Source organism: Lithobates pipiens, unplaced genomic scaffold (genome assembly GCF_037356315.1).
Source record: "Lithobates pipiens isolate NorthernLeopardFrog02 unplaced genomic scaffold, aLitPip1_a1.2 Scaffold_27, whole genome shotgun sequence".
NCBI lineage: Eukaryota > Metazoa > Chordata > Amphibia > Anura > Ranidae > Lithobates > Lithobates pipiens.
This window is the reverse complement of record NW_027507788.1, coordinates 178,812,676-178,956,854: the sequence shown is the minus strand read 5'-3', so window position 1 is coordinate 178,956,854 and position 144,179 is coordinate 178,812,676. Positions and strand designations below refer to the sequence as shown.

Here is a 144,179-nt window from a genome sequence, read left to right as displayed (position 1 = left end):
AAAAGGGCACCCCTTTCTTTGTCAACTGTGTGATTGGAGCAATTACCCTAGAGAAATTCCTTATAAATCTTCTGTAAAAGTTGGCAAAACCAACAAATCGCTGTATCTCTTTAACATTCTTAGGGGCGGGCCAATCCACCACAGCTTTGATCTTATCGGGATCCATGCTTACCCCTTCAGAAGAGATTATGTATCCCAAGAACTGAATCTGAGTTTGTTCAAACTCGCATTTCTCTAATTTTATGTAAAGTTGATTTCACCTTAATCTCTCGAAAACAATACAGACATGCTTGCGGTGTTCTTCCAAAGTATCAGAGAAAATGAGAATGTCATCCAAATATGCTATTACAAACTGATCAAGCAAATCTCGAAAGACATCATTAATAAAATGTTGAAAAGTTGCAGGAGCATTGCAAAGCCCAAAGGGCATGACCAAAGACTCAAAATGTCCATATCTGGTTCTGAAAGCAGTTTTCCATTCATCACTGGAACGAATGCGGACAAGGTTGTATGCCCCCCGTAAATCTAATTTGGTAAAGAGCTTGGCAGAGCGGAGTCTCTCAAGCATTTCTGGAATCAGTGGGAGTGGATAGCGATTCTTAATTGTGATCTTATTTAAATCTCTGTAGTCAATACACGGACGCAGGGTGGAGTCCTTTTTCGTCACAAAGAATAAGGCTGCGCCAGCAGGAGAGGTTGAGTGTCTGATAAAACCCTTCTCAAGATTCTCATTAATCCACTCCCTGAGCACTTTCAGTTCAGGTTCTGATAAAGAATAAAGGCGACCAAATGGTATTTCTGCCCCTGGAAGCAATTCAATGGGACAATCATAAGAGCGATGAGGAGGCAGCTGATCTGCGTTCTTTTTATCACAAACGTCCCGAAACTCAAGATATTGTGGAGGTAGCTTGTCATATGACTGGATAGTTGCCAAAACTGCTTGTAAATCTTGGGTTGGTGGAGGGCTTATTTGATAAGATTCTTTGCAATGTTTCTTGCAATGGTCAGATGTAAAGCTTAAAGAACGTGTCTCCCAGTTGATGGAGGAATTATGGATAGAGAACCAAGGAATGCCCAGCATAATAGGGAACTTGGGTGATGTAATCAGCTCAAAGCTGATAGTCTCCTGATGGTCAGTTTCAATTAGGAGTTTAAGTGGGATTGTCTCGTGGGTAACAGGGCCTGAAGTCAAAGGTGAGCCATCCACAGTTTCCATATCAATTGGGGCAAGTTTATTTCTTATTTGAATGTTATTACTTTGGGCAAATTCGATGTCGATGAAGTTTCCCCCAGCCCCTGAGTCCAGCATAGCAGAGCAAGGTATTTCATTGCTTTCAACAATAAGCTTTATAGGGATGACAAAATGAGTTGATAAAGAATTAACTTTATTTGCTTCCTGAATCAAAGGAGAGATGGACTGAGAAATTGAGTTTATTTGTTCAGATACTGTAACATCCATTGCTGCAATTGTTCTTTTAAATTTATTGGGACAATTAACTGCGTAATGTCCAGAGTCTCCACAATAAAGACATACGTTTTCTGAACGTCGTCTTTCTTTCTCCTGAGTAGTAATAGATCTTTTAATAGCATCCACCTGCATAGGTTCAGGAGTGTCAGAATCAGGAAAAACTCTTGGAACCTTAGGAGGATACTGAGTAGTAGAAAAACGCATGCCACCATTACTGCCTAGGATTCCCAGTCTCTCCTTTCTCCTTTCAGTAAGTCTCTGATCAATTCGAATACATAATTTAATAAAAGCTTCAAGGTCATCAGGACTTTCTACTCTGGCAAGCTCATCTTTTACTTGTTCCGAGAGTCCTTGATGGAACTGACTCTTCTGTGCTGCTGGATTCCAATTGGTATCTGAGATCCAACGTCGGAATTCAGTTGTGTACTCTGCAACAGAGCGTCTTCCCTGACGTAAATTGTGCAATTTTGCCTCAGCAGTAGCACAGCGGTTAGGATCATCGAAAACTTGGTTCATCGCAGTCACAAAAGAATCAAAATTATCCAGGATGACATCATCTTTCTCCACATAAGGGGAGGCCCAGGCTAAGGCTTCCTCAGTCAGGAGGTTGATAATAAACAGCACCTTTTTCCTGTCAAAAGTGAATGCAGCAGGTTGCATCTGAAAGTATATACGACATTGATTAAGGAATCCTCTATAATGGCGGCGGTCTCCGCTAAACTTGAGTGGTAGGGGCATTCGTGCATTAATTTCTATGGCAGCAGTATCTCGGGCATGAAAATCCCGCAATTGTTTGTGTAGATCAAGGATTTCCTCTTGTAGACCTTTCATTTCAATTTGTAACTCAGAAAATTTTTCCTGGTAGTCAACACCAAATGCCTGTAACTCAGCGATTTGAACCCTGAGAGGAGCCACGGCAGCTGCTACAACGGCCTCCATGTTTTTGGCCAGAATATTCTGTCACGATCTGGAGTCAGGCTCAGAGACCAATAGCTATAGCAGCAGAGCAGATATTCACACAGGTCACCCTGGCTGATGGCACGGGTTCACCTGAGGTGCGGGGTCTAAGCACTAACCGGTATTCACCAGAGCTCCCAAAGGTGGAGATGGGCTTGGCTGCGTGTTAGTGCCAGGTCACGGTCCTCAGGATAGCCCCACCAGGAGGTGAGCAAGCCGGGGGTCTGGTAGCAGATATAGCAGGTAGAGATCAAGCAGAAGCGTAGTTGAGAAACAAGCCAAAAGTCGGTAACCAATAGTTGCAGGTTGGGATTCAGCAGAAGCGTAGTCCAGGAGCAAGCCAAATGTCGGTAACGAAAGGTAGCAAGGATACGGTCGGCAGCAGGAGAGATAGAAGCAAGATATTGGCTGGTAAAGGCACAATATTCTGGCAAGGAGGAAGTGCAGAGACATGGCTTATATAGGAAGTTCATGGGAGGAGCAAAGGGTTCAAGGTTCAAGGCAAACAAGATTCAAGACATGATCACTGAAGGAATTGTCCAAGGATCTGTCCAGCATTCCAGGTGGCTCAGCAAGCAGAGTCACTGCCAGACACACCAGAGGTCCCAGGTTCAAGCCCAGGTCCTAACAATCACGTAGGATTGGACTATCAACGCTCCAATTTAAGATGAGTAGGACTATAGAATGGTCTGACCAAACCATGTCCCTGATAAATGACTTAGCTACTTTTGGGCGTTAGGAGGTGGAAATAAATATGTGGTCGATCCTTGCGTAAGACTGATGGGGGCATGAAAAGTGAGTGTAGTCCCATTTGGTTGGGTTAATTTCCCTCCAGGCATCCGCCAATCCATATTGGAAAATAATTTGGCAAATTTGAGGATCCTTTTGGGAGGGCGGATGAGTTGTGAGCCAGGTGGTCTGGATTTATCTAGCCCCTGATCTAGGGCCATGTTTGTATTTCTCCTGTATATGACCGTCCCTTCCACTAAGGGGTCTAGTTTTTTAAAGTTCTGGAAAAATTCTGTCTGTCCCTGATTGGGTGCATAGTATGAGATAAAGGAGTAAATTTGATCGTCAATTGTCCCCTTCACCAGTAAAAACCCAGCTTCTGGGTCCCTGTGTTTAAGTTGCATAGTGAAATTAAAGTTATTTGAAATCAAGATGGCCACCTCCCTAGTTTTATCCTCGGTATTTGCTAGGAAGAACATCAGAAATTTGGCATGCAAAAAGTAGGGGTTAAACCGCCTTGGGAAGTGTGTCTCCTGTAGGAGTACTACGTCTATTTTTTGGGAATGTAGCGCTTGTAAGATTTTTCATATTTTCACTGGTTAGTTCATCCCCTGCATATTGTGGGAAGCAACACTCAGTGGGGGAGTGGGTACGCTGTCGTTAGCCATTGAGCAGAGGGGTTACATTATTACCTGATATGCTGTCACTTACCTTGAGGAGTAATTCTGGAGCTGTTTGGGAGCCATCTCATGAAAGTGTGGCAGTCTTGTGAAGGATGAGGAACATGTGGGGACCCCAAGGGCTGGTCAGAATGATCACGAGAGAAGCAGAAGCAAGAAAAAAGAAAGAAAGGTTAGAGTTAAGCTCTGTAGGAGCTCCGTCGGACAGGAGAGTAAAAATATCTCACTGCCTCTAATACCAACGTTGTCTCAACCTCAGCATGTGAAGTTGAGGACCCACAAAGCGGACATGGAATAACCATATCCTTTTGGTAGGGTGGAAGCGCAAAGGCAAGCTATTCCGGCCGAGGCCCACCAAAACATATGAATAGAAATTATAATGGCGTTAACTGCCTGTGACTAGCTTAAAAAACATTATAAACTGTTTCAAACAGCCTTTTCCTGGAAGGCTAGTAGAGGGGGAGAGGGAAGCAAAGGGGAGGGGGGTGAGGGGTAGAGGGTGGGAGGGGGATAGGGAGGGTGTTGGGGGACATGTGGGGGAAAGGGATTGAATGGCATCATCATTGATCCAGTGGAGGAAGAGTTTTCATTGTAGAGTGCAGTCAAAATTTCAGTACCCGAGCTCTTGGTTAAAGATTGTGTTTCTCAGGGGTCCGCCATTATAGTGAGGGGGTGCAGGAAACTGTCCTAGGTACAAACTTAGTGGCCAGAGAACTTGACTTAAACTTTGGAAACACACTTGGTAACATCTAATTGAAGATTGCAGTTTTAATGGACTCTTCTCTAAGGAACAAAAGCTGGAAAAGTCCAGAAAGGAGGAAATGTTAGTTCCGATTCCACAAGTTTCAAGGAGGCCTGCCTTCTTTAGGTTTCTTGAAGCTGTTCTTGTTCCACATTGGGGAAATGGGAGTAGAAGCCATTTGTCATTTTGTGGCCCCCAATTGGGTGTTTGTGGGGTTTTGCGGGGGTCCGTGCAAGAAAAAAAAAGCTTCTCTCCTTGTAAACTGGAAAAGGAATAGCTTTTTGATTTATAAGTGAACTAGAGGGCGAAAGGGAAGGCCCACCAATACTTGATGTCCTTTTGCGATAAGAACGTAATCAGGGGTTTCAGGGCCCACCTTTTTTGTATATGTCAGCAAAGACTTGTACAGGGTGATTGCCACAGAGGAATGATGACTGTGTGCGTGACTTCTTCATAACTTCATCTTTCACCGAGTAGAAATGGGGTTTGATCACCACATCCTTGGGGGCTCCTTCTTTGCGTGGGGGACCCAATGCCCTGTGTGCGCAATCCAGTTCCAGTTTATAAGGAGGAATGCCGGGGATAAGGTCCCTGATAAAGTCCTGTACTGTCAGTGTAACTTCAGTGATGGACTCCAGGAGCCCCCTTAAACGAAAGTTGTACCTTCGCAATCTGTTCTTGAGATCATCGATTTGAGATAAGGCTGTGTCCAATTGATCCTGTATAACATGAAGGTGATCTGTGTTCTGATTGGTGCTAGCTACTGTGGAATTATTTTAAACTCTATTGCTTCCATTCTGTCTCCTAAGTTCTGGAGATCTGCGTTAATGTCCCCAGTGATCTTAGCCGCTGTTGTGGATAGTCCCCTATTCAACAGTTCCGAGAGTTTATGGAACAGATCAGCAGTGTTGATCAGTGTGTCTGAGCTGGAGTGCCCTGGCTGTTGTGAGGTAACTGGGTAGGCCTCAGCATATCCCATGGGGGAGAGCATGTAATCCTCCAGTGTGTGCCCTATAAGTTACTCCATGGAGGCTGGTGAGTAGGGATGAGCCGAACACCCCCCGGTTCGGTTCGCACCAGAACTTTCGAACGGACCCCAAATTCGTACGAACGTTAGAACCCCATTGAAGTCTATGGGACTCAAACGTTCGAAATTAAAAGTGCTAATTTTAACGGCTAATATGCAAGATACTGTCCTAAAAAGGGTTTGGGGACCTGGCTCCTGCCCCAGGGGACATGGGTCAATGCCTAAAATGTTTTTAAAAATGGCCGTTTTGGCGGGAGCACTGATTTTAATGACGATTAAAGTGAAAAAAAAAGTGAAATATTTCTTTAAATATGGTGCCTGGGGGGTGTCTGTAGTATGCCTGTGAAGTGCCACGTGTTTCCCCTTTTTTATAACAGTCCCTGCACAAAATGACATTAAACGGAAATAACACCATTTAAAACTGCTTGCGGTTTTAATGTTATATCTGGTTCCTGCAATATGGTTGAAAATCATTGAGAAAAATGGCATGGGTAGCCCTCCCTGCCCATTACTAGCCTATTTGGGTCTTCGCATATTAAGGGGAACCCTGTACCCATATTAAAAAAAGGAAATGCGTGTGGCCCCCAGGCCCTATATACTCAGAACAGCAGTATACAGGCGGTGCAAACAAGACAGGGACTGTGTAGGTTTGTTGTGTTAAGTTGAATCTGTTTGTAATTTTCAACTGGTAAATTTTTAAAGTGTAGCTCCAGTCCAAAAAACTATTTTTAAGCTTTTTGGAAAACATAGGGAAGGGTTATCACCCCTGCATAATTTGTTTTGTCGTCCATCTTTTTTCATCTCACTTGCTGTTGTCTCCTTCCGTTTGCAAGTAGGAGATGTTTGTAAGTTGGATGTTTGAAAGTAGGGGCCTGCCCTATATGCTCTGCAGAAATGGCGGAACAAGGTGTTGGTTTTGCCACAACATTGTAAGCCCTCAAAGTGACTCTTGGTGGGCGCTGGAGCGCCCTGCTGTGAACGATTATATCAAGAATTGTAATTACATGCCATTGTTGAACAGTGGTAGAAAAATTGACCTTTGGTGGTTGTGGTGCTGGTGCCACAACACTATAAGTCCTCACAGTTACTCTGGGTGGGCACAGGAACGGGCCCTCCTGCGAAATATTAATGTTTTATTGCAGGAATTAGCCCTGCTGCAAAGCATTGCATCAAAAATTTTAATTAAACGCCCCTGTTAAACAGGGGCAGAAAAATTGGGCCTTAGGCACTGGTGCTGGTGCCACCACACTGCAACCTCTCCCATATACTCTTGTTTTATTGCAGGAATTAGCCCTGCTGCAAAGCATTGCATCAAAAATTGTACTTAAACGCCCCTGTTAAACAGGGGCAGAAAAATTGGGCCTTAGGCACTGGTGCTGGTGCCACCACACTGCAACCTCTTCCATATACTCTAGTTTTATTGCAGGAATTAGCCCTGCTGCAAAGCATTGCATCAAAAATTCTAATTAAATGCCCCTGTTAAACAGGGGCAGAAAAATTGGGCCTTAGGCACTGGTGCTGGTGCCACCACACTGCAACCTCTCCCATATACTCTAGTTTTATTGCAGGAATTAGCCCTGCTGCAAAGCATTGCATCAAAAATTTTAATTAAACGCCCCTGTTAAACAAGGGCAGAAAAATTGGGCCTTAGGCATCACCCAGAACCAGAAATGTTCTTCCAACATATCAGCGGAGGAGGAAGAGGATAGACAATCAACATAACAGGACAGTCACTCAGCATCAGCATAGGCAGTCTTGAAGGGATGTGATATTTCAAAAAAAATTATTCTGTTACATCAGCTTCAGGTGCTTGGTAGCTGTGGGTGATCCAAGACTGATTCATCTTGATGAAGGTCAGTCGATCAACTGATTCGGTGGACAGGCGCACCCTGTGATCGGTAACAAAGCCACCAGCAGCACTGAAGGTGCGTTCCGAAAGAACGCTGGATGCAGGACAGGCCAGTAGCTCAATTGCATACTGTGCAAGCTCTTTCCAGTGATCCATCCTCAAGACCCAGTAAGCCAGAGGATTTTCGGTGGGAAAGATGTCCAAGTCTGACCTTGCCCCTAGGTATTCCTGCACCATGTAAATCAGATGCTGGCGATGGGTGCTGGAACCGATCATACCTTGGGGCTGCGGACTAAAAAATTGTCTGAAAGCATCAGTCAGACGGCCACCTTCTCCACCGCTCCTTCTGACCGATGCCTCAGCAACACGTTGTCCAGGACCAGGAGTTTGTAACCTCCCAGTCTCTGGGAACGCGTTGCACAGACCTTTCTGCAAGGCCTCCCAGAGATGTCTCATCCTCTGCTCCCTCTGCGATGGCAAGATAAGGTCGGCAACCTTACCCTTGTACCGTGGATCAAGGAGAGTGGCCAGCCAGTAATGGTACCTCTCCTTGATCCGAAGAATACGAGGATCCTTCCGCAGGCTTTGCAGGATCAGGGAGGCCATGCAGCGTAGGTTAGCTGAGGCATTCGGTCCGGAGTCCTCTGGGTCACTAAGGACAACATGATCCGCAGCTACCTCCTCCCAGCCACGTACAAGTCCATGTGTTTCTTGGGACTGTAAATCATCCCTACAAGACTGCTGCTGCTGCTGCTGATGCTGAGTGCCAGCCTCCACCTCCATGCTGACACAATCATCCTCCTCCTCCTCTTCCTCCTCCTCATCCTCTTCCTGTGTGATGGGTGGCACAGCAGGAACACTGTCTGGATAAAGGGGGCCTTGAGAGGCAAGGAAGTCCTCCTCTTCCTGCCTCTGTTCTGCCTCAAGTGCCCTGTCCATTATTCCACGCAGCGTATGCTCCAAGAGGTGGACAAGAGGTACAGTGTCACTGATGCATGCACTGTCACTGCTCACCATCCTTGTGGCCTCCTCAAACGGTGACAGGACAGTGCATGCATCCCTGATCATGCCCCACTGGCGTGGTGAGAAAAAACCGAGCTCCCCTGACCCTGTCCTGGTGCCGTAGTCGCACAGGTACTCATTGATGGCCCTCTGCTGCGTGTGCAGCCGCTGCAGCATGGCCAACGTTGAGTTCCACCTGGTGGGCATGTCACATATAAGGCGGTTCTTGGGCAGGTTCAACTCCTTTTGGAGCTCAGCCAGCCGAGCACAGGCATTAAATGATCGGCGGAAATGCACACAGACTTTCCTGGCCTGCTTCAGTACATCCTGTAAGCCAGGGTACCTGCCCAAGAACTGCTGCACCACCAGGTTAAGGACGTGAGCTACACAGGGCACATGGGTCAGTTGTCCCTGTCGGAGGGCGGAGAGGAGGTTGGTGCCATTGTCACAAACCACCATTCCTGGCTTAAGCTGGCGTGGCGTCAACCACCTCTCGGCCTGCCCCTGCAGAGCTGACAAAACATCCGCCCCAGTGTGGCTCCTGTCCCCCAAACAAACCAGCGCAAGCACGGCATGGCATCGTTTTGCCTGCGTACTTGCGTAGCCCCTGGAACGCCTACGGAGTACCGCTGGTTCTGAGGACAGAGCACTGGAAGAGGCCATGGAGGAAGAAGAAGAGGAGGGGGTGGAGGAGAGAGGTGTGTCACAACCAATAGTAGCATTTTGGAGGCGTGGTGGCGGACAACCTCCAACACTACTGCACCTTGTCCTGCATCCTTCCCAGCTGCCAGAAGAGTGACCCAATGGGCCGTGAAAGACAGGTAACGTCCCTGCCCATGCCTGCTGGACCATGAGTCAGCGGTAATATGCACCTTACCGCTGACCGCCCTGTCCAGCGAGGCAAGGACATTGCCTTCCACATGCCGGTAGAGAGCCGTGAGAAAAAGTGGCGTTTGGGGACCTGCCACTGAGGAACCGAACATTGTACAAATTCACGGAAGGGGGCCGAGTCTACCAACTGAAAAGGCAGCAGTTGAAGTGCTAGCAATTTAGCCAAGCTAGCATTCAACCGCTGGGCATGTGGATGGCTGGGAGTGAACTTCTTTCGCCGGTCCAGCAGCTGGGGCAGGGACATTTGCCTGCTATAATCGGACGTGGGTGTACTGCTAGCAGAGTGCCCGGAAGCACTTGGCTGTGACACACCTAATTCTACACCTTCATTCCTCTCTGAGCAGGTTTCAGAGAGGACTGAAGGTCTAGTGGGGTTGGAGATGCCAGCTGATGAGGAGCAAGGAGAGGTCCGCTTTGTTCTTTGGTGTGGGTCTTTGAGGTACGCTTGCCAACGAGCTGCATGGCAGGTCAACATATGTCTGGTCAAGCATGTGGTGCCCAAGCGGCTGATGTTTTGGCCACGCGAGATACGCTTGAGACAAATGTTGCAAATAGCAGCGGTGCGATCTGATGCACTCGTCTCAAAAAAGGCCCACACCAAAGAACTTTTAGAATAACGCGCAGAGGCAGCGCCCTGCACAGGCGGAGCTCTGCGGTGTGATTCAGTCGGTGTGCTGCCCCTAAGCTGGCCCCCGGAGGGCATCCTGCCTCATTGGACATGTGCCTCCTCCTCCTCCTCCTCTCTCCTACCAGGCACCCACGTGGAGTCAGTGCCCTCATCATCCCCTCCCTCTTCATCGCTGTAGCAAACCTGGCAGTATGCTGCAGCTTGTGGACCATGACTGCCAGATTGCTGTCCTTCTTGAGCATCCCCTCTCTCTGCGCTCACGCTACTGCCTTCCTCTAGCTGAGTGTCATCATCAGAGCCTACAAAACACTGGGCATCCTCCTGGAGCATGTACCCAACACTGTGCTCAAAGAGTTCAGGAGACTCATCAGGAGGACATGGTGGGTCTAGGGAAGGAGTCACTGATGATGACATTGAAAGGAGGGAAGACGATGCGTTGGCAGCTGCTTTGCTAGTACCCTGAGACTGGGTGAGAGAGGATGAGGAGGATGAAGAGGGCTTGGTCATCCACTCTACCAAGTCAATGGCATGTTGCGGTTCAACATGTCCAGCTGCCGAAAAGAAGGACAAGCGTGTCCCATGGCCATGTGCTGATGACAATGCACCGCGTCCACGACCAGCACTGTTGTCTCTAGACACAGAGCCTGCTTGCCCTCTTTTATCGGCTCGCGCCTGTCTGCCTCTCCTTGCTGGCCTTCCAGACATGGTAATGGCCTGAAGGGAGTTGGGTAAAACAGCAGTGTAATGGAGTCACACAACACCCACTAAGCCCTGCAGATGGCTCTATTAGAGAACAGCAATAAACGGTAGATACAGGTGTATATTGTGCTGGAGTCACACAACACCCACTAACTCCTGCAGATGCCTTTATTATAGAACACCAGAGATAAAGGGGTATACTGTAATTGAGTCACACAACACCCACTAAGCCCTGAAGATGGCTCTATTAGAGAACAGCAAAAAAGGGTAGATACAGGTGTATATTGTGCTGGAGGCACAAAAAACCCACTAACTCCTGCAGATGCCTTTTTTATAGAACACCAGAGATAAAGGGGTATATACAGATGTATACTGTGCTGTGCTGGAGGCACACACAACTTCCAATAACTCCTGCAGATGGCAAGTGGGCTCAAATAGAGAAGAGCTATGTAGGTGGATATAGCGGTGTGTACTGGGTACAGAGCACGCAGACAGCACGCACAAGCTCCTAACACTACTGACTGCAAGCTCTATTATAAAAGATAGATCACTAGCTATATAGGTGAGGTGAATATAGCGGTGTATACTGTGGTCAGGGCAAGCAGACAACAACCACTACAGAAGAGCAAGATCGAAAATCGGCCGATAACGATCGGTGTGTACTGTGTTGAAGGTACACAGAACACCCACTAACTGCTTCAGACGCCAACACACTACACTAGGCCGCCGCGCTGGCGGCCTTATATAGTGTGGGGCGTGTACTACACAGCCTGAGCTATGATTGGCCACAGGCATCCTGCCTGTGACCAATCATGGCTCTCCTCGCTGCTGGCGCTGTGATTGGCCAAGCATGCGGGGTCACAGTGCATGCTTGGCCAATCATGAGCCAGCAATGCACTGCGATGACGCAGTGCATTGTGGGCCGTGAGCGCCACACGAATTTGGTGCGAACGGCCCATAACGTTCGGAATTCGCCGAACAGGCGAACAGCCGATGTTCGAGTCGAACGTATGTTCGACTCGAACACGAAGCTCATCCCTACTGGTGAGAGAGCCTCTGTGTGGGGGGGTTGCTCACTGCTGCTGGTCCTGGAGATCCCTGTAGTGGATCCTGGAATTGTGGCTGAGGGATTTCTTCCTCCATGTCAGCACACGATTGTGCCGTGGCTGCCATCTTGGACATGAGCAGGTCCCGTTATGTGTGAAATATCAGCCGCAGGTCCTTCCTGGCTGGAGATTTATATATGTGCTGATTCCCGTAGTATCCCCGATGCTGCAGTATGCCGTAGTTGTGTTTAATAGCCTCAGGTGGTTCCGTGGTGTGCCTTTCAGCTGGGATGGTGTGGAGCTCCAGGCTTACATGGCCATCTTGGAGCCTCCGTGCATGCGCCTCATATGTGGCAAAATTTTGTTCAGATTGTCCTGTAACATCTGAAACCATTTAGTTTTCTCAATTGCCTCTCTGTGGCGTAGACAAAAAAGGTTAATTGAGAAACACAAGCAGCATTTTACTTCCTGTCATCAATTCAAAAGGTGAATAATTTGTAGCTGAAGAAACTGTACTTCTTGCACTCAAAATAAATGGAACAACATCAACCTAAGTATTTCCTCTGTCTAACAAAATGTTTGCAATTTTGGATTTGATAGTCCTATTCATTCTTTCCACAATAGATTGAATGAGGCTAGAAAAAGGGGATTATAACGGTGCCAAAAAATGTAATTGTTACATATAGTACATAAAAAATTTGTAAATTTTATTCGGTACAAAGATAAAAGCAAAGCAGTATATTATATACATACAGGGGTGTGTAGACACAAACAGAACGAGGGAATGTACATTTAGAATAGGCCTTGAGGTTTACATTACATTACAGGTCATAAATCCCTACAAGTTTCACCAAAACATTGGCTTCTTCAGGGAAAATGATGTTGTTAACCTGTGCACATATGTAGATTCTAGATAAAACAAAGAAAACACACAATAATAATAATCAACATATATAGCATTTTAAGACATATATTATATTTTTAAGGATGCTGGAGGCATGGCATGACTATAATTAACTCCCCATAACTAATGCACTCCCTCTGAAAAAAAGTCCAAATACCTACCCCCATACCCCCGATGGCAGATAAGGATCCGTGACCCCCCAGAGGAATAAACTGGACAGCACTGCACCAATTCTAGCATAAGAAGAATACAATATATATCAATATAGGACATAAAGGACATAGTTGGAATTAATTATATTCCGAAACAGGAGGGCTAACATAGCCTCAATACTTACAAATTATGTAATATTAGATTCATAAATCTAAATGCAGGGGCGCCGTGTTAATGTCAATGTAAATGACAGGAGAGAAGGATGATAATGCATAATGTCGGTGATTTAAACACCATGAGAACTGAAAATAAGGAAAAATTGAGAACAGAGTTAGTGTATGACACCAAGGCAAAGCAAAAACTGGTGACTACAATGAAAGCGCCAGAAGAGCATAGATAAAAAACTCACCTAGACATTCTAATCACACTGCCCAATTCCAGGTGTAAAAATCACCCGGTTGAGGTAATGGTGGTGTATATTGAAAGTAAAGCAGGTAGTAGCCTGATATTGGAAAAATGGACCACCTTAAAAAAACAATATTAACCACTTGACCACTGGGCACTTAAACACCCTTAATAACCAGACCAATTTTCAGCTTTCAGTGCTCTCACAATTTGAATGACAATTACTCGGTCATGCAACACTGTACCCATCTGAAATTTTCGTCCTTTTTTTCCCACAAATAGAGCTTTCTTTTGGTGGTATTTGATCACCTCTGCGTTTTTTATTTTTTGTGCTATTAATGAAAAAATACCGAAAATTTTGTAAAAAAAAGCATTTTTCTTCATTTCTATTAAAAATTTTTGCAAATAAGTAATTTTTCTTCATAAATTTGGCCAAAAATGTATACTGCTAAATGTCTTTAGTAAAAATAACCCAAATTAGTGGATATTATTTATTCTGCGTGAAAGTTATAGGGTCTACAAGCTATGGTGCCAATCACTGAAAATGTATCAATTTGATCACAGCTGATGTACTGACAGTCTATCTCATTTCTGGAGACCCTAACAAGCCAGTAATGTACAAAAACCCCCCAAATGACCCCTTTTTGGAAAGTAGACATTCCAAGGTATTTAGTACGTGGCACGGTTAGTTTTTTGAAGTTGTAATTTTTTCCCACAATTCTTTGCAAAATAAAGATTTTTTTTATTTTAATTTTTTTTCACACCAAATTGTCATTTTACCAGGCTATTTCTCTCACACGGCATATACATTCCACAAATGAAACCCCAAAATACATTCTGCTGCTCCTCCTGAGTACGGTGATACCACATGTGTTAGACTTTTACACAGCCTGGCCACATACACAAGTCCAACATTGAAGTAGCAACTTCAGGCGTTCTAGGAGCATAAATTACACATCTAATACCTCAACCACCTATTACACTTATGAAGGCCCTGGAGCACCAGGACAATGGAAACGCCCACAAAGTGACCCCATTTTGGAAAGCTAACACCCCGACGTATAATCTATGAGGCATAATGAGTCTTTGGAACGGTTCATTTTTTTCCCAAAGTTTTTGGAAATTGTGGAAAAAAATGAAAATGCATTTTTTTTTACTAAAAGTTGTCCATTTATAAGATATTTCCAACACATAGCATGTACATAGCAAAAATGACACCCCAAAATATATTCTGCTACTCCTCCTGAGTATGGCGATACCACATGTGTTAGACTTTTACACAGCCTGGCCACATACACAAGTCCAACATTGAAGTAGCAACTTCAGGCGTTCTAGGAGCATAAATTACACATCTAATACCTCAACCACCTATTACACTTATGAAGGCCCTGGAGCACCAGGACAATGGAAACGCCCACAAAGTGACACCATTTTGGAAAGCTAACACCCCGACGTATAATCTATGAGGCATAATGAGTCTTTGGAATGGTTCATTTTTTTCCCAAAGTTTTTGGAAATTGTGGAAAAAAATGAAAATGCATTTTTTTTTACTAAAAGTTGTCCATTTATAAGATATTTCCAACACATAGCATGTACATAGCAAAAATGACACCCCAAAATATATTCTGCTACTCCTCCTGAGTATGGCGATACCACATGTGTTAGACTTTTACACAGCCTGGCCACATACACAAGTCCAACATTGAAGTAGCAACTTCAGGCGTTCTAGGAGCATAAATTACACATCTAATACCTCAACCACCTATTACACTTATGAAGGCCCTGGAGCACCAGGACAATGGAAACGCCCACAAAGTGACCCCATTTTGGAAAGCTAACACCCCGACGTATAATCTATGAGGCATAATGAGTCTTTGGAACGGTTCATTTTTTTCCCAAAGTTTTTGGAAATTGTGGAAAAAAATGAAAATGCATTTTTTTTTACTAAAAGTTGTCCATTTATAAGATATTTCCAACACATAGCATGTACATAGCAAAAATGACACCCCAAAATATATTCTGCTACTCCTCCTGAGTATGGCGATACCACATGTGTTAGACTTTTACACAGCCTGGCCACATACACAAGTCCAACATTGAAGTAGCAACTTCAGGCGTTCTAGGAGCATAAATTACACATCTAATATCTCAACTACCTATTACACTTATGAAGGCCCTGGAGCACCAGGACAATGGAAACGCCCACAAAGTGACCCCATTTTGGAAAGCTAACACCCCGACGTATAATCTAGGAGGCATAATGAGTCTTTAGAACGGTTCATTTTTTTCCCAAAGTTTTTGGAAAATGTGGACAAAAATGAAAATGCATTTTTTTTTACAAAAATTTGTCCATTTATAAGATATTTCTAACACATAGTATGTACATAGCAAAAATGACACCCCAAAATATATTCTGTTACTCCTCCTGAGTATGGCGATACCACATGTGTGAGACTTTTACACAGCCTGGCCACATACAAAGGCCCAACATTGACGTAGCAACTTCAGGCGTTCTAGGAGCATAAATTGTGCAGCCAATTTCCTTACAATCTATCACATTTTTGAAGGCCCTTCATATTTCTAACATAGCACGTACATACCAATAATTACACCCTAAAATACATTCTTCTGAGTAAGGGGTAAACAAAAAAAATTACCTGTGGTTTTAGTAGTCCAATTGTCCGCAGGAGAGCCCTGATCCAGGCAGCAGGCAGGGACATGGTCAGCGACAGTAAATGGAATTGTCCAGGTAGCAGGCAGGAATATTGTCCATCCTGGGAGTAAGCAGGGACATGGTCCGAGTAGCAGGCTATGAAATAATGGGGACAGGGGTAGAGGCTTCTCCCGCCCAAATCTCTTTGAAGCCTCCGAGTCTCCAGACCCTAATCCGGGAATGAGAAAACTAAAAAATTAGTTTTCTTCACCCAGAAAACAATTCTGGAGCCCCTCACATATGTGAGACCCCTTTGTTCCCACTAGCCTAGCAGGGTAAAAGATCAATCCAAGAGGCAGGCAAAAAACGTGGTCAAACAGTCCATGGTCAGTTCCAGAGCAGGCAGAGGTAGGTACAGTTTAGCGTTAGGCAGAAGCATGGTCGTATAACAGGCCAGGGTCAGTTCCGGAGAAGGCAGAAGTATTTTAGCGTTAGGCAGAAGCTTGGTTGTATAACAGGCCAGGGTCGGTTCCGGAGAAGGCAGAGGTACGTTTAGCGTTAGGCAGGAGCTTGGTCGTATAACAGGCAAGGGTCAGTTCCGGAGAAGGCAGAGGTATGTGTACAGTTCAGTGCAGTGGCATAAAGGGTGTGGAGGAAAATGACAGGAAATGAGAATTACGTTTACCATACTTCCCTAATAATGTAGAGAAGTATGGTAACGGCGGAAGCATTCACCTATACAGAGGCCTGGTTGGGAAGGACAATCGGGACAATAAAACGTGGTGTCTCTTCTAATTCCTCCTCTGGAGCACACCCGGCATTTCTTCTGACGCCTGTGGCCTGTTTCGGGGAGGGGGATTTTGTCAGGAAAGTGGCGCTCGTGGAGTCTGCTCACACAATCAGAGCGAATAGTTTCTGGTGGGCCTTCAGGGTACAAAAGGGCGGAAATAACTTCTTCTTGGTAGTACAGATAGGATACGGGGTTCACTGTAGATTTTTGGTAAAGGACATAAGTATTATACATGGCCAAACTGAAAAGATAAATGGACACTTTTTTATACCAGTGGCGGGATTTTCTTGTGGGAAGGTAGGGTTCAATCATCTGATCGTTAAAGTCCACTCCTCCCATAAACAAATTGTAATCATAGATGCAGGCTGGTTTCTGGATTGGGCCGTTTCTTCTGGAGACTTCTATGTAGGTGTCATTATGTATTGTCGTCAGCATGTGGACGTTTCGTTTGTCCCTCCACTTGACAGCCAATAGCTCCTGGTTCCGCAAAGATGCTGTCTCCCCTCGTTGTAGCCTTTCATTGACTAGTTTTTGCGGGAAGCCCTTTCTATTGGCCCTCACTGTACCACATGCTGGGGTGTCTCTCCGGTGAAGATTGCGGAAGAGGGGCAAGCTCGTATAAAAATTATCCACATAAAGATGGTATCCCTTTCCAAGGAGTGGATAGACAAGCTGCCAGACCACTCTTCCGCTGGCTCCAATGTAGTCTGGGCATTCAGGGGGGTGCAGTTGGGAGTCCTTTCCTTCGTACACCAGGAAGGAGTAGATGTACCCCGTGGCTCGTTCGCAAAGTTTGTACATTTTAACCCCATATCGGGCCCTTTTGCTGGGGATAAACTGTTTGATGCCAAGCCTGCCTGAGAATTTTACAAGGGACTCATCCACGGAAATGTTCTGATCGGGGGTATATAATTGGGGAAATTTTTCTGAGAAATAATTTAGGAGTGGCCGAATTTTAAATAATTTGTCAAAAGCTGGGTCATTTCGGGGAAGGCACTGGGTGTTGTCATTGTAGTGGAGGAACCGCAAAATCATTAGGTATCGTGATCTTGGCATATGGAATGAGAAGAGTGGAATGTGGTGGACAGGTTTGATAGACCAATAGGAGTACAATTGGTTTTTTTTTGAAAGTCCCATTGAAAAAGTTAGGCCTAAGAAAATTTTGAATTCCTCTACGGTTATTTCTCTCCACTGAAAGGGACGGGCATAACTAGAGCCAGGGTTGCTTACTATGTGCTGCTGTGCGTAGAGGTTGCACTGGGCCACAATGGATGATAGTAAGTCTTCGGTGAAAGCCAAATGAAAAAAATCTAGCATTGAAAAATCATCGGTGTTCACCTGGACACCTGGCTGGGCGGTGAAGGGGGGGATATTTGCTTCTCCGGAATTAGAGGGCAGCCACAGGGGGTATTGAAGGGCATAGGGAAGGCTGGCATGGCCCCTATTCAAGGTGGACGGCACTGCTCTCGGGGTGGGCGGCACTGCTCTCGGGGTGGGCGGCACTGCTCTCGGGGTGGGCGGCACTGCTCTCGGGGTGGGCGGCACTGCTCTCGGGGTGGGCGGCACTGCTCTCGGGGTTGACGGCACTGCTCTCGAGGTTGACGGCACTGCTCTTGAGGTTGACGGCACTGCTCTTGAGGTGGACGGCTCTGCTCTCGAGGTGGACGGCTCTGCTCTGCCGTCCATGGTAGTAGGCTGCGGCTCCACACCAGAACGCCTTCTTTTCACTGGCACACATTCCTCTTCTGATTCTGTATCAGACCCGCTGCTTGTAACGGGTTCATAGGCCGAATCCGTATCAGACTGAGACTCAGAGAGCTCCCCGCTGCTCTCGCTGGTCATACTTAGAAGCTTGTAGGCTTCCTCACTACTAAAATATTTTTTTGCCATTCTTGTGGCTGGTGAGGCTGCACTGCAGAGCACTGTCGTGGCACAGGCGGCACAGGTGGGCACTGATGGACACAGGCGGCACAGGTGGGCACTGATGGGCACAGGTGGGCACTGATGGGCACAGGTGGGCACTGATGGACACAGGCGGCACTGATGGACACAGGCGGCACTGATGGACACAGGCGGCACTGATGGGGCACTGCAGTGGCACAGGTGGCACTGATGGGCGCAGGTGGCACTGATGGGCACAGGTGGCACTGATGGGCACTATAGTGACTTTGGTGACACTGGTGTGGCTCTGGTGGCACTGATTAGCACACAGATGGCACTGGTGGGCACAGGCGGCACTGGTGGGCACAGGCGGCACTGGTGGGCACAGACGGCACTGATGTGGCACTGCAGTGGCGCAGATGAGCACTGATGGGCACAGATGGCACTGATGGGCACAGGTGGCACTGATGGGCACAGGTGGCACTGATGGGCACAGGTGGCACTGATGGGCACAGGTGGCACTGGTGTGGCACTGGTGTGGCACTGGTATGCACTGTAGTGGCACTGGTATGCACTGGTATGCACTGGGGTGGCACTGGGGTGGCTCTGCTGGCACAGAGGTGGCACAGAGGTGGCACAGAGGTGGCACAGAGGTGGCACAGAGGTGGCAAAGGTGGCACAGGTCGCACAGGTGGCACAGATGTGGCACAGGTGATAGATGGCACTGGTCTGTCACTGGTCTGGCACTGTTCTGGCACTGTTCTGGCACTATTTGGGCACTGCTGGGCACTGCTGGGCACTCACGGTTATCTTTTATTTTCACGGGGATGTTCTCCTCTCCTCTCACGCTGCATCGGTGTGAGGAGAGGAGACTGATGACCTTAGCTTGACCCGGCAAGCCGAATTGTTTACATTTGTGATCGCTCCGTCATTGGACGGAGCGATCACGTGGTAAAGGACCGCTGCCATTGGTCCTTTACCGCGATCCGTGTTGCGCCGGGTCCCGTGAACTCGGCGAGCACGGATGTTCCGGCGTGCGCGCCCCAGGGGGGCGCGCACGAACGATTCTCCGGGAGGCCGTTAATTAACGGCCTCTTAGAGATAGCAAACCGACCTATAGCCGTTAATCGGCTATAGGCCGGTTATTAAGTGGTTAATAAACAAATATAAAAAGTGCCAAGGCGGCCAAATAAATATATCAGAAATCAAGGTGAGTGAAAGAGCCTACCGTTAGGATGACTGGAACAAACATAGGTGCTCCTGGAGTCCAGCAAAATGAATGTTGGACAAGCTAGTTTTATAGCCCCCCCCACACGATCTGCGTCTGATGACACCGATCATGAGCACACAGCGAGGGCCTTCACACAATACCTGCATACTGTGGATGATATGGTACATGAAATCTCTGTTCTATTACCAAGATTTTATACATTGCCTGCATGATTTTACTTGTAAAATGGGTTCCTCTGTCACTATTGAGGTTTGCTGGTATACCCCATACTCATCTTTAGTGAATTCCACCTGTAGGTGCTGTGGTATAACAGGACACAGAAACTCATCTACATCATAACACAAGATTCCATTTTCACAAAGAAAGAAAGATTGTATGTCACCCGGAGAAGAAGACAAAAGAAACCACCCCCTTCATGTTCCTCTGCAAATGAGGGAATCTGTGTGTCTGTTTTCTTCACAACATTAATTGAATCCAATTCAGGTTGAATCACTAATTCTCCATACAAAGCTGCTTCCTTAGCAAATGTGTCTGCTGTTCTATTGCCTACAGTTAACTCACTATTGTTTTAAACAAAATGTATTCAGCTGCTAATTGAGGACAAAGTTGCTAATCACCGCCCCTTTCAGGTCGACTAAACCTATCAATTTTTCCACGTGAACAAAACAAAAAATAAAAAACAATAATCATAACAAGAAAAATAAAAAATAAAATAATCCAAAAGATTATCCTTGAAAATACTAAAAATAGGTTCTCTATAATATTCCAAACATGAAGGGCAATTCTCTAAAACTCACATCATATCATTATTCATAGCAAAAAAACATTAACCAGAAATTTCTTACCATTAGAGTTGAGTGGACACCTGGATGTTCGGGTTCGACGGGTTCGGCCGAACTTTGGAAAAAAGTTTGGGTTCGGGACCGAACTTGACCCGAAATTGACCCTGAAACCCATTGAAGTCAATGGAGACCCAAACTTTTGAGGACTAAAATGGCTCTAAAAAAGTAATGGAAAGGGCTAGAGGGCTGCAAATGTCAACAAAATGTTGTTAAGAGCATGGCAAGTGCTCTGCAAACAAATGTGGATAAGGAAATAACTTAAAATAACGTAAAATAAATAAAAAAAATATATATGCTAGGAGGCCCCTGTCTCAGAAGAAGAGGTATAAAAAGTGATTAAGATCACGCCCTTTCTGAAAAAAAATATTCAATTTAATGGATAAGCTAGTGGGAAAATAAAATACTTTGAAATAAAAAAAAAATTATAATCTTGTCCTAGGAGGATGAGGTCCATATGGAGTAGGAGGTTGAGGTGGCGGTGGATGTGGCGGTGTAGGTGGAAGCGGCGGTGGAGGAGGACGAGGTAGCCAACACTGGTTCAAAAATACAACAATGGCTGGGTAAGGCCGGTGATGTATATAATTCTGTCCCCCGTCGGATAGTGTTCACCCTGCACTGTGCTTCCTCAGTATGTAGGACAAGGGGATTTCGAAAATCTCCGAAGATGAACGCGCTGCACGGTGAGTCAAGGTTCAAGCCACACCATCCAAGGTTCAAGCCAACTGAAGCGAGGCCGTGCCCGAAGTGTGGCAAGCGAAGCGAGCCCGTGAGGGGCCCTGTTACTATGTGCTACTGTCATGGTCGTCCCGTTAATCCAGTGGCATATGGGAGACTTGCCCGCAGAATCCCCATGCTAAGAACTAATCAGTATCCATGGGCGCGCGTTGGCGCGAACGGACGCACGCGGGTGCGTGTTGGTACGAACGGGCGCACGCGGGTGTGCGATGGTACGAACAGGCACACGCGGGTGCGCGGGGTCACAAACGGGCGTACGGTTACACGCGGGTGCGCGAAGACACGCCGTGCAACCGTTTTTGGCGCCCAAAGGGCTACTTAAAGGAACCTGTCACTGTGCCTCCTTGCTGTCCAGTCTACAGCGTGTCCGTTGATCCTGCTATCTTCTACCTAATTGTCTTGATTCCTGTTTACCCGGCCTGTTCCTGGCGACGTCTGCTTGCTGCCTGCCACCGACCTTCGGCTTGTCTGACTACGCTTTTGCCTCTCCCTTGGTACCGTTGCTGCCCGCCTGCTATCGACCCGACTTGTACCTTCGACCTCCTTCTGCCACCTGCTGTTCCAGCCTGACCGCTGAGTGCCTTCTGCCACCTGCTGTTCCAGCCTGACCTCTGAGTGCCTTCTGACACCTGCTGTTCCAGCCTGACCGCTGAGTGCCTTCTGCCACCTGCTGTTCCAGCCTGACCGCCGAGTGCCTGCTGACCCAGCGCTCCTGTGGTTCTTCCGCTTCCCCAAGGTCCGGACCAGTCCTGCACCAGCATGGCACTTGTGCCCTCTGAACTCTTGAGTCCCTGTCTCCACTCCCAGGGGTTCTCAAGCCAGAGGCTTACGAGAGGCCGCTCCCTGCATTCTGGGCTCCTATACCAGGTACGTGACAGCTACTGTATGTCCACTTGGATGGTGGGGCTTGAACCTGCACTCACTGCGCAGGCGCCGTTCATCTTTCGAGATTTTTGGAATCTCCTTGTCCTCGGGCCGGACACTATCCGATGGCCAGACTGTTTTTGTCAGAACACCGGTATACATGTCTATTCTGCACATGGTACGGACAAGTCCTGTGGGATCCATGCCTGGTTCATTTTAATAAACATGAGCTTGTCCACATTGGCTCTGGCCCGGGGGCTGCGCTTGTCTGTGATAACGCCCCCTGCCATGCTAAATACAGTTCAGATAATATACTGGCTGCAGGGCAGGCCAGCACCTCCAAGGCGTAAAGGCCTGACCAAATACCGCTGCAGGCTCTGTTGCCTACTCGCACCTGAGGAAGGTGTTTCACTTGTGCATGTAGCTGGCACAGATCGATCACGTCCTCTCCCTGCAACAGGAGCTCCACCAGCAGCACCACGACCAGAGCCACGTCCCTTCTTTGACGTTCTCCTCATAATTTCCAAATTTAGGATCTTGCCCTAAATGGGCATTTTTGCAATAGCAGAATACACCCAGAGTATGTAAACGGTGTATCTCTGAGCTACAGAAATGCCGAAAATGCAAAAAAAAAAAAAAATTTTAATAGCACAATAGAAGAAAAATATATAAATTGTGTAACACACACCTCCACATATGCAGAAAACACTGCAAAGTTTTTTTTTTTTGCACTAAATGGGTGTTTTTGCAATAGCAGAATACACCCAGAGTATGTAAACGGTGTATCTTAGCCCTTGTACACACGGTTGGACATTCCGACAACCAAATCCATCGGATTTTCTCCGACGGATTTGTCCGACGGATTTTGTCCGAAACTGTTGCATGCACGCGGTCGGACAAAGCTGTCGGACAATCCGATCGTTCAGAACGTGGTGACGTTATTTCATGACGACTACGTTCAGGCTAGTAGCCAATAGCTTTGGTTTAGGAATTTGATCTGAGCATGCGTGGCACTTTGTCCGATCGGAATTCTCTACACATGATCGGACAAAGTCCGATCGGATCATGTTGTCGGAAAATTTTATAACCAAGCTGGAAAACTTGGTCTATCGGATATTCCGACGGAAACAGTCCGATGGAGCCCATACACGGTCGGATTATCCGACAACGCGGTCCAATCGGACATTTTCCATCGGAATGTCCGACCGTGTGTACAAGGACTTAGAGCTACAGAAATGGCAAAAATGCTATTAAAAAAAAATGTTTTTGCCCTAATTTTTTTTTTGGAATAGCACAATAGAAGAAAAATATATAAATTGTGTAAGGCACATGTGGAGACATATGCAAAAAACACTGCAAAATATTGATTTTTTTGCCCTAAATGGGTGTTTTTGGAAGAGCACAATACACCCACAGTATGTACAGGTTGTATGTCACAGTAACATATGCAGTGTTGGTGCACTGAGCTTGCAGAAAAAGTTATATTTTCTCTGGCACTGGGCTCATGGCACTGCAACCCAACCAGGTAAATCTATATAGAGCGCTTAGTTATTAGAATAGATTTCTGAATCTGGACTCCTACATAATTTTCTCTCCCTCAAAGCAGCAACAGAAACCTTGCCCTACACTGTCCATCTTTTCTCTCAGTGAAGTGTAAAAAGCTTGTGCACTGCACCCACACAACCAAATCAATGTAGATCGCTGACTAATTAGAATAGATTTCAGAATCAGGGCTCCTATTATGTAATTCTCTCCCTAGAAGCAGCAGCCAGGAACCTTTCCCTACACTGTCTAAAGCAGAGTGACGTGCTGTGCTGTGTTCCTCTAGCTTAAATAGAGGCTGGGTCACATGCTCCACTGGCCAATCACAGCCATGCCATTAGTGGGCATGGCTGCGATGGCTTCTAAGGGCACACCAGTTAAACTAATGTTGATTGGCTGCTGCAGGGCTTTTTAAAATGCGCCAATACATTGCTGAACACCGGACCCGAACCCGAACATACAGTCAATTGTTCGGGTTTGGGACCCAAAAAGCAAAAATTTTGGTACGAACCTGAACTTTACAGTTCGGGTTTGCTCAACCCTACTTACCATCCATGCAGTTCATTAAGGACTGCTAACATTGTTTCTCCCAGTGCTATATTCTACATAGTGAAGACATCTGTCTTATTTGACTATTTTCTGTTTTTAATCTCTGCCTTTGGATCTTAAAAGGAAAATGAGTTTGATTACTCTGGCCTCTAAACCTTGAATTACTACACCATCTTGCAGAATGAACTTCATAACATCTTGGTGTAATTTTCGGATTATACCACCATCTTTGCATATCATTATTAGCCATCAAACAAAACCTGGCTATGTGACCCTCTCGTTTGCAAACAAAACATTTAAGAGCTGGTCTTCCTGCATGGACCCTTCGCTGAGCATATGGTGATAAAAACTCACATTTCTGCATAACATTGCTATGATTGTAATTAACAGACTTTATACTTTCCTTGTCTGAGGAATTACTAACAATGGACTTGTCAGAAATCTCCACTGTTTCAATTTCTGAATCTATTTCAAGCGCATTTACCACAATTTTATTTATCAGATCTCCAACATTGATTCCCATCATAGCAACATCACCAAGCCCTTGTACACAGGGTCGCAAATTCAGTCCACAAAATCCGTCTGATTTTTTCCGATGGATTTTGTCTGAAACTGGTGTTGCATACACATGGTCGGAGAAAGTTGTCTGAAAATCCGATTGTTCGGAACGTGATGATGTTCGTTCGTTCAGACGGGACTACGTTCAGCCTAGTAGCCAATAGCTTTACTCTTGTACTTTAATCTGAGCATGCGTGGCACTTTGTCCGATCAGAATTCTCTACAAATGATTGTAAAAGTCCGAACGGATTTTGTTGTTGGAAAATTTGAGATCTGCTCTCAAGTTTTTTCCGTTGGAATTACCGATGGAAAAAGTCCGATAGAGCCCACACACAATCGGATTTTCCAACAATATAATCCGATCGGACCTTTCCGTCTGAATTTCCGACCATGTGTACAAGGGCTAACACAATCTGACTTTTCTACATGTTCGAGAGCCTCCATCTGTGCTAAGCACTGAGCATGTGCGGAGGATTGAGCTTCCTGTAATTCCTTTCTAAGCAATGTTCTAATACACTCATTTTCAATCTCTTTCTGAGTCAAAAAGGCAATACAACTTTCTCTGTGTTTAAACAGTTCCAATAATTCATTAATTTTCTGTTCCAATTCACATTTCTCAGTCATTAATTGTTCAATATATACATTCCCATGTGTTTGTGCATTTTGACCTCCTGACTTGTTCATTAACCACTTCCCACCCGGCCAATGCACATATACGGCCGGGTGCGAGCCGTCTACTCCTGATAGGACGTTCAGGAACGTCCATCAGGAGGAGCGGGATCGCGCGTGCCACCGGGACACGGCGCATCTCAGATCGGCAGGAGGGCTCTGTGATTGGCCCTCCTGATCACATGACGGCCGCGTCCAATCACGGCCGTCATGTGATGTAAACAAACAGCCGGTTGCTAGGCAATCGGCTCCTCCTCTCCTCACACAGAAGTCATCGCTGAGGAGAGGAGAGCAGATTGCTGCAGCCGGCTGATGATCAGTGAGTATGAGCTGTTTTTTACAGCTTTTTACTCACTGATCTTCAGTCTAGTGCAGGGGTCATCAACCCCCGGTCCGCGGCCCACTACCGGGCCGTAGCGTCTTTGCAGCCGGGCCGCGGCAGGCTGTAAGGCACCGGTGGATCAGAGAGGAAAGCGGGCGGGCGAATAAGAGAAGCAGGCTGGTGAGCAGACATGATCTCTCTCCGCCCGCCTAGCATCCCTGCTCTTCCGCCCTCACAACGTGCGGAATGTCGGCGGTGCGGCGGTGAGCAGAGAGATGACATCATCTCTCACTGCCCACCCCGCATTTCTGCTCTCCTGCCCTCATTTGAGAAAGACCACTGAACCAGTGTCACCAATGCAGTGACAATCCTCATCTGGTGGCACTGGCAGGTGATGTGGCAAGTGGCATTCCTCAACTGGTGACAGGCAGCCTGACAAGTGGCATTTCTCATCTGGTGGCAGGCGACATGGAAAGTGACACACTCAGGGCTCCCACTGATTCTGCATTATGGTGAGTTAAACTATTTCATTCATATTACAATGTAATATAAGAAATAATGCGCTTCAATCATTCTGACACCATACCAACCATGGTGCCATGATGATGGAAGTACCAACAGCCGAACACCAGCTATTGTCCGATAAATTACCAGCAAAATTCGCTTAGCCCCCCCCCCCCACGCGTGTGCGTACATCACCCCCAGTCCCTCGCTGGGCCTTGGCACAATTTTCTTCCACGCAGCCGGTCCCCAGTGCCAAAAAGGTTGGGGACCACTGGCTAGTGTAAACACACAACACACCACACAGTGTAAACACAGTCCCCACATATGTCCCCATAACACACATGTCCCCAAAACATACATGTCCCCAAAAAATAAAAACACATGTCCCTAATAATAAAAACATGTCCCCCACATATGTCCCACTAAAATCACTTGTCCCAATGATTATGTGCACACATATGTACGTGATCACCTGCACACATATGTACATGATCATTTGCGTACATATGTCCGTGATCACACAAACCAATTATTATACACTTAACGGAATTTTTTTTACCAAAAACATGTAGCAGAATACATTTTGGCTTAAATTTATGACAAAATTTGATTTTATTGGATTTCTTTTAAAATAGAAAAAAGAAAATATTGTTTTTTTTCCAAATTTCCGCTTTTTTGCGCTTATATCGCAAAAAATAAAAAACGGAGTCGTGAATAAATACCACCAAAATAAAGCTCTATTTGTGCGAACAAAATGATAAAAATTTCATTTGGGTACAGTGTAGCATGACCGCGCAATTGTCACTGAAAGCGCTAGAGCGATGAAAGCTGAAAATTGGGCTGGGAAGGAAGGGGGCGAAAGTGCCCTGTATTGTAGTGGTTAAACAAAACATATGATTTTCTGGTGCATCATAAACCACTGAATTAAAAATCTTAACTAACTTCATTACCTTACGCAATTCATTTTTTGCTTTAGCTAATGAGAATCTAGCCTTACCAATTTCAGTATTTGCCTGTAAGCATTGCTCATACATTGATTTCCACAAAATAGTGTCTGACACATGATTGGCTACACCTTCAAAATCCAAATTACTTTCATTAGCTAGACATTCAACACGATCCATATTATGTCTATTCACCAAACAAGAAACTGTTTCCGTTCTGCGCTGAACTCAATTAACTGTTTTTCAAGACTTCTGATTTCCACTAGAAATTCTCTGGTCTTCACAATCATCAATCAATTTTTTTCTAGGTTCGTTCAAAATTTGGGAAGTTAATTTCTGTTCATCACTCTCTCCCATCTGATCAAAGGAAGGAAGTGGAAAAAAAAAAACTTCCTCCAAATTGAGAATAGCTGGCTTGGCCAATATAAAAAGTAGCTTTTACCTGAAAAAGACTTTTCTCTCTTTCAATGATGATTGTGTGACGAATTTCTGAATTGCATGACTGAGTCAATTTGAATCAAACCATGTGATTTATTTACACACAAAAGTTTCAAAAATACTTGCAAAAATTGTACATTCGAATGCAAAATGAATTTTTCTTCAACATGATAAAACATATAAAATAAAGTTAAATATAAAAATACAAGAAATGCGGCGCTACCTAGAATAAAATACAATACTCAAACACATGTAGTGCAACAGTGAATTCACCTCACTAAAAGTGATAAATGTGCAATATTCAACCGTGAATATTATAGTATCCGATAAAATAAAGTGTATAAATCTTCAAAACATCATGCATGAAATATTAACAAAATATTTAAATGTGAAAATTGCTGAATAAATACTCTTATGAAAACAGTCAAAGAAATGACGAATAATAATAAAATGACGAATAATAAATAAAAAGTGCTTCTCTAATGAAGTCCATGCAATTAAATAGTGAGCATGTATCACAGTTCATGCAAAATTAGTAAAGTGTTCTCCAAATCCGTGACTGTCCACCGATCAACTTCAGTGCCCAATTTCAGTGCCACAACTCCGTGCACCCACTGTTTCCCCCAGCCTCTCACCTCAGAAATCAAATATAAAACCGATATTCACTCGTCCTTAGCCCTTTGAAAAAGTCACGAGGTCGTGACGCAACGCGTCAGAGAGGGAGCTTTTGGTGTTGCATTCATCACTTCCGTTCGCGGCCGAGACCGGAAGTTCCGTTCGTATTTGCGTAGTTTGTTGTCATCTGCTCCGTTCGTACTTGTGAAGTTTGCTGTCATTTGCTTTAATGTAAGTGATTTATTTTATCTATTAAAACGCTGCTATTGATTACTACCCATGAGAGCCTCCCCTTATCTTTCCTATGTACCACGAACGATAATCTCACCTGTTTGAAGACATTGGGGAAACAATATTCCTATATATACAGTGGTATCCTGCTGAAGCTGGACTGCTAAGGACGAGTGAATATCGGTTTTGTTGCAGTGCTTATATATTTGATTTCTGAGGTGAGAGGCTGGGGGAAACAGTGGGTGCACGGAGTTGTGGCACTGAAATTGGGCACTGAAGTTGATCGGTGGACAGTCACGGATTTGGAGAACACTTTACTAATTTTGCATGAACTGTGATACATGCTCACTATTTAATTGCATGGACTTCATTAGAGAAGCACTTTTTATTTATTATTCATCATTTTATTATTATTCGTCATTTCTTGGACTGTTTTCATAAGAGTATTTACTATCACTATTTTTTGCTGGCGGCTTCCTACATATGTACACGTATTTGGATATTTTTTAGGCTCACATATATATATATTTTTTAGGTATTTTTTACACATTTAACCACTTCAGGACCGCCGTATTGCCATTGTACGTCAGCACAATGGCACAGGCAGGCAGAATCACGTACATCTACGTGATTGCCTTCCAGCGGGTGGGGGGTCCCATCGGACCCCCTCCCGCTGGATACGGCGGTCCGATTCGGTCCAGGAGCGCTCCGTGAAGAGGGGATGGCCGTTCGTTTTCGGCCACCCCCTCTGGATCGCTCCTGGCCAATGAGAAGCTTCCTCCCCTGTGTATTGTTTACACAGGAAGGAGGAAGTGATGTCATTCTCCTCGGGGCGGTCTTTTTGACCGGACTACGAGGAGAAGAGTAAAAGTAAGTCTGCACGAACACTACACTGACATGTAGGTACACACAGGCACACAAACCCCCCCCCGATCCCCCCCCCGATCGCCCCCCGATCCCCCCCGCCCCCCCTCCCCCCCCAGTCACAGTGTCACTGATTGCATTGATCATTTCTTTACTGATCAATGCATTCAGTGTCAGTTGTGACAGTAAAAACTGTCAGGACAGTTAGTGTTAGGTCCAGGGTAGCCCCCTATCACCCCCCAATAAAGATTTAACCCCCTGATTGCCCCTAGAGTTAACCCTTTCACCCCCTTTTGCCAGTGTCACTAAGCGATCATTTTTCTGATCGCTGCATGTGTCGCTAGTGTCGCTAGGTAGCTAGTTATTTTTTTAGGTTCACCGCCAGGTTTTTATATCGCTAGGTACCCCGATATACTACCCAATAATGTTTTTAACCCCCTGATTGCCGCTAGTTAACCCTTTCACCCCCTTTTGCCAGTGTCACTAAGCGATCGTTTTTCTGATCGCTGCATTAGTGTCGCTACAGTCGCTAGGTAGCTAGTTATTTTTTTAGGTTCACCGCCAGGTTTTTATAGCGCTAGGTACCCCGATATACTACCCAATAATGTTTTTAACCCCCTGATTGCCGCTAGTTAACCCTTTCACTCCCTTTTGCCAGTGTCACTAAGCGATCATTTTTCTGATCGCTGCATGTGTCGCTAGGTAGCTAGTTATTTTTTTAGGTTCACCGCCAGGTTTTTATATCGCTAGGTACCCCGATATACTATCCAATAATGTTTTTAACCCCCTGATTGCCGCTAGTTAACCCTTTCACCCCCTTTTGCCAGTGTCACTAAGCGATCGTTTTTCTGATCGCTGCATTAGTGTCGCTACAGTCGCTAGGTAGCTAGTTATTTTTTTAGGTTCACCGCCAGGTTTTTATAGCGCTAGGTACCCCGATATACTACCCAATAATGGTTTTAACCCCCTGATTTCCGCTAGTTAACCCTTTCACCCCCTTTTGCCAGTGTCACTAAGCGATAATTTTTCTGAACGCTGCATCAGTGTCGCTAGTGTCGCTAGGTAGCTAGTTAACTAGGCTCCCAAAAAGTCCCCCACATGTGGTATCCCCGTACTCGGGAGAAGCAGCAGAATTTATTTTGGGGTGTAATTTGACTTCTGCCCATAGCATGTGTGAGCAATATATCATTTAGTGACAACTTTGTGCAAAAAAAAAAAAAGTTTGAAATATTCCCGCAACTTTTGGCAAAATATAAAATATTCCATGGACTCAACATGCCTCTCAGTAAATAGCTTGGGGTGTCTACTTTCCAAAATGGGGTCATTTGGGGGGGTTTTGTGCTATTTTGGCATTTTATGGCCTTCGAAACTGTGATAGGTAGTGAGGAGTTAAATCAAAAATTTGCACCCTTAGAAATCCTGAAGGTGGTGATTGGTTTTCGGGGTGTCGTGCGCGACTAGACTCCCAAAAAGTCCCACACATGTGGTATCCCCGTACTCGGGAGAAGCAGCAGAATGTATTTTGGGGTGTCATTTCACATATAACCATGGCATGTGTGAGCAATATATCATTTAGTGACAACTTTTTGTAAAAAAAATGTTTTATTTTTTTTTTTGTCATTATTCAATCCCTTAGGACAAAAAAAATAAATATTCAATGGGCTCAACATACCCATCAGCAATTTCCTTGGGGTGTCTACTTTCCAAAATGGGGTCATTTGGGGGGGGATTTGTACTGCCCTGCCATTTTAGCACCTCAAGAAATGAGATCGGCAGTCATAAATTAAAAGCTGTGTAAATTCCAGAAAATGTACTCTAGTTTGTAGACGCTATAACTTTTGCGCAAACCAAAAAATATACGCTTATTGACATTTTTTTTACTAAAGACATGTGGCTGAATAAATTTTGCCCTCAATGTATGACTAAAATTTAGTTTATTCGATTTTTCTTATAACAAAAAGAAGAAAATATCTTTTTTTTTCAAAATTTTCGCTCTTTTTTCATTTATATCGCAAAAAAAAAAAATCGCAGAGGCAATCAAATACCATCAAAAGAAAGCTCTATTTGTGGGAAGAAAAGGACGCAAATTTCGTTTGGGTGCAATATTGCATGACCGCGCAATTACCAGTTAAAGCAGCGCAGTGCGAAATTGCAAAAAGACCTCTGGTCCTTAAGGTGTTTATTGGTCCGGAACTGAAGTGGTTAATATTAGCCAGGTGGAGCGCATTAGTTTCGTGCATTCATATAAAATAAAGTTGTTTCTTTCAAAATATAGTTCATTAGATGTTATCTAAAATGACTGCTGTGTCCTTTGTTCTTAAAACATGTGTAAAATTGTCTGTATGCTGAGTCCTGTGGTAGTTAGCAGTGTAGGAAGGAGCGTGTAAGAGACCGTCTTCATGAGTCTCTGCCCTTAAATATCAAATCTGATTTCTTCGTTAAAATTTGCGCCGAAATACCAAACACTTCCATTCCTCTTCCTTCTTCTCCCTTCCAAAGGTGAGAGTTAAGGGTATGTGATATTTGACCAGAATATATAATTAACACCAGACTCAGAAAATGGGTTTGTCTGCCACAGACTAATTTACTATGTCATATGTTTTTAAAACAAGGTATCTATAAAATAGCAGTTATATCAATCAAAAATAATCTGACAACTTCTTGAAATTAAGAATTCAGTGCAAATGTCACCATCTGTAGGTTATTAACTCAGAAGACTTCACATACACAATTTTTTTTACAGGGGAAATCCTCAGATATATATTTTTTTAAAACCAAATAAAATTTTGAATATGAAGAATATAACATGAATACAATAATGTAAGGGGGCTCTGATATAAAGGTGTATTCACTCTGCAGAAGGTAGACTCTGATCACCAGAGTGCCCCCACATCAGAGGTCCAGGTATTCCCCTTTACATCAGTCTGCAGGGGAGATTCTGCAGAACTTGATGTAAATGGGGAACTCTGATGTAAAAGGCAATGCTGCAGGGCCTAATGTAAGTGGGAACTCTGGTGTAAAGGAGAATGCAGTGGACTCTGCTAAAAGGTGGTCTCTGGTGACCAGAGCCCCCCCCCCCCCCTTTACATAATCCCTTGTACACACGGTCGGAGATTCCGACGGAATATGTCTTATCGGTCCGTTTTGTCGGATAATCCGACTGTGTGTGGTCTTCATCTAACTGTTTCCGTCGGAGTATCCGACGGACCAAGTTTTCCAACTTGTCGGTAAAATTTTCCGACAACATGATCCGATCGGACTTTGTCCGATCATGTGTAGAGAATTCCGATCGGACAAAGTGCCACGCATGCTCAGATCAAATTCCTACACCAAAGCTATTGGCTACTAGTCTGAACGTAGTCCCGTCGTAACGAAATAACGTCATCACGCTCTGAACGATCGGATTTTCCGACAACTTTGTCCGACCGTGTGTATGCAACAGTTTCGGACAAAATCCGACGGATTTGGTTGTCGGAATATCCGACCGTGTGTACAAGGGCTAAGAGTTCCCCCTTAGATCATGATCTGCAGAATTCCCCTTTATGTCAGAATTCCCTTTGCACAGTAAGGGGGATCCTGCAGACTCTGATGTAAGGAGGAACTCTGTGCTTTTGACATTTGTTTAACTTAAAGACATTACTAATAGCACTAGCTACATGTTTATAGTGTAAATATTGATCTTTGCACATTTAGCACTGAAAACTGGCATTTTAGGTACTTTTGCAGTGCCATTAAAAAATGTGGCACTGTCAGTAAATTTCATGAATTTTGCAGGTAAAAAATTGGTACTGTTTGTAAATTTTGTCATCCTGCCAGTAAATTGTACTTTGGGGGTTGGCAACACTGAATCCTGGTAATCAACTACAAGAAACGTCTTACCTCTGTGCTTGCCAACAAAGTTTTCTCCACCAAGTACTAAGTCGTATTTTGCATGGGGATCAAATACTTATTTTACTCACGGAACTGCAACTCAATTTATAGCATTTGTTTTATGTGTTTTTTCTGGATTTTTGACAGATATTCTGTCTCTATCATTACAAAAATACACCTATGATAAAAAATTATAGACTCTTAATTTCTTTGTAAGTGGGCAAACTTACAAAATCTGCAGGGGATCAAATAATTATTTTCCCCACTGTATAATATTTGGGTGTTCTTTTTCTAGTAAAAAATACAGATTTTACTTGAAAACAACAAATGTAAAAAAAAAAGCCTGGTCATAAAGTGGTTAAACCTTTGCAAGCTCAGATGGCAATCATACCTCAGTCAGCACTATCCACATGACTGCTTTATAAATATATTTATGATTATATTACAATATGTAAACACCGTATTTCAAAAGAATATAGATAGAACTCGAACAATAAAGCTTAGTTGAAAGGAGAAATCAAAAAGGTGAAGTTCAGAATTGCAGGACGATGGATTTCACAACTCATAAACTCTATCATGTACACGGAATGGATTCCAGAAGTCATCTGGATTTATATTTCTCTAATAAGGAGGACATGGCCTTTGCAGAGGATACTTTAAAATTTCCAATGGCGATGATTCACTATCAGCTCTGCACCGGTAGGTACAGCATAAATTGATGTTTTTAACAAAAAAAGACTAATGTTGTTAATAAAACGAATGCCCTATACACACGATAGGATTTTACGACAACAAATGTTGGATGTGAGCAGGTTCTCAAATTTTACGACAACAAAACTTGTCAGAGATTCCGAGCGTGTGTACATAAGTCTGATGCACAAAAGTTCATTTATGGTTGGAATCAAATCCGCACTGGCTATTGAACTTTATTTTTTCTTGACTGGTCGTACATGTTGTACATTACCGCGTTCTTGACGTTTGTATGACCATGTGTATGCAAGACAAGGTTGAGCCAACATCCTTCGGAAAAAAATGGTTTTGTTGTTAGAAAATCCTATTGTGTTTACAGGACATAAGGAGTATCACTAAATACATGGGAGTCCCCATAGCTCTGGCCTCACAGCTTCCTCTTGCTCGTTGTGGGGGAATGTTTTATTTCTTAATCAAAAATCAAGCTGTTTCTATAAAAAAAAATATTCACGTCACTATGGGCTCCACATTTTGTTGTGTTACAACCTGCAATTGAAATTGATTTGTTTGCTATTTTAAATCAATAATGTACATGAAATTTAATTGAGTTTGTAAATAAATAACAAAGAAAACACAAAAAAATTGGATTTCCTCTGGAGCAACCAACCACCAGCTCATATTTGGTATAATTGGTTAAATGAAGTCTACTTTTGGATAATTAATGTTCCTGGAGTAAGCAAGTCCAGGAAAAGGGTTTAGACCAGTATCAATCAATGTTGGGTTCTGGAAATAATTTTTAGAAACTTCTCCAGTGGGTGTTAAAAAATATTTTATTGTGAAAAACTGTCTTGGGTGCCACTTCCATGGGAGGCAAACAACAACTTCAAGATTAAGCCTCTGTCCAGTTACTCCATCCAAAGACACAATGAAGGGATGGAGAACTCCAACTTGAGGTGGAGAGGTCAAGAGTGGCAGCCTGATCCAAAGAAGATTATTGTAAAACAAAATCATGAACTGGTACCACATTATGATGAGACGATAACATAGGATAATTTATTCATGACTGTTTTATTTGGTGAATATGTGACTCTAAGCCCTTGTACACACGGTCGGAGATTCCGACGGAATGTTTCCGATAGGAGCGTTTTGTCGGATATTCCGACTGTGTGTGGTCTGCATCGGACTGTTTCCGTCGGAGTATCCGACGGACCAAGTTTTCCAACTTGCCGGTAAAATTTTCCGACAAAATGCTCCGATCGGACATACTCAGATCATGTGTAGCCTACTCCGACGGACAAGGTGCCACGCATGCTCACAATCAAATTCGGACACGGAAGCGCTCGCTCAGGTAAAACTACCGCTCGTAATCGATATAGCACATTCGTCACTAGGGAAGGCTGAACGGTTCGCCCGGCGGTCGTTTCGCGGCAAATTTCGGCTGTTCGCGGTCCGCCTGATCGGCGGACTATTGCCGCCGTTCGCCCGGCGGACTTCCGTGTTTACTGTGTAAAAGAACTTTCACCTATGATGACACATCCATCATGGGGTACAGGACAGCCAATTGAGACATTACAGCACATGGACACTTGGACATTCCCCCTAACTTATAAATAGACCCGATCCGGTGGCCATTTTACATTCTTTCTTCTGTCACTATAGGGAGAGGTTGCTGTGTGGAGCAGGGAGAGACTGCAGTGACCCAAATCGCTAGCTATTAGGTCCACAAAAGTTCTTTTAAGGACTGGTATGGTATAGGTGTTAGGTGTAGTACAGGATATAGGTTTGAGGAACTGCTGTGCTAGTGATTGTTGCAGCAGCCTGTCTTTTGTCAGTGTAGAGAGAGGGACAGGACGCTGTGTGCAGCAGGGACAGTCAGTTTAATCATTAGCTGTTACTATTAGGTCCACAAAAGTCCTTTTCAGGACTGGTATGGTAAAGTAGTACAGGATATAGTTTTGAGTGCTATTCAAGTTATTGTTCCAGCAGCCTGTGTTTTGTCAGTTTAAATAGGAACAGGCAGGAAGCTGTGTGGGGCAGTGAGGGACAGTCAGTTTAATCAGTAGCTGTTACTATTAGGTCCACAAAAGTTCTTTTCAGGACTGGTATGGTAATAGGCTTGTAAACGTATAATATTCTTTCTTCCAAATATAGAAAGATTATTATACTTGACTGCTGCCCTTCTGCTGCAGTAGTCCTTTATGAGTATAGGGACTGAGGTACAGTCTGCTAATCATTCACAACCTACTAGTTCCACAAAGGTCCTTATAAGGGCTGGTAAGGTATAGCGTACTACAGTACATAGGGTTTAGTGAGGTACAGTCTGCTATTCCTTAAGGACTGGTATAGGTCCACAATATATAGGGTTGAGGTGCACTACTGCTGACTGCTGCCCTATACTGCAGCAGTCCTTTATCAGTTTAGGGACTGAGGTACAGTCTGCTAATCATTCACAACCTACTAGTTCCACAAAGGTCCTTATAAGGACTGGTAAGGTATAGCATACTAGAGTACATAGGGTTGAGTGAGGTACAGTCTGCTATTCCTTAAGGACTGGTATAGGTTCACAATATATAGGGTTGAGGTGCACTGCTGCTGACTGCTGCCCTATACTGCAGCAGTCCTTTATCAGTATAGGGACTGAGGTACAGTCTGCTAATCATTCACAACCTACTAGTTCCACAAAGGTCCTTATAAGGACTGGTAAGGTATAGCGTACTACATTACATAGGGTTCAGTGAGGTACAGTCTGCTATTCCTTAAGGACTGGTATAGGTCCACAATATATAGGGTTGAGGTGCACTACTGCTGACTGCTGCCCTATACTGCAGCAGTCCTTTATCAGTATAGGGACTGAGAGTTTTGTCACAGGGTCATTTAAAAAAATGACAGGCAGAGGACTGCTGCTATACTGCAGCAGTCCTTTATCAGTATAGGGACTGAGAGTTTTGTCACAGGGTCATTTAAAAAAATGACAGGCAGAGGAAGAGGCAGGCCCTTCCGCAGGGGTGGTAGGGGTAGGGCAGGAGTAACAGGCTTGAGCCAAAGTGGGAAGTTGCAAAAGGTGCGTTCAATTACTTTAAAGGACGCACCAGACTTGGTTGAGTGGCTCACTCAGCCTTACTCTTCTGCACCCTCCTCATCCTCTCGATCTGCACCCTCTTCTTCACTCTCTGCTATGTGCACCCCCAAAGACACTACCACCAACAACACCATAACCACCACCACCACATACCTTCCGCTTGAGTCACAGGAATTATTTTCTGATCCATATCAAGACATTTCTGATGCACAGCCACTCTTGGCATTGGATCAGGAAGAGGAGGTAGCAAGAACCGCCACTCAGCAGTCTGACGACAGTACCCAGATCAGCCCAAGGAGGAGGTTGGTCCCCGGTGTTGCTGCCTACTCTGAGATCTCTACTTATAGCGGTGGGGAAGGTGACGTTGATGATGACGTGTCTAGTGATGTCACGTGGGTGCCCACAAGAGAGGAAGAGGAGCGGAGTTCAGAGGGAGATATGGACCAGCAGATAGGGAGGAGAAGCAGGAATAACTTACATTGCACAGGAGGGACAAAGCAGACTGCTAATGTATCAGGAGCGAGGCATCAACCATGTATGGTCACATCTGGCGCTCCCAGGACGCCGGCACATGGCTCCGCAGTGTGGGCTTTTTTTAACGTGTCCGCTGCTGACAATAGTGTTGCCATCTGCAATCTTTACAGTCAACGCATTAGTCACGGTAAGCCCAACACTCACCTTGGGACGACCGCCTTAAGAAGGCACATGAGCAGCCATCACCGAGCCCAGTGGGAGCAACGGAAACACACAAAGCCACACTCCAGGCTCTCACCGTCCAGCCTCGTCTTCTACTTCTCCTTCTCCTCTCTCCTCACAATTGTCCTCCACTCCACCTTCCATCGCGCCAAGCTCACGTTTTTCTGCAAAAAGGCAGGCTTCCGTGGGCCTAATGTTCGAGCGTAAAAAAATGATGACGCCGGATAACCCTCTTGCCCAACGGTTGACGGCTGGCTTGTCAGAACTCATAGCCCGCCAACTACTGCCATATAAACTGGTGAACTCGGAGGCCTTTCGAAAATTTGTGGCCATTGGAACACCACAATGGAAGGTCCCAGGAAGGAAGTATTTCTCACAGAAGGGCATCCCAGAGCTATATGGCCATGTTCAGCGGCAAGTGAATGTATCTCTGGCACTAAGTGTCGGTGCCAAGATACATCTGACCACAGACACATCTGACCACAGACACGTGGTCTAGCAAACACGGGCAGGGAAGGTATATCACTTTTACTGCCCACTGGGTGATCCAAATCACCCGTGTAGATTTGGTTTTACCGCCACGGATTGCATGCAGGCCTGGCTCTTCTTCTCCTCCTCCTCCTCCTACTCCATCCTCCTCCCTCTCCTCCTCGGCTGACTCCTTCTTTTCCGCTGCTAGCGTCTCTTCTGCTGCGCCGCCCAAGCTCCCCAGAACCTATTCGACATGCCAGGTGAGACGTTGCCATGCCGTGCTGCGTCTGTTGTGCCTGGAAGCCAAGAGTCACACTGGCCCGGCACTCCTTTCAGCTTTGCGCTCACAGGCAGATCAGTGGCTAACAACGCTTAATTTGACAGTTGGTAAAGTGGTGTGTGACAACGGTGCCAATCTGCTTAGTGCATGGAAACAGGGCAAAATGACGCACGTGCCATGCATGACACATGTCTTAAACTTGGTCGTGCAGCGATTCCTTGTCAAATACCCTGGGGTCCAGGACATCTTGCGGCAGGCAAGGAAAATCTCGGCCCATTTCAGAAGATCTTACACGGCCATGGCTCGCCTTGCTGACATTCAGCGGCGACACAATCTGCCGGTCAGACGTCTTATTTGCGATTGCCCGACGCGATGGAACTCAACCTTCTATATGCTTGATAGGCTGCTCCAGCAGAAATGTGCAGTTAACGTCTAACTGTATGAACTCTGCGGCAGAACAGGTTCTGGGGAGCTGTTTTTTTTTTCACCGCGCCAGTGGCTGCTCATGCGCGATGCATGCAGACTTCTGCGGCCATTTGAGGAGATCACCAAACTGGTCAATCGCAGCCATGGCGCCATCAGTGACATGGTACCTTATGCCTTCTTTATGAAGCGTGTATTGCGTCGTGCCATTGATCAAGCTGTGGAGGAGCAGGAGCGGGAAGATGAGGAAGTCGCAATGCTGGATGAATTCCCAGGGGGGCTACTCTAACTGCAACAAGTGAACAACAGGAGTCTGAAGAGGAGTCAGAGGAAGATGGTGCCGGGGTGGATGAGGAGGAGCAAGAAGAGCATGCTTTAAACCTTTCTGGGATCCCTGTTGTTGTGCATGGATGGGGAGAGGAGAATGAAGAGGACGACATTATCCTGGATGATGAGCAGGAGCCAGGCCACCACACCGCTTCCAGTTTAGTGCAAATGGGGGCCTTCATGCTCCAGTGTTTTAATAGGGACCCCCGTATAAAAAGCATAAGGGTCAAGAACCAGTACTGGGTGGCAACGTACTTAGACCCCCGGTACAAACACAAAATGGCGGAAATGTTACCGCCATCACAGAGGGCTGTCAGAATGGAGCACTTCCAGGCCTTGCTTTGAGAAATGCTGCATTCTGCTTTTGCGTGCGCTGGCAGAGGAGCAATTCCCACTCCCAGAGAAGGAGTTGCGGCTACCAATCCAACAGCGCCTGCAAGAAGAGGCCAGTTTGAAGATGTGTTGGTGACTTCTGATATGAGGTCATTCTTTCAGCCGACCCATCGACAGGTGTCATCCGGATCCAGCATCAGGGAACGCCTAGACCGTCAGGTGTCAGACTACATCGGGTTAACGGCCGATGTGGACGCTCTGAGGAGTGATGAACCCCTGGACTACTGGGTGGGCAGGCTTGACCTTTGGCCAGAGCTTGCCCAATTTGCAATTGAACTGTTGGCTTGCCCCTCGTCCAGTGTCCTGTCCGAAAGGACGTTCAGCGCAGCAGGGGGGATCATGACCGATAAGTGTACTCGCCTAGCTCACGACAGTGTTAACTACCTCACATTTCTAAAAATGAATGAGGCATGGATCTCGGAGGAATTCAACACATGTGACCAGTAGACCATGTATAAGTCTATAAACGATTTTTTTAATCAAGCACACATACCTTCTTTCTTCATTTGGCTCACTTCCAAAAAAAGCACACCGTACTATATGCCCGTACTCTCCCATTTGAAGAGGTTGAGCTGTGTCATATTTCTACTGGGGCTGCTTATTATGAGGGGCTCCCACCATCCCTGTGCTGTGCTGACTTCTTCCTGGGGCTGTACCTCTGCTGTGCATATTATGAGGGGCTCCCACCATCCCTGTGCTATGCTCATTATGAGGGGCTCCCACCATCCCTGTGCTGTGCTGACTTCCTCCTGGGGCTGCTTATTATGAGGGGCTCCCACCATCCCTGTGCTATGCTGACATCCTCCTGGGGCTGCTTATTATGAGGGGCTCCCACCATCCCTGTGCTGTGCTGACTTCATCCTGGGGCTGTACCTCTGCTGTGCATATTATGAGGGGCTCCCACCATCCCTGTGCTATGCTCATTATGAGGGGCTCCCACCATCCCTGTGCTATGCTCATTATGAGGGGCTCCCACCATCCCTGTGCTATGCTGACTTCCTCCTGGGCCTGCTTATGGTGCAGGTGTCAGTGCTGTATATCACGTGCTGGTGTCAGTGCTTTATGTCACGCTGCTGATGTCAGTGCTCTCTATCACGGTGTTGGTGTCAGATCACTCTATCACGGTGCAGGTGTCATTGCTGTATGTCACGCCGCTGATGTCAGTGCTCTCTATCACGGTGCTGGTGTCAGTGCTGTATATCACAGTGCTGGTGTCAGTGCTTTATGTCACGCTGCTGATGTCAGTGCTCTCTATCACGGTGCTGGTGTCAGATCACTCTATCACGGTGCAGGTATCATTGCTGTATGTCACGCTGCTGATGTCAGTGCTCTCTATCACGGTGCTGGTGTCAGTGCTGTATATCACGGTGCTGGTGTCAGTGCTTTATGTCATGCTGCTGATGTCAGTGCTCTCTATCACGGTGCTGGCGTCAGTGCTGTATATCACGGTGCTGGTGTCAGTGCTTTATGTCACGCTGCTGATGTCAGTGCTCTCTATCACGGTGCTGGTGTCGGATCACTCTATTACGGTGCAGGTGTCATTGCTGTATGTCACGCTGCTGATGTCAGTGCTCTCTATCACGGTGCTGGTGTCAGTGCTGTATATCACGGTGCTGGTGTCAGTGCTTTATGTCATGCTGCTGATGTCAGTGCTCTCTATCATGGTGCTGGTGTCAGATCACTCTATCACGGTGCAGGTGTCATTGCTGTATGTCACGCTGCTGATGTCAGTGCTCTCTATCACGGTGCTGGTGTCAGTACTGTATATCACGGTGCTGGTGTCAGTGCTTTATGTCACGCTGCTGATGTCAGTGCTCTTTATCACGGTGCTGGTGTCAGATCACTCTATCATGGTGCAGGTGTCATTGCTGTATGTCACGCTGCTGATGTCAGTGCTCTCTATCATGGTGCTGGTGTCAGATCACTCTATCACGGTGCAGGTGTCATTACTGTATGTCACGCTGCTGGTGATCATCTCCTGCACCCTCTTCTTTGCCTACCCTGACCTTCCCTCTCCTCCATTGCCTTCATGCGCTCCACAGTCCTGAATTGTCAGAATTTCACATATAAAAAAAGAATGCTTGTAGTTGTCGATCCCAGATTCACCTCATACATGTGTTATGACATTGGCCATGTGGTGGGACTATGTTTGCACAGCTAGTAATTATTTTGTGGCTGCAAATTTGACCTGTAGGTTTGCAAAGTTCGCCTCCCATTGAAGTCAATGGGGCCCGCCGCGAACGTTACGGTTCGCGAACTATCGGCCGCATTCGCGAAACGTCCCGACGGAAGTTCGTCCATCACTATTCGTCACGCTGCAATGTTAAAAATTCTTTCATCAAGCTCATTCTCTTGTTCTTTACAATGCTGCAAGAAGGAACTTCTTTTGATGCTCATAGTCACACACACTTCTCCCGAACGTATTTCCTGACTCTTTTTTACTCATTTCAGCAATACAATTTTTGAATTCGTCACATCTACACAATTACATTTTTTGTTTATTGTTTTTTGGGTGAATTTTGTTTTTGTTTTTTTTCATAAACATCTCCTTTTTTGACAGTTTGCTCATCTTTCCATTTTTTGGGGTGTGTTTTGTGTGTAAACTTACCACAACAACATTATAAATTTTTTTAGATTTTCTTTTCCTTTTTTAATCTACAGGAGGTTGTTTAGTGTTGGTGCCCCTTGTTATTCATTTCACTTAGTATTTTTGAAATGTACCTGCCTGCTAGGGATGAGCCGAACACGCCCCGGTTCGGTTCGCACCAGAACTTTCGAACAGACCCCAAATTCGTACGAACTTTAGAACCCCATTGAAGTCTATAGGACTCGAACGTTCGAAATTAAAAGTGCTAATTTTAATGGCTAATATGCAAGATACTGTCCTAAAAAGGGTTTGGGGACCTGGCTCCTGCCCCAGGGGACATGGGTCAATGCAAAAAAAAGTTTTAAAAACGGCCGTTTTGGCGGGAGCACTGATTTTAATGACGATTAAAGTGAAAAAAAAAAAGTGAAATATTCCTTTAAATATGGTGCCTGGGGGGGGGTGTCTGTAGTATGCCTGTGAAGTGCCACATGTTTCCCGTGTTTAGAACAGTCCCTACACAAAATGACATTAAACGGAAATAACATCATTTAAAACTGCTTGGGGTTTTAATGTTATATCTGGTTCCTGCAATATGGTTGAAAATCATTGAGAAAAATGGCATGGGTAGCCCTCCCTGCCAATTACCAGCCCCTTTGGGTCTTGTACGCATATTAAGGGGATCCCAGTACCCATATTAAAAAAAGGAAATGCGTGTGGCCCCCAGGCCCTATATACTCAGAACAGCAGTATACAGGCGGTGCAAACAAGACAGGGACTGTGTAGGTTTGTTGTGTTAAGTTGAATCTGTTTGTAATTTTCAACTGGTACATTTTTAAAGTGTAGCTCCAGTCAAAAAAACTATTTTTAAGCTTTTTTTGTAAAACATAGGGAAGGGTTATCACCCCTGTATAATTTGTTTTGTCGTCCATCTTTTTTCATCTCACTTGCTGTTGTCTCCTTCCGTTTGCAAGTAGGAGATGTTTGTAAGTTGGATGTTTGAAAGTATATGCTCTGCAGAAATGGCGGAACAAGGTGTTGGTTTTGCCACAACATTGTAAGCCCTGAAAGTGACTCTTGGTGGGCGCTGGAGCGCCCTGCTGTGAACGATTATATCAAGAATTGTAATTACATGCCATTGTTGAACAGTGGTAGAAAAATTGACCTTTGGTGGTTGTGGTGTTGGTGCCACAACACTATAAGTCCTCACAGTTACTCTGGGTGGGCACAGGAACGGGCCCTCCTGTGAAATATTATATCAAGAATTGTAATTACATGTCCCTGTTAAACAGGGGCAGAAAAATTGGGCCTTAGGCACCAGTGCTGGTGCCACGACACTGCAACCTCTCCCATATACTCTAGTTTTATTGCAGGAATTAGCCCTGCTGCAAAGCATTGCATCAAAAATTGTAATTAAACGCCCCTGTTAAACAGGGGCAGAAAAATTGGGCTGATGGCATCACCCAGAACCAGAAATGTTCTTCCAACATATCAGCGGAGGAGGAAGAGGATAGACAATCAACATAACAGGACAGTCACTCAGCATCAGCATAGGCAGTCTTGAAGGGATGTGATATTTCAAAAAAAATTATTCGGTTACATCAGCTTCAGGTGCTTGGTAGCTGTGGGTGATCCAAGACTGAATCATCTTGATGAAGGTCAGTCGATCAACTGATTTGGTGGACAGGCGCACCCTGTGATCAGTAACAAAGCCACCAGCAGCACTGAAGGTGCGTTCCGAAAAAACGCTGGATGCAGGACAGGCCAGTAGCTCAATTGCATACTGTGCAAGCTCTGGCCAGTGATCCACCCTCAAGACCCAGTAAGCCAGAGGATTTTCGGTGGGAAAGGTGTCCAAGTCTGACCTTGCCCCTAGGTATTCCTGCACCATGTAAATCAGATGCTGGCGATGGTTGCTGGAACCGATCATACCTTGGGGCTGCGGACTAAAAAATTGTCTGAAAGCATCAGTCAGACGGCCACCTTCTCCACCGCTCCTTTTGACCGATGCCTCAGCAACACGTTGTCCAGGACCAGGAGTTTGTAACCTCCCAGTCTCTGGGAACACGTTGCACAGACCTTTCTGCAAGGCCTCCCGGAGATGTCTCATCCTCTGCTCCCTCTGGCAACCTTACCCTTGTACCGTTGATCAAGGAGAGTGGCCAGCCAGTAATGGTCCCTCTCCTTGATCCATAGAATACGAGGATCCTTCCGCAGGCTTTGCAGGATCAGGGAGGCCATGCAGCGTAGGTTAGCTGAGGCATTCTGTCCGGAGTCCTCTGGGTCACTAAGGACAACATGATCCGCAGCTACCTCCTCCCAGCCACGTACAAGTCCACGTGTTTCTTGGGACTGTAAATCATCCCTACAAGACTGCTGCTGATGCTGAGTGCCAGCCTCCACCTCCATGCTGACACAATCATTCTCCTCCTCCCCTTCCTCCTCCTCATCCTCTTCCTGTGTGATGGGTGGCACAGCAGGAACACTGTCTGGATAAAGGGGGCCTTGAGAGGCAAGGAAGTCCTCCTCTTCCTGCCTCTGTTCTGCCTCAAGTGCCCTGTCCATTATTCCACGCAGCGTATGCTCCAAGAGGTGGACAAGAGGTACAGTGTCACTGATGCATGCACTGTCACTGCTCACCATCCTTGTGGCCTCCTCAAACAGTGACAGGACAGTGCATGCATCCCTGATCATGCCCCACTGGCGTGGTGAAAAAAAACCGAGCTCCCCTGACCCTGTCCTGGTGCCGTAGTCGCACAGGTACTCATTGATGGCTCTCTGCTGCGTGTGCAGCCGCTGCAGCATGGCCAACGTTGAGTTCCACCTGGTGGGCATGTCACATATAAGGCGGTTCTTGGGCAGGTTCAACTCCTTTTGGAGCTCAGCAAGCAGAGCACAGGCATTAAATGATCAGCGGAAATGCACACAGACTTTCCTGGCCTGCTTCAGGACATCCTGTAAGCCCGGGTACCTGCCCAAGAACCGCTGCACCACCAGGTTAAGGACGTGAGCTACACAGGGCACATGGGTCAGTTGTCCCTGTCGGAGGGCGGAGAGGAGGTTGGTGCCATTGTCGCAAACCACCATTCCTGGCTTAAGCTGGCGTGGCGTCAACCACCTCTCGGCCTGCCCCTGCAGAGCTGACAAAACATTCGCCCCAGTGTGGCTCCTGTCCCCCAAACAAACCAGCGCAAGCACGGCATGGCATCGTTTTGCCTGCGTACTTGCGTAGCCCCTGGAATGCCTACGGAGCACCACTGGTTCTGAGGACAGAGCACTGGAAGAGGCCATAGAGGAAGAAGAAGAGGAGCGGGTGGAGGAGAGAGGTGTGTCACAACCAATAGTAGCATTTTGGAGGCGTGGTGGCGGATCAACCTCCAACACTACTGCACCTTGTCCTGCATCCTTCCCAGCTGCCAGAAGAGTGACCCAATGAGCCGTGAAAGACAGGTAACGTCCCTGTCCATGCCTGCTGGACCATGAGTCAGCGGTAATATGCACCTTACCGCTGACCACCCTGTCCAGCGAGGCAAGGACATTGCCTTCCACATGGCGGTAGAGAGCCGTAATCGCCTTCCTTGAGAAAAAGTGGCGTTTGGGGACCTGCCACTGAGGAACCGCACATTGTACAAACTCACAGAAGGGGGCCGAGTCTACCAACTGAAAAGGCAGCAGTTGAAGTGCTAGCAATTTAGCCAAGCTAGCATTCAACCACTGGGCATGTGGTTGGCTGGGAGTGAACTTCTTTCGCCGGTCCAGCAGCTGGGGCAGGGACATTTGCCTGCTATAATCGGACGTGGGTGTACTGCTAGCAGAGTGCCCGGAAGCACTTGGCTGTGACACACCTAATTCTACACCTTTATTCCTCTCAGAGCAGGTTACAGAGAGGACTGAAGGTCTAGTGGGGTTGGAGATGCCAGCTGATGAGGAGCAAGGAGAGGTCTGCTTTGTTCTTTGGTGTGGGTCTTTGAGGTACGCTTGCCAACGAGCTGAATGACAGGTCAACATATGTCTGCTCAAGCATGTGGTGCCCAAGTGGCTGATGTTTTGGCCATGCGAGATATGCTTGAGACATATGTTGCAAATAGCAGCGGTGCGATCTGATGCACTCGTCTCAAAAAAGGCCCACACCAAAGAACTTTTAGAATAACGCGCAGAGGCAGCGCCCTGCACAGGCGGAGCTCTGCGGTGTGATTCAGTCGGTGTGCTGCCCCTAAGCTGGCCCCCGGAGGGAATCCTGCCTCGTTGGACATGTGCCTCCTCCTGCTCCTCCTCCTCTCTCCTACCAGGCACCCATGTGGAGTCAGTGCCCTCATCATCCCCTCCCTCTTCATCGCTGTAGCAAACCTGGCAATATGCTGCAGCTTGTGGAACATGACTGCCAGATTGCTGTCCTTCTTGAGCATCCCCTCTCTCTGCATTCACGCTACTGCCTTCCTCTAGCTGAGTGTCATCATCAGAGGCTACAAAACACTGGGCATCCTCCTGGAGCATGTACCCAACACTGTGCTCAAAGAGTTCAGGAGACTCCTCAGGAGGACGTGGTGGGTCTAGGGAAGGAGTCACTGATGATGACATTGAGACGAGGGAAGACGATGCGTTGGCAGCTGCTTTGCTAGTACCCAGAGACTGGGTGAGAGAGGATGAGGAGGATGAAGAGGGCTTGGTCATCCACTCTACCAAGTCATTGGCATGTTGCGGTTCAACATGTCCAGCTGCTGAAAAGAAGGACAAGCGTGTCCCATGGCCACGTGCTGATGATAATGCACCGCGTCCACGACCAGCACTGTTGTCTCTAGACACAGAGCCTGCTTGCCCTCTTTTATCGGCTCGCGCCTGTCTGCCTCTCCTTGCTGGCCTTCCAGACATGGTAATGGCCTGAAGGGAGTTGGGTAAAACAGCAGTTGGGTAGTGTATATTGTGCTGGAGGCACACAACACCCACTAACTCCTGCAGATGCCTTTATTATAGAACACCAAAGATAAAGGGGTATACTGTAATGGAGTCACACAACACCCACTATGCCCTGCAGGTGGCTCTATTAGAGAACAGCAATAAAGGGTAGATACAGGTGTATATTGTGCTGGAGGCACAAAACACCCACTAACTCCTGCAGATGCCTTTATTATAGAACACCAGAGATAAAGGGGTATACTGTAATGGAGTCACACAACACCCACTAAGCCCTGCAGATGGCTCTATTAGAGAACAGCAATAAAGGGTAGATACAGGTGTATATTGTGCTGGAGGCACAAAACACCCACTAACTCCTGCAGATGCCTTTATTATAGAACACCAGAGATAAAGGGGTATATACAGATGTATACTGTGCTGTGCTGGAGGCACACACAACTTCCAATAACTCCTGCAGATGGCAAGTGGGCTCAAATAGAGAAGAGCTATGTAGGTGGATATAGCAGTGTGTACTGGGTACAGAGCACGCAGACAGCACGCACAAGCTCCTAACACTACTGACTGAAAGCTCTATTATAAAAGATAGATCACTAGCTATATAGGTTAGGTGAATATAGCGGTGTATACTGCGGTCAGGGCACGCAGACAACAACCACTACAGAAGAGCAAGATCGAAAATCGGGCAATAACGATCGGTGTATACTGTGTTGAAGGTACACAGAACACCCACTAACTGCTTCAGATGCCAACACACTACACAAGGCCGCCGTGCTGGCGGCCTTATATAGTGTGGGGCGTGTACTACACAGCCTGAGCTATGATTGCCCACAGGCATCCTGCCTGTGGCCAATCATGGCTCTCCTCGCTGCTGGCGCTGTGATTGGCCAAGCATGCGGGGTCACAGTGCTTGCTTGGCCAATCATGAGCCAGCAATGCACTGCGATGACGCAGTGCATTGTGGGCCGTGAGCACCACACGAATTTGGCGCGAATGGCCCATAACGTTCGGAATTTGCCGAACGGGCGAACAGCCGATGTCCAAGTCGAACGTATGTTCGACTCGAACACGAAGCTCATCCCTACTGCCTGCTCCCAAATAAACTGTCCTTTTTGAAGTAAAACACATACGCAAGTATTTCTTCAAACAAAAAAAAAACCTTTATTTAGGTCTCAAACAACTAAAAAGAGGAAGGCAGCGCTGGAGAAACTTGCCAATTTGGCGAAGCCTTTGGCCCCCAGGGCAGACATGAACTAATTATAAAAAGAAAAATTGGTGGCCTGAGGAGTACATATCTCAGGGAGAGAAGTCTGGTCCAGAAGTCCTAGAAATCAGGAAAAGCAGATGCCATCTATGTCCCCAGGATGTGGTTCTTCAAGAGGCTGCATCTTCTGTCAGACCAGACTGAACCCAGGCCATCACTCTCTCGTCTTCCTTAGGCACTTCCCACCAGGCATCCTTCGAGGCTGTGGCTGGGCTCCTGTAGTTGTTGCAGGAGGAGGAGAAGGAGGGTGTTGGTCGACCTCCTGGCTGCCACTTGCCACAGCCTCCCCCCGGCTGGTCTTCCTGTGTATGAAAATGGGACATAGTTTTAGTTGTTTGCTCATCAATCACACCATTTTGAGCTCATGACTGTTGCAAATTGAATGTTAATATATAGAACAGACTATCATTCTGAGCTCAGCATTTTTCATTCTCGTCCCAATCAGTTTTGGTCACTACTGTCTATTGAGATGTAAACCACTTTATTAAATCACAACTTACTGATCAATATGAACATCTAATTAACATCATTAAATGTACGACAAGAAATATGTTCAACAATGCAATACCTGTCTCAAGCTGGGCCCCACCACATGTTGCTGCCTGGAAGGCCCAGGTTGGACGTTGGAAGCCTCAGCTGGGGGTGAAGGAAGCCTTGAAGGAAGACTGGAGAGTGGTGGCCTGGGTTCCCCCTGGTCTACCAGAAAATGCAGCCTCTGGAAGTAAACCATCCTGGGGTAATAAATGGCATCTGGATCTCCTGATCTCAAGGACTCCAGGTGCTTCTTTCTCTCCCTGAGATACATACTCTTCATGACACCAATTTTCCTCTTCACATAGGCCATGTCTGCCGTGGGGACCATGATCCGCACCAAAGAAAGAAATTTCTCCAACGCTGCGTTCCTCTTTCTTTGGTCCTGATAAAATGGGTTGTTGATCTGCCACAGGCAGGGCAGCTCCCTGTACAGTTCCAGGAATAGACCCATAAAATTGGGGTTTTGGAAGGGATCCATCTTCTCTGCAAGACACAACACAAGACAAACCCTAAAATACTAATAATGCCATGATAAACCCTCCTAATCTTGTCCCAACATCGGCCTAGATAGAAGCAGTCTAGTCTAGTGATGTACCAATTTCAAAATTTTACCTTCGTTTGCACGATCGTCGTGTCAGCTCCTCACTCTGTTCACAGATTGTACGGACGACACGCGCGTGTTGCGTTTTATATACAGTGCGCATGCATGAAACTCCGCCCGCCCCTGACGTTCTTTCTAGACTATTCCCCGCCCCTTCGCTTTCGGCGCAGTGGGGAGAGCACATGGCGGAGAGAATGCAGGCCTCAAATATGTCTTTTGGAGAGATGTTGGAGATGGTGGACATATTGAACAGGACCGACTATGATGGGAAGTATGGACCAGTGGTGGCCCGCCCATAGGGGGCGCCCGGGCGCCGCCCCCCCCTCTCCCTAGGTGTAAAAAAAAAAATTAAAAAAAAAAAAAAGTTAAAAAAAAAAAAGTTAAAAAAAAAAAAACGGGCCCTTTAAGACATTTAAAATAAAAATAAAAATGTCATTTAACAATTTGACATAGTGTACTGTGGCGCCGGTCACAGTGCACTATGAGAAGCACCACGTCAATGCAATCACAAGATTGCATCCATGGCGCTTCATTTGCGGGTTAAAAACCCGCCTTGCGGCGCACTGCAGAACGCCGACTAGCTTCCGCCCGTAAAATCACTGTGATTCTACGGGCGGGAGCACTGTCATTCTTAGACAGGCAGTCACTTCCGGCTTTCGGCTGCTTCACAAAACCCGGAAGTGACGTCGGTAGCTCCGTTCCTTAGCCCGAGTGGAGCTGCCAGACAGTGAGACAGGTGAGTCACCGCATAAAGGCTTTCTAGTTTCTACTTTGTTGAGAATGTTCATGCATTTAGCTGAATGAATCACAGCCAGAAAGGTTTCCCCAGGCCAGGCGACTTTTGCCATGGCCAATCAGAGAATGAGCTCTGAAGGGGGAACTCCACGCCAAATTTCTGAAATAAAATTTGACGTGGGTTCCCCCTCCGAGAGCATACCAGGCCCTTAGGTCTGGTATGGATTCCAAGGGGAACCCCCTACGCCGAAAAAACGGCGTGGGGTCCCCCCCAGACCCTTATCCGAGCACGCTACCCGGCCGGCCAGGAAAGGGGGTGGGGACGAGCGGGCGCCCCCCCCCCCCCCTGAGCCGTACCAGGCCGCGTGCCCTCAACATGGGGGGTGCCTTGGGGGAGGGGGGGCGTTCGGCCCCCCCACCCCAAAGCACCTTGTCCCCATGTTGATGAGGACAAGGGCCTCTTCCGGACAACCCTGGCCGTTGGTTGTCGGGGTCTGTGGGCGGGGGGCTTATCGGAATCCGGGAGCCCCCTTTAATAAGGGGGCCACGGATACCGGCCCCCCCACCCTATGTGAATGAGTATGGGGTACAATGTACCCCTACCCATTCACCTGTGGAAAAAAAGTACAAAAAAAAAACACAACACAGGGAAAAAATATTTTATTGCACAGCTCCGGGGGTCTTCTGTCTTCGGGGGTCTTCTCGCCGGACTCCTCCGCTATCTTCTTGTAGCTCTTTTGCAATGGGGCGGTGTCACATGGGTTGATGTCACATGGGTTGGTCACATGGGTTGATGTCACATGGCGACTGTGACATCAACCCATGTGACCAACCCATGTGACATCAACCCATGTGACACCGCCCCATTGTCCCTATATAAGTGGCAGCGCAGCGTGTCCCTGGCATTCCGGCCAGGGAGATCGTCGAGGCAACATCTCCTGGAGAAGAAGGAGAAGAAGAAGAAGAAGAACGGGCGGCGGCGGCGGCGATAGAAGACCGGGCCACCGCCTGTAAAAGAGCTATAAGAAGGCGCGGTGGCCCGGCAGAAGAACCGAAGAGGGGGACAAGACCCCCGAAGTCGGGAGAAGAGGCCGGCGGCGAGGAAGAAAGCCGGACTCCTCCGCTAGCAAAAGAGCTACAAGAAGATAGCGGAGGAGTCCGGCGAGAAGACCCCCGAAGACGGAAGACCCCCGGAGCTGTGCAATAAAATATTTTAACCCTGTGTTGTGTTTTTTTTGTACTTTTTTTTCACAGGTGAATGGGTAGGGGTACATTGTACCCCATACTCATTCACATAGGATGGGGGGCCGGTATCCGGGGCCCCCTTATTAAAGGGGGCTCCCGGATTCCGATAAGCCCCCCGTCCGCAGACCCCGACAACCAACGGCCAGGGTTGTCGGGAAGAGGCCCTTGTCCTCATCAACATGGGGACAAGGTGCTTTGGGGTGGGGGGGCCGTACGCCCCCCTCCCCCAAGGCACCCCCCCATGTTGAGGGCACACGGCCTGGTACGGCTCAGGAGGGGGGGGCGCCCGCTCGTCCCCACCCCCTTTCCTGGCCGGCCAGGTAGCGTGCTCGGATAAGGGTCTGGTGTGGATCTGGGGGGACCCCCACGCCGTTTTTTCGGCGTAGGGGGTTCCCCTTGGAATCCATACCAGACCTAAGGGCCGGGTATGCCCTCGGAGGGGGGAACCCACGCCAATTTTTTTTTCAGATTACATAAGGGGCGTGTTTGAGGGGCCAAAATGATGGGCGGGGTCATGATGGGCGAGGTCTGGCGCCCCCCCATCCAAAAACTTCACCAGCCGCCACTGGTATGGACCTTACCCAAACCCAAATATCAGAAAGGCCAAGATCATGAATAAAGTTGTGAAGAGTCTTCAGAAGAATTTTGGGGTACACCGATCCATGGATCAACTGAGAAAACGCTGGTCAGACCTGAAACTGAGGGAGCATGAGCAGTACATAAGGATCAAGCATGTTCTTCAAAAAAGTAAGTAGTTGTCGTGTGTTCATATGATTATTCTTGCTTGCATACTGCTCCATGTGCTTTGATTTCATGTTGTGCATTTTAAAATGGCCACTTTCAAGTTCATGGTTTCATTCGTTCATAAGAAACATCGTTCTGCATATAAGTATTCCAGCTTAACAAAGTGTCCACAATAATGTTCTCACCATGGAACTCGGCCAAAAAACACAATTGTACAACACTTCCAAGCAATGTTTAATATTCCTATTTCTGCCCTCTGTGTGCTAATTATTCTTTTTTTACATTATCATAGGGGAGAGAAGACTCGGCAAGTATGAGGACACCAGGGACCCCACCCCTCCCAAAGAAGGCAAAAATCCAAAACCAGAAGCAGAGGAGCAGGAGGAGGAGTAGGAAGGAGAGATCATTGAAGTTGGACAAATTGTCACCACAACAGTTGAGTGTCGGAGAACACAGCTTCCGGTAAGCTCATCAATGTGTGTCACCATATTTATAATACATGGTGTTTTTTTTTTTGCTTTGTTTTGTAGGTGATGTGGAAGAAGAATCCAATTTTACCAGTAAAAGTGCCCAAATCCTCATTGGGGAGATAATGGGGTGCAATCGGGATTTAGGAAATATACAGCAAAACATCAATGATGTTAAAAATAAAATGAAGAACATCATTGATGTTTTGGGGAGAGTGTGAAACAGCCCAAACTAGCTAGGGTTTTTTTTTTTGGCTTTTAAAACACAACTTTTGTATTTTTTGAAAATCCAAATTTGGAAGATGCACAGAGTGTGTCAACATGCGCTATCTCCCATCATGGGGGATCAATGTACGTCTTTTGTTGAAAGTGGCTGAGATGAAGGGGTTGCATCCCCAAAACATGTACATTGATCCCCCATGATGGGAGATAGCACATGTTGACACACTCTGTGCATCTTCCAAATTTGGATTTTCCAGGGGTGACACCCCATGTGATGAAGGCAATATCATCTCAGTTTGTACATACTCATGTCTGATATTGTCTTCACTTTTCAAAGTTGAACTTTGTAAGTTCCTGTGTTCTGTATGTTACGCTTTGATACATGCCTGTTTACACAAAAACACAAATTTTAAAAAAAAATACTTGAAAGACTGTTTTTGATACACCCAATTTGTTGGTTTGTTGTAAAACACTTTTCTAAACGCACATGTGAATGTGCTTTGATTAAAAAGTGAAATTATCAACAATGTGTGGCTTCCTTTTTCATTGCGCAAAAGATGTATTTGGAGTAAAATTGTTGTTTTCAGTGACAATGGGTGTTATTTACTAAAGGTAACTCCACTTTGCACTCCAAGTGCAGTTTCAGGTGTACTTTTGCAGTGCACTTGTAGTGCATAGTGGATGTGCCTTTAGTAAATAACACCCACAGTGATGTGTTAATTTTCACAATCGTGCCATTTTCCTGTCATGGTGCTGAAAATGAGCACGATTTTGGTCAGTAATGCACTACATACATTAAGTACCAAAAACAAGGTGTGTGTGTAGCAGACCCACAACATAATAAGATTATCTGAAGAAGAGACTGTCCCCTCAACTCGCTCAGAACTTGGGTTTGCACTGTTGTAGAAAAAGGCACAACAAGAAAAAACATAAATTTACCTAGGAGACACCTAAAACCAAGCCAAGCAGTAAATGAAAACAAATATTGGAGTTTCAAAGAAAAATGTATTCCTAAAATGCCGCTCAGACATTGTCTGGCATATCAATGGCCCCCCTACCCCCAAAGTAGTCCATGTATTGGGTTCTGACCTCACGGGGGCTTTGGGGGGCCAAGCCAGGACGAGCAGCTTCAAGGACCGTGAGGTTCTCATTTTCCAGCAAGTCTGCTTCTTGGCCAACTGAGATCGCATAGTTTGCAGAATGTCTTTTGAGGAAATTGTGAAGAACACAGCTGACCAGCACAATGTGATTGATTTTGTATTCTGCCATGTGGATAGGTGTTAAAAAAAAGGCGTAACCGGCTGGCCAGTATTCCAAAGGTGTTCTCCACCACTCTTCGGGCTCTGGACAGGCGGAAATTATAAATCCTCTGGTCCGGGGTGAGGGTCCTCATCGGGAAAGGCCGCATCAGATGGTTTGCCAGGGCAAACGCCTCATCCGCGACAAAGACGAACGGGAGTCCTTCCTGATTCTCTTCTGGGGGTGGCAAGCCTAGACTGCCACTCTGGAGACACCAGTTGAACTCCTTCCGTGAGAACACTCCACCATCCGACATCCAGCCATTTTGCCCCACGTCCACATACAAGAAGTCACAGGTCGCAGACACCACCGCCAACATCACGATACTATTAAACCCCTTGTAGTTAAAATAGTAGGACCCCGAGTTGGGTGGTGGGACGATGCGGACGTGCTTCCAATCAATTGCACCTCCACAATTGGGAAAGTCCCAATGACTGGCAAAGTGGGAGGCCACAGTCTGCCATTCCTGTTGCGTTGAAGGACACTGTGGAGTGAAACAAGACAAAAAATTAGTAAGTTTGCAAATCAACATTGCAAGCAGATTAGACACCAACATTTTTGGCCAAGATCAGTATAACATTTTGGGAACTGAGTATTTAAAGCCTAAAGTATAAGGTCCTCTTATCAGAGTTATCACCCCCCCCCCCCCATCCCTCCCCCACCCCCCATCACCCCATCTGATGGGCCCTTGCTAAAAAATTAGGGGGGATGTTTTGGACAGGTAACCCTCTCCACTTGATGGAGAGCTGAATGCCTAAATAATGTGTTATACTTTGGGAAGCCCCTCCTTACTTACACTATTGGCAGCCCACCGGACAGGTAAGAAGTGTCATAATACCAAAAAGAAAACAAAATGGAAGCACATTTTGACATTCTGCTATTACATATCAAGATAATAATAGGGGAAAAAAATAAAAAATGATAGCATTTGAAAGTATTGAGGCAGGCCCTTGCACTACATGCTTTGGTGAATTTGTCCATAAATGTGAGCATCAAAAAGGTAGGTAGAGTGTGTATTGTGTTTGTTAAAGTCAGCAGATAGAGGATTGCTATCAGCTGAGCTAGCAGTTGGGGGGGAGGGGGGTTCTTAATGAGTTTGGCACAACCAAAAAAAAAAAAAAATGTCACTCTGCATGAATTGAAGCACACACATAACATTTGTAGACATTTTAGGGGGTGTTTAGGGGAAAGCAATACTATGGAGCTGACAAAAGACATTGGTAAGTGACTAGACTATAGTTTTATGGGCCAAGAATAGCATGGTGGGGAAGTTAGTGAGGCAAATATGCATGAGGACAAAGGGGCAGAGCATATGAATTAGAGCATATTACAATGATGGTAATTAGGGAATGAGGAAAGAAATGCAAGACATTAGCAATCATGAAATACATAGAATGTGATGTTAAAGGATAAAACTTACCTTCATATAGTCCTTCTGCAGGACCTGAATGATGGCAGAACAGGTCTCTGGAATAATGATCCCCAGAGCCTGGGGGGAGATGCCTGTAGAGAACTTGAGGTCCTGAAGGCTTCTCCCTGTCGCCAAGTAGCGCAACGTGGCGATGAGCCTCTGCTCCGGAGTGATGGCTTACCGCATGCAGGTATCCTGCCTGGTGATATAAGGGGTCAGCAAAGCCAGCAGACGGTGAAAAACGGGGTCCATCATCCGGAGATAATTCCTGAAATCATCAGGATTATTCTCCCGGATCTCACGGAGCAAAGGCATGTGCGAGAACTGGTCACGCTGGCGCACCCAATTCTTGGTCCACAAACGCCTCCCCTCCCTGTTCATGGACCGGGCTTGTGTCAAAGTAAGAACCCCAACATGAAGCCCCTGCACAGTACAAACTCTACGACGAGTACGTAGATGAAACATGGTTTGAAAATGGTCGGCTGGTCAGAACGGACAACAGAAAGCACCGATAAACAGCAATGCCTGAAAGAACGAACTGAATAGCAGAAGCAAGCAGACAATAAGCAATGTAAATCAAAGCGTACTATACCAAGATATAGTCCACAATGAGAAACAAATACTTACTACACGCACTGATTATCAGATACGCAAAGACAAGCAGAAACTGAAGAGCAGTACCGAACTGAATCACAAATCTGAAAAGCGCGAATCGTCTCTCACCAAACTTCTACTAACACGCGATACACACGAGATCAGCAGAAGGAGCCCAAAGGGTGCCGGACGTGGTCCTGAACTTCCCTTTTCTAGGCCCGCCGTATGTGGCTTACGTCACCGCGTTCTTGGCAACTGGAAATTCCGACAACTTGGTCCGATCGTGTGTATGCAACATCACTTCCGGACCTCGTCCGGAATTAATCCGTCGGAATCTCCGATCGCGTGTACAAGGGCTTAGTCATTATATTATCACTTTTTATTCCTTTGCTTGCAAAAGGTCAATTCACAAACATTATCCTTGTTTTCTGTCTTGCAGGCCCAGTGTACACTTGTACGACTTATCATTTGACTTTGGGCTCCAAAGTTGCATGACAAGTTGCACTCCTTGTTTTCCAATGAGTAATGTTCATATTTGTGCAACTTAAGACTCATGCTTTTAAGAGTGGAATGTGTTTTTTTTTTTTACATATTTAAAATGTCTCTCCATGTTATTCTATGTGTCCACATAGGCTTTTAGGAGCTTTTAGTGGCATAGGCGTTTTCAAGCTGCAAAAAACCCCAGGGCCAGCGTGTTCTTGAGAAGCAGCGTTACAGCTGTAAAAATGCCTGACGTAGCTAAATGCATGTTAACGCTGTATACAGCGATAAGCCGCGTCAAGCCTTTTTAAGCTGTAGTAATTGGAATTGGCAGTGGAAAATAGAAGAGGGCAGAGAAACACTGCTAAATACCAACTCAGCATGAAAGGAGAAATCCTGCAAACTCTGTTGTAAAGAGGAAATCTGTGTGCATTAAAACCATTAACGCCAATGCAAAACACTTCTAAAAGCGCATTTTTCCCGATGTCGGTACTGGCTTTGCAGCTTGTTTGTTTTTTGTTTTTTTATGTCCAGAGAAGCACGGATTAAGAATGCAATGATATAAGGAGTGCTGGACATGACAGTGTGGATGAGGGACACAGAGGGTTAAGCTTTATGGGTGGAGCTGAGGAAAAAGGTTTGCAGGAAGCAAACTTAGTGTAGGGGAGGGGTCATATAAAAGGGAGGGGTGTGGCTTTAAGGGATCATTCGGAGCCCAGCGTAACACAGAGGAGGCAGTTTTTCGCTGCTCCTCTGCTATGGCTGACCTGGAGGGACTCTTCGCGCAGCTGCGACGGGCGGCGGAGGTGCACGGCACGGACTGGCTGCGGGACCGCGTGGGTGACCTGACGGACGGCGAGGAGGACGGCGGCGGGACAGGTGAGGTGCAGCTGCGCGCGCGGAGGTCTCGGCCTCCGGCGCGTTTTTCCCCTGGGCCTACACCTCGGCCACCTCGTGACTCCCGGAGCCCGGGGGAGGACCGTTCGGTCCCCCCGGCAAAACGGCCGGTACTCGGCTCTCCCCGGTCCGGGCGGTCGTTGCGCCGCCGACCGGAGGGGGGCGGGGCTTCGCGGCAGCATGGCAATGGCGCCGGGCCTGAACGGGGCCCGGTGGAGGAGAGGGGGAGTGCGGGTGGCTCGGGGTTGGGGTGTCAGGGGGGGTGCACATGGCGGTGGATCAGCGGCCTGCAGGCTCAGGAGCTGTGATCCGCGCGGTGGGGGGGCGGGGGGTGCATCGGGGGGGCCGCATGCTGGAGGGGGGGGAGGGCGGGTCGCAGAGGGCCGCCAAGGTGCCTGGCAGGGCCGGTTTCAGATGCTGGCATGCCGGGGGCGGCGGGGGGAGGAGGACATTGCCTGCAGTCCCGGATCGCATGGACCGGAAGGACCGCTCGGAGCACAGGGGGATGGCGGCGTCCCCGGTGCGCGCTGGTGAGGTCGGGTCCGAGAGCGAGTTGTCCCAGGAGGAGGAGGTGTCCTTTGCTGCACCCGGACCGGTTCAGGTCGGCGGGGCCCCGGGGGGGCCAGGTAAGTTGCGCGAGTCTACATTGCTGGCGGAAGCTTTGCGTGGTCTGATGGGGGTGTCACAGGGGGGTTCGGGGCCCACGGGGTCCCGGGATGACATGGGGGGGTTTCGGCTGGTCCATTGGGGGGGCGGGCCAGTAGCCTCGGGGGGGCCCTCGGGTCCGCTGCAGGAGCTGTTGGAGGGGCTGCAGGCCCTCGTTGGTAAGTTTGCTGGGGGCTCGGGTCGCCTCAGGTGGGCCCCTGGCTGAGTACTGGGGGGGGGGCGGGGGGTCAGAGGCTGTGCCTGCGCGGGACGCACCGCCTGCGGTGGCGTCGGGGAGCGTGGATGCGGGGGCTCGGGGGTCCCCCCGGTGCCCGCGGACCTGGGGGCGCGGTCCGATCTGGTTAGGCTCGCGGATGCTGCCCGGTGCGAAGTTTATGTTTGCTTCGAGGGCCCGTTGGGGGCGCATTTGAAGGAGGAGGTGAGGGACAAGATCGGCAAGGGTGAGTATGTGGAGATTTTCTCTTTACTCCCCCTCGAGAAGTTTGACTTGGATAGGGTCAAGCCGGACAGTTCCAAGAAGGACGACGAGGAGAAGCGTAGGTATCGGCTGATCCCGCGCACATTTGCGAATTGGCTTCAGGCGTTCGCTATCTTGGCTAGCATGATAGGGGAAAAGAACCCCGAGCATTGCTCGGCGTTATTTTGTTACCTGGATGCGATTGGTGAGGCTCATCGGGTGTATGGGGGGTTGGCGTGGCTGCGCTATGATGAGCAGTTTCGTCAGCGGAAGGCGGTGCGGGCTGAACTGCCCTGGGATCACAAGGACATAAGCCTATGGATGAGGCTTATGTCTGTGCCTCCGTTTCTTCAGGGGGGGGCCGGGAGTGCGTCGTCCTCGGGGCTGCCGGCCGGAAAAAAGTGGGGGGTGTGCTGGCCCTTTAATGAAGGGGCTTGTAAATTCGGGGGCGCGTGCCGTTTCAAGCATGAGTGCTCCGGGTGCGGGGGCACCCACCCCCTGTCCCGCTGTTTCAAAAAGGGTAAGCGCGCCGGCGAAGCCGGTCACAAAAGGGATGACGCCGGTGAACCTGGGAAGGATGCTTCCTTTCCTAAATAGGTATCCGGATGGTGAGGCGGCGCGAGGGTTGATTTCGGGCTTTCGGGACGGTTTTAGGATTCCCTGTTATTTAGAGGGGGTGCCGCCGTTAGCCAGGAATTTGCGCTCGGCTTTAGATCACCCGGGGGTGGTGGATGACAAATTGGGTAAGGAGGTGGCGCTGGGCCGGATGGGCGGGCCTTTCAAAGTACAGCCGTGGGGGGACCTGGTGGTTTCCCCGTTGGGTGTGGTTCCTAAGAAGGAGCCGGGAAAGTTTCGCTTGATTCATCATCTGTCTTTTCCAAAAGGGGGGTCGGTCAATTATTTCATTGACCCGGAGGCGTGTACGGTTTCCTACACGTCGTTTGACGCGGCGGTACGGTGGGTCAGGCGGTATGGTCGTGGGGCTCTTATGGCCAAGGCGGATGTGGAATCGGCGTTTCGACTTCTACCGGTCCACCCGGACAGTTTCCGGCTATTGGGGTGCCATTGGCGGGGCAAGTTTTATGTAGATTTGTGCCCGCCCATGGGTTGTTCCATTTCATGCGCCTATTTTGAAGCTTTTAGCTCATTTTTGGAATGGGTGGTGAGAGATGTTTCGGGCCTGGAGTCGGTCATCCACTATTTGGATGACTTTCTGTGCGTGGGCCCGCCTGCCTCCAGTGTGTGTGCGATTCTTCTGTCCACGTTGCAGCACATTGCGGGCAGGTTCGGGGTGCCGTTGGCGGGGGATAAGACGGAAGGCCCGGTTACGGAATTGAGCTTTTTGGGGATAGTGATTGATTCGCTGGCAATGGAGTGTCGATTGCCAGAGAATAAATTACGGGATCTGCAAGCAGAGTTGGCGGGGATGCAGGGCCGGCAGAAGGTTCAGCTTAGGGCCCTGCAGTCCTTGTTGGGCAAGCTGAATTTCGCTTGCCGGATCATCCCTATGGGCCGCGTGTTCTGCCGACGGCTGTCGGGGGCCACCGCCGGGGTGACCGGACCTAACCATTTTGTGCGTTTATGGAAGGAACACAGGGAGGACCTGCGGGCGTGGCATGAATTCTTGGAGTCGTATAACGGGCGGGCCATGTGGATGTCAGGGCCAGTGAGCAACTTCGATGTGGAGTTGGTTACTGACGCGGCTGGGTCTACGGGTTATGGGGCATTTTTTCGGGGCCGGTGGAGTGCTGAACCTTGGCCGCGCTCCTGGGAGGTGGCGGGGTTGTTGGGCAATTTGGTTTTGCTAGAATTATTCCCGGTAGTGTTGGCGTTGGAGCTGTGGGGGGAGGAGTTTTGTAATTTGAAGTTGTGCATCAATTGCGACAACATGGGGGTGGTTCAGGTCATCAATCGGATGACTGCTTCCTCGCCCCCGGTCATCCGGCTGCTACGGCAGCTGGTTTTTCGATGCTTGCGGCTCAATGTTTATGTTTATGCAGTGCACATACCTGGGGTGGAGAATTCCTTGGCTGACTCGCTCTCTCGTTTTCAGTGGGACAAGTTCCGGCAGCTGGCGCCGGGAGCGGAGGAGTCGGGGGCACCCTGCCCCGGGTGGATGTGGGAGCTGCCCTTGGAATCGCCGCAGGTTGGTTGAAGAGGTCATTGAGTGAGGCTACATGGTCAGCTTATTCCAGGGTGTGGGCGGAATGGTGGGCGTTACTGCGGGAGGTTGGCGTAGCTGGTCGGGGCTCCGACCAGCGCTGGGTGGTATTGTACTGGGTGGCCCGGAACATAGAGATGGGACTGTCGCCTGCGTCTATCGAGCGGAAGCTGGCAGGGTTGGCCTTTTTGTTTAAGATGTGGGGGGAGCCGGACGGGACGAAGGATTTTTGGGTGCGGCAGACGTTTGAAGGGGTACAGGAAAGATCGGAAGGGTGGGGATGCGCGCCGGCCGGTGTCGTTTGACAATTTGGTGGCAATTTGTTCTCGGCTGGTGGACGTTTGCTCGTCTGCTTACGAGACCGTTCTGTTTACGGCATCTTTTTCGTTGGCGTTTTATGGGGCGTTTAGAATAGGAGAGTTGGTGTGTCGCTCAAAACGGGTGGCTGGGGGTTTGCTGGATCAGGATGTGCAGGTGGTTGCGGATCGGGTGAGTATACGGTTGCGTAGGTCCAAGACTGATCAATGGGGCAAGGGAGTGGCGATTACGCTGCTTGCCCTTCCGGGCTCGGCTGTGTGCCCGGTGGCGGCGGTACGGGCTTTCCGGGCAGTGCGGCCTGCGGGGGCGGGCCCCTTTTTGGTGCATGCGGAGGGCTCTTTTCTATCCCGGTTTCAGTTTGTGTCGGTTTTTCGGCAATGCCTGAGAGCGGTGGGTTTGGATGAGCGGGAATATGCATCACACTCTTTCCAGATCGGGGCGGCAACGGAAGCTGCACGATGTGGGCTGGAGGAGGCGGTAGTTCGCCGGATCGGTAGGTGGGAGTCCCGGAGGTTCCGGTCCTATGTCCGGCCGCAGTTGTTACTGGGGTGATGTGGGGGTGCGGCTGGGGGGTGTTGCTTGTTGTTGGGAGTTTTTGGCAGAAGTACTGTGATTGTAACATTACGATTGGTTGTTGTGTTATTTCTTTTGTTTTTATTCCAGATGGAGGTTCTCCACGCCTCGTTTGGATCCTGGGGCATTCGTACGTGTGCTGGGGGGCCAGGAGAGGTGATTCTCTACCAGCAGGCAGGCAATTGGGTATCCCCAGGCGGGTGGCTAGGGTGATGTGGTTGGGGTTCCCGGGTATGCGGTGGGAGCGTGTTATGAGGGAGGTGGAGCGCTTCGCTTTGAGAGACAGGCCCCCGGATGTGCTGGTGGTTCATGCTGGGGGAAACGACCTGGGTGTTCGCAAGGTGAAGGATATTTTAGCGGACATTAAGGCGGACGTGTTGCGCCTGCGAGTCCTGTTCCCGGGCACCATTTTGGTGTGGTCGGACATTGTGGCCAGAACGGTGTGGCGGTGGGCTAGGTCTTTAGCCAGCATTGAGAAGACTAGGATAAGGGTGAATAAGGTGGTTGGGCGGTTTGTGGTGCAGAACGGGGGCATTGTGGTTCGGCATCGGGAGTTGGAGGTGAATGTGGGTCTTTACCTGCGGCAGGATGGGGTTCACCTATCGGATGTGGGGATTGACCTTTGGTCCTTGGGCTTACAGGAGGGGATACAAAAAGCTCTTAGGGTGGGGGGTGGCCCTCAAGGTTGAGGGAGTCACCCTTTCGGGCTGTGGCGGTGTGTTTTCTGGTGGTTTCTGACGGTAGACAGGTACTCAGAAGGGATCTGAGGGTGTGGGGGGCTCATCTAACGATCGGCCCCTCTGGGTATTCCTGAACGTTGGAGGGAATACGGTTATGTTCACTGGCGGAAGTTGTCTCCGACCGGTCACAGGTGGAGGCCTTTGGGAAGTTGGTCAGGTGTACCGCAGTGATTTGGTATTGGCTTAAGTGGGGTCACCGTCAGAGATCACCAGAATGGGCAGTTAATGTTATTTAATGTGGTTTAAAGTTAATAAAGTTATTTATATTTATTTATTTATATATATTTATATATTTTCATATTTACAAGTTATTGGAGTGAATTTTTGAGTTATGTTTAATAAAGGCTGTTGTGGCCAGTTTACTCCAACCTATGGTGTGGTCTCGTTTCTAATAGGGGAAGGTATGGGTAAGGAATAATATAAGGGGAACATTCAGACTACACTAGTCAAGAGAAGCACGGATTAAGAATGCAATGATATAAGGAGTGCTGGACATGACAGTGTGGATGAGGGACACAGAGGGTTAAGCTTTATGGGTGGAGCTGAGGATAAAGGTTTGCAGGAAGCAAACTTAGTGTAGGGGAGGGGTCATATAAAAGGGAGGGGTGTGGCTTTAAGGGATCATTCGGAGCCCAGCGTGACACAGAGGAGGCAGTTTTTCCCGCCCTCCCGCCCTAATGTTATGTGTTGGTTTGTTGTGTCGTTTGTTGCTGGTCTTTTCTTCTTTTGCAGGTTTCGTCGGTTGTCACGGCAGCTGAAGGTTTTAATGTGTTGGCGGTGTGTTTTCTGGTGGTTTCTCACGGTAGACAGGTACTCAGAAGGGATCTGAGGGTGTGGGGGGCTCATCTAACGATCGGCCCCTCTGGGTATTCCTGAACGTTGGAGGGAATACGGTTATGTTCACTGGCGGAAGTTGTCTCCGACCGGTCACAGGTGGAGGCCTTTGGGAAGTTGGTCAGGTGTACCGCAGTGATTTGGTATTGGCTTAAGTGGGGTCACCGTCAGAGATCACCAGAATGGGCAGTTAATGTTATTTAATGTGGTTTAAAGTTAATAAAGTTATTTATATATTTATATATTTTCATATTTACAAGTTATTGGAGTGAATTTTTGAGTTATGTTTAATAAAGGCTGTTGTGGCCAGTTTACTCCAACCTATGGTGTGGTCTCGTTTCTAATAGGGGAAGGTATGGGTAAGGAATAATATAAGGGGAACATTCAGACTACACTAGTCATGTGTGCATGAGGCCTTAAAGTTACAGTGACTTTAAAGTAGTTCCTGTACTACTTTGGTCAGATTTTCATGTAAAAGGAGGCCCATAGACTTCAATGTAAACCCTCAAAAGTCACATGAAAGTTGCACTTGAATCATATGCATTTGTATGCGACTTTTTAGAACACACGCAGTCACATGGTCAAAGCCAAAGTTGCAACAAAGTTGCACTCGACCAACGTGGCATCAAAGTCACATCAAGTCACACTGTAAAGTTGCAGTGAAACCACACAATTTTTAAGTCACACAAGTATGAATGGAGCCTAAATGATCAGAACAGATGTAGAGCAAAGTGACTGTTTCTCTGCAAATGCCCCCCTGACCCCTTTATACGCTCCTTACCCCCCCCCCCCCCCCCTCTCTCTCTCTCTCTCAGCTCCTTGCTTATCTGGTTCTTTCATATAGGGAGGATAATGTGACATATAAAGTTGGGCCTAGCAGGAAATCCCAGAACCATATTATATATTAGTTGGGAACAATTTTTTAAAGCAATTTTCATCTAACACTGTCATTAAATGCCAAATGTTATGAAAGTGTGAAATCTTTTTTTTTTTAGAAGTGAAATTAGTTTGGATAAGACAACATTTGAATCTCTAATATTCCTCCAGGTCAAGCTGAGGGTACATTTTTGATTGACATCAGCCTTGGTTCCATCATTCACCATCTTTATCCTGCCTCCAATTCTTTCAAAAAAATAGTCCTATTAAAATTCCAGGAGAAATGTATCATGGAACTGAACAGATGGCTACATGACCGTACCGGAGCATATGATTGGTCACATATATCATCAGCCGCAGCTGCGTTAGAAGGAATGAGGTGACTTGTCCCCAATGATTGAACACTTTCAGATTTTTGCATTTTAGGTTGCAGAAGATTATTTCTTTAAAATAAACTTCTATTGTGGTTTGAGTATATTTCATTTATTAAGTTGTTTAAAATACAAACTTTTTTTCATGTTTTTAGTCAGGTAATTTTGAAATATTGTATTTGAAAAGTTAAAATCTATGTTTTCCTCCAGCTCTCAGCTCTTTATAATGTTTTTAATCAGGCTCTCCTTATGTACTGTGATGAAAAAGCCTATTCACATTGTTTAAGGTAGAAGTCCTGTCAAATCTAAACTTAACCCTGCTCTCACCCCCATTCTAAGCCCTATACTAACTACCCTGTATAGGAAGCATATCTATGCTTACCTATTCTGAGGGCCTCCCAGTCCGAACTGACTACGGGTACCCCATAGTAAACCTATGGGTGAAAGCTAATCACTGCTCAAGGTTGGTCTCCACCTGTACCACCTCCACTGCACAATACCAGGCCCTGGCCCTGTCCATTACAGGCTTCACAGTAGAGAAAAAGTGTCTGCTAGGCCGCACATCTGATAAAATCACCTTAATTTAGACTTTTCCCAAAATAGACACTCCACAATGTACAATTGAGGAAAAATAGCACTAGCTGGTGTGCCATTTTCCCTTGATTTTACATCATGGAGTGTCTATTTGGAATATATCTAAATTAAGGTGACATTATCGGATGTGTGACTGACCAGACCCTTTTCCTCTACTGTGAAGCCCATAATGAATAGGGCCAGCACCTGGTAGTATGCAGTGGAGGTGGTACAGGTGGAGATCAACTTTGAACGGTGATTACTCGTAACCTATATGCTTACTATGGAGCATCCTTATTCAGTTGTCCCTCCAATACACTGAAGCCGGCTCCGGGAGCCGATCATGTGACAACCAGATCATTTTACTGTGAAGCGTATATAGGTGAAATCACCACCCAGGCACTGCAGTTGTTTTTGGCGATCTCTCCTCTCCATGAAAGCCGGCTGCTAGGGAGATCATGTGACCAGACCAGAGCACCTTCGGAATAGGTACGTATAGACATCTTTCCATTACAGGGCAGTTAATATAGGGTTTGAATGGAGGTGGGAGCAGGTTGAAGTTTAGAGAGTATTTGATTGGACTTCTACTTTAATAGCACAATCTGTAACTTATATATAGAACTTAGATCAGTGACTTCTTGGAGTTGAGCAATTCCAGCTCTCTTTAATTTTTCTGATAGACATCAGCTTGGGTGTCACCAATCCAGACAAAGGATTTCAAATGTGTTGAAGCCAAATTTTTTTGCTGGTCACCTTTGGCCCTTTGATAAGGGAAAATCCCAACAGGCTTGTGTTTCATAAGCAGCTGGTATTGGCCCATTAACCACTTTCAGACCGGACCATTTTGCTGGCTTAAGACCAGACCACTTTTTGCGATTCGGCACTGCATCGCTTTAACTGACAATTGCACAGTCATGCGAGGTGGCTCCCAAACAAAATTAACGTCCTTTTTTTCCCACAAATAGAGTTTTCTTTTGGTGGTATTCGATCACCTCTGCTTTTTTAATTTTTTGCGCTATAAACAAAAATAGAGCGACAATTTTGAAAAAAAAAAAATTTTTTACTTTTTGTTATAATAAATATCCCCCAAAAATATATTTAAAAAAAAACAGTTTTTTCCCTCAGTTTAGGCCAATATGTATTCTTCTTAATTTTTTGGGTAAAAAATAAAAATCGCAATAAGCGATTATTGATTGGTTTGCGCAAAAGTTATAGCATTTACAAAATAGGGGATAGTTTTATGGCATTTTTATTAATATATTTTTTTTTTTTACTCGTAATCGTGATCAGCGATTTTTATTGTGACTGCAACATTATGGTGGACACATCAGACATTTTTTACACATTTTTGGGACCATTGTCATTTATACAGCAATGAATGCTATACAAATGCACTGATTCCTGTGTAAATGGCAGTGAAGGGGTTAACCAGGGGGTGGCAGTGTAGGGGTTAAGTGTTCCTATGGGCGTGTTACTAACTGTGGGAGGCTGGGCTTTGTATTAGTGAACACTGATCTCTGCTCCAATCACATGGAGCAGAAATCAGCGTCACTTGTTGCTAGGCAGAACAGGAGATGCTGTTTATAATTAAGTCCACGGCGGCGGGCACACACACGATGGCAGGGTGGCATATAGAAATGGACGTACCTGTACGCCAATATGCCTGCTCGCGCCATTCTGCCGATGTACATCAGCGTGCACCAGTCGGGAACTGGTTGACATGTCGAAGATAAAAGTACAGAGATCTTGTACTTACTGTAATTTCTCATTACCCACTTGCTTATGGTGCTCTTAAACCCCCTTCCTGCTCAGGTCAATTTTCAGCTTTCAGCGCTGTTGCACTGTAAAAGATAATTGCATGGCCATGCAACACTGTACCCATATGACATTTTTATCATTTTTTTTTTTTAAACACAAATATAGCTTTCTTTTGGTGGTATTTAATCACTACTGGGGTTTCATAGTTTGTTATAAAATTTAGCAAACAGGTAATTTATCTCCTTTATTGATGTGCACTAATGAGGCTGCACTTATGGGCACTAGTAGCCTGCACTGGTGGGCACTGATAAGGCTGCACTGATAGATGGCATTGATGGGCACTGATAGATGGCACTGAAAGGTGGCACTGATAGGCAGCACTGATAAGTGGCACTGATGATGTGAAACCAGTGGGCACTGACTGGCAGCACTGGATGACACTGATTGACAGCACTAGTGGGCACTGCTTAGCAGTGCTTATGGGCACTGGTAGGTGGCACTGGTGGGCACTGATGAGGTGGCAGTGCCTCTGTGTGAGTGACCAATGTCCCATTTACAGAAGCCGGTAATCTGCTTTTTTTTGCCTCATGCTGTCAGCGTGAGGAGAAAAAGATATTACTTGCTTCTGTTTACATTACATGAACAGCTGTCATTAGCTGACCACTGATCATGTGGTAAGGGGCCAGGATCGAGATGCATTTTATATATACAGTCATGACCAAAATTGTTGGCACCCCCAAAATTTTTCCAGAAAGTCAAGTATTTCTCACAGAAAAGTATTACAGTAACACATGATTTGCTATGCATATGTTTATTCCCTTTGTGTGTATTGGAACAAAACAGGGAAGAAAAAAGCAAATTGACATAATGTCACACAAAACTCCAAAAATGGGCTGGTTAAAATTCTTGGCACCCTTAAGTTAATATTTGGTTGCACACCCTTTGGAAAAAATGACTGAAATCAGTCACTTCCAATAACCTTCAATAAGCTTCTTACACCTCTGACCCGGAATTTTGGACCACTCTTCCTTTGCAAACTGCTCCAGGTCTCTCTTATTGCAAGGGTGCCTTTTCCCAACAGCAATTTTAAGATTTCTCCACAGTTGTTCAATGAGATTTAGATCAGGACTCATTGCTGGCCACTTTAGAACTCTCCAGCGCTTTGTTGCCATGCATTTCTGGGTGATTTTTGACGTATGTTTGGTGTCATTGTGCTACTGGAAGACCCAAAATCTCGGACGCAAACCAAGCTTTCTGACACTGGGCTCTACAGTGCGACCCAAAATCCTTTTCGGTAATCCTCAGATTTCATGATGCCTTGCACACATTCAAGGCACCCAGTGCCAGAGGCAGCAAAACAAGGCCTCATTCCGTTTTCAATAAACAGTAGAAAGATGTGCTTTACCAAAAAGCTCTATCTTGGTCTCATCTTTCCACAAGACTTTTTCCCAGAAGGATTTTGGCTTACTCAAATACATTTTGGCAAACTGTAGTCTTGCTTTTTTAGGTTTCTGTGTCAGCAGTGGGGTCCTCCTGGGTCTCCTGCCATGACGTTTCATTTAATTTAAACGTCGACGGATAGTTTGCGCTGACACAGATGCTCCCTGAGCCTGCAGGACAGCTTGAATTTCTTTGGAACTTGTTTGGGGTTGCTTATCCACCTTCTGGACTCTCCTGCATTGCAACATTTCATCAATTTTTCTCTTCAGTCCATGCCCAGAGAGATTATCTACAGTGCCATGGGTTACAAACGTCTTGATAAGTTGCGCACTGTAAACAAAGGCAAATCTAGAGCTCTAGAGAAGGACTTTTAACCTTAAGATTGTTGATATTTTTCCACAATTTTGGTTCTCAAGTCCTCAGACAGTTCTCTTCTCCTCTTTCTGTTGTCCATGCTTAGTGTGGCACACACAGACACAATGCAAAGACTAAGTGAACTTCTCTCCTTTTTATCTGCTTTCGGGTGTGATTTTTATATTTCCCACACCTTGCCCCAGGTGAGTTTAAAGGAGCATCACATTATCATCTATTGTTAGAGTCATGTCGAATCTCCTATCTGTATCGAACTGTGTCAAAACGAAAATAAAGCATTTATTTATGTCGGATCTTTCGTTTTTTGGACTCTGTGCTTTCCTTATCGTTTGTCAAAATGATAACGGAAATACCTGAAATTCGGACAAAAATGCATTCAGACTAAAACGAATGCACATGTCTAGTGTATAGTAAAACTATACTGCAATACTTTTCTGTGAGAAATACTTGATTTTCTGGAAAAATTTCTGCGGTGCCAACAATTTTGGCCATGACTGTGTACATTAAAAATTAATTCTAGGCAGATATAAAAGACTCAGATTAACGGAGCTCTGTAATCATTTTAAATGCAAATAGTGTAAGTACCTGAATTCAACCTGTTCTCCACCTTTTGTAGTCTCTGTACTACAGGACTGGCGTGTGAGAGGAAAAAGCAGCACATGTTCATGTGGTGATAGAAGGAAGGAGCAGAGTGACAGAGAGACAAGACCATCACTGTGCTGCTTCTCATATCACTGTTCAGTCAGAGTGGGGAGGGTCCAGGACAACCTGGGCTTAGAGGAAGTGAGTTCAATAATCCTGTCCATCAGACCGAAACAATCAAGTGGCAGAAAAATGGTACTATGGGGGATAGCTCTAGACCGAAGGTGAGTATTGCAGAAAATTCTAGTTGCATTTTTAAAAAATTTTAACATGCTATTCATCTTGTTATTTGTCTCTGGAGTTCTGCCTTTATTTTTTAAATCCTAAAATTGATATATATAGTAAAGAGTAGATATAAAATAAAATCATGTTTATTTGTATTTGATCAGAAATTTGTGGATGTGCATTCCAGATATGTTGGAGTAGCTGGTGGGCATTAGGCTACTTTCACACTGAGGCGCTTTACAGGCACTGCATCCCTAAAAATAGCATTTGTATAGTGCCTGTAAAGTGCCTCCAGTATAAAAGCCCAAGGGCTTTCACACTGGAGCAGTGTGCTGGCAGGATGGTACAAAAAGTCCAGAAAGGACCATAGCTGAGCAGGAATGCAGCCAGTGGAGGGGGGACATGACAGGTTGGTAAGGGTAGCCTAGCAACTCAGGGGTTAAGGGAAGTATTTGTATCTAAAGTTGAGGGGGCACCCCATTGGCCAGGGGAAGGTGTATGGGGGAGCTAAGGAGATAGCTGCAGGGGGTGGGGGCTTCAACTGTTGCTCAAGGTAGCCAAGGAAAAACATCTGATGTCCCAGGGCTTAGTGTTCTCCCTCCCCACACCACTGACTATGAGCGAGTTGGAACGCTTATTATCCCAGCTTCAGGCTGCGGCCAATGTACATGGCACAGCGTGGGTACAGAGCCAAGTCATGGCTTCCCTGCAAGGGGTCCAGCAGAGTCCCCCCAAGCTGGGGCCTGTGCCACCACGTGCTCAGAGGTCTAGGCCTCCGGAGTGCTTCAGCCCCAACAGGACCTCTCAGGCTCAGCACCACAACAGGAGCCCGACATCGGACCCTTTAGGCCCAGTTGCAAAGCACTGGGGGCATGCCTGGAAGGAATCCTCAGATCAGGTGGATGGGTTCTCCTCGGCGTGTGGCTCTGGTCCCATCCTCCATCGTCCGGATTCCAGAGCGGACAGCTGGCATGCCTGGTGATGCTCCGGTCGGCACATTAGCCCAGCGTGGGAGAGAGAGGGCTGCAGGCTCCGGCCTGTCTCCTGGTGTGGCTGGCAGGTCTTCCCAGAAAATGGTGGAGCACATTTGCCCATGGAGGAATCAAGATGGCAGCGCACACCTCCAGGTCACGGGCAGTGACTGGAAGCCCGGGTCTGGCCGGGGCACACATCGATGATGTCAGCAGTGGCGGGAGAACAAGACCGGTGCGGGGGAGGCCGGCCAATGCGATGGCTGCTTGGGGCTTTCCTACAGCAGATGGGAGGAGGGGATGGCCTGCAGCGAGGAGGTCGGTGGAACCTGTAGTGCCAGTGGACTGGTCCAAAGTGGAGTCCAGCAGCGCCGAGGAAGGGGAGCTGGAAGAGGATGTCGGGGAGGCAATGAGGGATGTCGATTCAGCAGCTGGGGGGGTCCCCGGCTCTTTGGCTCTTTTACCTTTCCTTTTTCCCTCTATGCTGTCTGGGGCGGGAGTCTGGGGTCAGGAGGCTTGGGATGGGACTAGGGTCCAGGGATCAGATGCACTCACCCATGAGGTGCTGGCGGGTTTGAGGGAGCTTTTAAACAAATTGAAGGGGGTGCGGTGCAGGGGGGTCATGGTTACGTCGAGGGACATCCCAGGAACCCCTGCCTCTTCAATGGCAGAAGGTGTCGGAGGTACCACAAAGGTCGGGCAGTGCATCCACAGTGGAGAAGCCCAAGGAGGACAAGGAGATTGGCTGACTTTACAAAATTTGAGGTATATGTTTGCTTTGAGGGGCCCCTCAGTGCTCACCTCAAGCCTGAGGTATGGGACAAGATTTGGAAGGGGGAGTACATGGAAATTTTTTCCCTACTCCCACTTGAAAAGTTTAATCTTGATCGCGTAAAACCGGAGGAGAGCAAGAAGGAAGACGAGGAGAAGCTTAGGTATCGCCTTATTCCTTGCACGTTTGCCAACTGGTTGCAAGCCTTTGCGATATTGGCAAGTGTGATCTTCAAAAAGGAACCAGAGAGTTGTTCGGCCCTATTTTTCTATTTGGATGCTATTGGGGAGGCGAATAGGGTTTATGGTGGTGTGGCGTGGCTTCGCTATGACAAACATTTTAGGCAGTGTAAGGCCATGCGGCCAGCTATTCGCTTGGACCACAAGGACATTGGTCTCTGGATGAAGCTGATGACCCTGGCCAGAAGTGGGAGCCAGTCCTTTCCAGGGGGCTGGTGATGCCTCCACCTCAGATTCATCGGCCTCTAGGAAGAAGGGGGTGTGCTGGCAATATAACAACAGTTCCTGCCGATTCGGTGGGACCTGACATTTTAAGAATGAGTGTTCCAGGTGTGGTGGCAGCCATTCGCTTGCCCAATGTTCCAAGTCGGGAAAAGGGGATGTGTCTGGAAAAAGGGAAGACTCCGGTGAGGGTGGGAAAGACTCCTTGGGAGAAGTTTACGGTGGGTTTTTGTATCCCATGTTAACGGGGGTTCCCCCTGTGTCCTCAAATTTACAGTCGGCTCTCCAGTTCCCGGAGGTGGCGTCAGAGAAACTTGCAAAGCAAGTTTCCCTGGATAGGATAAGCGGACCTTTTTCCTCTCCTCCATTTCTGGGACTGGTCGTTTCTCCCCTGGGGCTGGTGGCCAAAAAGGAACCTCGCAAGTATCGTTTAATTCATCATCTTCCCTACCCAAAAGAGGCTCGTTAAATGATGTTATCGACCCGCAGACCTATACATCGTTTGACGCAGCAGTGACCTAAGTGCGTAGGTACAGCCACGGGTCATTGTTGGCCAAGACGGATGTGGAGGCGGCGTTCCACCTGCTCCTGGTTCATCTGGACAGTGTGCACCTTTTAGGTTGTCGTGGCAAGGTTAGTATTTTGTCGATCGTTGTCTACTGATTTTCCATTTCTTGTGCACTGTTCGAGGCTTTAAGGGAACTGTGCGCCCGGCGCACGCTGGCACGCTGGAGTGCATGCATGGGACTAAAAGAACCAGCAAAGATTGCGAACTGTGCGCTTGTGCACAGGGGACCACAGATGCCTGTGCGTTCCTATGCGCGTGCGCGGGAGTGCGATTTAGCGCTAGTTGGCTCCAGTCAGCCTATTTAAGCGGGACTCCAGCAGAAGATCAGTGCCAACTGGTCTTTCAGCTTAGTTCCCGTTACTCTGAAAGCCGCACTGTCTGTCTGATTACCCATTGCTGACCTTGGCTCCAGTTGACCCTGCTTTGGACTCTGGGTTATACCTGATCTTTGTTTCCTGATCCCGGCTTCCCATTTGACCAGTCTCTGCCTGATGTTATAGTACCCTGCTGCCCGTCTGTTGACGAACCCGGCTTCCCATCTGACCAGTCTCTGCCTGATGTTCTGGTACCCTGCTTCCTGCCTGTTGATGAACCTGGCTATTCCTTTGACCTTGCTTAGGTGCCCTGCTCGGCTCAACATTACTGCCTGAGTGTTTGCCACCATGGTCCTGCTACCAGCTGCAACTTCCTGCTCTGCAACTAGGGATGAGCACTGTGACCCCGCATGCTCGGCCAATCACAGCGCCGGCAGCGAGGAGAGCCATGATTGGCCACAGGCAGGATGCCTGTGGCCAATCATAGCTCAGGCTGTGTAGTACACATCCCACACTATATATGGCCGCCAGCGCGGCGGCCTTGTGTAGTGTGTTGTCATCTGTAGGAGTTAGTGGGTGTTCTCTTTGTACCTTCAACACAGTATACATCGTTCGTTATCGGCCAATTTTGCGTTCTTGCTCTTCTGTAATTGAGCTGTTAGCAATCTGCAGGAGTTTGTGCCTGTTGTCTGCGTGCCCTGACCACAGTATACACCATTATATCCATCTATATAGCTAGCTATATTGCTCTTTTGTAATAGAGCTTGCAGTCAGTTGTAGGAGACTGTGCGTGCTGTCTGCGTGCCCTGACTGCAGTATACACCGTTATATCCACCTACATAGCTAGCTATATTGCTCTTTTGTAATAGAGCTTGCAGTCAGTTGTAGGAGATTGTGCGTGCTGTCTGTGTGCCCTGACCACTGTATACACGGTTAGATCCACCTATATAGCTAGCTATATTGCTCTTTTGTAATAGAGCTTGCAGTCAGTTGTAGGAGATTGTGCGTGCTGTCTGCGTGCCCTGACCACAGTATACACCGTTATATCCACCTACATAGCTAGCTATATTTCTCTTTTGTAATAGAGCTTGCAGTCAGTTGTAGGAGATTGTTGTCAGGTCACCTTGAGGCGAGGTGACAGATGCACACCGTAGGATCAGGAGTGCAAGGTTGTGGACCCCATGACTGACTTCTGCAGACTGGGGACAGATGCCACTGGGGTTAGAGCGTAAGATTCCCTGGGGCGCGGAGTCTAAGAGCCAGCAGGTGTTCACCAGAGCCTCGAGTGGTGAGGATGGACTTGGCTGCAACTGGCTCCAGGTTGCGACCCCCAGGGTCCCTCAGCTCACACCCACAGTAGGCAACAGGAGGATAGGGATGGTGAAGGGACAAAGCCAAGGTCGGGGACACGCCAAAAGGTCAGGATCACAGGCAAACAGGGATAGTCAAAACACGCCAAAGTCGGTAACGGAAACCAGTAGCAGAGCACACGGCAGGAAACAGGAAGCTAACACACAAAGGAATACACAATGGTTGATCAGCCCTGATGGCCTGTAGTGCACAGGTTAATATAGGGCTCCCTGATAGGGCCTGGGGTGGAGCCATGCTTAGAGGAGAGGTTATAAAAACCACCAGGTGGAAGTGGCTGGACTCTTAAGCCACGTACACACGTAGCCGTCTGTCCGACGTGCTTAGTCTGGCGGACTTCCCGCCAGACTGTCCGTCGGACTTTCCGAACGGGCTACTTGCACACACACGGCACTTTTTCAGCGGACTAATACAGCGTACTAAATCCTCCGTACTATCCGCCCTACTTTTGAAATGGACGGACTCGCCCACGCACGGGAGAGGAAAGTCCGCTCATTTTGAGTGCGTCTCCAGGTAGGCGGGGCCCTCGAAGGAGACGTCGCTGGCCCCGCCGCCTGGTATGGACTTAAAGGGGAACCCCAACAAAAATCGGCGTGGGGGTCCCCCCCAAGTCCACAGCAGACCCTTGTCCAAGCATGCTACCCGGCCGGCCAGGAAAGGAGGGGCGAGCGCCCCCCCCCCTCCTGAGCCGGACCAGGCCGCATGCCCTCAACATGGGGGGTGCCTTGGGGAAGGGGGGGCACCTTGTCCCCATGTTGATGAGGACAAGGGCCTCTTCCCGACAACCCTGGCCGTTGGTTGTTGGGGTCTGCGGGCGGGGGGCTTATCGGAATCCGGGAGCCCCCTTTAATAAGGGGGATTCCGGCCCCCCGCCCTATGTGAATGAGTATGGGGTACAATGTACCCCTACCCATTCACCTGTAAAATAAAGTACAAAAAAAAACACAACACACAAGATAAAATAATTTATTGCACAGCTCCGGGGGTCTTCTCGCCGGACTCCTCCACTATCTTCTTGTAGCTCTTTTACTAGCGGAGGAGCCCGGCATTCTTCTTCGTCGCCGCGGCCTCTTCTTCCGACTTCGGGGGTCTTGTCCCCCTCTTCTGCCAGGCCACCGCGCCTTTTTCTAGCTCTTTTACAGGCGGTGGCCCGGTCTTCTGTCGCCGCCACTGCCGCCGCCTTCCGTTCTTCTTCTTCTTCTTCTTCTCCTTCTTCTCCTGGAGATATTGACTCGACTTTCTCTCCGGCCGCAACGCCAGGGATGCGCTGCGCTGCGACTTATATAGGGACAAGGGGCGGTGTCACATGGGTTGGTGTCACATGGTGATCCCGCCCCCTTACGATGTCACAGTCCCGGAGGATGCTGGGACTGTCGCCATGTGACACCAACCCATGTGACACCAACCCATGTGACACCGCCCCTTGTCCCTATATAAGTCGCAGCGCAGCGCGTCCCTGGCATTGCGGCCGGAGAGAACGTCGAGTCAACATCTCCAGGAGAAGAAGGCGAAGAAGAAGAACGGAAGGCAGCGGCAACAGAAGACCGGGCCACCGCCTGTAAAAGAGCTAGAAGAAGGCGCGGTGGCCCGACAGAAGAGGGGGGCAAGACCCCCGAAGTCAGAAGAAGAGGCCACGGCGACGAAGAAGAATGCCGGGCTCCTTCGCTAGTAAAAGAGCTACAAGAAGATAGCGGAGGAGTCCGGCGAGAAGACCCCGGAAGACCCCCGGAGCTGTGCAATAAATTATTTTATCCTGTGTGTTGTGTGTTTTTTTGTACTTTATTTCACAGGTGAATGGGTAGGGGTACATTGTACTCCATACTCATTCACATAGGGTGGGGGGCCGGGATCCGGGGGCCCCCTTATTAAAGGGGGCTCCCGGATTCCGATAAGCCCCCCGCCCGCAGACCCCGACAACCAACGGCCAGGGTTGTCGGGAAGAGGCCCTTGCCCTCATCAACATGGGGACAAGGTGCTTTGGGGTGGGGGGGGCCGTGCGGCCCCCCTTCCCCAAGGCACCCCCCATGATGAGGGCACGTGGCCTGGTACGGCTCAGGAAGGGGGGTGCTCGCTCGCCCCTCCTTTCCTGGCCGGCGGGTAGCATGCTCGGACAAGGGTCTGTTGTGGACTTGGGAGGGACCCCCACGCCGATTTTGTTGGCGTTGGGGTTCCCCTTTAAGTCCATACCAGGTAGCGGGGCCAGCGGCGTCTCCTTCGCGGGCCCCGCCTACCTGGAGACGCGCTCGAAATGAGCGGACTTTTCTCCGGGCGGGAAAAGTCCGCTCATTTCAAAAGTACGGCGGACTGGCACACACACGGTCGGATTGTCCGCCGAAATGCGAGTCCGGCGGGAAGATTGGAGTGTAAAACTACATTCTAAGTCCGCCGTACTTTCGGGTCAAAAAAGTATGCCGGAGGCTACACACGGGGGGGGATTGTCCGGCGGACTTGAATTTTCCGGACTTTTCCACCCGCTTGTTTGATCGTGTGTACGTGGCATTAGTCTGAAGACATGAGGGGAGGTAAGCAAACACAGGAAGATCACTGCATAACCATGACAGTACCCTCCCTCTTACGAGGCCTCCCCCTCCCCGCCTGGGTCCAGGCTTAAAGGGAAACTCCAGATAGAACCTCCTTAACAGACAGGGAGCAAAGACCTCAGATGCAGTGATCCAAGACCTCTCCTCAGGACCCAACCCTTTCCAAAGTACGAGGTACTGAAGAATGCCTTTACGGAGCCGGGAATCCAAAACTTGACTAACCTCGTATTTTAGATTATCCTCAGAGACCGAAACAGAGGTAGGGAGAGGACGAGAGGACTTGAGGACAAAAGGCTTTTTAGGAATGGGTAAGGGCATGAGAAGATCAGGAGTCTGAGCAGGGACCCCCACACCCTTAAAGATGAGCTGGGCATCCATAACAGGACCACCAGACTGGGCAGAGGTCAGTGGATCCCTGAGGTCATGTTGGTTAGAAAGTGACATGTCAAGAGTCAAGCTGGGTAGCTGCAACACAAACAGAATGCAGAGAACCCTGAGAAAAAAAAATTGAAAACCCCTCCTGGCCGAATGAGGTATTCTATCCAAAGGATGGATTGAGCTTCGTAAACGGGTTTGAACGGACAAAGTAGCAGTAGGGTGAGGTCAGGTCACCAAAGGTGCTAAACAAGAAGCAGGAAGCTCATTGGGCATGGGCTGGACAGGCATAACTGGTGCAGAGGTCGACTGAATAGTATTGTTGTCAGGTGTAGCGACCATCTCAATCGCATCACAGGGCATAGCAACTGTGGAACTTGCAGACAAGTTAGCCTGGCTCTGCGTCCAAGGGAAATTAGGGACAGGCAAAGGTAAATGGTTATGCAAACTGGAGTGAATGATCGACTCAGGTTCATAGGTGGGCCCCTCATCCAGAGTACCACATGACCTAGAGAGTGCATCAGTCCGACTATTGAAGGACGCATCCCAGAGATCGCTATATACAGCGGGAAGAGCAGAAGATACTGGGATGGTGGTAACAGGAAATGTCTCCTTTGGGGTACCCTTGAGTAGGCAGGAAGAGGAACAGGAGGAACCCCAAGCCAGGACCTGACCGTCAGACCAGTCAACGTGTGGAGAATGGAGCCGTAACCAAGGAAGACCTAATATGATAGGAGATGAAGCCTTAGGTAAGACAAGGAAGGATATCCACTCCTGGTGGAGTGTCCCTACTGACATCTTAACAGGAAGAGTCTGGAAGCGGATAGGGCCCCCTGGGAGAACAGTGCCATCAATCGCCAAGACCACCAATGGCGTTGTAAGGGGCAAAAGGGTAAGACTCATGGAGGATGCAGTTTCCCAATCCATGAAATTGGCAGCGGCTCCGGAATCCAGATGTGCTGAGACCGAACGAGAGGAAGCACCGACATGAAGCAACACGGAAAGCAGAAGACGAGAAGGTGAAGGTGATATTTCAGGGTCTAATACTCCACCTTCCAGATGTATTAGCCCTGAGCGTTTTTTCCGGACGAAGAGAACAAGTATCACGGAAATGACCTTTGTCCCCACAATAGAGGCATAGGCCCAGAGTTCTGCGCCTAGTGCGTTCTTCGGGAGATAACTTTGTCCGGCCCAACTGCATAGGTTCCTCGGCAGGCAGGGGGTGCTCCTCGGATCGAAGAGAAGGGACTGGGGACTCAGGCTGCTTAAAGAACGGGGAGTGCTGGCGTCTTTTTTCCAGGGCCCTCTCCTGAAAGCGAATATCGATCTGGTTACACAAGGTGATGACGCTGTCCAGATCAGCAGGAAGGGATCTTCCTGCTAATTCATCCTTCACTCTATCAGAGAGGCCATGTAAAAAGGTTGCAACTAGGGCTTCATTATTCCAGCTCAATTCAGCTGTGAGGATACGGAACTGAAGAGCATACTGTCCCACAGATGCGGACTCTTGACGGAGACGTAAAAGAGCGCTAGCCGCTGAGGAGACATGACCCGGTTCCTCGAAGATATTCCGAAAAAGTTTCAAGAAATCAGACAGGCTAGAAACCACTGGATCATTCAGTTCCCACAGAGGGGCGGCCCAGGCTAACGCCTCGCCAGACAGGAGGGATATGATATATGCGACTTTTTGGGGCAGAAGTTCAAAATGAATTGTGCACTGGCTAAGGAACTCCCTGCAAGCCTTGGAGTCCCCAGAGAAACGGACCGGAGCTGGTAGTTGTAATGAATGTATGTGTGGCTGCGACTGATGCGATAGGTGCAGCGGCAGATAGCGTTTGAGGTTGTTGAACCGGGGGTCCTAATGAGGCCTGAACCTGTTCAAAACGGGATGCCAAATCCTGAAGGAATCGCATCACCTGGGTCTGATGTGATTCTTGGGTCTCAAGTCTGCGAACTAAGCTCTGCAACGGATCATCTGCAGGAAGTGGCACGTCAGCTGGGTCCATGGCTGATCAAACTGTCAGATCACCTGAGGCGAGGTGACAGATGCACACCGTAGGATTAGGAGTGCACCGCAAGGTTGTGGACCCTACGGCTGACTGCTGCAGACGGGGGAAAGATCCCACTGGGGTTAGAGCGTAAGATTCCCTGGGGTGCGGAGTCTAAGAGCCAGCAGGTCTTCACCAGAGCCTCGAGTGGTGAGGATGGACTTGGCTGCAACTGGCTCCAGGTCGCGACCCCCAGGGTCCCCCAGCTCACACCCACAGTAGGCAACAGGAGGATAGGGATAGTGAGGGACAAAGCCAAGGTCGGGGCCACAAGCAGACAAGAATAGTCGGGGACATGCCAAAAGGTCAGGATCACAGGCAAACAGGGATAGTCAAAACACGCCTAAAGTCGGTAACGGAAACCAGTAGCAGAGCACATGTCAGGAAACAGGAAGCTAACACACTAAGGAATACACAATGGTTGATCAGCCCTGATGGCCTGTAGTGCACAGGTTAATATAGAGCTCCCTGATAGGGCCTGGGGTGGAGCCATGCTTAGAGGAGAGGTTATAAAAACCACCAGGTGGAAGTGGCTGGACTCTTAGTCTGAAGACATGAGGGGAGGTAAGCAAACACAGGAAGATCACTGCATAACCATGACAATTGTGCGTGCTGTCTGCGTGCCCTGACCGCAGTATACACCATTATATCCACCTACATAGCTAGCTATATTGCTCTTTTGTAATAGAGCTTGCAGTCAGTTGTAGGAGATTGTGCGTGTTGTCTGTGTGCCCTGACCGCAGTATACACCGTTATATCCACCTATATAGCTCTTCTCTAATTGAGCCATCTGCAGGAGTTAGTGGGTGTTGTGTGCCTCCAGCACAATATACACTACCCAATTGCTGGTTTTCCCATCTCCCTTCAGGCCATTACAATGTCTGGAAGGCCAACAAGGAGAGGCAGACAGGCGCGAGCCGATAAAAGAGGGCAAGCAGGCTCTGTGTCTAGAGACAAAAGTGCTGGTCAAGGACACGGTGCATCGTCATCATGAGCACGTGGCCATGGGACACGCTTGTCCTTTTCGGCAGCTGGACATGTTGAGCCACAACATGCCGAAGACTTGGTAGAGTGGATGACCAAGCCCTCTTCATCCTCCTCATCCTCTCTCACCCAGGCTCAGGGTACTAGCAAAGCAGCTGCCAACACATCGTCTTCCCTCCTCTCAATGTCATCATCAGTGACTCCTTCCCTAGACCCACCACATCCTCCTGAGGAGTCTCCTGAACTCTTTAAACACAGTGTTGGGTACATGCTCCAGGAGGATGCCCAGTGTTTTGTAGGCTTTGATGATGATACTCAGCTAGAGGAAGGCAGTAGTGTGAGTGCAGAGAGAGGGGATGCTTAAGAAGGACAGCAATCTGGCAGTCATGTTCCACAAGCTGCAGCATATTGCCAGGTTTGCTCAAGCGATGAAGAGGGAGGGGATGATAAGGGCACTGACTCCACATGGGTGCCTGGTAGGAGAGAGGAGGAGGAGGAGGAGGCACATGTCCAACGAGGTAGGATGCCCTCCGGGAGCCAGCTTAGGGGAATCACACCGCAGAGCTCCGCCTGTGCAGGGCGCTGCCTCTGCTCGTTATTCTAAAAGTTCTTTGGTGTGGGCCTTTTTTGAGACAAGTGCATCAGATCGCACCGCTGCTATCTGCAACATATGTCTCAAGCGTATCTTGCGTGGCCAAAACATCAGACGCTTGGGCACCACATGCTTGACCAGACATATGTTGAAAAACAGAGTTTGAACATATTTGCTGGGTTTAAAAAAGCTGCACACCCCAAAACTGTATTAGAGAAAAATATAGAGACACTCCCCATGGGATTTTTTAGCAGCAAATGAGAGACATCCATAAAAATTCCAAAATATTTTATTAATATTAAACGCTGAGTGATAGATATATCACAATAAATTGGATAAAAAATCTGAGCTCTGGTATAGCAATACAGATCTGCAAATTTCTATACAATATTGTACAATTCAACAATTATTCACAGATAATACATATCTCCCATTTGTATTTTTACATGTTATAGAGAAACCACTTAGTGTAAGGAAATACCCCAATGCATTTCGACTTGGGACTGGTCGCAGTCTTCTTCAGGGGGTTTCTTTATTTCTACCAACATAATAAGTGGATAATTAGCATTAAGGACAATATCGTTGAATGGGCACTTATACAGACATCTCTATATATTTACCCTTTCCATGAGATACGAATATATGAACCAGAGATTCTCATAAAAACATCCAAATCCATTGAAGGCAAACCCGGACTGTCTCCACCCCGCTATTCATATCCACCAAATCTCCTGGAGGGAAAAAGAAGAGGGGATGGTTTTCTACAAAAAACGGGGGTTCTTTGGGACCTACAAGCGGTCACAAAGCTTTTGAGGCCTCCACCATCCAGATGAAGGAACGGAGGATTCTTCCTGAGGAACAATTTTTTATATTTATTTTAAATATTTGAAAAGATGATTTTTATATATATATATATATATATATATATATATATATATATATATACATATACTATTTTTTGATAAGGCATATTAACTATCTAATGTATGAGGAGAAGGAAGGAAAAATTATAAAATAAAATAAAATGATCAGTTTGTGTAGCTAAATGCTATGTATGTGTATATGTATATATTCCACGTGAATCCGTGTACTCAAAAACTGCCATAATGTATTCATGCAATAGTACATATATTTGGGTTAAGGTATCCCCGCGCTGTCGTCAAGGGCCTAAGCTATTTAAAAGGATAGGTTGCAGCAAACTACCGACAGGGGTATGAACCCTAACCCCCAGATAATAAAAGTGAAAATCAAACAGATGGTGTTGCGCTACCTGAACTAGATATAAATATAAAGAGCCTAATACTGGAAGAAATAAAATCTAGCTATAAATCAACTAGCCTATCTTAAATAAAAATTAAAGTGCCTTGTGCTATGAAAAATAGTAACCAGTGTATTAAAAACTTAAATTCCAGAAATCATGTGTTTATATATCAACATAAGTAACTCTAAGTAAAAGGGGAAAAATATTCCATAAAGTGCAAATGTCTTATATTAAAACGTGCAATTCATAGTGCATGATTACAAAAAGTTGGTAAAATACAGTCTTTAGTGAAATTAAATAAAGTGCCAGTGATTATTAGTTCCGTAATCTTCTTAATAATAAAAAAAAATTAAATATTCTTAATAATAAGAAAAAATTAAATATGTATATAAGACAGTCTATATATAAGCTGAAATAAGTGCTCAGTGACTTGTTCAGTGCTTCTCAAAAAGAAAAACAAGTGCCAGCAATCGTGTTGTAATTTCTGTGTCTCCAGTATACACGGCACACTAGGTGAAATGGCCCCTTACCTTACTGCTGTAAGGTAAACAGCAAATCAAGCAGCAAAAACAAGGGTCCAGGGATTCTATCCCAATTCCTAGCAGGTGGATATTGGTCCCCTCAGGTAGGTATTTTTTCTCTCAGATAGTTTCCATATAGATCTTTGGCTTCAGTATAACTCCCAGAGGTAGTTCTGTAGTCGGTTCTTCACCCCAAAGTCCTTACAGAGATCTTTTGCAGTCTCCAAGACAGCTCCTCAGACAGGTGATAATCTCCTACTCCTCCTCCTCACCACCACCTCTCTCAAAGAGGAGAGAGGTGGTGGTGAGGAGGAGGAGTAGGAGATTATCACCTGTCTGAGGAGCTGTCTTGGAGACTGCAAAAGATCTCTGTAAGGACTTTGGGGTGAAGAACCAACTACAGAACTACCTCTGGGAGTTATACTGAAGCCAAAGATCTATATGGAAACTATCTGAGAGAAAAAATACCTACCTGAGGGGACTAATATCCACCTGCTAGGAATTGGGATAGAATCCCTGGACCCTTGTTTTTGCTGCTTGATTTGCTGTTTACCTTACAGCAGTAAGGTAAGGGGCCATTTCACCTAGTGTGCCGTGTATACTGGAGACACAGAAATTACAACACGATTGCTGGCACTTGTTTTTCTTTTTGAGAAGCACTGAACAAGTCACTGAGCACTTATTTCAGCTTATATATAGACTGTCTTATATACATATTTAATTTTTTCTTATTATTAAGAATATTTAATTTTTTTTTATTATTAAGAAGATTACGGAACTAATAATCACTGGCACTTTATTTAATTTCACTAAAGACTGTATTTTACCAACTTTTTGTAATCATGCACTATGAATTGCACGTTTTAATATAAGACATTTGCACTTTATGGAATATTTTTCCCCTTTTACTTAGAGTTACTTATGTTGATATATAAACACATGATTTCTGGAATTTAAGTTTTTAATACACTGGTTACTATTTTTCATAGCACAAGGCACTTTAATTTTTATTTAAGATAGGCTAGTTGATTTATAGCTAGATTTTATTTCTTCCAGTATTAGGCTCTTTATATTTATATCTAGTTCAGGTAGCGCAACACCATCTGTTTGATTTTCACTAATAGTACATATATGTTGGTGTGTGACAGTGTAAGTGATGATATATGAAATAAAAAAATATAATGTGTATATATATATATCTGTGCTAACAATAATAATAATAATAATAATAATAATGATATTCAAAACATCTGAATTGATGAAAATAGGGCATTATTATCACTTGGTATTAATAATCACATTTTGATCAAACCATCAGACAAGGGAGGCAACGTTGTCATAATGGACAACATTGGCTATAGACAAATGTGCCGTAAAATATTGGACAATCAGGATTGCTATAAGACCAGTCACTTGAGACAAATTGAAAAATCAAATTTAACCTTTTACAAACTGGTGGATACCACCTACAAGAATTGTACCATCAATAAAAGTCTGCATGACTATATTAGAACTAGGCACCCTAGGATGCCGATATTCTATAGCCTTCCCAAAATCCACAAAGATCCTAAGCAACCCCCAGGACATCCAATAATATCAGGAAATGGGGATATTTCAGAAACTCTGAGCAGGGTAATAGATATGTATCTTCAGCCCTTTGTTACAACAATGCCCTCTTTTGTCAAAGGTATGATTGATTTCCTTCGGAAAATCGATTAATTTAAATTATCTCCAGGTACCTTCCTAGTAACCATTGATGTTGAATCCCTTTACCCTTCGATTCCACATGACAAAGGTCTCCTCGCCATTCCGAATGTGCTACAACGCAATTTACGATACGATTTAAAAATAAATGATTTCATTGTGGAGGGTCTGAGCCATATCCTTTTCAACAATTATTTCAGCTTTGACGGCTCCCACTACCTCCAGGTGCAGGGCGTAAAGATGGGGACATGTTGTGCCCCGTCCTACGCCAATCTGTACCTGGGGGAGTGGGAGCGGTCCTTCCCTGAGAGTGAGGGCCTTGCTATGTACCTGGGCCACATAAAGATGTGGCTCAGGTACATAGACGATGTCTTCATCATCTGGGGGAGTACAGAAAAACTGTTGTTGGAATTTTTGAGGTATTAAATACCAATCAATTTAATTTAAAATTTACCATGACTTATGACAGAAATGTTGTCACATTTTTGGATGTAAATATTCAGCGGGATCTTCAGAGCAATCTAACTAGCACTTTATATAGAAAGGAGACGGCGGGAAATACTCTTCTCCACACGAATAGTTTCCATCCGTCACCTCTGAAAAATTCAATACCGTATGGACAATACCTCCGTCTGTGGAGGAATTGTTCAAGTGATGTTCTTTTCAAAGAAGAGGCTAGAAAGCTTCAACAACGCTTTCTGGACCGGGGGTATAGTCGTTGTTGCCTCCAGAAGGTATATAATCGTACGAATAAACAGACACGAGCAACACTACTATTTAGACCTAAAAATCTAAAAAACAAGAATAATAATGTCACACGCATGATTATGTGTTTCTCATTACAGCATAAGGAAATTTATGGTATTCTAAATAGACATTGGTCTATTTTAATGGACGACGAAAAAGTGAGTCGGTTCATTTCCCCCTTCCCTTCAATTACTTTCAAACGAGTATTGTCGCTCAAAGATAGATTAGTTAAAAGTGAATATAAAAAGGGCACCAAGAAACATTGTTCTATATATGGTACATTTCCATGCGGGCATTGTTCACATTGTTCACTTATTAGAAAAGAAAGGACTTTCACTCTTCCTAATGGTGAAATGTTTTTTCCTAAACATTTTGCAAATTGCCAAACCTGTGGGGTAGTCTAGTTGATGAGCTGCGAATGCGGCTCATTTTACGTGGGCAAAACCAAACAACGGTTTTGGTGTAGAACATCTAAACATATTTATAATATGGAGATAGGGAACATTTATCTCCCTTTAGGAAGACACGTTGTGACGAAACATCATTACAAAATGCCCAAGGTTTCCTTCACCGTCCTGGATTGGATACATATCCCCAGCCGGGGCAGTGATTGGAATAAGCAACTCCTGCAAATGGAGCAAAAATTGATATTTAGGCTGCACGCTAACAGATATCCAGGTCTCAATGAATCGATTTCATTTGTACCGTTCTTGAGGGGCTATAGTTCTGGCAAGACAAGCTAACTCGTTTCATTATTTTCCAGAGAAGAAGAATAAAAAATATAAAAAATATATATAGTGAGTATATACAAATATACCATTTATGAACATAAAGAGAGATATGAGCACCATAGTAGGAAAGATCGAGCACTATGAAGGTGCCCTGTGAAGAGATAGTTATATATACTCTTTTGAATTAACACACTGCTCGTTACATCAGCAGTATAGATTGGTATCCACTTTATATACAAATTAAGAAGATAAGAGTTTTGTCTTTGTCACATCTATGTGCAACTCTGTATAAACGCAAAAACAAATTGAAAAGAATGTGCCTCATAATTGTTCTACTATGATTAATGCATATTATGTATTTTCAGAATATTGTTGTTTTTGGCTCAAAAAAACTATTTGTATTTGAGAGACTGGGTCATATATACATTGTGTCCCAAAAAAACGAAAGAAAGCGATGACAATGTTATACATTTCTACACAAGTGTTTATATTTGCATAAACATTATAATCTGCTGTTCCTTCCATTGTAGGTTTCCCCGGCTAGATAACCCTGCTCCAGTCCTTTCTTTCTCCATGGGTTAGAGGACACTGAGGGAAATGCATGATCGGGGTGTTTGAGGGCCTCACGGCACTGGGGAGAAAGGTAAGGGAGGTCTGTGAAGACCCCCGTTGGACCCGGGCAGTCTTTTGTATCTTCGGGGCTTTCCCTCCCAGTGCCGGCGGCGTTCTGTGATCGTCGCCGGACAAAAAGGTGAGGGATGCGCATGCGTGAATACTGCCGCTCGTATCCTGGCTTGGTCCCCGCCTTGCGCGTGCGCGGCTCCATCCCAGAGGAGGGATGCTCACGCATGGACAGCGGAGCGGGTTTTCCCTCACCTCTGACGTCACGCAGGTGCGATGGCGACGTCGGGGGGGTTCCCCGGGACGCAAACAGCATCTTCCTGAATGCCGAGGCGGCCACGAACGGGCCGCACATTATGGCCGGGAGTAGGGATGAGCCGAACACCCCCCTGTTCGGTTCGCACCAGAACCTGCGAACAGACCTAAACTTCGTGTGAACTTTAGAACCCTATTAAAGTCTAAGGGACTCGAACGTTCACAATCTAAAGTGCTCATTTTAAAGGGTAATATGAAAGTTAATGTCCTAAAAAGTGTTTGGGGACCTGGGTCCTGCCCCAGGGGACATGGATCAATGCAAAAAAAAGTTTTAAAAAGGGCCGTTTTTTCAGGAGCAGTGATTTTAATAATGATTAAAGTGAAACAATAAAAGTGTAATATTCCTTTAAATTTCGTAGCTGGGGGGTATCTATAGTATGCCTGTGAAGGGGCGCATGTTTCTGGTGCTTAGAACTGTCGCTGCACAAAGTGTCATTTGTGCAGGAAAAAAAGTCTTTTAAAATCACTTGCGGCTAAATTGTCGGGTCTCCGTAATACAGAGAACACTCAATGAGTGTTCTCTGTATTAGCCGACAATTCATTCATTCATTGATTAAAAAAAAAAAAAAAAAGCGTGGGGGTTCCCCTAAATTCAATCAAAAGGCCCTTCAGGTCTGACATGGATATTAAGGGGAACCCCATGTCAAATTTTAAAAAAAATTGACGTGGGGGTCCCCCCAAATATCCATACCAGACCCTTCAGGTCTGATATGGATATTAAGGGGAACCCCGCATCAAATTTTAAAAAAAAATTGACGTGGGGGTCCCCCTAAATATCCATACCAGACCCTTTATCCGAGCACGCAACCTGGCAGGCCGCAGGAAAAGAGGGGGGGACGAGAGAGCGGCCCCCCCTCCCTCCTGAACCGTACCAGGCCACATACCCTCAACATTGGGAGGATGCTTTGGGGGTCTGTGACCCCTCAAAGCACCTTATCCCCATGTTGATAAGGACAAGGGCCTCATCCTCACAACCCTGGCCGTTGGTTGTGAGGGTCTGCGGGCGTGGGGCTTATCAGAGGGGGCGGGGTCACCCACACGTCACTGGGGAACCCCTGGCTTCCCTCTCCTGCGTCAGAGGGGCGGGGTCAGGTGACGGGTGGCCCCGCCCTCCCAATATAAGAAATGTCAGCGCTCGGCTCTCTGCAGTGTCTCCGCAGTGGAGACAGAAGAAGGAGGTATGGACAGCGCTGGACTGAGAGATCCCCCGTCGCTGGATATGATCATCCATCGCTGGACCCCGGAGATCCGTCGCTGGATAGCAAGAGTGGATTAGCACCGCTGGAATTTATTTTATTTTTATTTTTTTTTTAATAAAGGAATTTTTCAAAAGTGTGTTTGTCTTATTTAACCATTTTGACACTTTCTTTGTGAAATGGTAGGGGTACTTTTGTACCCCCTTACCATTTCAAACAGGGGGGGGGCCGGGATCTGGGGGTCCCCTTGTTAAAGGGGGCTTCCAGATTCTGATAAGCCCCCCGCCCGCAGACCCTCACAACCAACGGCCAGGGTTGTGAGGATGAGGCCCTTGTCCTTATCAACATGGGGACAAGGTGCTTTGAGGGGTCACAGACCCCCAAAGCATCCTCCCAATGTTGAGGGTATGTGGCCTGGTACGGTTCAGGAGGGAGGGGGGGCCGCTCTCTCGTCCCCCCCTCTTTTCCTGCGGCCTGCCAGGTTGCGTGCTCGGATAAAGGGTCTGGTATGGATATTTAGGGGGACCCCCACGTCAATTTTTTTTTTAATTTGATGCGGGGTTCCCCTTAATATCCATATCAGACCTGAAGGGTCTGGTATGGATATTTGGGGGGACCCCTACGTCAATTTTTTTTTTTAATTTGACACGGGGTTCCCCTTAATATCCATGTCAGACCTGAAGGGCCTTTTGATTGAATTTAGGGGAACTCCCACGCTTTTTTTTTTTTTTTTTTTTTTTTTTAATCAATGAATGAATGAATTGTCGGCTAATACAGAGAACACTCATTGAGTGTTCTCTGTATTACGGAGACCCGACAATTTAGCCGTAAGTGATTTTAAAAGACTTTTTTTCCTGCACAAATGACACTTTGTGCAGCGACAGTTCTAAGCACCAGAAACATGCGCCCCTTCACAGGCATACTATAGATACCCCCCAGCTACGAAATTTAAAGGAATATTACACTTTTATTGTTTCACTTTAATCATTATTAAAATCACTGCTCCTGAAAAAACGGCCGTTTTTAAAACTTTTTTTTTGCATTGATCCATGTCCCCTGGGGCAGGACCCAGGTCCCCAAACACTTTTTAGGACAGTAACCTGCATATTACCCTTTAAAATGAGCACTTTAGATTTCTCCCATAGACTTGTATAGGGTGTTCCGGCTTTTCGAATTTGCTGCGAACAGCTCAAATTGTTCACTGTTCGCTGAACAGGCGAACAGGCAATGTTCGAGTAGAACATGAGTTCGACTCGAACTCGAAGCTCATCCCTAGCCGGGAGGTTCCACACCATCGGAGAAATTGGGTAATGAGGAACACATGTAACAATAATAAGGTAATTAAGTGGATGTATAAACGTCCTATCTCCAGCAGAGATTAGTCGGCTTACTCTCGTGCTGGAGACGGTTTATGTGGTAGCAGAGGAGCAGGTAAGGAATATGGATGGACTATTCCCTAAATAGATCCCTCGATATGTTAGGATTTTTCAAAACTAATCAGATACACATAACAACTTTTATTTAGATGTGTGGCTTTTCTTTTCACAAGGATTCCCAAGCGCCCTAAAAATATATAACTGACGGGTATTTATTATCATTATTTTTATTTCATATCATGCACTTTTGATTCACATACCCTCTCCATTCTTTATGTCACTCACCTTACCTTATATATGGTGCATTTCGTTTTTGTTTTGGCTCACAGGTATGGGGGCAAAAAGTTTTGAATATCATCATTATTATTATTATTATTAGCACAGATATATATATACACATTATATTATTTTATTTCATATATCATCACTTACACTGTCACACACCAATATATATGTACTATTGCATGAATACATTATGGCAGTTTTTGAGTACACGGATTCACGTGGAATATATACATACACACATACATAGCATTTAGCTACACGAACTGATCATTTTATTTTATAATTTTTCCTTCCTTCTCCTCATACATTAGATAGTTAATATGCCTTATCAAGAAATAGTGTATATATATATAAAAAAATTCATCTTTTCAAATATTTAAAATAACTATAAAAAATTGTTCCTCAGGAAGAATCCTTCGTCTGGATGGTGGAGGCCTCAAAAGCTTTGTGACCGCTTGTAGGTCCCAAAGAACCCCCGTTTTTCATAGAAAACCATCCCCTCTTCTTTTTCCCTCCGGGAGTTAGGTGGATATGGATAGCGGGGTGGAGATAGTCCGGGTTTGCCTTCAAGGATTTGAATGTTTTTATGAGAATCTCTGGTTCATATATTCGTATCTCATGGAAAGGGTAAATGTATAGAGATGTCTGTATAAGTGCCCATTCAACGATATTGTCCTTAATGCTAATTATCCACTTATTATGTTGGTAGATATAAAGAAACCCCCATGAAGAAGACTCTCGACCAGTCCCAAGTCGAAATGCATTAGGGTATTTCCTTACACTAAGTGGTTTCTCTATAACATGTAAAAATAGAAATGGGAGATATGTATTATCTGTGAATAATTGTTGAATTGTACAATATTGTATATAAATTTGCAGATCTGTATTGCTACACCAGAGCTCAAATTTTTTATCCAATTTATTGTGATATATCTATCACTCAGCGTTTAATATTAATAAAATATTTTGGAATTTTTATGGATGTCTCTCATTTGCTGCTAAAAAATCCCATGGGGAGTGTCTCTATATTTTTCTCTAAGACCAGACATATGTTGACCTGCCATGCAGCTCGTTTGCAAGCGTACCTCAAAGACCTAAACCAAAGAACAAAGCGGACCTCTCCTTGCTCCTCATCAGCTTGGATCTCCAACCCCACTAGACCTTCAGTCCTCTCTGAAACCTGCTCTGAGAGGAATGAAGGTGTAGAATTAGATGTGTCACAGCCAAGTGCTTCTGGGTACTCTGCTAGCAGTACACCCACATCCGATTATAGCAGGCAAATTTCCCTGCCCCAGCTGCTGGACCGTCAAAAGAAGTTCACTCCCAGCCATCCACATGCCCAGTGGTTGAATGCTAGCTTGGCTAAATTGCTAGCACTTCAACTGCTGCCTTCCATGAGTTTATACAATGTGCGGTTCCTCAGTGGCAGGTCCCCAAACGCCACTTTTTCTCACGGAAGGCGATTCCGGCTCTCTACCGGCATGTGGAAGGCAATGTCCTTGCCTCGCTGGACAGGGCGGTCAGCGGTAAGGTGCATATTACCGGTGACTCATGGTCCAGCAGGAATGGACAGGGACGTTACCTGTCTTTTACGGCCTATTGGGTCACCCTTCTGGCAGCTGGGAAGGATGCAGGACAAGGTGCAGTAGTGTTGGAGGTTGTTCCGCCACCACGCCTCCAAAATGCTACTATTGGTTGTGACACACCTCTCTCCTCCACCCCCTCCTCTTCTTCTTGCTCCATGGCCTCTTCCAGTGCTCTGTCCTCAGAACCAGCGGTGCTCCGTAGGCGTTCCAGGGGCTACGCAAGTACACAGGCAAAGCGATGCCATGCCGTGCTTGCGCTGGTTTATTTGGGGGACAGGAGCCACACTGGGGCAGATATTTTGTCAGCTCTGCAGGGGCAGGCGGAGAGGTGGTTGACGCCACGCCAGCTGAAGCCAGGAATGGTGGTTTGCAACAATGGAACCAACCTCCTCTCCGCCCTCCGACAGGGACAACTGACCCATGTGCCCTTTGTGGCTCACGTCCTTAACCTGGTGGTGCAGCGGTTCTTGGGCAGGTACCCGGGCTTACAGGATGTCCTGAAGCAGGCCAGGAAAGTCTGTGTGCATTTCCGCTGGTCATTTAATGCCTGTACTCGGCTGGCTGAGCTCCAAAAGGAGTTGAACCTGCCCAAGAACCGCCTTATATGTGACATGCCCACCAGGTGGAACACAATGTTGGCCATGCTGCAGCGGCTGCACATGCAGCAGAGGGCCATCAATGAGTACCTGTGCGAATACGGCACCAGGACAGGGTCAGAGGAGCTCAGTTTTTTTTCACCACGCCAGTGGGGCATGATCAGGGATGCATGCACTGTCCTGTCACCGTTTGAGGAGGCCACAAGGATGGTGAGCAGTGACAGTGCATGCATCAGTGACACTGTACCTCTTGTCCACCTCTTGGAGCATACGCTGAATGGAATAATGGACAGGGCACTTGAGGCAGAACAGAGGCAGGAAGAGGAGGACTTCCTTGCCTCTCAAGGCCCCCTTTATCCAGACAGTGTTCCTGCTGTGCCACCCATCACACAGGAGGAGGAGGATGATTGTGTCAGCATGGAGGTGGAGGCTGGCACTCAGCAGCAGCAGTCTTGTAGGGATGATTTACAGTCCCAAGAAACCCGTGGACTTGTACGTGGCTGGGAGGAGGTAGCTGCGGATCATGTTGTCCTTAGTGACCCAGAGGACTCCGGACCGAATGCCTCAGCTAACCTACGCTGCATGGCCTCCCTGATCCTGCAAAGCCTGCAGAAGGATCCTCGTATTCTTCAGATCAAGGAGAGGGACCATAACTGGCTGGCCACTCTCCTTGATCCACGGTACAAGGGTAAGGTTGCCAACCTTATCTTGCCATCACAGAGGGAGCAGAGGATGAGACATCTCCAGGAGGCCTTGCAGAAAGGTCTGTGCAACACGTTCCCAGAGACTGGGAGGTTACAAACTCCTTGTCCTGGACAACGTGTTGCTGAGGCATTGGTCAGAAGGAGCAGTGGAGAAGGTGGCCGTCTGACCGATGCGTTCAGACAATTTTTTTGTCTGCAGCCCCAAGGTATGATCGGTTCCAGCAACCATCGCCAGCGTCTGATTTACATGGTGCAGGAATACCTAGGGGCAAGGTCAGACTTGGACATCTTTCCCACTGAAAATCCTCTGGCGTACTGGGTCTTGAGGATGGATCACTGGCCAGAGCTTGCACAGTATGCAATTGAGCTACTGGCCTGTCCTGCATCCAGTGTTCTTTCAGAATGCACCTTCAGTGCTGCTGGTGGCTTTGTTACCGATCACAGGGTGCGCCTGTCCACCGACTCGGTTGATCGACTGACCTTCATAAAGATGAATCAGTCTTGGATCACCCACAGCTACCAAGCACCTGAAGCTGATGTAACCGAATATATATATTTTTTTTAAATATCACATCCCTTCAAGACTGCCTATGCTGATGCTGAGTGACTGTCCTTTTATGTTGATTGTCTATCCTCTTCCTCCTCCACTGATATGTTGGAAGAACATTTTTGGTTCTGGGTGATGCCACCAGCCAAATTTTTCTGCCCCTGTTTAACAGGGGCGTTTAATTGCAATTTTTGATGCAATGCTTTGCAGCAGGGCTCATTCCTGCACCACAACTAGAGTATATGGGAGAGGTTGCAGTGTCGTGGCACCAGCACCAGTGCCTAAGGCCCAATTTTTCAGCCCCTGTTTAACAGGGGCATGTAATTACAATTCTTGATATAATATTTCACAGCAGGGCCCGTTCCTGTGCCCACCCAGACTAACTGTAAGGACTTATAGTGTTGTGGCCCCAGCACCACAACCACCAAAGGCCCAATTTTTTTACCACTGTTCAACAATGGCATGTAATTACAATTCTTGATATAATCGTTCACAGCAGGGCGCTCCAGCGCCCACCAAGAGTCACTTTGAGGGCTTACAATGTTGTGGCAACACCAACACCTTGTTCCGCCATTTCTGCAGAGCATATAGGGCAGGCCCCTACTTTCAAACATCCAACTTACAAACGTCTCCTACTTGCAAACAGAAGGAGACAACAGGAAGTGAGATGAAAAAAGACGGACGGCAAAACAAATTATTCAGGGGTGATAACCCTTCCCTATGTTTTCCAAAAAGCTTAAAAATAGATTTTTTGACTGCAGCTACACTTTAAAAATGTACCAGTTCAAAATTACAAACAGATTCTACTCAACACAACAAATCTACACAGTCCCTGTCTTGTTTGCACCGCCTGTATACTGCTGTTCTGAGTATATAGGGCCTGGGGGCCCCACGTCTTTCCTTTTTTTAATATGGGTACAGGGTTCCCCTTAATATCCGTACAAGATCCAAAGGGGCTGGTAATGGGCAGGGGGGGCTACCCATGCCATTTTTCTCAATGATTTTCATCCATATTGCCGGAACCAGATATTAGATTAAAAACGCAAGCAGTTTGAAATGACTTTTTTTCTGTTAAATGTCATTTTGTGCAGGGACTGTTCTAAACACGGGAAACACGTGGCACTTCACAGGCATACTATAAACACCCCCCAGGCACGATATTTAAAGGAATATTTCACTTTTTTCACTTTAATCGTCATTAAAATCAGTGCTCCCGCCAAAACGGCCATTTTTAAAAACATTTTAGGCATTGACCCATGTCCCCTGGGGCAGGAGCCAGGTCCCCAAACCCTTTTTAGGACAATATCTTCCATATTGGCCATTAAAATTAGCACTTTTTATTTCGAACGTTCGAGTCCCATAGACTTCAATGGGGTTCTAACCTTAGTACGAATTTGCGGTCCGTTTGAAAGTTCTGATGCAAACCGTGGGGTGTTCGGTTCATCCCTACTCAGTTGACATAGATACCTTGTTTAGGAATCACACTCTTTGTTAGTGATTGCAATATTGTACTACACTGTCCATACTGTACTGTATTGTGTTGTACTATTGGGAGATTCTTCCTTCACATGTACTTGTATTTGGTATCTTGTAAACAGTATGTTCTATATAATCTCACATATGTGATGATTTAACCATTTGTCTACTGGGCACTTAAACACCCCTCCTGCCCAGACCAATTTTCAGCTTTCGGTGCTCTCACGCTTTGAATGACAATTACTCAGTCATGCAACACTGTACCCAAATGAATTTTTTGTCCTTTTTTTCCCACAAATAGAGCTTTCTTGTTGTGGTATTTTATCACCTCTGGGTTTTTTATTTTTGCGCTATAAATGAAAAAATAACAAAAATTTTGAAAAAAAAACGAATTTTTCTTTGTTTCTGTGATAACATTTTGCAAATTATAAATTTTTTTTCATACATTTTGGCCACAATTTATACTGCTACATATCTTTGGTAAAAATAACCCAAATTAGTGGATATTATTTGGTCTTTGTGAAAGTTAGAGAGTCTACAAGCTGTGGTGCGAATCACACAAAATTGATCACATCTGATGTACTGGTGGCCTATCTCAATTCTTGTGACCCGAACAAGCCAGGAAAGTACAAATACCCCCCCAAATGACCCCTTTTTTTTAAAGTAGACATTCCAAGGTATTTAGTAAGAGGAATGGTGAGCTTTTTGATGTTGTCATTTTTTCCCACAATTCTTTGCAATGTGAAGATTTTTTATTTTATTTAAATTTTTTCCACAAAATTGTCATTGTAATAGGTTATTTCTCTCACGTGGCATGTGTATACCACAAATAATGCCCCAAAATAAATTCTGCTACTCCTCCTGAGTATTACGATACCACATGTGTGGGACTTTTTCACAGCCTGGCCACATAGAGGTGCCCAACATGCAGGGAGCACCGTCACGTGTTCTAGGAGCATAAATTACACATCTAACTTGTTGACTACCTATTACACTTTTTAAGGCCCTGGAGCACCAGGACAATGACACGTGACACCGACGTGGCACTGATGACAGATGGCACTGATACGTGGCACTGATGACAGGTGCCTCTAATACGTGGCACTAATGACACGTGGCACTAATATGTGGCACTGATGACAGATGGAACTAATACGGGGCACTAATGACACGTGACACTGATGGCACTGATACCTGGCATTGATGACAGATGGCACTGACAGGTGGCACTGATGATAGATGGCACTGATACATGGCACTGATGACAGATGGCACTGATACGTGGCACTGATGACTGATGGCACTGATATGTGGAACTGATGACACGTGACACTGATGTGGCACTGATGACACATGGCACTGATGTGGCACTGATGACACATGGCACTAATGTGGCACTGATGACACATGGCACTATGTGGCACTGGGGACAGGTGGCACTGGGGACAGGTGGCACTGATGACAGGTGGCAGTGGGGGCAGATGGCACTGACAGATGGCACTGACAGGTTTACATACGAGATCATCTCTCATTGGGCACGCCGATCACGCTGTAAACAGCCGCTGTGATTGGCCGTTTACAGCGATCTGTGACTGGCTGTGTCCGGGGGACACGGCCAGCACAGAACTTCCCCGATGCGCACCCGTAGCAGCATGCAGAGGGGAAGTTAAAGGGAGGACATCCAGGGACGCCCTCCCGGCAGTTAGCGTCCGTGCTGCAGCCGTCTTTTGGCTATAGCGTGGGCACAAAGTGGTTAATAAAGATCACATTTTTCAACAACAAAAAAAAACATTGGAAAATCTTTTTGGTCTAGCATCTGTGCTTCGGAAACTCTGAGACTAGATGTTATAGCCATTAAAGATGCTGTTTTCGGGTTTAAGTTCCAAATGTTGTGTAGCTTAGACCCCAAACCAGTCTTGCTGTCTGTCCTAGGTTATTTTCCTTACTGGATTCATAGCAGCCAGGCACGCAGCAATTTTCAGTCTCACCATGCAATAACTAGGCAGAAAGTATTCAGGGTTTATTGCTTGAAGAACTTGGGGTATAGGATGAGCCTTGGGATACTCCAAATCCAGTGTAAACTTTAACAGATGACCAGTGGCGTCCAATTCCATTTAAAGTGACTCGCAGTTACAATTGCCGGCACCCGGCCATTGAAAAAATAAATAAAAGGGCCTCATCCCCAAAACCATGGTTATGGGGATCTGCATGCGGGGGGGGGGGCTTATCAGAATCTGGAAGCCCCCTTTAATAAGGGGGTCCCCCAGATCATCCCCCCGTGTAAAAAATAAAATAAAATAGTGTCCCTCAATGTAAATCCATTGTCAATATCGCCTGCCGATCCAAAAAAAAAAAAATGCTCCTGTCTCCTGGGACAGCCTCCCGCTGAATGCCCGCTCTGTGCTTTGACATTTCTTATATAGGTAAGGGGCGGAGCCATTTGGCTACACCAATCGGTGCTAGATATTTTTAATTTTTTTTATTTATGGAGTAGTCAGTCTTGTAGCCCTGTAAGGTTTGGCCTATCGGTATGCTGCCATGCCAGGCAAAGGAGAGGACTATTGGGCAGGCTGCAAAAATTAGAAATGTATTTAGTCAAAGGTAAGATTGTATTGAAATACAATCACAGTGAATAATCAGTTATGAGAATGAACTTAAAGAGGATGTCCAGCCTCCCCACGAAAATAAAAAGTCAGCAGCTACAAATACTGCAGCTGCTAACTTTTAATACATGGACACTTATCTGTCAAGGGATCCTGCAGTGTCGGATGCAGCTGCCACCATTCCAGGTAAGGAAACCCGGCAGGGAAGCTTTTCGGCTTCACAGCCAGGTGCCTACTGCGCATGTGCAAAGTAGGCTGTGCTTTCTAATTGGTCCAATGGCGGAGGGTGCCCAACTTCCGAGAGACGGGGCCTCTGTTTTTTAGGGTGCTATTATCACACTTTTTGGAGTTATTTTCCCAAAAACAAATAGACATTGCAAGGAAAGTTGTACTTTGCAAGGGAATTTTACCATCCACTTAGCGAATAAGGTGAAGGTCTGCTGACTTCCATCATCCAACCACATGCAAGTAAATTATTTTTTTTTTTTTAATTTGTCTTTGTGCTTGATTGGGTATTCTTTGCAAAGGGAAAAATCACCTCATTCACTAAGCTCTGGGGAAAATGCCATTGCAAAGCGCAACTTTACTTTCAGATTCAACAGTCTATTTGCCTTTAGTAAACCACCCCCATTGACTTACCAGTTCAAGGAACAACAAGCAAACACAAACATGTAATTTCAATGACAATGGCTTGTCCAGAAGCTCTCTAGAGGACTTGATTTAAACATAAAATATTACCTCCTTTTGACTGCAATGTAATTTCATTTCTAAATCCTAGTATAGAACCATCCAGTGTGTGTTACTAGAAGGGAGAGTAGGCAAACTATAGTCTAGCCTAGGGATAAACTCGAGTCGACTGGAAAACTGAAATCCAGAAACCTGGATCTAGATCAGGGTTATTAGAGACCAGGGCTGGATGACTCTTCCTAGAAGCTCTGATGCCCCCACCCTGTTTCTAGAATGTTGGAGAACATTCTGGAAGATAATGGACAGAAGCTAGGAGAGTTTGCCTTGAATATTTAGGGGTCCTTCGCTAATACCCAGGTTGGGGGCCTGGCAGGGAACTAATGAGCCATGCCAGCAAATGAGTTGGGTGGTGCCAAGAACCAAAAAATGTTCTTACAAGCTATCAACATGAACATTGAGGAGGAATAGGATAGTCACTCAGCATCAGCATAGGCAGTCTTGAAGGGATCTCACATTCATAAAAAAAAATATTTGTTTACACCAGCATCAGGTGCTTGGTAGCTGGTGATCCAAGACTGATTTATTTTTTTCAATTCAATCGGCTTTTATTGGTACATTCAATAAAGTATACAGTAAGAACATTATCACAGTAAATGTCAATGAGGGTGACAATAATTACAGCATGAGGCATGGAAGAAGATCACATAAAGGGAGGAGATTGCAATTAGAAATAATAGGGGGTTTACAGTACAGTGCAGGGTAATACGACAGAAAATATGTAAACTTAGCACACATGGCACAGCAAATAATCATCCTTCTAATTGTTCCCACTCCACTGAGAGTGATATTAGGAGCTCAACCATTTTTGTGTGTGTGTATGTATGTATATATATATATATATATACCGTATATACAGTGCCTTGCGAAAGTATTCGGCCCCCTTGAACTTTTCAACCTTTTGCCACATTTCAGGCTTCAAACATAAAGATATCAAATTTAAATTTTTAGATTTTGTAATAGATTCTGTAAATAGATTTTGTTCCACTTCACAATTGTGTCCCACTTGTTGGTGATTCTTCACAAAAAATAAAAATGTTACCGTATATACTCGAGTATAAGCCGAGATTTTCAGCCTCTTTTTTGAGGCTGAAAGTGCCCCCCTCGGCTTATACTCGAGTCATCGCTGTCTGCCTGCTCGATCAGCGTGTCGAGCAGACAGACAGCGGCCATTCTATAATTCAAAAGCCGCGCCTCCGGCTCCGCCTTTGCCTGTGATAGGCGGAACACTGAATTTCCCAGCAGCCTGTGTTCCGCCTATCACGGACATCGTCTCATCCTCGTACTACGGACGAGGATGAGACGATGTCCGTGATAGGCGGAACACAGGCTGCTGGGAAATTGTGTTCCGCCTATCACAGACAGGGAGGCGCGGCATTTGAACAGGGGAATGGGCGCCGACGAAGAGCGGTGATCCTGGGACGGGACCGGACGGAGGCTCGGCTCGGGACGGGACGGGACCGGACGGAGTCTCGGGACGGGACCGGACGGAGGCTCGGGACGGGACCGGACGGAGGCTCGGGACGGGACGGGACCGGACGGAGGCTCGGGACGGGACGGGACCGGACGGAGGCTCGGGACCGGACGGAGGCTCGGGACACAGGTAGGCTGGACACACAAGGCCACACACACACACACACACACACACACACACACACACACACACACACACACATGGATGGACACACACACACACAGGGATGGATGGATGGACACACACACAGGGATGGATGGATGGATGGACACACACACACACAGGGATGGATGGATGGACACACACACACACAGGGATGGATGGATGGATGGACACACACACACACAGGGATGGATGGACACACACACACACACAGGGATGGATGGATGGATGGACACACACACACAGGGATGGACAGGCATATCTCACCCTCGGCTTATACACGAGTCAATAGGTTTCCCAGTTTTTTGGGGGTAAATTGGGGGCCTCGGCTTATACTCGGGTCGGCCTATACTCGAGTATATACGGTATATCTTTTTGTTTGAAGCCTGAAATGTGGCAAAAGGTTGAAAAGTTCAAGGGAGCCGAATACTTTCGCAAGGCACTGTGTGTATATATATATATATATATATATATATATATATATATATATATATATATGTAACCACTTATCCCAAACTTTAACATATTTGGAAGCACAACCTCTATGTAGATAAATTAGTTTCTTGTATTTTAAACCATTGTTTACTTCCATTAGCCACATTTTAAACTCAGGTGGGGTAGGCCTCATCCACTGTTTTGCTATGTTTTTTCTAGCGGAGAATAACGTTTCATTTAGGAATATCTTGATGAATTTGTTGATGTCTGGTTCGGGGTACATGCCTAGTAGGCACGATTTGAGGTTTAATGTGATGGGGGATCCCATAGTGTCGTGCAGGAATTGAACTACTTGTGCCCAAAAGCCCTGCATCTTAGGACAATCCCAGATCAGGTGATGGAATGTGCCCTGAAGCCTAGGTGCACATAGGACAGTTGGCTGTTTGGTACTGTCTATACCTCGACACTCTAGTTGGGGTAAGGTATACCCGATGAGTGATGTATATCTGTGTGAGGCGATCTGACAATTTGGGGGATACCAGTTTGCAATGATCTAGGGCGTCACTCCATTTCTCGTTCAAAAGTTTTTATTTTAGGCGAAGGGAAGATGATGGATGCCCGAGATGCCAGGCGACAGGGGATCTGATGCACATGTTCTGGAGGTGCCCTAAATTGTTCCGTTACTGGTCAGAAGTTATTGCTGATCTGAACGAAACATTTGGAGTGTCGGTTGATGGGAACCCCAGAATGTGCTTATTGGGCCTGAATGAGGGAATAAGAGGGCCGGCCTGTATAAATACAGCAGTAATGAGATGTATGTTCCAGGCAAGGAAGCTAATAGCGCAAAGGTGGCAGGCAAAAAAAACCCCGTCGGTAGCGGAGTGGAGACAACTAATAACAGAGACGATCTGCAAGGAAAAAGTAGTATATGTAAGGAGAGGGAATTTTAGGGAATTTAATAAAATGTGGAAACCATGGTTAGATAAGTTGGGATACACAGTATAAAGATTTGGAGTGAATGGGGACTGGAGGGAGAAAGGAGAGAGAGAGCATGTGGTATAGGTGATAAGAAGTTAGAGGTATAGAGAGTAACACGGTCACTGTTTGTGCACGAGGGGCCCACTGCTTCTTCCTGTTATGTACGTGAAGAGGGGGGGGGGGGGGTGGGGGGGAGAGGGGGAGGGAAATGTCAATGTGGAAAAGGGAGTGTTTAACTGTATAAAGTTTGTGAATGGAAAAATTATTATGAAAATAAATAAAGATGATGTAAAAAAAAAAAAAAAGTTTTTATTTTATGTTAAAATAAATTACATAGAATATAAGACAAATTATTTGATACCAGAAATAAAAGCATATATTGAAGTACAGATGATACAAAGCAAAGAAGAATTTCAAGATATTCTCGTGGGAATGACAATAAATGGCCTTATATATTTTAGAATTTGAAAACATTCTTATAGCTGAGTTTTAAACATTTTAATCCCAAGAAAATATAAATATGTCTAAAAGAAAATATATGATTTTAAAGTTTTGACCATAACTTCTAAAGTATGTTTATAGTAAGTATTATATAGTAAGGGAAGAACATAAAAGGTATATAGGAGGGGAAGGGGAGGGAATAATTCTCCGGAGGAGGTTTTATATATCAGCTAATGTTGTAATTCTATAAAAAATCTTAATCACCATAACAATAAAACTCGGTTATCAATATTATCTGACGTATACTATTTAATCCAGGGTTTCCATATATCAAACTTTGTCATCTGGTTTTTATCTATAGCGTCCATTTTAGCATGGATGAAAGACTGATTCATTCTACGTTTGGTTTCTGCAATATTCACCACATCTGTTTTCCACGCATTGGCTATAGTCTGCTTTGCAGCTCTCAGGAGTGTAAGAACTAATTTGAATTGTTTCTGATTCAGAAAGACTGGTTTTAAATTAAGGAGAGCTATAATTGGGTCTGGAAAAATTGGATGATCAAAAAATGTTGTAATTATCAGAAAGATCTTTTTCCAAAATGATTGTACAATTGGGCAATGCCACCAGGTTTGTATATAGGTACCTTTTTCTGGACAGCCACGAAAGCAGAGGCCAGTGTTGTCTGTTGAGAATTTGGCAATTCTCGCAGGAACCAAATACCAGCGTGTGAGAACTTTATATGATGATTCAGACACCAATACATTTATAGAGGAAGATTTTGTGAAAGACCATATGTTGGACCAAGACCTAGAATCGATCGTACAATCCAAATCTTTTTCCCACTTGGCCACATATTTAGGTATAACAGTATTAGAATTAGATATCAATTGTGTATACAATGATGTAATACGACCTTTAGCATGTGGTTCCTTGAGACAAAATCTTTCAAATTGAGAAATATTATGTAAGTTTACATTTAAATTGAGAAGAGGAGTATAAAAAATTTTGATTTGGAGATATCTGAATATTTCTGATTGTGGAAGCTTATATAATTCACATAGATCTGTAAAAGATTTTATTGATGTAGTTGAAGTTAAATTATATAGACAAGTGATACCAGCCTTTAAAGGTTTTGGGATATTTCCAGGCTGGGTAAAAAGTAGGATTCTTGTGGAAAGATAATAGCGGATTTCAGGGCTGGACTGGGAAAGAAATTTGGCCCTGGACTTCATCCAGACCGGCCCACTTAGATTTTGAGTGTCCCATCAGCACCTCCTTACATCAGAGTGTCCCATTACCAGCCCCCTTACAACAGAGTGTCCCATCAGCACCCCCTTACATCAGAGTGTCCCATCAGCACCCCCTTACATAAGAGTGTCCCATTACCAGCCCCCTTACATCAGAGTGTCCCATCAGCAGCCCCTTATATCACAGTGTCCCATCAGCACCCCCCTTACATCAGAGTATCCCATCAGCAGCCCCCTTACATCAGAGTGTCCCATCAGCAGCCCCCTTACATCAGAGTGTCCCATCAGCATCCCCCTTACATCAGAGTGTCCCATCAGCAGCCCCCTTACATCAGAGTGTCCCATCAGCAGCCCCCTTACATCAGAGTGTCCCATCACTAGCCCCCTTACATCAGCCACCGGCCCACCAGGAAACTCCCTGTAGTCCCGATGGCCAGTACATGCCTGGCGGATTTTGTGGAGATTGCAGACCATGTGAATTTCTATACCTATCCCATATAGATAGAGAGTGCTTAGAAATGGGGTTATTTATAGACTTACGATCCGCAGGTTGTAACCATAATATATTGTTTATAGGAAGAGGATCACAGTCTACAGCTTCAATGAGGACCCATAAAGGAATCTCTGTAGAAGAGTGATATTTTGTTAATTGAGATAATTGAGCTGCCTTATAATATATGTTAAAGTCTGGAAATCCCAAACCACCCAAAGCTTTGGGGAGAACAAGTGTTTTTTGTGAAGTCTGGGTTTTATTTTCCCCCAAGTAAATTTTGTTACTTTTTGTTGAATCAGCCTAAGAAAATATGCAGGAATATGAATCGGGAGAGTTCTGAATAAATATAAAAAATTCGGAAGAACAGACATTTTTATGATATTGATTTTCCCAAACCATGATATCGGCATTGATGACCAATTAGATAATGACCTTGTAATATTTTTTAATAGAGCTGGGTAATTAGCTGCAAATAAATCGGAGGGGTTAGGAGTAAACTGCACACCCAGATATGGGAGGTTATGATCTACCCACTTAAAGGGTAGTAAATTTTGTAAAGATTGTTTATCTTTCTCGATAAATGAAATGTTTAATACTGAAGATTTTTGAATATTGATCTTAAGGCCCGAAATAAATGAGAATTCTTGTAGTACAACCATAAGATTTGGGGCCAAAACATGTGGAGAAGATAGAAAAAGGAGAATATCGTCTGCGAATAAACAGAGCTTATGATGAAAGCCACCCATTTCAATACCTGTTATAGTGGGTTCCATCCTAATTCTTTGTGCTAAAGGTTCAATGAGTAAAGCAAATAATAATGGCGAAAGTGGACATCCTTGACGAGTCCCCCTCAGTATATTAAACTTGTCTGATTTGTACCCTGCATATCTGATATAAGCTTTGGGATCTTGATACAAATTAGAGATCCATCGTAAAAAATGATGGCCGAATCCCCATTTGGAAAGGGTATAGTTCATACATGACCATGATACTGTGTCAAAAGCTTTCATGATATCTAAAGAAAGAAAACAAATGGGAATACGTCTTTTTTTAGCGGCATGTGACAGGAGTGTTGCACGTCTAATATTATCTCCTGCTTGACGTAATGGAATGAAGCCCACTTGATCACGATGTATAAGATTGCCTATAATAGTATTTAATCTGTTAGCTAGAAATTTGGCTAAAATTTTTATGTCCAAATTTAGTAACGAAATAGGGCGATAATTAGACCATATTGAATCGTCTGTGTGAGGTTTAGGGAGCATACAGATAATTGCAGTTAGGGCCGGTTCACACAGCAATGCGCGGCGAGGCGTCTCCGACTTGCCTCGCCGCGACCTGCACGGACCTCAGCGGCGACTTGCAGAGGACTTCTGTATAGAAGTCAATGCAAGTCGCCCCCGAAGTCGCCCCAAAGTAGTACAGGAACCTTTTTTCTGAGTCGGAGCGACTCGAGTCGCTCCTCTCAGAACGGTTCCATTGTACAGAATGGGGGCGACTTGCGGGAGCGAGGCGAGGCGAGCCGTGTCGCCTCGCCTCGCGTCGCAGTGTGAACCGGCCCTTAGGGTTTCTCTTCTAAAAGAATGACCTTCCAAAAAGGAATTAAAAGTGTTTGTCAAGACTGGAGATAGGGTGTCTACAAACGTTTTGTAATACAACGCAGAAAAACCATCAGGACCTGGCCTTTTATTTAGTTTCAGATTTTTGATAACTTCAGATACCTCTATAATTGACACTGGTTCCTCCATCATTTCCATTTGTGTTTTAGATAGTGTCGGTAGAGATATATGAGAGAAAAAATCATTCGCTCTAGAAGGGTCCAACTCATTATTAGAAGAGTATACATTTTTTAATTGTGTTTTGAATTTTTGTAATATTTTTAAAGGATTATTTGTGTATACCCCCCTAGAGATTTTCAGACGTATCGGTTTTGTTGGGTTCTGGCAGGATTTTAATGCTCTGGCTAATAGTGTGTGAGGTTTATTCGCATTGATATAGAAATTGTGTTGTGACCTCTTGATGGTTTTATCCGCTGCTTCAGTAAGGAATAGATCAAATTCCAATTTAGCTTTGTCAAGATTTATTTTAGATAAAGAAGGAGGGTTATTTTGGAATTCTGTGTGACATTTATTGAAATTTGTTTCTAAAGTCTGACAAAGGATTTTCCGCTCTCTGTTGAATATGTTTGCTTGCTGTAGACATATGCCATGGAGAACAGGTTTGTAGTCGGATAGATGTCAGGTGTGGAGTTATATTTTATATAATCTTTGAGCACAATTTCAATATTATTTTTATAAGCTGGATTTTTGAGTAGGAAATCTCTTAATATCCATTTTGGATCTTTTTTTTTTTTTTTTTTTGGAATTATAGAGGCAACAGTAATGTAAAGTGCACTATGGTCGGACCATGGGATGGGAATAATTTTTGTAGATATTATTTCTGGAATTAGCCCTATGGACATAAATATATGGTCTATCCTAGAGAATGAGCGATGAGGGAACGAGTAATGTGTGTATTGTCTCTTGGTTGGATTCAATTCTCTCCAAGTATCTACTAGGTCAGTGATGGCGAACCTTGGCACCCCAGATGTTTTGGGACTACATTTCCCATGATGCTCCACTACACTGCAGAGTGCATGAGCATCATGGGAAATGTAGTTCCAAAACATCTGGGGTGCCAAGGTTCGCCATCACTGTACTAGGTTATGTTTTGTAATTAGTTTTGATAAGAGTTGTTTGTCTGCTGTATGTGACTGTGGGATTGGTGATTTATCCAAAAATGGAAATATGGTCTGATTAGAATCTCCACATAGAATTATAGTAACTATTTTGTGGTGTTCTATAGTTTGAAATAAATGAAAAAGAAAAGAAATAGGATTTTTGTTAGGAGCGTAGTATGATGTAATGGTGATAGCGGTATCAAGTAGGTGTCCTTTAAGAATCAAGTGACCTTCTGGATCCTTGATTTCCTTCATTAGTGAAAATGGTGTATTGCGATGGAAAGCTATAAGCACGCCTTGTTTTTTAGAGAAGGCCGAAACTGTGTATACTTGGGGGTAGTCTTTACTGAAAAATTTGGGAGAGGATTGTGACGCAAAATGAGTCTCTTGGAGGCAAACTATATGTTAGAACGTGTGTTATATAAGAAATTATTTGTCTCCAGAGTATAGGGGTGGAGGGAGGGAGGGGAAAGGAGATAATGACTGAAAAAGCAAATACAATTAACATACAATATTGAAATATATCTTAACATATCTATGTTCTTAATGTGTCCGTTGGGAGGAGAAAAAATTTCCCTCCAAGGGTACATGAGCCACTGTCAACTGCCCGGTGTACACCGAGCTGCTGAGGGTAGCAAGAGAGGGTGCAAGGAACTTCCCTGCAGAACAATCCTATAAGAGCCAATCATATAATTTCATTTTTCAAGCAAAAAATAAAAATGTAAGATTAAGGCAACCTCAAAGACAAAGAAGAGAAGAGAGAGGGAAAAAAAAAAAACAGTTATAATAAGGTGCCTAAATTATTAGGAACATTTCTTAAATAAGATTATGATGAAAATATTGATTGGAAGTCAGAGAAAAAACTTGGCAGTAGCCATTCTGTTGAAAAGGCAAGATAGTAGCCTCAGTACAAGTATTTATCAGCCCATAGTGGTAGATTATGTCATTTCGCTGTAATATTTGCAGTAGTGGTTTCAGGGTTCTTCTTTTGTTGATTGTAATTTGTGAGAGGTCTGTGAATAATTGATATTTTTGACCCTGGAAAATTAGGGGATCTTTATTTCTAGCTGTATTTAGCAGTAGTTCCTTAGTGCGGTAGAAATGCAATTTTGCGATAATGTCACAGGGAGGACCATCTGTTTTCTTTGGTGCTAGGGCTCTATGAACCCAAGACGCTCTAGTGGGATAGCTGGTTGTAATTCTTGAAAAAGTGCAGTAATAGCACTGTTTAGCCACTTGCTTACTGGGCACTTAAACACCCTTCTGCCCAGACCAATTTTCAGCTTTCAGTGCTCTCACACTTTGAATGACAATTACTCAGTCATGCAACACTGTACCCAAATGAATTTTTTGTCCTTTTTTTCCCACAAATAGAGCTTTCTTTTGGTGGTATTTTATCACCTCTGGGGTTTTTATTTTTTGCGCTATAAATGAAAAAAGACCGAAAATTTTGAAAAAAAACGCATATTTCTTTGTTTCTGTGACAGAATTATGCAAATTATAAATTTTTCTTCATAAATTTTGGCCACAATTTATACTGCTAGATATCTTTGGTAAAAATAACCCAAATTAGTGGATATTATTTGGTCTTTGTGAAAGTTAGAGAGTCTACAAGCTGTGGTGCGAATCGCACAAAATTGATCACATCTGATGTACTGGTGGACTATCTCGCTTCTTGTGACCCGAACAAGTCAGGAAAGTACAAATACCCCCCAAATGACCCCTTTTTGGAAAGTAGACATTCCAAGGTATTTAGTAAGAGGCATAGTGAGCTTTTTGATGTTGTCATATTTTTCCCACAATTCTTTGCAAAATTAAGATTTTTCATTTTTTTTTTCTCCACAAAATTGTCAATGTAATAGGTTATTTCTCTCACATGGCATGTGTATACCACAAATGACACCCCCCAAAAAATTCTTCTACTCCTGAGTATTACAATACCACATGTGTGGGACTTTTTCACAGCCTGGCCACATAGAGAGGCCCAACATGCAGGTAGCGCCATCATGTGTTCTAGGAACATAAATTACACATCTAACTTGTTGACTATTTATTACACTTTTGAAGCACCAGGACAATGACACGTGACACTGATGACAGATGGCACTGATACGTGGCAATGATGACACTTATACGTGGCACTGATGACACGTGGCACTGATGACAGATGGCACTAATATGTGGCACTGATGACAGATGGCACTAATATGTGGCACTGATGACACGTGGCACTGATGACAGATGGCACTAATATGTGGCACTAATACGTGCCACCGATGACAGATGGCACTAATACATGGCACCGATGACGCATGACACTGATGACAGATGGCACTGATAAGTGGCATTGGTGACACTGACAACAGATGGCACGTGACACTGACAGGTGGCACTGATGACAAATGGCACTGATACGTGGCACTGATGACAGATGGCACTAATACGTGGCACTGATGACAGATGACACTATGTGGCACTGATGACACGTGGCACTGATGACAGATGGCACTTATACGTGGCACTGATGACAGATGGCACTGGTGACAAATGGCACTGACAACAGGTGGCACTGGGGGCAGGTGGCACTGGGGGCAGGTAGCACTGGGGTGGATGGCACTGGGGGCAGGTAGCACTGGGGTGGATGGCACTGGGGCGGATGGCACTGGGGCAGGATGGCACTGCTGGGGAAGGATGGATGGATGGCACTGCTGGGGGAGGATGAATGGCACTGCTGGGGGAGGATGGCAATTTTTTTTTTTTACAAAGCGAAGCAGAACGGCTGCCGCTGCAGCCGTTCATCTCTCCCCTCTCACACTCTGTGTGAGGAGGGAGAGCGGCGCTGAGAGATGATCTCATATGTTTACATATGAGATCATCTCCCATTGGACACGCCGATCACGCTGTAAACGGCCGCTGTGATTGGCCGTTTACAGCGATCTGTGTTTGCCTGTCCCCGGGGGACACGGCGAACACAGAACTTCCGCGATGTGCGCCCGCGGCGGCACGCATTGCGGAAGTAAACAATAGGACGTCCAGAGACGGCCACCCGGACGAACGCTCCTGTTCTACGGCCGTCATTCGGCTATAGGGCGGGCGCGAGGTGGTTAAATCAGTCACAGATTCGGGTATTCCTCTAATACGTATATTGGAGCGTCTTGCACGATTTTCAAAATCCTCCAATTTGGATTGTAATATGTCATTTTCCTCTTTAAGAAAATAAATTTCTGAGGCATGTTAGATGTATAATTTTCCAGATCGTCTGCTCTAATTTCCAATTCTGATGTACGCTGACCAAGTACTCTAATTTCTTTAGTAAGGTTTGTGGTGATGGTATCTGCAGTGGATTTTTGTGATTTTTGAAGCAGATTTTCTATTTGTTTCAGCGTTACAGGAGGGGATAAGTCTTTTTGTGTGGAAAGTTCTAAATTCTCCAGAACTGACATATTTTTCTCAGGTATTTGGTTAGAGAGACTATGTGCCTTTAATGAGAGAACATCTTTATGTAAAGCAGCAGAAGGGGCTGTCTGTTTGTTCTCCTCACTGTGCCTCCCCTCAGAGGGGGAGGGTTTCAGTGCCATACTGCTGTATGTGTGAGGCGGCGCTTTCTTGTTAATTTTCTGCCTCATGAGTCTCCTCTGACCTCCCCCCCGAATGTCACCTATGTAAGGTAGGGATATTTATCTACCGTTTGCTATGATATATGTGCGGAGGGTCAAGTTACCTCTGCCGTTATATGGCTCCGTTGTCCTGCTGAGAATAGAGCTCTAAGCCAGCATTACCACTTTGCTCGGCTCCGCCTTCTCCCTCCCACTCCATTTCTCATCCTCGCGTTCCCCAACATTTTCCTCCCACCTACCCTTTAGTGCATAGGCTGACCTGCTCACCGAGGGCACGAGTAACATATTGTAGAATGTAGATATCAGTTTTTTGGAGTCCGAGCTACATATTACGGCCACAAAGGGCTTCACTTCTTCAAGTGGGGTAAAACCTGCTGAGAATTGCGTTCTAAAAGTGTGACGGAGCTGAAGATAACGGAAAAATAGTGAGGCTGGGAGTCCACATTCGTCTCTTACCATACCGAGTTTTAGATTACTGTTGGAGGTCAAGTGGCATAGGTAGTATACGCCCCTGGATCTCCATAGTTCAGAGTCTGGTAGGGAGCAAAACTCTGGCAAGTCAAGAATAAACCAAAGGGGAGTGTGTTCATGCAGTGCTGGTGATTGCATTTTGGTCTTCATTATGTCCCAGATACATCTGTAGTGGTGTAATAAAGACGTTGTGTCTTTGGATACGTTGAGATTTTGCATTCGACCGATAATGGTTACAAATAGTGGGACCACTTGGGGCAAAGGAAGGTTAAAAATCTTGCTCTATCAGATATCTCAATATGGAACCGTTGGGATAGTTGTGCTGCCATATAATAGATATTGAGGTCTGAGGTCGGGTAGTGCTGTCCCTCCCAAATCAGTAGGATTCTTCATTTTGTGCAATGAAAGTTTATGCCTACTTTTCCCCCATATGAATGTTTTAAGGATAATATCCATCGCCTTGAAGTGCCAAAGCACCAGATATACCAGGTAGTGCCAGAGTATACAGTGCCTTGCGAAAGTATTCGGCCCCCTTGAACTTTTCAACCTTTTGCCACATTTCAGGCTTCAAACATAAAGATATAAAATTTATATTTTTTGTGAAGAATTACCAACAAGTGGGACACAATTGTGAAGTGGAACGAAATCTATTGGATTTTTGAAACTTTTTTAACTAATAAAAAAATGAAAAGTGGGGCGTGCAAAATTATTCGGCCCCCTTGTGTTAATACTTTGTAGAGCCACCTTTTGCTGCGATTACAGCTGCAAGTCGCTTGGGGTATGTCTCTATCAGTTTTGCACATCGAGAGACTGACATTCTTGCCCATTCTTCCTTGCAAAACAGCTCGAGCTCAGTGAGGTTGGATGGAGAGCGTTTGTGAACAGCAGTTTTCAGCTCTTTCCACAGATTCTCGATTGGATTCAGTTCTGGACTTTGACTTGGCCATTCTAACACCTGGATACGTTTATTTGTGAACCATTCCTTTGTAGATTTTGCTGTATGTTTGGGATCATTGTCTTGTTGGAAGATAAATCTCCGTCCCAGTTTCAGGTCTTTTGCAGACTCCAACAGGTTTTCATCCAGAATGGTCCTGTATTTGGCTGCATCCATCTTCCCCTCAATTTTAACCATCTTCCCTGTCCCTGCTGAAGAAAAGCAGGCCCAAACCATGATGCTGCCACCACCATGTTTGACAGTGGGGATGGTGTGTTGAGGGTGATGAGCTGTGTTGCTTTTACGCCAAACATATCGTTTTGCATTGTGGGCAAAAAGTTCGATTTTGGTTTCATCTGACCAGAGCACCTTCTTCCACATGTTTGGTGTGTCTCCCAGGTGGCTTGTGGCAAACTTTAGAGGAGACTTTTTATGGATATCTTTGAGAAATGGCTTTCTTCTTGCCACTCTTCCATAAAGGCCAGATTTGTGCAGTGTACGACTGATTTTTGTCCTATGGACAGACACTCCCACCTCAGCTGTAGTTCATCCAGAGTGATCAGGGGCCTCTTGGCTGCATCTCTGATCAGTCTTCTCCTTGTCTGAGCTGAAAGTTTAGAGGGACGGCCAGGTCTTGGTAGATTTGCAGTGGTCTGATACTCCTTCCATTTCAAAATTATCACTTGCACAGTGCTCCTTGGGATGTTTAAAGCTTGGGAAATCTTTTTGTATCCAAATCCGGCTTTAAACTTCTCCACAACAGTATTACGGACCTGCCTGGTGTGTTCCTTGGTCTTCATGATGCTCTCTGCGCTTTCAACAGAACCCTGAGACTATCACAGAGCAGGTGCATTTATACAGAGACTTGATTACACACAGGTGGATTCTATTTATCACCATCAGTCATTTAGGACAACATTGGATCATTCAGAGATCCTCGCTGAACTTCTGGAGTGAGTTTCCTGCACTGAAAGTAAAGGGGCCGAATTATTTTGCACGCACCACTTTTCAGTTTTTTATTTGCTAAAAAAGTTTAAATTATCCAATAGATTTCATTCCACTTCACAATTGTGTCCCACTTGTTGGTGATTCTTCACAAAAAATTAAAATTTTATATCTTTATGTTTGAAGCCTGAAATGTGGCAAAAGATTGAAAAGTTCAAGGGGGCCGAATACTTTCGCAAGGCACTGTATATACGATTTTGAGTAACAACAACATTTTAACAAGGTTGATGCGCCCCATGACTCCCAGCGGCAATCTGGTCTAAATTTGAGTCTTGTGCTTGAGTATATCAAAAAGAGGTTGTACATTTAGTCTGACAAAGTCCGTTGGTGTCCTTGTAATGTGTATAGCCAGATATTTAATACGATCGACTCTTTGTAGAGGTAGTTGAGCATGTACCTGGGTCTCTGGGAAGGGATCTAATGGGAGTATTTGTGCTTTGTCCCAATTAATTTTTACTCCTGAGAAGGAGCCAAATCGTTATATAGTGGCTAAGGAATTTTGGAGTGCGTCTGTCGATCAGTCAATATTTAGCAGTGTGTCATCGGCGTAGGTGCTGACTGTCTCTGTTATGGGCCCTATGCGGAGTCCCGCTATGTCTGGGTTGGATCGCAGGGACACTAATAAAGGTTCTGCTGCCAATGCGTATAACAAAGGGGAGAGGGGACACCCCTGGCGTGTGCCTCTGGTAAGGGGAAACTGTCCGGATGCCCAGCCATTAGCTATAACCCTGGCCACCGGGCTCTGGTATAGCAACTGAACCCACTTTATGAACCTAGGTACTATACTAAACCATTCCAAGCATTCCCATAGGTAGGTCCATACAACGGAATCAAATGCCTTTGCTGTGTCCAGCGCAACTACCATTATAGTGCCTGTATTGTCATGTTGCGTCTGCAGATTAATGAAAAGTCTCCTCATATTAAAGGAGGTATTCCTTCCTGGCATGAAACCTGCTTGGTCATTATGTATGAGGGAAAGAATAACCGTGATGAGGCGGGTAGCCAGGATGTTTGCAAGGACCTTGACATCAACTTGCAATAGGGATATTAGGCGATATGATTCTAGACAGTGTGGGTCCTTACCAGGTTTGGGGATTAATACTATTGTGGCTTCATGCATTGAGGCGGGCATAATGGAGGTCTTGAATATGTGGTTGTATAGTTTGTGGAGTCTAGGGACTAGAAACTTGGAGTATGTCAAATAAAGTTCCACCGGGAGTCCATTGGAACCTGGTGATTTGGAGCAGGGGAAGGCCGATATGGCTTCAGCTATTTCCAGACCCCCTTACCATTTCAAATAGGGGGGCCGGGATCTGGGTGTCCCCTTGTTAAAGGGAGCTTCCAGATTCTGATAAGCCTCCACCCGCAGACCCCCACAACCCTGACCCTTGTCCTCATCAACATGGTGACAAGGTGCTTTGAGGGGTCACGGACCCCCAAAGCATCCTCCCCAATGTTGAGGACATGTGGCCTGGTATGGTTCAGGAGGTGGGGCGTGCTCTAGTCCCCCCTCTTTTCCTGCGGCCTGCCAGGTTGCGTGCTCGGATAAAGGGTCTGGTATGGATTTTTAGGGGGAACTCCACGCCTTTTTTTTTTTTGACGCGGGGTTCCCCTTAATATCCATACCAGACCTGAAGGGCCTGGTAATTGAATTTAGGGGAACCTCACGCTTTCTTTTTTTTTAAATCAATGACTGTTCTCTGTATTACGGGGAGCCGACAATTCATTATAGCCGTGAGTGATTTTAAATGACCTTTTTTCCTGCAGAAATGACACTTTGTGCAGGGACAGTTCTAAGCACAGGAAACATGCACCTCTTTACAGACATATTATAGACACCCCCTAGGTACAAAGTTTAAAGGAATATTACACTTTTATTGTTTCACTTTAAGCATTATTAAAATCACAGCTGCCGAAAAAACTGCAGTTTTTAAAACTTTTTTTTTTGCATTGATACACATCCCCTGGGGCTGGACCCAGCTCCCCAAACACTTTTTAGGCCAATAACGTGCATATTAGCCTTTAAAATTAGCACTTTAGATTTCTCCCATAGACTTGTACAGGGTGTTCCGCGACTTTTCGAATTTGCCACGAACACCTCAAGTTGTTCACTGTTTGCCGAACAGGCAATGTTCAAGTCGAACATGAGTTTTACTCAAACTCGAATCTCATCCCTACTGGGTACCATCATCAGAGCCTTTAAAATGCTGCGTATCCTTCTGCAGCATGTGCCCAACACTGTGGTCAAATAGTTCGGGGGACTCCTTAGGGCATGATGGTGGGGTTAGGGAAGGAGTGACTTTGCCCAGGGGACCCATGATGCTATTATGACCCTGCCTCTACCCCATCCAAGTTATCATCCCCTAATAAAACAACAAAAACGCAAGCCAAAGGTCTGATCACTATGTCTGGATTCAAGAAGGAAATGCTGTGTGACTGGTTGTGCAGTAGTGGGGTACCCAGCTATTAGCAAATCCTACGGGGGTAAAACTACACTAGTATGACAAATTTATTTTAACTTGTCAAATTACATTCTAACTGAATTTTGGCAGAATTTCTTATCACACCACATCACTGTATATTGAAATATTTCCTATAATGTCCATATTATGTTTTTTTTTTTTTTTTCAGAGATCAACTTCAGGAGAAAGAAATGCGCCTAAGGTGGTCCATCAAGCAGATTTTGAAATGTGATTTTGAACAGGAAAACATAACTTCCCCGGTGCTACTACCACTTGCTGATTGTATTATCAGTATGTGGATACTGGAAGTTATCAGTAAAAATGAAGATGAATACATGAAGAATCTGGAGAAGACAATAAAGCTGCTAAAACCCGGAGGCCAACTGTTACTTATTGCGGGAATAGATACAACTTACTGGTTTGCTGGAGCAGAACGGTTCCATTGTTTTAAATTTAATGAGGAGTTTGTGAAAAACGCCTTTGGTAAGGTGGGTTTAGCCATTGATTACTATGCAGTGCAGAGGAGACGCAATGTCATCGATCTCACTGATTATAAAGCTATGCTATTCATTGTAGGATGCAAAGGGGAGTAGATGATTGGAGCCAAATAGAGCCAAATAGAATTATGTAATGACCTACTAATGGCAGTCAGAAATCACAGCAGTTGCACTAAAGTAAGCAATGTTATTTTGCATTAATCTGTTTTAAATTGTGTTAACAAACATCACTATCTTAATAAAGGTCATTCAGAATATAAATGTGTGTTGACTTGTCTTGGAGCAATATTGTAAATATTTTATGTATACAACATATCTTTTTTATCTATTTATTGATAACCAACGCATTTCCGAACATTTGCTGTGTGCCTTTCATCAGAATATGGATAAAGATTATATAAAAATACAGTGTATGGACAATATATTAGAAAACAAAAAAATAACATTATCAGGTACAATACCTAAACATTATTAAAAATTTGTGAGGAGAAAAAATATAGAAGAGATTAAATTGATAAGTTTTGTACAGGACGGCAGGGATAGGTCCTGGATGGCAGCTTTATTTCCCCACTGTTTGGGTTGTGGTCCCTTTTTAACCACTTGCTTACTGGGAATTTTTACCCCCTTCCTGCCCAGGCTGGTTTTCATCTTTCAGCACTGTCACACTTTGAATGACAATTCATGCTACACTTTACCCATATGATATTTTTATCCTTTTTTTCACACAAATAGTCTCACTACTGGGTTTTTATTTTATTTTTTTCTAAACAAACGAAAGTCCAAACATTTTTAAATATTTTTTTTCATAAGCGTAATTTTTCTCCTTCAATGATGAGCATTATTAGGCTGCACTCATGGGGACTGTTGAGGTGGCACTGATGGGAACTTATAGATGGCACTAATGTGCACTGATGAGTGGCACTGATGGGTACTAATAGGTAGCACTGATGAGGCTGCCCTGATAGGTGGCACTGATAGGTGGCACTGATGAGCAGGGCCATCATCAGGGTACAGCCATTTCAACTGTAAGGGGCCCCCGAAGCCTGAGGGGCACGCCCAGGCCAGAAAAAGGCAGGATGGGTGAAGGGGAGCCGTGCTGTGCAATACAGAAACAACTTCCGTTTCTGTTCTCTCTTTACTTCCACCTCTGGCAACTATGTGCATGTGCATCCCTTGTGTGACAGTTATCTGCCTGTACTATGCTCCTCAGCAACATGTCAGCTTTGTGAAAATGAGCTGAGATCGGGTAGGAAGCTACAAGTAGGGGCTGTAAAGGAAAGGGAGGGGGCTGTTTATGTACAGGGAGGGGCCAGAGGCTTGTGTGTGTGTGTGTGTGTACAAATTTGTGTATGTGGGGCTGACATATACAGGTGTGCGTGTGTGTGGGGGGGGCTGACATATATAGAGGTGCGTGGGGGGGGGGCTGACATATATATACAGGTGTGAGGGGGGCTGACATATATACAGGATTTAGGGGGGGTCTGATTACGTACAGGTGAGGTGGCGGGTGTGCGGATTCGATAGGCTGGCCCATAGGCAAGCCCTGGGGAATGTTGGTGGTCAGGCTCGAGGGGGGGGGGGGCAGGGGGGCCCAGACCTAAAATTGTGTAAAGGGCCCAAAAATTGATGGACACTGGTAGGCAACACTGATAGGTTGCACTGATAGGCATTGATTGGCAGCACTGGTGGGCACTGTTGGGACTGCATTGATAATTAGCACATTAATAATCAGCGTCCTTATCAGTTTGTAGGTATTTTCCCTTTAACACAAGCCCGTTTTTGGCTTCCTTCTCTCCTAGCATTGTCAGTGTGAGGAAAGAAGCACAGATAACTGGCTTGTGTTTACATCTGTGATCAGCTGTCATTGGACACAGCTGATCACATGGTAAAGGACCGCTGTGATTGGCCCTTTTACCCCCAAACTGTGATCAGTGAGTCTGAACCCAAGGGAGAGTAGAGGACTGACTTATGGTCCACTCTGGATCAATAAGTCCTCATTTGGGACCCAAAATTTGGAGTTTCATAGAGATATTTAGGTGAGTAAGAACTGCTATCTCTCATTACAGGGACTTTTACCCAGAAAAGGAGGAAAGGAAGAAAAAACACTCAGTGCCATTCTGTGAGATGAAGTAGAGAAGAACACAACTAAATGAGCAATGTGGCCTAGCGCATGGATGAGACAAGGTTGCTGAACTCTGATGACCTTCTCTTTGGGACCCCTTAGGCATCCAGGAGATTTCAAACACCCTGCTAAAGTAGAAGTGTGACTGGCAGTGAGCCGAGCGTTTGTTTTGTACCAACAATTCATTGACATTTTTTGTTTCCGGAGGACCAGCTGTTTTTTCTGTTGGCCTGTTTGTGACCGTAAAAGGGACTGTTTGCTTTTACTAAGGTGCTTGGCTGATAATCTTTCGGCTCCAATATCACAGTGTATATAATAAATGAACTACATTTTGTAAATAGCATGCCAAATAAATTACTTTACATATTAAAGCTTTAGGTTAGAATGTTTTTTTTTGTTTAAACCAGTAGCAGGGACAGTACTAACATAAATGACTTTTGCAAAGTACCTGCAAATGGGCATCTGCAGGTCTTCGGGCAGAAGCTGCATAGTAGCCAATTACAAGATGTGCTGACCAGGATATTTGAGGTCACATAAATAGAGCCATGTAAGTAAAGAACTATAATTCAAAAAACTTTAAGATGTCTTCACAAGACAGAATATACAAGGCTACCAGAATTGTCAGAGAATATAGATCACACTACATAGGTTTAACTGGATGTATTTTTTTCAACATTATAAACTGCATAACTGTGTAAATGAATAGAAATTAGGGTGATTACAAGATGAAATAGGGCAGGCCTAGTCGTTGGGGATGGTTCGAACGGTTTGGCCCGAGCGTAAGTTCGGGCTGAACTTTGGTTGTTCGGATGTTCTGTGAACACTGAACAATATGCGGTGTTCGGGGCAAATACGAAAGCCTCCTGAACACCGTTTAAGTGGGACACTAACATGAAAAATCAAGTGTTCATTTTAAAGGCTTATATGCAAGTCATTGTCATAAAAAGTGTTTGGGAACCGGGTGCTGCCCCAGAGAACGTATCGATGAATTTTTTTTTTTTTAAACGGACATTTTTTCGGGAGCAGTGATTTATTTATTTTTTTAATACTTAAACTGAAACTATAAAAATGAAATATTCCTTTAAATATTGTGCCTGGGGTGTCTATAGTATGCCACAGCAAACCACAGTACTACAGCAAAATGGCATTTCTAAAGGAAAAATTGTCATTTAAAACTGATCACTGCTGTAAGGAATTGTTGGGTCTTGGCAATATAGATAATACTCATTGAAAAAAAGAGCATGGGATCCTCCCAGTCCATTACCAGGGATAGAGGAATATTTCATTTTTATTGTTTCATTTTAAGCATTAAAAAAATCACTGCTCCCAAAAAAAAGGCAGTTTAAAAAAAAAAATCATTGATACATGTCCCCTGGGGCAGGACCCGGGTCCCCAAACACTTTTTATGACAATAACTTGCATATTAGCCTTTAAAATTAGCACTTTTGATTATTCTTGTTTGTGTCCCACAGACTTTAACGGTGTTTGTGTGTTCTACCGAATGTTTTTCCTGTTCGGTATGTTCTGGGGCGAATGGAACCGAGGGGTGTTCGGCTCATTCCTACTAGTAGTATCTATACCTGTTTGCCAATGCTGTGTCTTAGACCAATAGAATTGGAAAAACAAATGATCGAAGACCTTCTTGACCCCCTATAGTCCGGCTTCCGTTCACAACATTCCATTGAATCTGCACTACTAAAGCCGCGTACACACGGGCGGAATGTCTGGCCTACTTAGTCCGCCGAAACACATTTCAGCGGACAGTCCGCTCGTGTGTGGGCTTCAGCGGACTTTTTCAGCGTGCAGTCTGGCGGACTAAGTATTTCGGAATGTTGTAAATACTGTCCGCTGGACTCGCATTTCGGCGGACAATCCGCCTGTGTGTGTGCCAGTCCGCCGTACTTTTGAAATGAGCGGACTTTTCCCGCCCGGAGAAAAGTCCGCTCATTTCGAGCGGGTATCCAGGTAGGCAGGGCCCGCGACGGAGACGTCACTGGCCCCGCCGCCTGGTATGGACTTAAAGGGAAACGCCAACGCCGAAAAAAATCGGCGTGGGGGTTCCCCCCAAAGTCCACAACAGACCCTTGTCCGAGCACGCTACCCGGCCGGTAGCTTCTTCTCCAGGAGATGTTGCCTCGACGATCTCTCCGGCCGGAATGCCAGGGACGCGCTCCGCTGCCACTTATATAGGGACAATGGGGCGGTGTCACATGGCTTTATGTCACATGGGTTGGTCACATGGGTTGATGTCACATGGGGACTATGACATCGTAAGGGGGCGGGGTCACCATGTGACCAACCCATGTGACATAAAGCCATGTGACACCGCCCCATTGTCCCTATATAAGTGGCAGCGGAGCGCGTCCCTGGCATTCCGGCCGGAGAGATCGTCGAGGCAACATCTCCTGGAGAAGAAGAAGAACGGAAGGCGGCGGCGACGGCGGCGACAGAAGACCGGGCCACCGCCTGTAAAAGAGCTATAAGAAGGCGCGGTGGCCCGGCAGAAGAACCGAAGAGGGGGACAAGACCCCCGAAGTCGGGAGAAGAGGCCGGCGGCGAGGAAGAAAGCCGGACTCCTCCGCTAGCAAAAGAGCTACAAGAAGATAGCGGAGGAGTCCGGCGAGAAGACCCCCGGAGCTGTGCAATAAAATATTTTAACCCTATGTTGTGTTTTTTTTGTACTTTTTTTCACAGGTGAATGGGTAGGGGTACATTGTACCCCATACTCATTCACATAGGGTGGGGGGGCCGGTATCCGGGGGCCCCCTTATTAAAGGGGGCTCCCGGATTCCGATAAGCCCCCCGCCCGCAGACCCCGACAACCAACGGCCAGGGTTGTCGGGAAGAGGCCCTTGTCCTCATCAACATGGGGACAAGGTGCTTTGGGGTGGGGGGGCCGCACGGCCCCCCCTTCCCCAAGGCACCCCCCCATGTTGAGGGCACGCGGCCTGGTACGGCTCAGGAGGGGGGGCGCTCGCTCCCCACCCTTTCCTGGCCGGCCGGGTAGCGTGCTCGGACAAGGGTCTGTTGTGGACTTGGGGGGGACCCCCACGCCGATTTTTTTCGGCGGTGGGGTTCCCCTTTAAGTCCATACCAGGCGGCGGGGTCAGCGACGTCTCCTTCGCGGGCCCCACCTACCTGGAGACGCGCTCGAAATGAGTGGACTTTCCTCCGCGTGTGTGGGCGAGTCCGTTCATTTCAAAAGTAGGGCGGATAGTATGGCGGACTTAGTCCGCCGTATTAGTCCGCTCAAAAAGTGCCGTTTGTGGGCAAGTCCGTTCATTCAAAAGTATGACGGACTGTCCGTCGGATTGTCTGACGGACTAAGTTGGCCAGACAGTCCGCCACGTGTGTACGCGGCTTAAGACTCACAAATGACCTACTAACTGCTAAAACCAACGGCCATTACGCCATACTCACTCATACTCTTAAGCTGCCCACACACAACCATTTTTTCCGTCAGAATAAACTCTGACAGTCTTTCTGATAAAGTTCCGCTGAAATAGACTTGTCTATACACGATCACACCAAAGTCCGCTCATTTAGAACGCGATGACGTACGATGGGACTAAAAAAAGGAAGTTCAATAGCCAATAGCTGCCCTTGCGCCCTTTCTCTTCTTTCCTCCTTCCTATGTTCCCCATTATCATTCACTGCCTTTCCTATTTGTGTCCCCATGTCTATGTACCATTTAGCCGTACAGACACCCAGGGCACTGCATGATTCTTCAGGCCGTTGCCCGCTTTAGCGCTGCGCCCTCCTGAGCCAAGGAACCTGGTTACTTGTTTGTTTCTCTCGTGGCATGTGATTGGCTGTGTTTTCCACCCGGGCCTCCTCTCCCCTTGGAGCATGGGGTTGGGGGAGTGGTTTTCGATCTGTGCGGTGTTGATGTAGCATAGCCACTTGTTCTGTTTACAGCGGTGATGATGTTCCATCTGCACCCTCCCCTTCCTCCCCCACTGCACTGTGGGGATTGTACAGTGGGGATCGAAAGTTTGGGCACCCCAGGTAGAAATGTGTATTAATGTGCATAACGAAGACAAGGAAAGATGGAAAAATCTCCAAATGCCATCAAATTACAGATTAGACATTCTTATAATATGTCAAAAAAAGTCAGATTTTATTTCCATCATTTACACTTTCAAAATCACAGAAAACAAAAAAATGGCGTCTGCAAAAGTTTGGGCATGCACTGCCCCCTTTGCAAAGCTGAGACCTGCCAGTGTCATGGATTGTTCTCAATCATCGTCTGGGAAGACCAGGTGATGTCAATCTCAAAGGTTTTAAATGGCCAGACTCATCTGACCTTGCCCCAACAATCAGCACCATGGGTTCTTCTAAGCAGTTGTCTAGAAAACTGAAACTGAAAATAGTTGACGCTCACAAAGCTGGAGAAGGCTATAAAAAGATAGCAAAGCATTTTCAGATGTCAATATCCTCTGTTCTGAATGTAATTAAGAAATGGCAGTCATCAGGAACAGTGGAAGTTAAAGCAAAATCTGGATGACCAAGAAAAAGATCAGACAGAACAGCTCGCAGGATTGTGAGAAAAGCAATTCAAATTCAAATTCAAAACCCACGTTTGACTGCACGATCCCTCCAGAAAGATCTGGCAGACACTGAAGTTGTGGTACACTATTCCACTATAAAGAGATACTTGTACAAATATGGTCTTCATGGAAGAGTCATCAGAAGAAAACCTCTTCTACGTCCTCACCACAAAAATCAGCGTTTGAACTTTGCAAATGAACATATAGACAAGCCTGAGGCATTTTGGAAACAAGTTCTGTGGACTGATGAGGTTAAAATAGAACTTTTTGGCCGGAATGAGCAAAGGTACGTTTGGAGAAGAAAGGGCACAGAATTTAATGAAAAGAACTTCTGTCCAACTGTTAAGCATGGGGGTGGATCAATGATGCTTTGGGGTTGTATTGCAGCCAGTGGTACAGGGAACATTTCACGAGTAGAAGGAAATATGAATTCAATAAAATTTCAGCAAATTTTGGATGGTAACTTGATGCCATCTGTGAAAAAACTGAAGCTAAAGAGAGGATGTCTTCTACAAATGGATAATGATCCTAAACACACCTCAAAATCCACGGGGGATTACATCAAGAGGCGTAAATTGAAGGTTTTGCCATGGCCTTCAGGATCTCCTGATCTCAACATTATTGAAAATCTATGGATAGATCTTAAAAGAGCAGTGCGTGACAGACAGCCCAGAAATCTCAAAGAACTGGAACACTTTTGTAAGGAAGAATGGGCAAAGATGGCTACAAAAAGTGTTTACAAGCTGTGATACTTGCCAAAGGGGGCAGTACAAGATATTAACACTGCAGGGTGCCCAAACTTTTGCAGACGCCATTTTTTTGTTTTCTGTAATTTTGAAAGTGTAAATGATGGAAATAAAATCTAACTTTTTTTGACATATTATAAGAATGTCTAATTGGTAATTTGATGCCATTTGGAGATTTTTCCATCTTTTCTTGGCTTTGTTATGCACATTAATACACATTTTTACCTGGGGTGCCCAAACTTTCGATCCCCACTGTAGGCCCAGGGCTTCCTCGAGCCCTTGGAGCATGCACAATTGTGCTCATCTGTCCGCATCGAGCCGGTGACATCAGACGCCGGCTCGATGGCAGGGTATTATAAAAGCCAGCATCACAAAGTCAGTCCTCGCGGCACGAGCCAGAGGACATGACTAAAGTTCTATGAGCCAGAGTTCTTGGTAAGTGTATTTGATTAACACAGCTCCCCATTGATGTCATGTAGGTACTTTTTATGTGTATGAGACGACTTTGCCGCTGAACCCTGCAAAATTCTTACGTGCAATCTCTTTTTTTTTATTGAAAAACAAACTTTATTGAAAAAAAAAAGGAAAAAAAAGAAGGAAACAGAGAAGATAACATACATAGTAAGCATACAGTGGTGTGAAAAGTGTTTGCCCCCTTCCTCATTTCCTGTTCCTTTGCATGCTTGTCACACTTAAGTGTTTCGGAACATCAAACCAATTTAAACAATAGTCAAGGACAACACAAGTAAACACAAAATGCAATTTGTAAATGAAGGGGTTTATTATTAAAGGTGAAAAAAAATCCAAACCATCATGGCCCTGTGTGAAAAAGTGATTGCCCCCTAAACCTAATAACTGGTTGGGCCACCCTTAGCAGCAACAACTGCAACCAAGCGTTTGCAACAACGTGCAATGAGGCTTTTACAGCGTCCTGGAGGAATTTTGGCCCACTCATCTTTGCAGAATTGTCCTAATTCAGTTACATTAGAGGGTTTTCGAGCATGAACGGCCTTTTTAAGGTCATACCACAACATCTCAATAGGATTCAGGTCAGGACTTTGGCTAGGCGAAACCCCATGACGTCAATAGACGTATTGCGGGTCTCAAGTGGTTAAGGGCCGTCCGCCATATCCTCCGGTGGTGCGTCAACATGTCTACTTTTTGATGGGGGAACATCTTGACAGTGGGGCCCTAAGGACTGACTGAAGTGGGGTGTGGGCAGCTCTCTCTTGTCAAAGTGATAAAAATGGGACAATTGGGAGGCAAGATAATAATCCTGGAAATCTGGAAGGGCAGCCCCTCCCATTGTCACTGGGTTCTTCAGAAGTCTCCAAGACAATTTGTGTCTGCTGTGGCCCCATATAAATGAATTGAGAATTGATTCAATTGTCTTGAAAAAATTTTGTGGTATATACAGGGGTGCATGCCACACCAAATAAAGTATCTTGGGCAGAAGTATCATTTTGACCAGATTGATGCGCCCCATAACGCCCAGAGGTAGTCTGGCCCAGGTTTGTGTCTTGTTCTTGATCAGGGGGTAAAGGGGTTCAATGTTTAGGGGTACATAGTCTGTCAGCGATCTAGTGACCTGCACTCCTAAATACTTGATCACGGAAACCCTAGGGAAATTTAGAGGAGGGGACGTGGGTACAGGGGGGAAATGTTCAAGCGGAAGGATCTGGGATTTGGACCAGTTGATGCTCAGACCCGAATGACTACCAATACAGTGTATGGTGTGGAGGGCTGCAAGAAGGGAGGGACCCGAGTCGGCTAAGTATAGGAGTGTATCGTCAGCATACATCCCGATCTTTTCCTCCAGGTTTCCTATCCTAAGGCCACGAATTCTGGCGTCTGCGCGAACCATAATAGCCAGTGGCTCCACAGCCAACGCATACAACATGGGGGAAAGGGGGCAGCCTTGTCGAGTCCCTCCCTCCAGCGGGAACTGATCAGAGAGCCAGTTGTTCACAAACACCTTGGCCCTCAGGGATTGATACAGGAGTTGGACCCATCGGATAAAGTTGGGGCCAAGTCCAAATCCCGAGAGGCATTCCCACAGGTAGTTCCACTCCACAGAGTCGAAGGCCTTGGCAGCATCCAAAGCCATCACGACCCGTGAGCCGATGTCAGGAAAGGTTCCCTCCGCTGGTAATATCAATCATTTGGCATGCAGTACTGCGATCCACCAGCAGGTGTCTCCTGCTGGAATTATGTCATCTTTGGTCCGCAGTACTGGTGTCCACCAGCGGAGGGATCCTGGCAGTATGGAGCAGGTATTGCCCTCTGCAGTCAGGCGTCACATGACTGACAGCAGCCATTATAAATACCCGGCAAGTTCATATAAACTTCGCCTTGGTATTGTCCTTGAGCCCTGACCTGCAGCTTGTTTGATACCTGATACCTGATACCTGATACCTGATACCTGATACCTGTTACCTGTTACCTGTTACCTGATCCCCGATCCCTGTTTCCTGTATCCTGCCTCTTGTACCTGTTCCCTCTCTCCTTGTCCCCCTATTCTGCTTACCTCCTATTTATGACCCCGGCCTGGCTTGACTACGATTCTGGTTCTCCCTTTTGTTACATTATACTGGTTTACTTGCTTATCTGCACTGTTTGGTTGTTAGTTTGTTCACTTAGTTTGTATTGGTGGTGTGTTCACATTTATATGCGTTTGCTTAATAAATTTACCTTCACTTATTTGTGTCTGGTTCACTTGTCGCAGTCACACAGTTCTGGTCACATCTGGTTCATGACAGCCGACTTCATCATGGGATCCCTGGATGTTCATAAGTAAGCGGCGGATATTCATGGCGGTGTTTTTTCCTGGCATAAAGCCAGTCTGGTCAGGGTGGATCAGTGAGAGGATAACCTGATTAAGGTGGGAGGCAAGAATCTTAGCCAGTATTTTAATGTTGACCTGTAGTAGAGAGATAGGTCTATATGATTCCGGATAGTGTGGGTCCTTCCCTGGCTTGGGAATCACAACTATTTGTGCTTCTCGCATGGAGGGGGGTAGGATTCCAGTGTCAAATATGGACTCATATAAGTCATGGAGTTTAGGGGTCAAAATTTCAGAGTAGGTGGCATAAAATTCTAGAGGCAGACCGTCCAGTCCCGGTGCTTTAGAAGTGGCCAGAGAGGAAATAGCCTTGGAAATATCCTCCTCAGTAATGGGGGCCTCTAAAAGGTCACGTTGGGCGTCTGTCAGTTTGGGAAATGTAATTCTCGCTAGGTAGTCTCTGGTGTCTTGGGGAGTATGAGTGACCCGAGTGGCGTAGAGTGCTCGATAAAATCTCGCAAATTCCTCCGCCACCTGTTGTGGATCAGTAATACCATTCCCCTGGGTGTCCATCAGCGACACCACGACCGGGGGATGGGAATCTAAGTGGGCGAGGTAAGCGAGTAGTTTGCCCGATCTTTCTCCATACTCAAATATCCTTTGCCTACAGAAAAAGATGCGCTGCTTGGCCTGTTCCGTATGTAGTTGGGAGACCTGTCGTAGCTGGAGCTTAAGATTAGTAGCTGCGTCAGGCGAGGGGTCTCGATGAAACTCCTCCTCCAATCTTTGTAGGTGTTCCGTAGCCTGTTGGACAACAAGTTTGGATGACCGCTTAAGTCTGTTAATACGTGTGGTGAGCAGGGAGCGGGCGTAAAGCTTAAATGTGTCCCACACTATGTCGTATGTAGTGGAGTCCCCGTTAACTGCAAAATAGAGTTGCAACTCCTTAGGGATGTCTTCCTGCTCCCGCAGGGCGGCCAGCCAAAAAGGGTTCAGCCGCCAAGTAGGAGAGGGAGAGGCCTTCAGGAGCCGCATCGTAATCCAGTAGGGGGCGTGATCCGAGAGGTTTCTCGGAGCGAAGCCCACATCTTCCAGTCTAGGTGTGAGGGTCTGTGAAATGAGAATGAAGTAAATTCGGGACATTGTGTTATGGCTAGCTGAGAAGCACGAGTATGCTTTGCATGCGGATGCTTGTGGCGCCATGTATCCACAAGAGCAAAGTCGGTCAATATACGGTGTAGTCTGGTATGGGCTGGTGGGTCACCAGGGGAGTCCAGGGTGCCCATGCGGTCCAGAGCGGGAATGAGGGTCATATTAAAGTCCCCCATCCACACTGCCGGCACCGAGAGGTAGTGTGCCATAAATGCAAGGCCCTCCTTAAGTACAACTGAGTTATAGGAAGGGGGGACATAGCAGGCTATTATCAAAATAGGGGATCCGTTAATGGTGGCATGTAGGAATACATATCTGCCCTGCCGGTCCGTCTGGAGCAGCACTAGATTAAACGGCACCCTTTTATATGGTGTATGAGGTGTGGGTAGCATGGTACGCCCAACCTATCCACGGCTTCTTAAGAGAGGACTGGAGATGGCCAGTAACATGGGTCTCAACAAGCGCGATAATGTCAGCACGCTGAGACTTAAGGAATGTCAGGGTGGCAGTGCGTTTTATCTTATTCCGCATGCCTCTGACATTCCACGTAAGGAACTTTAAAGAGCTCTTGGTGGGTGCAGAGCGTAAACAATAAACCATAGGCGGGCCAGAATCAGCAGGGCAGTCATGGCTAAGTTAGTGCGCACAGAACACAATAGCAACCAATTCCAAAAATGCATGTATGACTTTAACATAGTACCTTTAGTAGAAACAAACGTTAGCAAACATAGTGGTATAAGAAAAATAAAAACCACAACATCCCACCCCCCACCCAGTCCAGCACCACCCCAACATGGCTTGGACATCATACCCCATAACTGGGTACCAACAGGGGACATCCAATGCTTAGAACCCATTGGAGGCAAGGAACTTAATTGCAGAGGAGCATAGATACCCAAGGTAACAAAGAGAAAAACAAAGGGGGAGAAAAAAAATCAGACAAATGGGGGAGGGAGAAGTACACAGAAATCCTAAAAATCCTAGGGGGGCGACTTCTTCTCTGGAAGGTGCATGGGGAGCAGGGGCCACAAAGGTGTGATACCATCATGGCCGAGTAGGGGGGAGCTCCGCCCGCCATAGGGATGATGAATAAAGTACAGTAGAAAAGTCCTGGATGTCGTATAATCCTCGGTCTTCCCCAGGTGCTCCTCAGGCACAGGGGAGGTAGGGATCTCAGATCAGCGAGAACACCGGGAGAGAATAGGCATGCTGTGAGATCCAGTACGAGATGTAAAGAAAATCTTCCCGGGATAGTCCCCTGGTCCTGCAACGGGCGTCGATTGATAGTGTGCTCATCGCGACGACTCAATCATCAAAGTAGCAGGAGGAGAGATCGCGGGTACCCACGGGAACGGGAGAAAAAAAAAGGGAAAGCATCCACAGCGTATATGTAGGGTGACATGTTCAGTCTCTGCGTTCTCTCTGGTCAATCCAGGTGGATGCCAAGGCAGGGTCTTCAAAAAAGTGGGTTCGGCCCTCGCATTCCACGCGAAGCTTCGCAGGATACAGCATTGCATATTTAAGGTGTAGAACCCGAAGGCGTCGCTTGACATCCTGGAACCTGGATCGCTGCCGTTGTACCTCGCTGGAAAAGTCTGGGAATACTGCCACATGAGTATTGGTATGGGGGATATTGCCCCTCTCTCTAGTCAGGCGGAGGATTTTGTCACGGTCTCTGTAGTTAAGAAATTTCGGAATCAGAGTACGCGGTGGGGCCCCCTGGGGAGGGGGACGGGCCGGAATTCGATGAGCTTTCTCCACAGCGAACATCACCGAAAATGCCTCTCTTCCGAAGGTGGAGGTCAGGAGACTTTCAAGGAAACCCGCCGGATCGTTGCCCTCAGCTGTCTCAGGGAGGCCGATGAAGCGGAGATTACATCTTCGGAGACGGTTTTCCATGTCGTCCTGTTTCGCGCAAAGCTGTTGCAGCTGACGGCGTACCTCATCAGTGGTGTGTTGCAGGGAGTGTATGATGTCTTCAGCTCTACTGATGCGGGTCTCCGTCTCTGCCACACGATCCCGGAGGGTAGAGAGATCTTGCCGAATGAGAGACACATCAATTTTGACCTCCTCAATTTTGGAGGTGAGCGTGCTCTGACAGAGGGCTATGGCGTCCAGGACTTGGGTAGTGGCCGACGTAGAGTGGTCTGCGTCAGAGGGAGCACTAGCGCCATCTTTGGCCCGGTGGTCCTCTTCATGGCGGCGGTATCTGGCAAGCTTGTCAGCGGCCTCGTTGGACTTTTTCGGTGGGGACATGGTCCAGGATGGTCCGGGGTGTTCCAAGATGGCCGCTATATATTAGGCCAGCTCCTCAATCTCCCCTCTCGTAACAATCGCCAAGTGCTGCAGGTACGGTTAGCAGATGGGGGATTGGTGCCTGCAAGGATCAGTGGCTGCAGCAGAGGAGAAACGAGCACAGGAAGGGGAGGTGGACGCAGAGTACTTGGCAAGGGACTGGGTGTAGCAATATGGCCACTTCTCCAGGGCCCAGGCCAGCCCCGCAGGCTATCTAACCGGCTGCTGCAGGATAGAGGGGCACTTCACAGGTGGCAAGGGGCGGTTCGGCAGCCACAGGCAGGCGGATGGATGGATGAGAACAGTTAAAGAGGCCTATAGAGGCTGCCGCGGGTGGAGCAAGATGGCCGCCGGCTCGGGGACCAGGCCGGTGCCGCAGTCTATCCCACCTGCCGCTATCAACGTGATAGGCACCACACCCACGGCCGAGGGCGATACGGTAGCCGGGGGTGTTGTGGGGCAATTCCGGAGAGGCTCGGAGGGCTGAGGAGGGCCGAGGAAGCCGCCGCCGGGTGGAGCAAGATGGCCGCCGCTCCGGCGACTAGGCCGAAGCCGCGGTCTGTCCTACAGGCTGCCCCCAGGGATATGGAGCTTACCGGAGCGGCGCCGCGCGGGGTCCGAAACGGGCAGATGGCTCCAGGGGAAGAGCAAGGGGTAAGGCAGGGTCCTCCAGGTGGTATGCAGAGGAAGGATGGTGCAGGATGGTGAGAACAGGAGTATGGACGAGCGGAGCACTCACTGCAGACGTCCTACTCCATTGCACCCCAGGCCACGCCCTTACGTGCAATCTCTACATGTGACTTATACGTTTATGTGTCATTTTTATGTATTGTCTTATTCATTACACATGTTTGGAGCTATTACTCTTTTTTTCTGTTATGCTTTAAATACGCGGCTTGTCCTCTCGTATATATATATATTTAATTAATTTTTTTCACATCCCTTACTATCTCTTACTATTGATTTTGATTGCAGTATTTCTGCTTCTATAATACTACAACCCTGCATTGCTCATTGGAGTTTACACCTTTAGTCAGTCTTTCTCTGGGCCTTATCAACTTGATTTTATGTAAGTAATTTACTATAATCAATTAAAGGTAGGTAAAATCACCAGTAGTACCCTATTTTAGTATTGGAGGATTTTTATCCCCTGTGTTGCAATATTTGCAACATGAGTGTACTTTTAGTTTCCCGATAAATATTATCTATTCCACTTTCCTTTTTCTTAGCTGGACTTTTTGTCCTCTATGGTGTTCTGGTGACATTAGACTTGTGCGGCTACTAAAGGGCTGTATATCATCTGGCAGTGATTTGAAGTGGGTTGCGCTGTTTGGGGTCAGAGGTGTATCTAAGTGGTTTTTCTTTCAATATGTCCCTTTTCTTTTTAAACGTTGATAATGATTGTAATTTTCTGCATGTTTTTTCTTCTAAATTTAGAGAGTTTATTGTTTGAATAATCGCACATCCCCTGAGGAAGCATATCTGCAAAACATGTCAGGATAATGTGCAACAATATATTCTCATTCAATTTATTTCCTGACCACCACTGTACAGTACTGCTGTTGTTTTTTACATATACAGTATTTTAACTTTGATTATAATAAAATGTATACAATTTTGTATTACAAATTGTTTATTCTTTTGATAATAAGCACCGTCAAAATCACTATGAACTTCTCATTTACTATATTTTCTAATTTTGGGATGTGGTATCTACTTTCATGGGTGCTTTTTCTGTTTAGTTGAACCAAATATACTGTTTGTTAATTCTTGGTGTTTGAATACACCGTGTTTCTGGGTTCAACTACAGTAAGCACAACAAGACATTTGAATATTTACATAAATGTAATTATTATTTATCTAATGTAGCTAATTCATTTTGGTTTGTTATTGCTCATATATTTGTCAATCCACCGTGCACGATTTCTTTTTTTTTATTCGTTTTGTTTGGTTTTTCGAGCATGGCAACTTTTAGCAGGGAGGCTTGGGATGGCCTTATGGATAAACACAAAAAATGCAAAAACACAAATAACTGGTGAAATCCCTGGTAAGGACTTAGATGAGGCGTTTCTTAGATTACAACATCTTTTAGAACGTAAGGTGAGAATATTTTGGCATAAAAAGTATTTTCAAAAATATATACGGTAGATAATCAGACGGTCCCTTGGGGTCTGCGAATACAAATTTTTCCCAACCTACGTAATCTTACGTAAGGTAAGAATATTTTAGCATAAAAAGTATTTTCTAAAATATATAGATAATCAGACGGTCCCTTGGGGTGTGCGAATCCAAATTTTTCTCAACCTAAAAAAGATTGATGAACTTATTAAATCTAAGTGGGAAGAAAATTTACAAACTTGCCCATTTGGGATGATGTAATTATTATGTATTCAATATGAACACGAACTTTCCGTACTGGATGGCTTGATATCTAGATGGTATAATGAGTATGAACTCATTATAACAAGTGCGAGATTTAAGAAAAAAAGAGCAGGATCTCCTAGCTCATATAGAAAATTTATACTTTGGATATTATTCGTGCAAAAGAGAGTACATTTGTAAGGGATAATCATGCTCATACCAATGGCTTTGCCTACAAATGGACTCAGAATTCTAAAACTAGACCATCTAGATCTTCAAACCCATGAACGGCTAGAACTAATAAAAATGTACCTAATTTTGTCTTCACCCTCTTCTCTTTCATCCACTCAGTCAACCATATATCACAATCTATCGGATGATAGATTGCCCAAAAAACGTAAGGGTAACTCCGATGTTGCCTCCACTGAATGACTTCGGTACCAACTGGGCACTCCTCTTTTTCGTCGTGCACAACCGATCTCTTCTAAACAAGCACCTTGACTTTCATTAGCTATGTTTCATCCTTCACTTCCTGGCCCTCGGGGCCCTCAACAAACTGGTCACACCACGGTTTCTACAGCTTTATCTACTTCTACTACTGTTTCTTCCTTACCAGCTAATACCACCGTAAGTAATGCTGACATCATTATTTCCCCTTCTGGTACTCCTTTGCCGGCTGATCTCAGACTGGCACAGATTTTTTTTAGGGAAGGACTCCGCTCCCTCCATGACATAGAATTTAGCTACAAAAATTCTAATGATGTTCCCACCGAAAAGAAATGATCAATTATTAATTTGTCATCCTATGCTCTTTCTGAGTCTGAGACTCAGGTCTTAAAACTTGGAATCTGATGGAACTTTGGGAGGAGGGTCGTGCCACCGATGACGATTCCTGGGCAACGCGCTTGCCAGGATTGTCAGTCGCTGGCCTGTCCTTTGCCCCTCCTCAATCTTTCAAACCAAAATCAAAATTGTTTCCCTTTCTCAACATGAATCCTAATATTTGGGCATTTATTCAGCAGACATCAAAAGTTATTGAAAATTCCACCTTCTCTGCAACAATGCCTGCTAATTTAACTTTACAACAAAAGGAAGCCATTAAATCCCTTCAAACCATTACCAACTTAAATATCAAGCCATAAAAGGTGGGAATCTAGTGATCATGGAAATACCACAATATGTGATTATGTGCAAGAATATTCTATTAAATAAAGCGTGGTACCATCCAATTTCCAAAACAGTAAACTATAATTATACTTTGTGTACATACAACTGAAAAACAGCAGTAAATAAACTCTGCGCCACTTACTAAAATACTGTGTGAAAAAAATAATAAATAATCTGTGACTCAAAACTAGCTGAGTGAACACTTATAGCTGCTCCCTAGACACAAGAAAAAAACTTGTTGCACTGAAAATATGGTAATGATAGGGGCGCTGAAATATAAACCTTAATTACAAAAAAGTGTAAAACGTATTATTCATAAACGACTAAAGTGATAAACAACCTGTCACCATACAATAATAATCATATGACAATTGCAAAAAGCTAATAAATAATAAAGTCCCAATTGAATGCTAGAGAACAACATATATCCACAGTTCATACAGTGATTCATTTAGTGATAAACTCCGTCTATATCCATTTGTCAAAAAAGACTGAAATCTTCTAAAGAATTGTGAAACATCCCTTCACCAAGATTTGGACACGGACAACACCCAACCGTGAAGATATAGTTGTCTTCTTACCAGATGGTGTTGACTACTTTAATTAAAAAGATAGTCAGCTGAGCTTGTGCAGGTAAATCCCTGCTCACATGGAATAAGATGGATCTCTATGGAAAAAACCTTCCTCCTCATAGACTCAGACGGGGCATAAAAAAGGAGAGCAAACAATATCCATAGTGTAACACCGTTTTAAATAAAAAAAATTAAAAACATAAAGCCAAATGGTTGCTTACATTTCACAGTGCCCGACCTGGCACTGGGGCTGCTCGCTTAAACAAATCGTTTCGTGGTAGGTTCGTAGTTCCTCGTTGTGTACGGCGTGCATTCCACCGAATGCGGCTGACAACCAAAACGTCCGGAACTGTGCGTATACGAACGTGACCAGGTACCGCCTCGACGTACGTTTCGTTTTCACGTCCTCGGGAAGCGTACCTAGTCACAGGGTCAATGTTCTTTATAGTGTACCGATCGATCGTAAAGACCAATAGGATACACCAAATTTTGTGCGCAGCCTCAGTCCCACTCAAGGCTTAATGGATAATCCATTGTTCACAAAACATAACTTGCTTACATAATACAATTAAAAATTCTTACTACAAATAAAAACCAATTGCTATTCGCACTATATCAGAGGGAAGAGGGAACCATAAATAACAAAAATTACAAAAATTAATATTAATTAAATATCTTGTCAATTAGTTCTCATTCATTGACAAAAAAAGAGAGGAGAGGGATTTACCTTCTCGTAATTTACATGGTTGGCCTCTAGATGTCAGTCTACAGGTGAAAATATCTTATGCCACTGATTAAGCTAATAATTGCTTTTAAAATAGATGTTTAATTGCACTTTCTTTAATTTTGTCAATACTATTCCCAAAGAAAAATATATTAATAATCCTCACAATTTGGCCCTCATATATTTCCCAAATAATTTTAAGAATTATAGAAAACCCTTTCATAATCACCATCAACAATCTCATTTTTTTTAACCAATTTACAATCTCTATATTATAAATTAATTTAAAAAATTCTTCTTATAAGTATATTATTAACTAGACTATGTGTTCATCTTGTCTATAAATATATGGAAACCTATCCTCTATAATGAGACGGATTCCATTCAAAAAGAAACGCTCTAGATCGAAAAAAACAGCCTCAATCATTTGACAAAAAACAATTTAGGTCGAGCTCTATGTTCATTCCCAAAGGCTGCATTGTCTTTAATTTATATATGCATTTTGTTTCATTCTTTGATATTTCCCTTTTCATATCTATCCCTCTCCAATGTTTTGAAATCTTGTCAATCCCATAAAATTTGCAAAGTGAAGGATCACTTTTATGATGTGATTTGAAATGTCTTGACACACTATGATTGGGAAAACCTTTCTTAATATTTGTGAGATGTTCATTGATTCTAATTTTTAACTGTCTGGTGGTTCGGCCTACATACTGTATTGAGCATGGGCATTCTAGCACATAAGTGACATGATCCGAATTGCATGTGATTAATGGTTTGATTTTATACTCCATTTTCGTAGCTTGTGATTGAAACTGGATAACCTTTTTCGATGAGCCAGGTCTTCTAGTTAGCCTACAGGCTTTACATCTGGTACAATAATGAAAACCGGACCCATCCAGAAAGGTTGAAAGATTTTTTGGGGGATCTGGGACATTGCGGGCTATTTGGTTTCTCAAACCTGGTGCCCTTCTGTAAATAAATTTGGGGTTTTGTGGAATTGTAGATGCTAGATCTTTATCTTGCTGCAAAATAGGCCAATATTTTTTAAAAATGGTTTCCACCTGTCTGTACTGTCTATTAAACCCTGTCACAAAGGCTGTGGCTCCTTGGTGCTCAGGTTTGGCTTTTGATACCAATAAAGTTTGTCTATCCATCTGAGACACCTGTGTTACAACTTTCTCTAGGGTTTTTTGGGAGTAACCTTTTTCTAAGAACCTACTGGTTAGAACCTGAGCCTGTGAGTGGAAGTCAGACTCTTCCTCGCAGTTACGTTTTAATTGCATATATTGTCCTTTCGGAACTGCTCCTATCCATTGTGGATGGTGACAACTATGTGTAGGCACATAACCATTTCTATCTGTAACTTTGAAGTAAGTTTTGGCAACAAACTTGTTATGCTTTTTTGTAATAGGGAGGTCCAAATAGTTCACTTTCTCCTTACTATGTTCGGCTGTGAACTTCAAGCAGTAGTTATTACCATTCATCTCATTCAAAAATTCTTTAAAGCTATCCAAAGTACCTTTCCAAAAAAGAATCACATCATCGATGTATCTTTTATAAAAAATAACGGATTTATTCATGTTTTTATAGATGGTTTCTCATCTATCCCATCTATTCAGAGCAATATTGGCTACACTGGGAGCATAACGTGCTCCCATGGCCACTCCTGCTATTTGATTATAATAATCATTATTGGCCCAGAAAAAGTTATTACTCATCGCGAGATCAAGGCCTTTAATTAAATAATTTACCTGAACCTTCTTGAGTTTAGATTCTTTTGTTAGTGCCCACTTTATTGCTGTAAGTGCATCCTTATGTTGGATATTAGTGTACAGCGACTCAATGTCCACTGTAATCATGATGGTGTCTTCTGTTGCTACTAAATCCTGTAGAAGCACTAACAGGTCTCTGCTGTCTTTCAAATAAGAAGGACTTTTTGTCACTAGTGGTTTAAAAAAAACATCTAGATATTCCCCTAATCTTGCAAACAGGGAATCCATCCCGCTTACTATAGGTCGGCCTGGTGGGCACTCATTATTTTCATGTATTTTTGGTAATATATACATTACTGGAATTTTTTTAGCATATGGTATAAGGTAATCAGCTTCCTTTTAATTTAAAATTTCTTTATATAAGACCTCTGTTACCCAATTTGTGAGTTGTATTTTTAATTTTGAAGTAGGATCACCATTTAATTTATTATAAGTGTTTAGATCATTTAATAGTCGTCCCATCTCCTGGTAATAGTATTCACGAGATAATATCACCAGACCTCCCCCCTTATCTGCTGCTCGTACCACTATCTGTTTGTTTTCCTCTATCATTTTTATACCTTCCCAAATAGTTTTATTTTTAGCGTGTCTTTTAATTTCTAAATTCCTCACATCATGCTGCACCATATTTTTGAAAACTTCTATATGGTGATGCATTCCTTTGTTAGTATTGAACACAGAATTATTTTTTAACCCACTATGTACATATAAGGGCTGTGTAGTGGAAATATTTGTTTTTATATTAGGGTTTGCAAAATATTTTTTAATATTGAGTTTCCTCACATATTTCTCGATGTCAACAAATAATTCAAACTTGTCCACATCTTTATTTGGTGCATATTTTAAACCCTAATTTAATACTTCTAATTCTTTCTCTGAGAGCTTAACACCTGCCAGATTAAAGATACCCTAATTTATTTGTCTCTCTTTCTTCTTCTTTCTCCTGCCTCCTCTCTTTCCTCGTTTTCTATAAATTCTTGTGGAGGATGGGGGATAGTAGGAGGAATACGGTAAGGCCCTTTCCATCCTCTCCATTCCCCCCCCCCCCCCCCCCGGTGTTGGTTTTGATAGGGCCCAGGCCTCCCTCTAAAATTACCTCTAAAGGAGCCTCTAGGGGGTCTCGGGGATATTGATTCCTCGGAGGTTCATAATAATTATAATCGGGCTGTCTATTTTCCAAAGGGCTGTATCTATTATAAGTCTGTGTTGGATAGGGAGAAGGATGAGGATAGGGATTGGATGGTGGATAGTGATGGATTTTTTAATTTCCTCCTTGTTTACTAATTGTTTTCTTGGGGGTGCTAGAAACTTTTTTAGCTTTAGCTACTGATTCTAAAGTAGATTCCCTTTCGCCTGAAGTTTCGCTACCAGATGTGGCCAGAAGAGTTTCCTGCCATTTATATACTTTATTTTGTTCAAAATCTTTAATATCCCTCTGATACTTTTTAATTTTTTTGTTTTTGATTTCACTATCATATTTAGCTAGATGGCTCTGTAAGGTTTTTGCTCTTTCTGAATATTCATCAGTGGTACTGAATGGCACCATTCTTTCTCTAAGATCTGCGATTTTGGCTTCCAAAATCGCAGATTTAGCTTTTCTTTTTCTGACCATGAGTTGCATCAATTTTTGCTCACAGGCATTGAAAAACTGGTACCATTCATCCAACATTTGTAAATCTTCAGTTCCTTCATTGGGACTGATGTCCCACCTGAGTCTCCTTGGGGTCAGGTTCTTTTCCATATACATATCAAATGAGGCTACATCCCACCACAGCCTTATTTGTTTCTCCATGTCTGCTTGCAATTGTCTAAAGCCTTTTTCTAAATCTAAATTGGGACTAGGAGTCTGTTGAAAAACTTTCTCTAAATTAATGTGCCTTTCTTTCATAAAATTAAACACATCCATGTCTGCGTGAGTTTTTTAAAGTGAACAAATGAACCTTGATACTAGAATAAATGTGTACATACAACTGAAAAACAGCAGTAAATAAACTCCGCGCCACTTACTAAAATACTGTGTGAAAAAAATAATAAATAATCTGTGACTCAAAACTAGCTTTTTGCAATTGTCATATGATTATTATTGTATGGTGACAGGTTGTCTATCACTTTAGTCGTTTATGAATAATAAGTTTTACACTTTTTTTTTAATTAAGGTTTATATTTCAGCGCCCCTATCATTACCATATTTTCAGTGAAACAAGTTTTTTTCTTGTGTCTAGGGAGCAGCTATAAGGGTTCACTCAGCTAGTTTTAAGTCACAGATTTATTTTATTTTTTTCACACAGTATTTTAGTAAGTGGCACAGAGTTTATTTAATGCTGCTTTTCAGTTGTATGTACATATTTATTCTAGTATCAAGGTTCACTTGTTCACTTTAAAAAACGAACGCAGACATGAATGTGTTTAATTTTATGAAAGAAAGGCACATTAATTTAGAGAAAGTTTTTCAACAGACTCCTAGTCCCAATTTAGATTTAGAAAAAGGCTTTAGACAATTGCAAGCAGACATGGAGAAACAAATAAGGCTGTGGTGGGATGTAGCCTCATTTGATATGTATATGGAAAAGAACCTGACCCCAAGGAGACTCAGGTGGGACATCAGTCCCAATGAAGGGACTGAATATTTACAAATGTTGGATGAATGGTACCAGTTTTTCAATGATTGTGAGCAAAAATTGATTCAACTCATGTTCAGAAAAAGAAAAGCTAAATCTGCGATTTTGGAAGCCAAAATCGCAGATCTTAGAGAAAGAATGGTGCCATTCAGTACCACTGATGAATATTCAGAAAGAGCAAAAACCTTACAGAGCCATCTAGCTAAATATGATAGTGAAATCAAAAACTAAAAAATTAAAAAGTATCAGAGGGATATTAAAGATTTTGAACAAAATAAAGTATATAAATGGCAGGAAACTCTTCTGGCCACATCTGGTAGCGAAACTTCAGGCGAAAGGGAATCTATTTTAGAATCAGTAGCTAAAGCTAAAAAAGTTTCTAGCACCCCCAAGAAAACAATTAGTAAACAAGGAGGAAATTAAAAAATCCATCACTATCCACCATCCAATCCCTATCCTCATCCTTCTCCCTATCCAACACAGACTTATAATAGATACGGCCCTTTGGAAAATAGACAGCCCGATTATAATTATTATGAACCTCCGAGGAATCAATATCCCCCGAGACCCCCTAGAGGCTCCTTTAGAGGTAATTTTAGAGGGAGGCCTGGGCCCTATCAAAACCAACACCGGGGGGGGGGGGGGGAATGGAGAGGATGGAAAGGGCCTTACCGTATTCCTCCTACTATCCCCCACCCTCCACAAGAATTTATAGAAAACGAGGAAAGAGAGGAGGGCAGGAGAAAGAAGAAGAAAGAGAGACAAATAAATGAGGGTATCTTTAATCTGGCAGGTGTTGAGCTCTCAGAGAAAGAGTTAGAAGTATTAAATCAGGGTTTAAAATATGCACCAAATAAAGATGTGGACAAGTTTGAATTATTTGTTGACATCGAGAAATATGTGAGGAAACTCAATATTAAAAAATATTTTGCAAACCCTAATATAAAAACAAATATTTCCACTACAGAGCCCTTATATGTACATAGTGGGTTAAAAAATAATTCTGTGTTCAATACTAACAAAGGAATGCATCACCATATAGAAGTTTTTAAAAATATGGTGCAGCATGATGTGAGGAATTTAGAAATTAAAAGACACGCTAAAAATAAAACTATTTGGGAAGGTATAAAAATGATAGAGGAAAACAAACAGATAGTGGTACGAGCAGCAGATAAGGGGGGAGGTCTGGTGATATTATCTCGTGAATACTATTACCAGGAGATGGGACGACTATTAAATGATCTAAACACTTATAATAAATTAAATGGTGATCCTACTTCAAAATTAAAAATACAACTCACAAATTGGGTAACAGAGGGCTTATATAAAGAAATTTTAAATCAAAAGGAAGCTGATTACCTTATACCATATGCTCCAAAAATTCCAGTAATTTATATATTACCGTATATACTCGAGTATAGGCCGACCCGAATATAAGCCGAGGCCCCCAATTTACCCCCAAAAAACTGGAAAACTTATTGACTCGTGTATAAGCCGAGGGTGAGACATGGCTGTCCATCCCTGTGTGTCCGTCCATCCCTGTGTGTGTGTCCGTCCATCCATCCCTGTGTGTGTGTCCATCCATCCATCCATCCATCCATCCCTGTGTGTGTGTCCGTCCATCCATCCCTGTGTGTGTATCCATCCATCCATCCATCCCTGTGTGTGTGTGTGTGTGTGTGTGTGTGTGTATTCATCCATCCATCCATCCCTGTGTGTGTGTGTGTGTGTGTGTATCCATCCATCCATCCATCCATCCCTGTGTGTGTGTGTGTGTGTGTGTGTGTGTATGTGTGTGTGTGTGTGTGTGTCCGTGCAGCCTTGTGTGTGTGTCCAGCCTACCTGTGTCCCAAGCCTCCGTCCCGAGCCGCCGTCGTCCCGAGCCTCCTCCGTCCCGTGCCTCCTCCGTCCCGTGCCTCCTCCGTCCCGTGCCTCCTCCGTCCCGTGTCGTGCCGATGGATCGCCGCTCCAGGATCGCCGCTCTTCTCGGCGGCCATTCTACAATTCAAAAGCCGCGCCTCCGCCTCCGCCTGTGATAGGCGGAACACTCAATTTCCCAGCAGCCTGTGTTCCGCCTATCACGGACATCCTCTCATACTCATCCGTAGTATGAGAATGAGCGGATGTCCGTGATAGGCGGAACACTGACTGCTGGGAAATTCAGTGTTCCGCCTATCACAGGCGGAGGCGGAGAAGGAGGCGCGGCTTTTGAATTTTAATGTCCGCCGTCTGTCTGCTCGATACGCTGATCGAGCAGTCAGACAGCGGTGACTCGAGTATAAGCCGAGGGGGCACTTTCAGCCTCAAAAAAGAGGCTGAAAATCTCGGCTTATACTCGAGTATATACGGTACCAAAAATACATGAAAATAATGAGTGCCCACCAGGCCGACCTATAGTAAGCAGGATGGATTCCCTGTTTGCAAGATTAGGAGAATATCTAGATGGTTTTTTTAAACCACTAGTGACAAAAAGTCCTTCTTATTTGAAAGACAGCAGAGACCTGTTAGTGCTTCTATAGGATTTAGTAGCAAGAGAAGACACTATCATGATTACAGTGGACATTGAGTCACTGTACACTAATATCCAACATAAGGATGCACTTACAGCAATAAAGTGGGCACTAACAAAAGAATCTAAACTTAAGAAGGTTCAGATAAATTATTTAATTAAAGGTCTTGATCTCGCGATGAGTAATAACTTTTTCTGGGCCAATAATGATTATTATAATCAAATAGCAGGAGTGGCCATGGGAGCACGTTATGCTCCCAGTGTACCCAATATTGTTCTGAATAGATGGGAATCAGAAACCATCTATAAAAACATGAATAAATCCATTATTTTTTATAAAAGATACATCGATGATGTGATTCTTTTTTGGAAAGGTACTTTGGATAGCTTTAAAGAATTTTTGAATGAGATGAATGGTAATCACTACTGCTTGAAGTTCACAGCCGAACATAGTAAGGAGGAAGTGAACTATTTGGACCTCACTATTACAAAAAAGCATAACAAGTTTGTTACCAAAACTTACTTCAAAGTTACAGATAGAAATGGTTATGTGCCTACACATAGTTGTCACCATCCACAATGGATAGGAGCAGTTCCGAAGGGACAATATATGCGATTAAAACGTAACTGCAAGGAAGAGTCTGACTTCCACTCACAGGCTCAGGTTCTAACCAGTAGGTTCTTAGAAAAAGGTTACTCCCAAAAAACCCTAGAGAAAGTTGTAACACAGGTGTCTCAGATGGATAGACAAACTTTATTGGTATCAAAAGCCAAACCTGAGCACCAAGGAGCCTTTGTGACAGGGTTTAATAGACAGTACAGACAGGTGGAAACCATTTTTAAAAAATATTGGCCTATTTTGCAGCAAGATAAAGATCTAGCATCTATAATTCCACAAAACCCCAAATTTATTTACAGAAGGGCACCAGGTTTGAGAAACCAAATAGCCTGCAATGTCCCAGATCCCCCAAAAAAGCTTTCAACCTTTCTGGATGGGTTCGGTTTTCATTATTGTACCAGATGTAAAGCCTGTAGGCTAACTAGAAGACCTGGCTCATCGAAAAAGGTTATCCAGTTTCAATCACAAGCTACGAAAATGGAGTATAAAATCAAACCATTAATCACATGCAATTCGGATCATGTCACCTATGTGCTAGAATGCCCATGCTCAATACAGTATGTAGGCTGAACCACCAGACAGTTAAAAATTTGAATCAATGAACATCTCACAAATATTAAGAAAGGTTTTCCCAATCATAGTTTGTCAAGACATTTCAAATCACATCATGAAAGTGATCCTTCACTTTGCAAATTTTATGGGATTGACAAGATTTCAAAACATTGGAGAGGGATAGATATGAAAAGGGAAATATCAAAGAATGAAACAAAATGCATATATAAATTAAAGACAATGCAGCCTTTGGGAATGAACATAGAGCTCGACCTAAATTGTTTTTTGTCAAATGATTGAGGCCGGTTTTTTCGTTCTAGAGCGTTTCTTTTTGAATGGAATCCGTCTCATTATAGAGGATAGGTTTCCATATATTTATAGACAAGATGAACACATAGTCTAGTTAATAATATACTTATAGGAAGAATTTTTTTAATTAATTTATAATATAGAGATTGTAAATTGGTTAAAAAAATGAGATTGTTGTTGGTGATTATGAAAGGGTTTTCTATAATTCTTAAAATTATTTGGGAAATATATGAGGGTCAAATTGTGAGGATTATTAATATATTTTTCTTTGGGAATAGTATTGACAAAATTAAAGAAAGTGCAATTAAACATCTATTTTAAAAGCAATTATTAGCTTAATCAGTGGCATAAGATATTTTCGCCTGTAGACTGACATCTAGAGGCCAACCATGTAAATTACGAGAAGGTAAATCCCTCTCCTCTCTTTTTTTGTCAATGAATGAGAACTAATTGACAAGATATTTAATTAATATAAATTTTTGTAATTTTTGTTATTTATGGTTCCCTCTTCCCTCTGATATAGTGCGAATAGCAATTGGTTTTTATTTGTAGTAAGAATTTTTAAATGTATTATGTAAGCAAGTTATGTTTTGTGAACAATGGATTATCCATTAAGCCTTTAGTGGGACTGAGGCTGTGCACAAAATTTGGTGTATCCTATTGGTCTTTACGATCGATCGGTACACTATAAAGAACGTTGACCCTGTGACTAGGTACGCTTCCTGAGGACGTGAAAATGAAATGTACGTCGAGGCGGTACCTGGTCACGTTCGTATACGCACAGTTCCGGACGTTTTGGTTGTCGGCCGCATTCGGTGGAACGCATGCCGTACACAACGAGGAACTACGAACCTACTATGAAACGATTTGTTTAAGCGAGCAGCCCCAGTGCCAGGTCGGGCACTGTGAAATGTAAGCAACCATTTGGCTTTATGTTTTTACATTTTTTTATTTAAAACGGTGTTACACTATGGATATTGTTTGTTCTCCTTTTTTATGCCCCGTCTGAGTCTATGAGGAGGAAGGTTTTTTCCATAGAGATCCATCTTATTCCATGTGAGCAGGGATTTACCTGCACAAGCTCAGCTGACTATCTTTTTAATTAAAGTAGTCAACACCATCTGGTAAGAAGACAACTATATCTTCGCGGTTGGGTGTTGTCCGTGTCCAAATCTTGGTGAAGGGACATTTCACAATTCTTTAGAAGATTTCAGTCTTTTTTGGCAAATGGATATAGACGTAGTTTATCACTAAATGAATCACTGTATGAACTGTGGATATATGTTGTTCTCTAGCATTCAATTGGGACTTTATTATTTATTAGCTTTTTGCAATTGTCATATGATTATTATTGTATGGTGACAGGTTGTCTATCACTTTAATCGTTTATGAATAATACGTTTTACACTTTTTTGTAATTAAGGTTTATATTTCAGCGCCCCTATCATTACCATATTTATAATTATACTTTGTATCACAGTATCATTCTTAAAGCCTATCAACAGGAAACTATTGATCTCAATACTTGGAACTTCTTGAATTCAAAGGATCAAAAGATCCCCACATTTTATTCGTTGCCCAAAATCTATAAATCTCGAACCAACCCTCCAGGACGTCCGATAATTTCGGGATATTCCAGTCTGAGCGCAAACGCTAGTGCTTTAGTGGATAGCCATTTGCACCCTCATGTAACGACACTGTCCTCCTATGTTGAGGACATAATTGATTTACTAAGAATTATTGAGGGAATTTCTCTCCCTCCCAATTCTTGGTTGGTGGCTCTGGACATAGAGAGTCTGTACAACACAATTCCCCATGATAGGGACATTGAGATTGTGCAGGCCTTCTTACATGAAAGGGGTTCACCCTCTTTCAAATACAGCAAATTTGTCATAGAATTACTTGATTACATTTTGAGACACAACGTCTTTGTGTTTGACTCTTCCCACTACCTCCAGGTGCAGGGAGTTGCGATGGGGACCAAGTGTGCCCCATCATATGCTAACCTGCACCTGGGGGGGTAGGAAAAGGACACTTTTTCAGGAGATGATCTGACACATTTTTTGGATAAGATCATCTCTTGGTTTCGCTATATTGATGATGTCCTCTTTTTCTGGTCAGGTACAGAACTGGAACTGAATCAATTTTTGGGTTAAATCTCGAAGAATGATTTTAATTTAAAATTTACTATGCACTACAGCCAACTTCACTTCTAAATAGTATTCCCTATAGTCAATGTACCATTGACCCCAAAGGAGCTGCTGGTTTTGATTGGGCCTGCACTCTACCTAGAAACCCCACTAACTTAACTCAATCCCCTTAGCACAGCTGTGGTGCAATGTAATACACCACAATATAAAACAATGCAAAGTACCTGTATTATACCCTCAGGATCCACTGGCTCCACCTGGTGGGGAAAACAATACGCCACACAACTGGATACTTAACCAGAAAATATTGTTTACTGTAAAATATCAGGTGGTTACAGTAATTGCGCTGTCATCCCAACATAGGACGACAGCACAATATATTTTAATATAACAGCATATAACATAGGTATGTAAATATATTTATATGAACCTGGGAGCTCCTCTTGCTTAAAAGGCTATACGTGAGGCCTCACTTAAAGTACTTTAATCCAGGGTCTTCTTTTCATCGCTTGCTAAAGTCACTCCTTTGTATTTGTAATCCAAAGTTCATGGAGGATTAAGTTGAAATGCTCCTGATGTAACTCCAGTAACTTATTT

The 144,179-nt window shown here is 45.3% G+C and overlaps 1 protein-coding gene across 1 annotated transcript; it reads left to right on the top strand.

Annotated features, from left to right (window-relative positions):
• The first annotated feature begins 33,830 nt into the window (after positions 1 to 33,830).
• Positions 33,831 to 114,778, top strand: LOC143934385 (nicotinamide N-methyltransferase-like). Its single transcript, XM_077457954.1, has 3 exons — positions 33,831 to 33,981; positions 64,426 to 64,633; positions 114,252 to 114,778. Exons 1-3 carry the CDS (start codon positions 33,831 to 33,833, stop codon positions 114,673 to 114,675), a joined length of 783 nt encoding a protein of 260 aa, XP_077314080.1. The 3' UTR covers positions 114,676 to 114,778.
• Positions 114,779 to 144,179: the final 29,401 nt, after the last annotated feature.

Excerpts from the sequence above, each read along its gene's own strand:
- LOC143934385 (XM_077457954.1), top strand. The coding sequence starts at position 33,831 with ATGGATTTCACAACTCATAAACTCTATCATGTACACGGAATGGATTCC. Across the intron at positions 33,982-64,425 it reads TCACTATCAGCTCTGCACCG|GTCAAGCTGAGGGTACATTT; the intron begins GTAGGTACAGCA and ends ATATTCCTCCAG. Across the intron at positions 64,634-114,251 it reads GCTGCGTTAGAAGGAATGAG|AGATCAACTTCAGGAGAAAG; the intron begins GTGACTTGTCCC and ends TTTTTTTTTCAG.